The sequence below is a fragment of the Nycticebus coucang genome, chromosome 7, assembly GCF_027406575.1.
Source record: "Nycticebus coucang isolate mNycCou1 chromosome 7, mNycCou1.pri, whole genome shotgun sequence".
Classification (NCBI taxonomy): Eukaryota; Metazoa; Chordata; class Mammalia; order Primates; family Lorisidae; genus Nycticebus; species Nycticebus coucang.
In genome coordinates this window covers 61,305,384-61,427,279 of record NC_069786.1, presented here as the reverse complement: position 1 = coordinate 61,427,279, position 121,896 = coordinate 61,305,384, and the positions used below count along the sequence as shown (strand labels likewise).

General features: G+C 35.9%; 1 protein-coding gene across 2 annotated transcripts; it reads left to right on the top strand.

Annotated features, from left to right (window-relative positions):
* The first annotated feature begins 534 nt into the window (after positions 1–534).
* On the top strand, positions 535–111,872 carry LOC128590488 (sodium channel protein type 3 subunit alpha). Of its 2 annotated transcripts, XM_053597809.1 has the most exons (28): positions 535–707; positions 18,220–18,414; positions 28,125–28,435; positions 33,271–33,389; positions 35,390–35,479; positions 40,314–40,442; positions 40,936–41,027; positions 42,022–42,294; positions 42,502–42,565; positions 47,844–47,985; positions 48,911–49,117; positions 56,437–56,727; positions 62,685–62,981; positions 64,060–64,192; positions 65,529–65,767; positions 72,566–72,739; positions 73,869–74,225; positions 76,778–77,248; positions 87,908–88,028; positions 89,129–89,283; positions 90,339–90,512; positions 100,285–100,407; positions 102,730–103,002; positions 104,177–104,230; positions 105,319–105,456; positions 106,848–106,952; positions 108,391–108,661; positions 109,671–111,872. In XM_053597809.1, the coding sequence occupies exons 3-28, from the start codon at positions 28,175–28,177 to the stop codon at positions 110,864–110,866; spliced, it is 5,949 nt and encodes a 1,982-aa protein (XP_053453784.1). In that variant the 5' UTR covers positions 535–707; positions 18,220–18,414; positions 28,125–28,174; the 3' UTR covers positions 110,867–111,872. The 2 variants fall into 2 exon arrangements, with proteins under 2 accessions (XP_053453784.1, XP_053453783.1); XM_053597808.1 differs by lacking the exons at positions 535–707; positions 18,220–18,414; positions 28,125–28,435; ... (6 more) ...; positions 47,844–47,985; positions 48,911–49,117 and having other exon boundaries at positions 56,608–56,727; positions 62,685–62,898.
* The last annotated feature ends 10,024 nt before the right edge of the window (positions 111,873–121,896 follow it).

Sequence of the window (121,896 nt, the reverse complement as noted above, 5' to 3'; positions counted from 1 at the left end):
CTAGGTGACTGAAAAAGTTTTCAGAGGACCAAAGTAGGCTACAGGAAATATTTTACAAAACCCGTATAACATAATCTAAAAACTTAATTTTCCAACATAAATGTATAGTGCTTCAAAAACATTTAGTAGTTTCATGTGTGAAACAACTTTGTGAACAAAATGGTAACATTTAGAAAAAAATGTTATTATTGAGGTGCTAATAACTGAATATGCAAAAGAAGGTCTTTGTACACACTCATATGTAGTAGTTAGGTTACATTTTTAGAGTGTCTGGGGGAATTGTTTTCGTCTCGGAGAACTTTCAAGATTACCAATGTTTCCACGCAGATTTGACTTTCTCCCTGTGGTAAACGATAATGGGGATGTTTTTCTTTTGTTCAATGCTATGTGTCTGCCAGTAGATGGCGATACCATGTTAAGTGTTGTCAGCCTTTCCGCGCCCCCCCTCCCCAAGCTGTTTTCTGATATATGTTGGGTACCATAGAGTGAATCTCAGAACAGGAAGCGGAGGCATAAGCAGAGAGGATTCTGGAAAGGTCTCTTTGTTTTCTTGTCCACAGTGAATGCAAGGGAAAAAAAACTGCAATTAATTTGTAAACCTCTGTAGCCAAAATTCGGAACAACTGCAGGGAAAGCCACAGTATACTCTAACCATCTTGGATGCTGGGCTTTGTTATGCTGTGATTCCTAAGGCTCTGTTGTATCAGGTAAGCTGACAAAACATTTCATTATTTGTACCATAGAATCCAGCTGCTGGGTCATTTTTCTCATTTTAAAATCAAATTCATGCTGCTATTTTTAAACCATTGTTGTTAGCGTGTAAATCACAGGAAGCAAAGACATCATTTGGTGTGTAAACTGCTTACTATTTCTTTATCTTTCAAAGGAAATAGAGGCTCTGTCTAGAAATGGTGACTTATGATACAGACTAGGGATTAATGATGTTGTGTTTTTGAAACAATGCAAATTCTCATGATTTTTTATATTCAGATAGAATATTTTTATTGCACTTAAAGCTAACCTAATGTGTTTCATGGTTTTATATCATCTTGTTAAATGTCCAGTGTGTACAGTATTTTTTAACTGTAAATGTATAGTGAAATTGGAACTATCATTCTTGTGCTTTAGTCTTTCATTTAACAGCTTTGGAGAGGCCGTGCATATAGGGAGTGACAACAATACAGAGGTGTTTGGCTATTTGAAACACATTATTATTTTTCTCTAGACTCTGTTTCCATAGAAGGGGAAAAAGAGAGACAATACTAATGATCAAAAAGAGGTTGAATGTTATAATAATAAAATGTTCCCTATTTGCTTCATAATGAGCTGTTCATTTACTCTTTACATTTTATGTTAAATGCTCACCTTTTAATGTCTTAATTTAAAAGTGTATTTTCTGACGAATTGTCCTATAAGCTTGATGGATTTCTGTTTGTTTTTTTTTCAGTGTAGATGTAATGACTGGTTGTTATTATTATTCCTATTATTATTAATTACAGAAAGAGCCACTTGAGCACAAAACAATAATTCACTTCATCTGTGATCTGCATATGCTGTAATTGTCTTTAAAATATTTTATAGCATAAGCATAAATGTTTCAATTAGTTAGCAGTCACATACTTAAAGTAGGAAATTATTGACAGAAAATCTGTAGGCATTATTTGAAAGGTGTTTTAAAAATTATACAGGTTTTTAAAAATATACAACAGGTAGTATAATATAGCTCAGGAGGACAAAGATAAAGACATTAGTGCCTGTAGAAATTTTCATGAAAACATTCATCACCTTCACTCCAAATAGTATGCGCCCTATATGAAATAAAGACCTCTGATTTCATCCGGGGTTTCCAGGCAATACCAGCTGAAAGAGCTTCAAAAATAGGACTGGAGGCCTCTGAACTGTAATTTTAATGATACAGTAAAAAATATTGATATCTCACTTAGTATTTTAAAATTGAGTACCAATAATAGTCCCTCTGAAAACATTTCAAAATAGTTGTTACCTGGAAGGAAAGCCCTGGATATTGTATTTTTCCAGAGAACTCTCACCAGAGGATAAAAAGAAAAATTGTTTATTTGGACAAGGTTCCCCAAAATGGCTGTTAATTGACTTGAGTGTATTGTGCACACCAGGCTTCTCTACAGGTGACTGGACTTGAGTAACTTTGTTCTGGGTAAACACCAGAGCTGGCCTTGATTGAACTGGTTTACATTTATGAATGGATGCTTGCATGTTGGTCCCTGAATGCTAGCTTTTTTCCCTTGGTATAGCTTCAATGGTCTTTTAGTTGTTCATCTATACATGTGGTCACAGTGTGAAAAGCAAATGCACACAGAGTTCTTCACAAAATGTGCTTTTTGGAAATTTTTAGAAACCAAACATATTTTTATGGAATGGTGTATCAGTCTGAGCATCTTATTCTTTCAAAGAATCTAATGGTAATTTCATCTGTAACATCAAGAATAATACTGTAATTTGTTTGTGTAGCAAAGATAAGTAGGTTGAGCTATGAGCTGTAAGTCTGAGGGTCTGGTTCAAGTTCTGCTACTACAGAGCTTTGTCACTCTCAGAAAAGACAGCAACTATCACGGAAATACATGTTCCTTACCTGTAAAAGATGGAAATTAGAACCAAAGATATATAAGGATACTTTTTATTTTTAAAATTCCATGACTGTAATTTATTTGGGTTTTCTCCAATTAGCTTCTCATCTTCACTAGGCCACCAGTTTAACCGATTCTCACTGAGTTGTATATTATGATGAATGTTGTGCTAAACATGAAAATAGATAAATAGAGGAATAGTGGTGTTTTAAAGGTTCTTGACCAGTTCCTTCTTGGTGGAAACAAGTAGGGAACAATAGGGAGAAGTGGTTAAAATCAAGAACTTGGCAGGTTGGCTCCTATTACTTGACAAATTGTTTAAACTTTCTGAGCCTCTATTACATCTTTTATAGAATAGGAATATAATGCCTGTGTTACAGGATTGTATAACTGAACTAAGGTCTGTTTAGTGCTTAGTATAGATCTCAGAACATGATTACGTTCCTCCTACTTCTCCCTTCCTGCCTTTCTAACCCCCATTGAAAGGACCAGAACAAAGGTAAAGGCATTAAGTTTTCATTATTGATACTACTGTTGTTATTAGTGCTGGTGATATAACATCTTCCACCACAACAAGAAGGACAGAATGAAATGCCAAGAAATTCTGTAGCTGAAAAGTAAATAATTTTCATCATAGAAGAATGTCCTGGGTGAAACAACAAAAAAGTGTGTCACCTATGATAATATCAATTAGTGCTAACATCCTGCAGATTTCCTGGAGAGTTTGTAGAACTTATGATAGCTTCTAGAAGACAATTTTTTATGCCCAGTGATAAGTGTGGTAAGTCATTATGGACTCCACTTCAAATACCTTCTTCCTCTTAACAGAATAGAGGCAAGGGGCTTTATTGCATTTTGCTTTATCAGGATCTACCTATTCGACAAATGTCTTCTGTCAAGATTGACAAATGCAATCTGGATTTTATCTAAAGTCACACTTAAATGCCAAGTGATTTCTACTATGACTACCAGAATACTAAGCCTAAATCCCAGGAAATTCTCAGCTATGTGATCAACTCACAAATTCTCTATTGCTTGAATCCTATTCATGGTACAATAAAAGGTGGAAAGGCAAATGGTACCTGGTGAAATGGTTAACAAAATGCAAAATCTCTGCTTTTCTCTGAAGGATTTTTCCTAAGTGCAGCTTTGCACTCCTGACAGCTGCATGCTACTGGGATCTTTGGGACCTAGAACAGGGATGACCTTTCAGCACCCCAGGCCTCCTAATCCTTCCCTTCAACCACCCTGGGCCTCTTGAAACTGACTCAAGTAACTGAGCTGTCAGCTTCATCTTCATGGCAGTCAAGATGACTTAATGGACTCATGATTAGGCATATCTGAGATGCCTCAGAGCTTGGGAGGCTTAAAATTATGAGAGTAGAGTTCTCAATTAGACAAATGCTGTGCTTGGAATTTGTTGCTAGTCTATCTCCCTTGGCCATAGGTTACTCCCAGCTCTTGTGAGTTCTTTTTAGGGTTGAAGTAAACTGAAAGCATCCGTAAGTTTAAGTATTTAAGGACCTTTCTTTCACCAAAAAAAATGAACATGTGACTAGGTAGTGAAATTTCTTCAAATGGCTATCCATATTTTTTTTCTCATTATCATTCATATACAGAGGCATTGTGAAGTCACTGAATTTATGTTTCATTTGTCATTTAAAAATATATTATGCATTCCCACCTTAATATTGATGGTTTTTTTTTTTTTTACCAATTTTTTAAAAATGTGAGGGTTAATTACCCACCTATCTTTGAAATATAATTAAACAATTAATTTCTATACTTTTAGGTTCTATTATTAAATGTTGAAATTAGCTTTGCTTTCACTTAGATTTTTATCCCATAAACAACTTTCATGGCAAATCAATATAAAACCTAGCATCTGAACTATTATTTCCTTAGGTTGATTGTTATTTGAGGTAGTCATAAAATCTGGGAAGGAAAAAAGCCAATAATACGTTATTTTATGTTGCAAATTCACGCATTTATGTTTCATTAAAACACTACTTTTTTAGTTCAGCTCTTGATAATATTTTTCACTGTGAGGTAAAGTTAACACATTATTTGTTGATATTTTAATAGATTATAACGTGTCGTGTTTCAGAGCAGAATAAGGTTGATTTTTATTTACTTGATAATACAGAAATGAATAAACTCTTGCTCTCTTTCTAAGCAAAGACATTCTTTGTTCTATGAAGTGGCTAATGGGCACTAGCTCTTTGGGTCTCAGAAATTTGAATCTACATCCAGACACACCCACAGTGGAAGGATCCTTAAAATTTGTGTGAATACCTACTTCACTGGATATCACAAGTTTCATTGTGCCAGGTATTAACTGATTTTTTTAATACAACCCACCTCTTTCCTCTCAGTATTTGAAATGATAAAGAATACATTATGGGAAGAATTCTAAAGATTTTTTTAACCAAGACGTTTGAATAAAGTACAGCTTAAGGTAATGTACAAGCAGGTTTAGAATAACAGTGCATATAAACATATGCTGAGAAGTGGTTGTATAAAGAAATTTTGAGGGGTTGTTTTAGTTCAGAGAAACCTTGTAAAAGTCTGGAGTTATTTCTGTAATAATTGAATTAGGTTTTCATTCTTTTGGAGACTGCATATAGGGAACCCTTCATGTGATTAAGCTCTGTGCTGGATCAAAGTGACAGAAATGATGGCCTTTAAATTATTAAAGAGTAGTTTAATATTGTTTTATTCAATGGGTGAAATCAAAGATGGGAAGTCACTCTTTAAATAACTTTGGCCATTTTCTGCCAAGAAGCTCCCTTTTGGGAATTTTAATCTCCTGATATTCAGCTTATACTTTATTTTTACTTGGGTTGTACGGAACATTTTGTCCTTTTCTTTTCCCAAGAGTTTGAATTGGAATAATTCACTAAATCCAATTCTTCTAATAATTCACTAAGGCTTAATTTTTATTTCTAAGAAGTAACATTGTGCTTCTAGCCAACTTGTTCTCGCATAAGATTTAATAGGACACATTTTGTGGGCTTTAGCCTCTGCGTGAGAACTAGTCCCCTGTTCATTCGTTTCTCTGTCTTCTTGGTTTTTCTGCTTGCGACATTTATCTCTCTCTTTGTAAGTTATTTTTGTTCTACCTAACCAAAGACGTTCCAAAGTATTCTGAGCATTTTCTTTTCGTGGAATGTATGTCAGGGTTGGAAATAACCTTAAAGAATAATCCCTAGAAGAAACAAATTCCTACATGGGAAAAGTGAGCAGAAGAATTGAGTGAAGCCATTCCGTTGGGACTGAGGAGCTGAAAGGCAGGTGTGTGCCCTTTGGAATAAGGGGAAACTCTTTCTCAAGGCTAGGACGTTGTTATCAAGTGATTTCTACAAAGACACTGAAAAATCCTGTGAAATGTCATCTATTTCAAATTATTCATAATACCAGACAGAGCCAATAAAACACACTTGCAGCAAGAGACAGCCAAGAAATAGGCCCCTTTTTCATTTTTTTCTTTTTGTTTGTTTTATGTTGTTCCCCCCCCCCTTTTGCCAATCCAAATAGTATGTTAGTGCATAAGGAAAACATAAACCTTAAACGCCAAGGAAAGGAAATTTCTGACTGTGTTTAGAAGCACAGACACATTAATAGTCAGATTTCTGATTGCTAGTCTAGGCTCTTTGAGCTGTTTTGTTTTAAATCCTTAAATCCATGCATTACCTACCTGGTTTCTCTTTTTCCTGCTGATCTTTACGTCACCAGTATACTTAGCATCATAGATCCTTTTTTTTTTTCTTTGTTCTTAGTTATTTGTTTTTTAATTATTATTTAGAGATGGGGGTGAGCTCACTACGTTGCCCAGGAAGGCCTTGAACTCCTGGGCTCCAGCAATCCTCCTACCTCAGCCTCCTGAGTAGCTGGGACTCCAGGCACTCTCCACTGTGCCTGACCTTTTCTTCTTTTTTCCTGTCCGTATTAGTGCTTACCACGCTCTGGCTATCTTGTTCCTGATGTGCTAGTTGGTGCAGTAGATCATGTTCCCACTTCTGTCTTTAGCCGTGATTTGGAAAAATATTATTGATAAGATATTTACATGCGTTTGAATCCTCTATGGTCTCCAAGTTCTAAAAATGTTCTGATTTTTAATTACACGGTTAAAATAAATCCTTTCTTAATATTTGTTTCCAATGATTTCATTGGTCATACTATCAATCTTATATGTTTATACCAAAAACTAATGTACAATATTAAATTAGCATGGGAAGAACAAGCAAATATATAATTCACAATTATAGATTGTGAATCGTACTCTCTTTTTTTTTATTCTTGGTCAGTAAGTGGGAAATCAGACATTAAAATCAAAATGGGAAGTGAAAAATATAAATTTGTAAAATTTCAATGATAAAAGTGACAGGAGAAAAAAAAACAGGTGCAGGGAAAGATCTAGAGGCTGCAGATATGCTGAGAGAAGGCAAAGAGGTGGCGTGCTCTGAGTTCATTCTCAGCGTGGCCCCTGCTGAGGGTGCACATGCTTTGACCAATTCAGATTCTCTGAGGCTGAGTCTGGGTATCAGCGTTTGCTGAAAAGCCTTACAAGTATAGCTCCAATGTGCAGCCAGGTTTGAAACTAGACCAAGGCAGAGAAAAATAAGAGAAGCCAATGAGAATTTGACTAGAGAAGTAACAGATAGCTAACAACAGATTTTCAGACTAATTTAAAGATGCTAATTAGTGAACATGTGTTTGGTAAGGACACCCTGCAAATACTTAAGAAAATAAAAAATGCAGTCGAGTTTATTTCTCCCTTGGTTGACCGAGTTGGCGTTTATGCTATGTGTTTAGGTAACTTTATATTTCAATTTGTCGATTTCTGACCCTTAATTCTGTGTGAAAGTTGACCCAACCACTGGTTACGGTCCATTTTGCAAGCTAACCACATAAACGCTTGTGCACACTTGGAAGTAAACGCCCCAACTTCAATTTGTACAACCAGATTCATTCTTTTTATTAATGCTGTAACTCATAAATTGCTGGAGGATTAAATCTTAACTAATCAAAAAAAAATGGGTCTAAGGAAAGATCCTCTTTGAATGCATAAATTATCTGACTGGAAATGAAATACTTTGATTCTTGATTTTCTTTGAACTGCAGTTTTGGCAGAATTAGAGGAAAGGCAGTTTCTGTAAACCAGCAAATTTTTTAAAGCCAAAATCCTTTAAAAGGTATTTTCAGAAATGCTATTTCTGAGAAAAAAATTAATCGAATATCCAAGTGAGATTAATAATTAATTGCATTTCTTAAAAAGAATCCCATTTGTAAGGTGAGTCAGCTGTTTCAGCTCTTCAGGGAGATATTCCCTGGGTTAACACTCCAGTTGCTGGTCGATGTTGGGTTCCCACAGATGCGGAGGGAACATGGAGGACAATCCGTTAGAGTAGATGTGTCCTACCGTCTTCTCTCTAGAGGAGCATCATTTAATAGGAATGTCAAACTATGATTCCTACCTCTGACATGCTGTCACCCTGATCAATAAAATTATGTTCATATAGAAAAGATCTGTTAAATCTCAGTCTGAGAATATCCCTATTTTGAAGCAGGTGTTTTGTGCTCTGTGGTAAACACAAGAAATACATTGCCACATTCAAGGCCACGCTTAGGATGAATGTCTGTGACACCGTGCTTGGGTTCTCCCCCTGACATCACTTACTTCAAAAAAAAAAAAAAATTACATCCTACCTTTACAAACAAAGGCTTTAGAAAGTTTGCATAAATATGTAAATATAAGCCAGTAACATATTAATAAAAATGAAAGCCTGAATCAGAGAAGGAATGCTTTCTGAAGACACCTTAAATGGCTCCATTAGTATAAAGAAAGAATAGTTTGCCCTTGATATAACCATTCCTCTCTACCAAGGTGGAAACCACTCTTAAGAACTAACTTGGTCTCTTTTGAGGAATGTATTCTAACTTCTTGTTCAAAAACGTTGAATATATTTTGCAGAGGGAAAGGTAATGCTTAAGAGCAAATGAAAAGTGGCTGAGCACATGCAAACATGATGCAGATCTCTAAGCAAATTGATACAAAGGAGTTAAGAGGCAGGAGTAACACAAAAGTGAGCTATCTCTCATGCATGTGTAAGGTAAGCTCTTCTTTTTACTCAATACCTTAAAATTAGCCCGAGTCATTGTAAGAGATATTTCTTTTAAACTCCCATGAAATACACTGTAGTGGTGCCAACGCTCTAGGGGATCAATTTAATCCGAAAATGATATACAGTGTTTTCTACGATCCTCATCCCTCAGGAAAGCTAAGTTTGGAAAGTTTTATACATAAGATTTTCTACTTATTCTCTCAATTTCTTTCTAAGTGAAAATTTGGAAGACTAAGTCATGCAAAGGCACACTTGATGTGCGAACTCTCTTTACTTTCTAATCATTTCTTCTGTAAACCTAACATTTATCTTTTCTTCCTTCCTTTATTTATTTATTTTGCAGTTTTTGGCTGGGGATGGGGCTCAGTTTGAACCCACCACTTCCGGTATATGGGGCCGGCACACTACTCCTTTGAGCCACAGGTGCTGCCCCCTAACATTTATCTTAACAAAATTAAAATCTTAATTTTTAAGGGGCGTAGCCCTTGAAGAATGAGTGAACTCAATGTCCAATTTCGCACAGGTATTTGTATCAGCATCCTGAGTCATCCCTATGCTTGAGGGGACAGTTCAGGTGGCCCACCTGGCATATGGTAGGACATTTATCCTCCCTGGCATCTTCTCCTTCAGCTCTTCTTAGGTTCATCCCCATGACTGCTGCCTTTCTAGTCAGTTTCTAACTCCCTACATCCTCTAGCCTCAAAAGGGTGACAATAGACAGGCCAGGCCAGTCTTCTTGGCTCTCATTAGCAATTTGGTTGCTGTGACTGCTGTCTAAAATAAAATTTTGCATCATCTGTCATTTTGTCTTACCTGTGGCATTCTCATTTTCCTTTAGCTTCAAAAAGAAATGATGTTGCACAGTATCCTCCTGCCTTTACCTGTGGAGACCTTCCACTGTGCGTTCCCCGCCGCTGCAGTAACTGGCATCCTCCACGCCTAGATCAGGGTGGTGCCCGCAGCAGGCCCTGGCTCTATTTTGGTTGCAATGATGTGCTTATTGGCAGAAGGAAAAACATGGACTCTTTGGGTCCTGAATTCAGATCCTAGGACAGATTTTTTTTTCAGCATTCTTTATTTTAATAGGCTCAATTTGGGGGAGATTTAACCAAGTGACCAACCAGATTTCACTAAAAAGCAGAACTTTTGCATTTTTATTTTTAACTGCAATTGGTATAAAATTTCCCAGATGAGGAGATTTTTGTTTTGTTTTGTTTTGTTTTATTTTGTTTTGTTTTTGTCGAGACAGATTCTATCCTATGCCCTAAGCAGAATGCAGTGGTGTTATAGCTCACTGCAACCTCAGACTCGGGCTGTGGGCTGGGGGCATCCTGCTGGCTCAGCCTCTGAAGCCACTGGGATTACAGGTGCTCGCCATGATGCCCAGCTGGGTTTTTCCATTTTTTTCATGAGTTGGAGTCTCGTTCTAGCTCAGACAAGCCTGAAACGACTGAGCCCAAGCAATCCTCCTACCTTAGCCTCCAACAGGCGTGAGCCACCATGCCTGGCAGAGGGGACTTTTTGTATTAGCATTTCATGAAGAAATCAGGTATGCATAATTGAATATCTAGAGTCAGAAAGGATACAGGGAAAGTTCTTTTCAGCAACCATTCTTCAAGCTATCCTCTACTCAAGGCATTCCTGTTATTTATTCATCAAAAAGAAAAACAGTTTAAATTTGAGCTAGAGAGGGCCTATGCAAGGGCCTGGTCCACGAAAGCCTTCTAAAAATGCACATAACCTCTACCAGGGTAGCACATGTACGTCACTACGTGATTAGTACAGTATTCAGTGACCCCCTATTCAGACGATAGGCTCTTGCAATACCCTCAGACCATTTTCTCTCCGAACATTTGAAGTACACCTAGCACAGATTCCTAAAGCCTGGACACTGAACTAGAGTTTTAGAGACAAAACAGGTATTAAAATTTATCAGCCCAATTTTTCCTCCTTTCCTTTCTTTTTTTTTACAGTGAGGACACTAACACCTGAAATCTTGAGTGTTCATTATATCACAGCAGGTGATATTCATCTAGAATATGGGTTACCTGAATTGCAACTTGAATTCCTCTCGTTATATTTTCCTCTCACTCTTACTGATCTTTCCATTAATTTCTTTTTTTCTTAAGAAAGATTTGGCAGGAACATGTTGCATTATCTTCTGTGGCATCATCCCAGCATGATGTGACTTTGTACATGCTTTACAACCATTTCTTCACAAGCATGGATAGTAGAGAAGTCATCTTCATGTGGTTGGTTTGGCTAACGAAGAATCAATCACATCACAGCAGACCTTCAGACCCACCTGAAATCCTATAGTCTACCACTTACACTGGTCTGATTAAAACCTCTCTGCTACAGGCTAGATAAACCCCCATCCTTTGTATTTTAAATCTCAACGACCTACAGATAACAAGTGGAAGAGTCAGCTCTCCAATCTTTAAGTAACTGAGTTGTACCTCAAGATCCTAGTTCTAAATTTCCCTCAGGTTGCCAAGTGAAAAAGGCAATCGACTCTCAACACTCAGTTGTGAAAACAGCGCCGCTGTCATTTTGATTACAGTCAGTAAACAGTCTGTGTTTGGCTGGAAAGAAACTGCCTAAAGCAAATGGTACCAGCAAGCAGCAGGAGAAACGTGGCTGAAGGCAGCTCATAGGGCTGTCTGTTGTGGCTGAGGTGAAGGTAAGAGTATAGATCACGGATTGTGCCGAGAATGCTGTTTGCTTTCTGTCTGTCACGTTGCCAGTTTACTTCAAAGGAGAGCGCTTCCTATAGTTCTGCTATGCTCAGATTTAAGTATGGTTTCCGTATCACTGAATGTGCATGCAGTGCACAGGCACCCACACACAGGACGTTCACTTTTTCAAAACAAATTTTTCACTATGGTGTTTCTTGGTCCCAAATCCTATGACTTCAAGACGAAAGCAACTATGTGACGAAATAAAATAGAAAAACTGTCGATCTAGAGAGTCCCATCCCCACTTTAGAACTTCTCAGAACAGGGAATTGCTCTCTTCATTCATGCATTTGTTCATGGCTTCAACCACTTGAAAGCGAGGATGGATAAGGGGAAAGATATACCCAAGACAAGCACTGTCTAGTGGAAACATAATGAGACCCACAGGTGTGCTTTTAAATTTTCTACGTGCTAACATCCAAAAAAGAAAGAAGTGAAATGGATTTTATTAATGATATTTTTTATTTAAACAAGTATATCCAAAATATTATCATTCCAAAATTTGGCACCTACCTGCATTTCAGGGGCTCAGTTCCTGCATGTGGTCGTGGCTACCACATTGGACAGGACATTTGTAGAATTTTTTATGGTAATGGTATTCAAAAGTATCTAATAATTTCCTGCGTACTTTGATAGGTCCTTCTCCTCAAGGAATTTGATAGTAAATGTAGAAGCAATAAGACACATCCTCAATAACAACAGAAGACAGAATATTATCATTATTGTAAACAACTTAAAGACAATACGTGCATGCTGCGGGAGTTCAGAGGAAGGCAGAATCACTGCTGACTTGGAATTGCAGTATGCTGAGGCTCGGAGCGTAGACAGGATTGTAACAGGCAACAATTGGTGGGGGATGCTACTTCAGGAAGAGGGCACATTTTCCAATGCCAGACACCAAAAATGGGGTTATTGCAGGGAAGGGCGAACAAATGAGTTTGACTAGAGAAAAGCATGTCTGTGTGCAGAGGACATACAATGAAGCTGGAGAAGTCGACTGGTAAAATACTTGTAGAAAGACTTCGATTACACTTCCCAAAGAAAAAGTTCATTGGATTTGGTGGCAACATTTACTAGCCATGTGGCCTTGGGCAAATTGCTTACCCTCTCTGAACCTTCTGGTTTACTGATCTGCAAAATGAGGAAAACAGTCATATGGTTGGTGTGAACACTAAATGAACCGATCTTTGCTGGGCACAGTGCCAGAGCATGCTTATTCAGGGTTCTCTATGTTATCATTCTTACTTCTTATAGTAGGAAATACTTTTAGTAAAGTGTTCAGGCCTCAATTTACAATGTGTCAAAGAGAGCCTGGTAAACTTAGCACAGTTACACAGTCATCTTTATGGTAAAGAGGACTTTAATGTATATATTTTGCTCTAGATTAAACTGAACTACACAATCAGGAAATATGGTCCCTACAGAGCGTTTGGCCGTTGTTATCCCTGCATTGAGTCCTTTTGTATTTTGTCGTGCTAACAGCAAACCAAGTTACCTTATTTATTGAACCAGTTTCTATTAGCGCACAGTTCTGTTTTTTCTAAACATTGCTATCATAAACAAGGTTGTCATAAACAGAATACAGGACTTTCTAAAGAGTGGTCTGAATTCCAAATAGTAAATCCAATAAAAATGACTACCTATTTTTAGAAGCCAAAATTAAATATTTATTGATTCAAGACATATATGTTGAGCACTTACTAAGTACCATGCATTGTTCTAAACACATGAGAATCACTGGTGGATAAAATAGACCCCCAAAAGGCAAATATTCCAGTCCTGGGAGGCTTGTGTGCTACTCAGGAGAGACATAAAAATGATATAGTATATAGTATGACAATAAGCGTTTTGGAAATGACAGTTCAAGGTAAGGGAGAGGAAAGGACCCACGGGCAGGTCCCTCAGGACACAGTTATAAGAGGGACTTTACCTAACAAATGCAAACATTGGAACTTAATTCTTTGTACTTCACTTAAGCTAAAACAATAAAAATAAATAAATATAATAAAAAGGCAAATGTTTGTCCAAAACTTGAAGGAGACAGAGTCAGTCATTCATCTTACTAAAGGAAAAGCATTTCAGGTGAGGGAAAGGTCTGGGTGGGTTTCTAGGTACAGAGGATAGCTGGATGCCAGTTTGGCTACAGAGGACTAAAAAAAGAGGAAAGGAGAAGGGAGTGGATTCAACTAACTAACCAGAAGATCAGATTACAGGGTTTTGTAGTCAATTGTAAGAATTCTGGCCTTTATTCTGAGTGGCTCCTGGGGGCTTCTGAGCAGACAAATGACACAATTTGATTTCTGTTTTCCCAAGATCTCTCTGTCTGCTGGGGTGAAAATGGCCTAGATGAGAGTCATGCTGGAAGCAGAAAGACAGTTAGAAAGCTTCTGCAGGCTTCTGTAAAATACTATTATAAATCATTTCAAGGTCCCAGAATCAGGGAAATTATACCACAGGACACTAAATGAATGAATAAATGATATTGAAGCAGCTGTCATTGTCACCTTTGAGAAAAAATGAAAGTGATAAGACCAGTATATATGATTCTAAATTCAAAAACCATAAAATTCTGGATTCTGTAAGCTGGGCATTGTCAGAGTGCGATCCCCGGGCCAACAACATCATCATTACCCATGCATTTGTTAGAAATGAAAAATTGGGTCCCACCCATATCCACTGAATCAGCAACTCGGGGTGGGGGGTGGGGGCAGAAAGGTGTATTTTAACAAGAAGCGCTCCAGGTGATTCTAATGCTAAATTTTAAGAACCATTGCTTTAAACAAGATTGGTGAAACTAGAAGGTCTGAAAGATCTGAAAGATCCTTTCCAATTTTAGTATACTGAGCTTCCAATTCAATTTTTAATATTTATTTTCATTATAAGATTAAATATAGTCCTTGAGGACAATGGTTTGTTTGTGAGAAACATACATTCACCCTTAAGAATGAAGAAATTTTTTAATTATATTCTTGAGGGGTTTGAATTTTATTTATCCATAAAAAGTGATGTAAAGTGGTGTATTTTTAAAAAATCCTAGTGCAATATGTAGTTCAAGATGAGGAAAATGAAGAAAATGTTAAAGACTGTGGATTAATTATTCTTTTAAAATGTATATTCAGCTCTGAGCCTCTAGGACTCAACATTTTAGAAGTAAAGGCAGAAATGGATTTTTATACAATGCACAGAAAGAAATCTCAGATTTTAGGCTAACATGAATCACCTTGAAGGTGGTCAGGTTTGTTACAAGGAAAATCTCCAGAGCATGCCGAGAAGTGTGTGTGTGGTTTAGTTCAGAACTCCACTACGTGGTAACTTGGGAGATTGGTCATTTGACGTTACCTCCTTCAGAAGGACCTCAAGTCTTAAAACCAAATGAGCAGATGGTGGGGAGCACTGTTACCCGTCACAGAAGTGACAGAGCCAACCGGGTTCCCACCCAGATGGAAGGCTGCCCCTTCCTCATGCGGAGATGCTGCTGAGGACCTGCTGGCAAAGCCTAGGAGCTTCTCCGTAAGTGGCTTTGAATCTGCTTCGGCCCTTACACAAAGTGCTGAGAAGATGGAGTTGTATGTTACAAATGGTTTTGATCTGGAAAATACTAAAGTAGTTGTATTACATAACAGCATAAAGGAAGATCAAATGGATAGAAAAGAAAATAGCATAAATGGCCAGAAATACTCCTAGGGTAACCTAAAGGGGCAAAATGATGCTGAAAACAATGGTGCCACAATAAAAGAGAAACTCAAAAGCATTGGGGACTAAAAGATCTTAAAGGAAAAGAATTGTCAAACTAAACTAAAATAAGACAAAAAGGAATATAAACAACTAAACTTACATCTAGAAAATTTAATGGCTGATATTAGTGTTAACATCAATAGTAAATACGAGTGGATTAGGTAAAATAAAATTACAGCAACTTTGTCCAAGTTTCCTCCTCGGCTTTCCTTCATATTTTTTCTTTTTTTCTTTCTATTTTTTTTTTTTTTGCAGTTTTGGCCAGGGCTGGGCTTGAACCCACCACCCCCCAGAATATGGTGTCGGCACCCTACTCCTTGAGCCACAAGTTTCCAGCATGCTTTTTGAACTACCACTTCCACGCTTGGGAAATGAAGACTTTCCCTTAAATTTCCAAAGTGCTGAAATTCTATTAAGATAATTTCAAATGCAGCTGACCATTTTGGGGGCAGGGGGATTTCCAGATCTAACACGCATGTTAGATCATCTGAAAGCAGCTTCTAAACCATTATATCTCATCACTTTCTAAGGGGAATTCACTGAATTTAACTAATTTTAGCCATCACAGGAACACTTGCTTGGTTAAGTCTTGTATGAGTCTTTGCAAAAGTAAATTTAAAATATCCGTTAACATGTTCACCTAGTTTCCCTTATTTTCTAAGCAAACTTTCTTCCCTTCAGTTTAGTTCTCGAAGAAAGGTTGCTTTTTATATACAACTTTTAGGAATTGTGTTTGTTCTCTTACTTCCTGAAATAAAACAAATTCATGCGATCCAATGTGCTTTCATTTTTTTTCTTAGCTACTAGGACATCAAAGCTAAATTTCAGCCTTGATTATAGAAAGCCCCCATATCATATTCTTAGTAATCTCTACTCTCCTCTTTCAGAGCATCCTTTCCAAGTGTATAGTTAATGCACCATCTGTACCAAATTCACTTGGAGAGTTTATTAAAAATGCACATCCCTGGGTCCTGCCTCCCATCTACTTTTTTCAGAATCTCGGGAGATTGAATACAGAAATCTGCTTCTTTAACTAGCAGCTTAAGTGATTCTTATGCTCACTGACAATCAGAGCTACTTTAAAGGGTCTACTTGTATATAATGGTGACTCTATATGCCCTAGCTTGCTTTTAAAGAAAAGTGAGATAGAAATAAGATATAATATTTGGCATTTGTGGACTAAATGAAGCATGAGGTTACCTATATGCAAAAATCACTCCTATTTCCCATAAGTACTTGAGATTGAAAAAAATGTTTTCTCTTTTGAAGCCCAGGTTTTTGGTCAAGAAATCAGTGGTTTTCAGGAGGATAGGGAGAAGAGAGAGAACTCAGGCAAATCAGAAACTTGCGGCCTGGTCTCCCATACTTCACACTTTTACTCCTCCTTAACTTAGTCTTTCTTTGATGCCCAGCCCTACCGACCTCATCCCCCTCCACCCACTAGCAGAAAGTGCTCCGACATTAGAAGTGTGTCTCAACAGATATTTTGGTTATTTAACATCATACCCACTATATGTCTGGCTGTTTAAAACCTAATTTTTTATGTGCCATGAAGACAAGGGAAGTAACGTTAAGCTGGTGGCCGTAGAGGAAACTAATATTTATTGGAGAATTATGAATTCATTTAACAATGTATTGCTCACTTTCTGATGCCTGGGTCTGTCCAATAGGTATTGTTATTAGTATTATTGTCATTGTACAGAAAATAATAAATACAGTACTATGATTAGTATTATCACTACTGTACATACTATAAAAATATTGATTTTTGTGGAAAACCTACTTTATACCAGCTACTGTATGAGTAACTTTATATATGTGTGTGCATGTACATCCAGAAATTGGATTGGTTAAGGAACGTGTTCGTGGTTGCGCAGCTGAAGACCAGGAGAGCCAAGCTCATGAGGTGAGAGGTACGGAAGGAGAGGCAGAGGCCAGGCCATGCAGGCACCTGGACGCTTTGCTGAAGTGACTAATTCTATGTCACTGAGGACCACTGACAGATTGCAGTAAGGGCAGGATATGTGTTTTGGACAAATCACTCTGTTGACCAAACAGAAACAAGAATGGTGGCTTGCGAGAGAGTTCATCTGGAGGCGAGATTTAATTTTTTTGTCACAGCAAATGGCAAAGGGAGACTCACTTATCCCATTATTGGGGAGGATACATGACTAGTTTGGCTTATGAACTTTGTATAAATGAAACAAAGTAAATATAGTTTTAAATACCATGCTGGCTTTAGAATTTACATATATTTCGCTTTGAAATGTCATTATTCGTTTAATTGTGCTAGGCTGTTGCTATTGGTTATAGCTAAAAAGAATAGGATATCTTGTTATTACAGATAGGTTAATATTACGCCTGGGTTTAGTGTGCTGGCTTTTGACCACAGCTTGTCTAAAATTTACTCTTAGACATGAACATGGTTCATTTGTCTTATCTGAATAAGCGAATCAAAGTGGGTTTGGGGTGCAGAGGAAAAAGGGCTAGAAAAGAAGAGAATAATGCTCCACCACAGCACCGAGGACCACAGGCTCTTTGGTCTTTTAGGTATTTGAGAAAAGACGCCAAGGGGAGAGGTAAGCAGGGGAGAAGAGAGAAGGGAGCAGGAGGTGAGGAACAGAAAGATGCCGGCCTGCCTTCGCAGAAAGGAAATCAATCCAGGCTGCCAAAGAAAGAAAGGGGCTCATCCCCACCCCAGAGTCCTGCCCGTGGTTCCTGGTCCTATGCTTGTGTTTTGTTTTGTTTTGTTTTGTTGACACGGGCTCTTGCTCTGCTGCCCACGCTAGAGTGCAGTGGTGCAGTCGTAGCTCCCTGCAACCTCAAACTCATGAGCTCAGGTGATGCCCCGCCTCTGCCTTCTGAGGGGCACGCTTCTCACAAGAATCAAGTATCCTGCTCTCTTGATCTAGGGCTATAAATAAAGTACTGAAACACAGACTCACAGCCAGAACGCCCGCTTCATTCTAAATGCCAAAGATGCCAGTTTGACTTTACCTGTTTTCTCCTTTTACACAGATCATGGAGCAAGAAAACTGAAGCCAAGCCACATTGGAGTTTTTCAGGAATATCTGTCAAAGATTCATGGCAGAGTGGCTCACTGGGAAAAAAACACAAAATCTCTTCTAGGGATATTTATTATAAGAACACATGAGATAATCCCCAGAAGTGGCCTCAAGTTTCTCCAGAAAAAAGGTGCTGTGACTATCTAAGGTACCTAAACTACTTCTGGGTTATAAATTTGTGCTTGTAGAAAGTAAACTGAAATCTCTATTAGCTAACAAGGACAGCTGTCTCAGGGCAAAAAGAAGGCAGAAGAGTGCTTGCTCCCTCCTCTCCAGTTTGTTCCTCCAACGAAGCAAATGCGTGGATGGAGATGTGTCAGAGATGACCCCAGGGAATGGAATGGTGCCAAAGGCTGCTGATGTAAGAAAGAGAGATTGGCTTAGCTTTTTTTAAATCTCTTTTTCTTTTAAGAGAGACATTCATCCTGTGTCTTTAGTAAATTACCCAGGATTGTATTTACTTTGAATTTTATTATATTTATTTGGTAATTGGATCCCTAGCTCACCTGTTTGTAAGGGGAAAAGGACATCCACATATGTGGTTAGTATCTGGTTGTAAACTGGCCTCTGGACTGGCCAAGTTCTTGAACTGACCAAAGAGTACTTATTTATTTGGTGTATCAGCTGCAGCTAACTAGAAAAACTATCTAAAATTGTCTCAGTCAACAAGGATGTTTATTGAACAGAACAAGCAGTGCAGAGGTTGTGTAGGTCCAAGAGCGGAACGATCCGTCAGGAGCCCAGGGGTGGATGTGTCTCTGTGACCTGCCACCCTCACTCATCAGCTGGCCCCTCAGATTGGCAGCCCTTCTGGTTTCAAGTCGGCTGATGTAGTGCCATGTGTCACCACCCAATGCAGAAAAGTCCAGAGGACAGTGGATGCTGTTTCTTCCTTGGTCTCTTAGGAGTGAAGAAACCTTACACAGACACCCAGGTGACACCCAGATCCCCTCCTCTTTCGTTAGCCAGAACTAGATCAGATGCTCATTCCTTAAGGAGAGCTTAGTGAGGGCCTTAGAACAAGTGTCTAGGATAGAATGGTTATTGGGGAGTCAAACATAGAATTTACTTGAGCTTACAAAGGCTTATAGTAGAAAGACTCCAGAGCTAATGAAACCTGATTTATCCATTAAAATGTTTGCTTAATTGTTGTTGTCAGCAGTTGTCTCCTCAAGCTTATACCTATCGGATAGAACAGAGAGAACATCGATCCCTAAGAGCTAATGACGATAGCCCAGGTGTGAATAATTGCCCTGAAGATAGGGATTAGCTCATGCTTTTTTTACTAAGTTGTTTTTGTTGTTCTTTTTCACACTTACGACATTGAGTCCAGGTGAAGAAAGGCAGTTTACCTCTTGATAAACAGGTAGAAAATTAGTAAATAATATCTGTGTGTTAGCAATCATGTGTTTAGCTAATAAGAAGGGATCAAGGGCAAAGAAAGGTTAGGTTTTATTTCTATTTGGCTATGACAGAATAACATTCTTGTCGCGAGTTATGCTTTCTCATTAGGTTTATTCAAACTCATAGTAATGCTGCATTTCTTGACAGCATGGGGAGAGCAAGGGTGCATGAAACAGAAGCCAGCCAAGAGCTTTAATTTACCTTTAAATAACTCCGAAGTGGTTAACAGACATGCTAACGTGTATCTATTAGATCTGGACTTGACAGTTTTAATTCAGTTCCGTTTGCTTTTTCTTCTATGTTAAAGACGAGACCTGTATTGCCACGTTTCTTAAGTTCTATCACTCCATTCCCGACACAGGTCTCTACACATTTGTAGTAGTAACCAGCGGACTTTTCCAGTTCAACAAATAAAACTTCAGAATCTTATTTTCTCAGCATAGAGACCCAGGCTTTTTTTCTGTACTGTCCAGGTTTAAATCCTGGCTCCTTGGTTTATATACTTTTTATTCATTTTTGATTGTTTCGGGTTTATTGAGGGCACAAATAATTAGGTTACACTGATTGCATTTGTTGGGTAAAGTCCCTCTTACAATTCTGTCCTGCCCTCAAGAGGTGTGTCATACACCGACACCCCCATGCCCTTAACTCCTCCCCTCTCCCCACTCCCTCCTTCCCCCACCCCTCACCTCACCTCGACTTGATTTGAGTTTTTCTCTGGACAAGTAATCTAACCTACCTGCACCTAAGTTTCTTGATCTATAAAGTAGAAATAATGATAGTACCAATCTCACAAGACTGTAAGAGCGATTAATTGAGCTAATTTGTAGAAATTACATTGGAGTGTCTGAGACATAGTACTTCTTCAACAGAATTTTATCTATTATTATTTAATCTTCAAAGCCCCTAGTTAGGAAGCAACATTAAGCAAGTATTATTTATTTCAAAACCTTTTAAAATGTAAGAAATAGCATTTAATTTGGCTTTGGAGTGTTTCCAGTGTTACCTTCATAATGTGCTGAATGCTCTGTCTATGCCTTAGATACAATAGCACACTGTTGGGTACGTGAGCAACCTGAGACTATACGATTAGTATTGGATAATCGTTAGCCCCAAAACAAAATTCCATTGGAAAAAATACGTAATTTTCTTCAACAGGATGGAAGTTAATTGATCAGTCGTGGCTTTTAGATTATGCTTTTCCTATAATAGTCTCCTTTATTTATAAGAAAACACAGCATCCTTTTCTCAGTAAGGGACCCTGTCTTTCCCAACAGCTCACACTCTTCTCATCAAGGACATAAAAATATGTTGTGAATTTTTTTTCTGACATCTCAAGTTGTATGACATAGAGCAACTGTCCAACCCATGAAGAGGGCAAATTTACAGCCTTCTGACATAATTTTGTTTCCATGGGAACAGACCAGAACTAATCAATTTTGTCTGCAACATAATCATAAAAATCCTCACAGAGAGAGAAAGAGGGACACTACAGATACTAACAGGTTATAGAATAAGACAATTCACCAACCTGACTGTTGCTCTGCAAAATTAGGCAAGATTAGGAACCATGAGCCTTACGGCTAATGGCAAAAATATATGTTGCCTTCATAATGACACAGCGTATTTCAAATGTCTACTATGACTCTTTTTTTTTTAAGGTTCTGATTCATTAAGAAATAATAGTTTTGGGCTCAGAACCAAAAAAAAAAAAAAAAAAAAGAAAGAAAGAAAGAAAAGAAAAAGAAAAAGAAGAAGAAAAAAAGAAATAATAGTTTTGCACTCATCATACTGGTTGGCTTCATACTTTCATAAACTTGTATTAATATCGTAGCACACTGATGTGAGCTTAGGAAACTGATTTAAGCTATACTAATCATTTTTCTTTAATTGTTATTTTTTTTTTTTTTGAGACAGAGCCTCAAGCTGTTGCCCTGGGTTGAGTGCCATGGCAGCACAGCTCACAGCAACCTGCAACTCCCAGACTTATGCAGTTCTCTTGCCTCAGCCTCCCAAGTAGCTGGGACTATAGGTGCCCGCCACAACGCCCGGCTGTTTTTTGGTTGTAGTTGTCATCGTTGTTTGGCAGGCCCGGGCTGGATTCGAACCAGCCAGCTCTGGTGTATGTGGCTGGTGCCTTAGCCACTTGAGCTATAGGCACTGAGCCCATTTTTCTTTAGTCATTTATATATAGCTTAGATCTTTAAAATCAAATCATGTAATGATAAGAATCGAGACAAATATGTCAACGATAATAAAAAAAGTCATAATTGTGTTTGTCAGTACACATTTTAGAATGATTACTTAGCTTCTTTGGGCCTGTTCTTCATGTATTTTAAAGCAATAGGGAGTTAGACTAATCATTAACTCCAGTGTGTGCCTTTTAATTAGCATCTTAGAAGTTTCTCTTCAGCATCTAGGTGAATCATTGACAACTACATGTTCTAGTACCAGGATCCATCGTCTTAAAAATCGGTAGTCACATGAATCCTGACTCTTCATCTTTCTACTGTTTTTTCCCTGGGCAATATCATGTATATTCTTAGCTTCAGATTCTACCAGTGAGTCCTTAATCAGCATTTCCCCAGCCCAGACAGCTTTCCTGAGCCTTGGATTCGTATTTTAACTACATATCCAGAAGTCTGTGCCATGAGCATCTCAAACAAACAGGTCATAAACGATGCACTATTGTGCCTTACAAACCGGCTTCATTTCACCGTTGTGTTAATGTCAACTTGTGGCTTAAGCTGGCGACCTGGGAATGAGCTTAACTCCGTAGTTCTTATTCACTCCTCACATCAGTTCAATCACAAAATCTCATTTTTTTCTCTCTCCTATAATTATGCATCGCATATGCTCTTCTGACCAGGGCTTTTCTCCCTAACTCACCGATGACTTACTGCCTTCTGAGCAGTGCACTCACACTTCAGGGGCAGCACGTCTCATGTAAACGTTGCAGCAACTCTATGAAGTCTGAGTTATCATTGCTGTGATTATGGTGGGATCCATGATACAGCTAGGAAACATGAAAATTATAAACCATTGAAACCCTCTCCCCCCGCCAAAATAACCAAACAACTTTGAGAACATATCAGAGCCAGGGTTCTGATTGTCAAGTTCATGGCTTTTAGCATGAAAGCTACAGTGGGATCCTCTTCTCTGCTCCTTTACACTACTGGGAGGTGTCCCACCACTTTCTTCTAAAGCGGCTGTTCTTAAAGTGTGTATTTTAGACAACTGGGGATCCCTGGGGCCTGTTTGCAGTGGGGTGGGGGAGGTAAGGTTTAAACTATTTTCGTAATAATACCAAAATGCCATAATGCCATTTGCCTTTTTCACTGTTTTGGTATTTGCACTTATATTGCTAATGCTGTAGCAGGATTCGAGGCAGTAGCATCAAACTATAGAGCAGCCTCTATTTTTTTCATTGCTGCGTACTGTCAGTAAGAAAAGCAATGCCAGTTCACATCAGAAATGTCTGAAGAAGCAGTAAATATTAATTTTGCTCAATCTCAACCCTAAGGAATGCATATTTTTATATTCTGTATGATGAAATGGGAGGAATACAGAAAGTATTTCTGCTGCTTACCGCAGTACCACGGTTATGTCTAGGAAAAGCACTTGTGTGATTATTTGCGACAGGAGTTGAATAAGCCACTTTTTTTTTTTTTTCATGGAACACCATTTTCACTTGAAAGAATAAGTGACAAGCCATGGTTATTCAGACTTGGATATCTGGCACGCATTTTCTCAAAAGTGAATAAAGGGAAAGCCTGTCACTTCAGGAAAGGCAAATGGCAGCGTTTGTTGTCAGTGTTAAAATTGGAGCTTTCAAGTGGAAATTGGAATTTTGGGAAACATCTACCTGCCACTGGGAGCTTGACAGCCTCCCAATAGATGATGATTCTTCTCATGACATCAATGGTGATGTTAACATAGGTGATTTTTGGATAGAATATGATTGATGAAATTTGTCAAAATTTAGAAGATCTGCATAACAATGTGCTTATATTTTACAAATTAATGCATCATGGTATGAAATCACACATGATTAGTTTAAAGACCTATTCAAAAACTAGAATCGAGAGTTCATTGATATGTTTTCATATTTCATATCTGAAATTTAATAAACCGTCATGTGTAGAGTGATAGATGTGATATCAAAGAATATTCACAATTACCTGAAAAGGCAATTAAAATGTAAAGGACATATATGTAACTTTTCCAGTTACATGTATGATAATTTTCTCCATATAGGTAAATCTAAACAACATATTATATCAGATAGAACACAGAAGCAGATACTAGAATCTGTATTCTATTAAGGCGGAGAGTAAAGAAATTTGCCTAAATAGAAAGCAAATTCATTCTTCTCACTAAATTCTTTCTTTTTGGGTAATATGGTTATTTTCGTTATCAATCTGTTGTTTATATAAACATGCAAATGGTTATTACTCAGTTAATTAATGAAAAGTTTACATTTTAAATTTTTAATGTGGTACATAAGACTGGAACCCCCCCCCATAAACAAAATTTCTTTGTGTTAATCAATAATTGTAAGTCTATAAAAATATCCTGAAACCAAAATATTTGAGAACTACTGCTCCCGGGTCACTGTCTACCTATCCACCCTTCATATTGCCACTGTCTTTCTAATCTTCAAATTGATCATGCCATCCCATCCGTGGCTTACCTGAGTGTGCTGTACAGGACCCTTGGTGACCGACCCTGCCTCGCTTTCCAGGTTTATGTCATACTACTTCCTTCTGTGCTCGTCCCAAACTTGCTCTTTCTTATCCGTGCATCCACACTCAGACTGGCTACCTGCCTCCTCAGCAGATTTCTGCAGAAATGTCTTCCCACCACCCCTTTCCCAATGACCTCAGTCACCAAATCCCTATCAAATTGCATCTAGTCTACAAAATCTGCTCTAATATCACTTCCTCGGGGAAATTTCCCTAAACTTTGTCTCTCCTTCCCTCAGAAGAGTAAAGTTATCCCTTTTATAAACCACAGGTGATAATCAGCTTTATATAATTGTATTATAATTATATTTGTATAAACATTGGTCTATTCCCTTGAACTGTCAACTCTTTGAGGGAGAAGACCATGGCTCTTTCATAGAAGCACAGAAGTCCTGAATAAAAGATCTCAAGAGCCCTTCCGGATTTGAAATTCTGTGGTCTGTTCCTCAACTAGAATTAATTGAGCCAAAGTCTTCTTCTGGATTAAAAGACAGATGTATTTGCTCACACATATTCAGACATAGAGTCTTTGGTTTTTAATCAAAGAGATTAGCTGCTCAAAAATTTTTTTCTTATTCTTTTTCCTTGCAAAGATAGTTCTGGAGAAAATTTGGTATGTTAAATTTTATTTCTTTTAATTGTAATGCACAAATATTCAGTAATAATATATGTATATTCTACACCAAGGCATCAGTAAGAATTAATTTTTAAAGTCTACTTTAATATGAATATTAAAATTATGTAAGAGCTTCCCATAATAAGCTCACAAAGAACAAGAAAGAAAAGACAATAATTAGAAGAGAATTGCCAAATAAATGTAAGAGGTTTCTAAATAGCAAAGCTGCACGTGAAGCCACAAGAAATTCTAATCATTAAGTTCTTTAATGTCTCAGCCTATCCAAATATTGGGTAAACTTTAATTTCCCTTGTAGTGGAAGATCTGAGGGTCAGGAAATAGCTAGTCTTATAGAACAGTGTGAGAATTTCAAAAAAGACTGTTTCCCTTTCTTTTGGTCAAGATTCATGTTCTTTATTCTCGACCTTGATATGTAAACAAGAAAGTAAAGGATTATTTCTTTGTAAGTAAATTTTCGTGATTTTGTGATGGCAACTTGTTTCGTGGCATCTCAGAGAATCAGAATAATCTGTGAAGATTATTGAGAAATTTCCATGTTAGATATTTTCAATCTAATTTTGTTATGAAAATAGTCACTTGGAGACTCGACTTAAATAAAATGCATGGAAAATAGGTTATTTTTCTATACCAAAGTGTTACCACCTCTCTGATGACATGCTTTGATGGCACTGAGGTTGAGGCGTATGTTAGTGGCAGACTCAGTACGAACCCAGATTCCCCATTCCAAGTGTAGTATGCTTTTCATTTCATTGTTAATAAGGAAACCAGGATCAGCCCAACAAAATGCTCAAATACAAAAACAATCTTTTTTCTCCCTTAAGAAAGCAACCAAGTTTCATAGGATTTCCTAAAGACATGTTTGTCATGCTGTTTCGTTTTCATCTAGCACTTGGGAAGAAGCATACCACTCAATTGTGACAGGTGACTCAAGATAGGTAGGTGGCCCATCTCTGGGTATTTAAGCCTTGCAGAAAATGCTCACACTCTTTCTGCACATACTGCCTAGAGTCAGACCAATTCTATGTGGCTGTCAAAATTTGACATAGGTGGAGGAAAATATTAGTTTTATTTGTACTGCCTGCTGTAAATTTAGAAGACGCAAAATAAATGACTAGTAGACTTGTGAGTAAAATAGAATTGTTCTCAAATCTTCTGATTCATATACCACTTAATGGAGAAAAAAAAATGTCCCAACTTTAAAACAGAGTTCTTTTTCAGAATTAGTAGACAAAATGGTGTAACTTCTTGACAGGCCTGATAGTTTTTTTTTGTGGCTTATTTAGAATTTACCTTCATGGTAGCAACAAAGACAATGGCAATGTCATATCACGAATACTAATTCAAAGAAAAGACCCAGCTAATACTGAAAGCATTTTTTGTTATGAAACTAGTAAATCAGATATAAACTGAAAAAACACCTAGTGACCTGTATTATTTTTCTGTTGTTAAAAGAACCAGTCTCTCATCGTGTGTAAACTAAAGAGAAAAATTATATCCCTTTTATTAACTCAAGAGTAAAGTGTATCCATGTGGTGAACCGCCAAGAATTAGAAGGTCATTTAGGGATAAATTGCTATGGAAACCCGAATAAATGTGGGGGCAACAGGAGATGTTGAGGATGGAGAAAATGTCACAGGTGACTTTGATGATTATTTCAATACCATAGTTGTAGATTTCTTCTACAAGATGATTTATGTACTGGTTGGAATTTTTATTGTAATTGTTTCTATTTTCTACCTTGATTTTTTTAAAGTGTGATTTTTGGTACAATATAAAATAAATAAATGTTGCTTAAATGTTTCAAAGCGTATGTAGCTGATGTCCCGTATTTTGTCAATTCCGGCAGATAGAATTTTATTCCCTTCCCTAGAAAACAGCAGGGCCATTCTACCTGCCTGCCTTCTCGCCTTTCCCAGCCCAGTGGCAGGCATGCGTGAATGCTCCCTGGAACTCTGAACTTCTCAGTCGTGAGGATGCTTGAACCCATCAGAGGGAAAATGGCTAGAAAAAGTGAAGATAATTTGATCATGATGATTGATAATAACATAACATTCACTAATTCCAGAAACTGTTCTATACCCTAAACATACTTAACTCTTTTGTTCCTTATAATAACCAGGAGGTCATTTCTCCTATTACCGTTTTATGGATTAACACTGTAGCAATGAGGGGTTACCCTGTCCAAGAACACACAGCTCAGGAGTAGCAGAGCCAGGGCTTAGGACAGAGGGAGTCTAGTGTCACAGTGCATGCTTTTAACCACTACACCAAATGGAAGATTCCAGAAGAATATTCAAATTGCTTTGGAATAGTTGAAGGGCAGCAGATCAGAAAAGGAAGTAGTAAACATATTTTCCATTGTCTCAGAAGGATCCAAGGTGAAAAGGAGAAGGAAGAGAGTTTGGCTAAATAACAGAAAGGAAATAGCAGAGATGGATGAATTTTCCTGGAGGCTGTGGCTTCCATGGCACTGCTGGTGATCAAATCAGTTCTTTGGAGCAGCTGCTGTCAATGATGCTGATAACCAGAACAGGGGTTGAGTTAGGCAAAACTTCCTTTCCTATGCTGAGATTTTATGAGTCAGGGATGAATCATAATTGTTACCAGTACTTCTTTAGTTGGGGAGTTAGAAAGTTGTGAGGAGGTGGAGAGGGAGAGTCGGCCCGTAAGCAATTTTATTGATAAATATTACTGACATTACTCTCACCAGAAGGACATTTGGCTCAAAGTTCTCAGAAAAATCTTTAAAAAAAATTTATTAACAAAATTATATATATTATCACGTAAAATAGGATGTTTAAAAATACATATACTATACATTGTGAATGGCTAAATCATGCTAATGAATATTCAGAACTGTCTTTTAAAGATATATAAATTTGGCTTATTGAAAATTACATTAAATGATGATGTTTCCAACTTAAAGTTGGTCGTGTAGCAATAAAAGCATGAGTTAAGGTTTATAGCTTTAAAAATCACTAGAAAACATGAAATGACGTTTTGGATGATTTTCTTATTCCCTGTTTATCACTTGCTGTCTTAATTTTCATGCATGTTTTTCTGTTATTGCAGGCAATTCTTATGCAAGAGGCTAAACGTAATTAAATGTGCAGGATGAAAAGATGGCACAGACACTGCTGGTACCCCCAGGACCCGAAAGCTTCCGCCTTTTTACTAGAGAATCTCTTGCTGCTATCGAAAAACGTGCTGCAGAAGAGAAAGCCAAGAAGCCCAAAAAAGAACAAGACGATGATGAGAACAAACCAAAGCCCAACAGTGACTTGGAAGCTGGGAAGAACCTTCCATTTATTTATGGAGACATTCCCCCAGAGATGGTGTCAGAGCCCCTGGAGGACCTGGACCCCTATTACATCAATAAGAAAGTGAGTATTGATTTTATACTTCCAAGAAGTCTTTATTGAAACACCTTACTCCAGTATAATCTTCTGGAGCGTATATACATTCTGCAACATAATTTTTCTCCTGTTAAATATTTTACGATATTCTTCATTGTGACTCACTTTTAAGCACAATAACGTAAGCAGAAACATTTATAAGAGATGCTGTTAAGAGTTGACTATAGTTAGGGGGTATGAATAAACAATTTTTACAGTTTCATAGTAATTGAGATAAATAGTCAAAATTGACATCAATAGAGTGAAATATCATTATATGGCTGACAAAACAGGACGATCAACAGAATAACAGCTATGCAAAGGAAGAGTTATGAGCAGGTGCTGAGCTTACTCTTTAAATTCTTGTTTGACTTGGGATTTCTTGACAGTAATTTTTATTCTAAAGGACTGTCAATAATCTACTTCCTATCCTCCCATTAGCAGATGCTGTGGAGAAGCAATGTTCACCTAGAGAGATTGTTTTTTGTCCACTAACCTGGAATATCGTTAGAATCTTCTCTAAATCCTCCCTATTTTTCACAACTAGTGATTCTGAAACACCTCCATTGTTAAAATATCACACTAAGAAAAAAAGTCAGGATCAGAAGACCAAAACAAGACTTTGATCTTCTCCATCTACGTATGTCTTAAGTCAACAATTATGACTGTGTTCCTAAGGCCAAAATGACCACATAATTCTGTCAAAATTAGCTAATTTCTACAGCTAAACCCCCTGGATATTTATTTTAAGAAAATATAAAAAATATATAGTAAACTCCATACTTGCTAATTAGGTATTTTGGCATCTTATAACCACAATTTATGCTTCACATTCACAAGCATAAAAAAAGTTCAATGTAGAAACTAAAGATAAATTAATATCACTGTGAGTTGATGGCTTATGGATTATAGAATATAAAGAACACCTTTATTAGTCAAAGAACACCCTTTTGAAGGCTGAAGAAATTGCATTCTTTAAGCACTATACCATTTAACTTTATAAGATGAATACTGAGTAAAGGAAATGACAACTACTGCGACATGAGATTGTCCCCGTTGTTCCAAAGGAGTACTTCCCAAACTTGCACGCACATACAAATTATTGGGGATCTTACTAAAATATAGATTCTGATTTCATAGGTTTGGAGTGGGGCATAGATACTGCCTTCCTTAGGAGCCATCAGGTGGCATCCATCCTAGGTTTAATGTCTTTTACTTAAAGCCATAAAAACAAATTACAACAGTTAAACAGTTTTTTTCTTTTTCTTTTTTTAACTAGTTTCATCAACGGTGACATTTAATATATACAAAAGGTTCCCCCCAAAGTATACACATTTCAGTGAAGGAAAAAGCAGTATTAAAATTATAATATTTAATTATAATTTGACTTCTACAATTACAAGAGAGACAAGATTTAATATACAAGATAACAAACGTTATCATTATATATTGGGTAATACAATTTTAATACCATTTTTCCTATCTAAAAATATGTATACATTTTTTGGCACCCTCTGTATCCATATATTTTTAAATAATTTATTTCCATATTTTACTATGGAACTGATAAAGGAAATTTTGAAGCTTAGTCATGATAATAAGACATCCCCCAAGAAACTGAAAAACAAAATTCTCCCCTAAAAACTATTGATCTGAAGGGTATATTTGCAAAGCTATCTTCAAGAGAGGGGCATAATATGATGAAAAGTATTTGCTACTTACAGATGGGAGGTATCCTTAAGAAAGAGAATTGGCCATGGAGGCTCATGCCTATAATTCTAACACTCTGGAATCCAAGGCAAGTGGATCACCCAAACTCAGGAGTTCAAGACTAGCCTGGGCAAGAGTGAGACCCCCATCTCTACGAAAACTAGAAAAACTAGCCAGGTGTCATGACATGCACCTGTAGTGCATCAGCTATTCAGGAGGCTGAGGCAAGAGGGTCACTCAAGCCCAAGAGTTTGAGGTTGCTCTGAGCTGTGATGTCACAGCACTCTATCTTGGGTGACAGAGTCTGACTCAGAGTCAAAAAAAAAAAAAAGAAAGAAAGAAAACAAGAAAAAGAAAGAGAATTGATCAGCCTGATATTATTTGAAGGGCAGAGGAGACTAAATAGGGACAACCATTAGTGTTTTTCAAGGGAGGCGGATCTTTAGTAGTAGCCCTGAAAGCATTTACCTCTCAATGACAAGGCTGCATTGGGTTGCCTAAGAGATGCCGTTAAACATTCTGTATCATTTGATTAAGTCAGCTGGCTAGGGCTCCATACTCAGCAAGGAGCCGTCTGATTATAATTTGTTTTCCCATAGATTTGCTTAAAGGAAAGAATGTGCTGGTTACGCCATTGCAATTACTTCTGTCCATGTGAAAGTAATATACTTCATTGCAAGTAAATAGATTGGCATTCTGATTTTATATGCCAGGCTTTCAAGTTTGCTTAATGTGAATCTGCCACCAGGAAACAAAATTGTCCTTTGTTCTTGACACAGTCAGTTTTTATTGCCTACATGGCTGAGAGCCGGATTTGGACCCTTCTTTTTCCATAGTGGCCATGAGCCATCTTAGTAGACATCTAGCCAGCCTCTGTAGTGGTAGCTGACCGCTTTCCTTTGTGACGTGCCTATAAAGATGAAGACTGAGTTGCTATAAAGAAATAGGTAATTTGTAATCCTTAGGATAGGAGTAATGGAAGAGTTAATGGAAGAAGTTCTGGAATTTAAAAATGTTATGCATCTAAGTTAATTATAAGAAATAATGCAAGTAAAAGGCATTTAAAAACTATAAAACACTATGTAACTCTTTGCTGTTATTAGTTAGTGATATGTTTTAAAAACCTAATTTAACTAAATGTGGAACATCACAATGTAATTTCAGAGGCATGCGAGTTGACCAGAGTAATAGCTTAAGAAGGGTGAAAGTGATAATGATAGCTCACATGTGCTGTGCTTACGCTGTATCAAACGCTGCTTGAGTGCTTTAACTCATTTCCTATGCAGGGAACCAGATACTCTAGTTAGCCTCAGTGGGGAAGTGAAGCTGAGAGGTTAAGTCACTTGCCCAAGGTCACAAACCAAAAGTAGTAGCTACAAGATCTCATCTACCACTTACCAAGTGCGGTCTCTGGAAAATGGTTAGTTAAGCAATGGTTGGCTCTGTGCACTTAAATGCAAAGGGGAAATGAACAGAGAAATTGGTTTCCCTGCCCTTTATACTGACAATATAATTATTTCTGTCTACCTATTCAAACAGAGCATGTTTGTCAGTGACATAAATTTATGAATATAGGCCATAGTTAAAGGGGAAAAACATATTATTAAGGAAATGGTTATATAGATGTCTTAAAGGTAAATGATAATTTTAAGGTAAACCGATATTTAATTATAACAAGTAGTTTATTTGCAAACCACACTATTAAATACTGTGAAAAAAAATGGAGCAAAAGTAGATTGCAGGCTCTGTGGGCTCAATGGTTTTTGTAACTACCTCTAACCTAGTCCTCACTGGAATGAATACGACATGTGAATTGCTGCTTGACTATAATTACAAGCAACATGAAAAAGGGTAGAAATTAATATACTCTGGCTTACTAGGAAAAGGAAACAATTAGAGAGTAATCAGGAGGCAGTGTGATTTATCTGGAAAAACATGATAAAGGCAGTGATTTTGATAGCTGAGAACATTCCCAGAGAGAACAGATTTTCAACCATGACTGCATATTAGAATCACATGAGGAAAATGTTTTAGTACCCAAGTCAGTGTCCATTCCCCCCAAATTTTATTCAGTTGGTCTGAGGTGGACTTAAATATTAGCAATTTTAAAATCTCTCTAGGACACTCAAATAGGCATGCAGGACTAAGGACCTCTGGCATAATGGAAAATCATTGTAGGTGGGAATTATTATCAGGTCCTGTTGGACACATTTCCCTGAAATGGGAGGGAGTTTGCCTTCAATGACCTCTCAGGTGCCACTTTCCTCCAGGATTTTATGACATTCTTAGAGGCAGAGGGAGGGTCTGACAGATTAAGAGTGGGATTGACAGGCATATTGAATTGGCTGGAACGCAGATAACTCTGATGAGAAATAAAAGATGATCCTAGAGAAAGCTGGTGGGTAATCATGGGGCAGCATAGCTAACACCCAGGGGGTGATTATAGGTTTGGATCATAGGATTTTGGCTGTGCAATGCCCTTTGGGGTGCTGTCTTTCAGACTAATTTGCAACGCTGTTGTTGCTCCTCAGTATAGGCTGAGATGTTGATCCCTTCTCAGCCAATCTATTGAATCAGAAAATCAAAGTTATTCAAATCTGTTTGAGCATTTTAAACTACTACAAGAACAATAGGGAGCCACCATAAACTTTGGAGTTAGAGGACTTGATGTAATTAAAATACTTATAAATTATTCTAGCAGCGATGTGTACAGAATAATCTGAAAAGTTACCAAAGCTGAAGACAGATGGTGAGCTTTAAATAGAGTTGGAATCTGTAAAACTACCTTACAATTTGGTCAAAAATTTTGTGTAGGATTATCAGTTTGTATCAGCAAGCTGGAGTCTTAGAGACAGATAAGATAATAGTAAATTGTACCTTTATTTGTAACTATCTGTTAATTTAGAGGAGAAACACCTACCTCCTTTATTTGTAACTATCTGTTAATTTATAAGGAGAAACACCTTATAAACATGTTTATAATTATGATATATCAAGTAGTTTAAAGAAGTTTGAAAAAAGCAGATTTTCTAAAACAAACTTCATGTATGTAAGCTATTCAAACAAAACACATGTCTAATTTCATAATTTATTTCTCATATTTTCTTTTTCAGACTTTTATAGTAATGAATAAAGGGAAGGCAATTTTCCGATTCAGTGCCACCTCTGCCTTGTATATTTTAACTCCACTAAACCCCGTTAGGAAAATTGCTATTAAGATTTTGGTACATTCATATCCTTTTTATGTGACTTGTTTAAATGCAATTTCTACGGGTCGATTTTAAAGAAAATGTCATTCATATTTTAAAATATTTATAAAATTTATTTCAGATTAGTGATAACTTCATTAGTTTAATTTGTTTGTTCTCATTAGCCTTCTGGTATTTATAACCAGATTATCACAGGATGACTATTATGATTCTAGAAGAAAATATGCAGCTATGATAAGGAATATGTTAGTCAAATACATTGTATGGTAGGAACAAAAGCAAAACCCCTTACACTTTTATTAACTTTAATTAGATCGTATATAATCATTGCTAAAGAAACATAGTTTATCATGGTTCATATTGCTATCTGTATTACCGAGTGTTCAAACTTTTGTCTAACATTGCTCCTGTGTCTTCAGCAGTGGGATTCTCCCTCCCTCCCTCCCTTCCGTATTTATTAAATTCATACTAAGTGCCTGTGTACCTGGTTACATATGGGTCAAAAAGTTAAAACTTAATGTACAATGATAACAAAAGTATCTATAAAAAGGCAGAATAGGTCTTGAGTTCAAGAAAATTCTCAAGTAATGAGAAAATAGAAAGGTAACTTTCTGAGGCAGCATTCAAGAATGGGCATTTTGGGCTCCGTGCCTGTAACTCAGCGTCTAGGGTGCCGGCCACATATACCGGGGCTGGTGGGTTCCAACCCAGCCTGGGCCTGTCAAACAACGACAACTACACCAAAAAAAAAAAAAAAAAAAAAAAAAAATAGCTGGGCGTTGTGGCTACTTCGGAGACTAAGGCAAGAGAATTGCTTAAGCCCAAAAGTTTGAGGTTTCTGTGAGCTGTGATGCCGCAGCACTCTACCCAGGGTGACATAGTGAGAGTCTGTCTCAAAAAAAAAAAAAAAAATGGGCATTTCGTATAGGCGTATTCAAAACAAACTAAAAGTCTGATCAAGCTAGAGGCCTGGGACTGACAACTTTAAAGAGCATTTGAATTCTCTAATTCAGTGTCTTCATGTTGGAAAGTATTTATATTTTCAAAAAAAAGATTCGAAACCATACATAAACTTCCTAACAGTTGAAGACTGGATTGAGATCCCAAGAGCAATTAGTATAGCATATTGTCAGGAGAGTTTCAGTATAGTGCCTATTTTGGCAGAGCCCTCTTGACTGCTGCCTCAGAAAGTTACTTTTCTGTTTCCTCATTACTTGAGAATTTTCATGAACTGAATACCTATTCTGTTTTTCTATATATACTTTTTTGTTATCAGTGTACATTAAGTTTTAAGGTCTCCGCTAACCTTCTGTGTAGGTATGGCGTGAACTAGATACAGGAGGATAACTAAATGCTTTACTGGGTGCTCCTGCAGTCCAAAGTGATAATTGCACTTGATCTTAGCCAAAAGGCCAAGAAGCGATACCAAAGTGATAATTAACAAGTTAAAAAATAATGTTGCTTTATCAGCACATCTACCTTTATTATGTATCATCTCCCTTTATTATGTAGTAAACTGTAAGACAACTAATTACATCCCTATAAAGATGCTAGATTGACAATAGAATTCTCAGTCCATGTAATCTTTGAATTTACCAGGCTATACATTCTCAAGCTTTTTATACTGTATTTACTAACCTTCTGTAAGTCAGCAGAAATTTTAAATTATATTTGAAATGCAATCTTGCTCACACCTCATCCGGTAAACCTACTAAAGAATGGTGAGTTTACCTTAGAATGCAATTTTACACAACTGATTGGAATGTAAAATAATCCTACTTGCTTCTAATAATAATTGCTTTCTATTAAATTCAGTTTTGTTAGTATATTATGTAAAATTAAGAAACCGAACAGAGATGATGTGGCAGCCTTTGAAGTTTCTTATTATTTTTACTATTGTTTTAAAACAAGATTAATTTTACAGTTAACTCATGTTGGTAAATGTTTTTTTTCTTTTGTATATTGGATCATATATAAATTGCTATGGTAACATACTAACATTTTTTCCTTAACTGTAATCTACTTTATTCAGCATGCTTATCATGTGCACTATTTTGACCAACTGTGTATTTATGACCTTGAGTAACCCTCCAGAATGGACAAAGAATGTAGAGTAAGTAGGAATAACTTCTTGGAATCAGAAATGCACACTCAAGTTTGCTAGAAACCTCCTGTGGTTAGGGTCTGACTTACGGTTTCCACTTTTTGAAGTCAAGCTAAACGTTTCTAAGAAAAAGTTATTTCTATATCATGAAAGAAGATTAGGGAAATTCTTTGGGGGAGTTTTTCTTCTAATTTCCATAATATGAAAGAAGATACAGGGAGTTCCTTGGGGGAATTTCGTCTATGAGGTAAGTATTTTTCAAACAAATTCATGGTGTATCTATTTAAGAGAGGTTATAAATTTCTATATATTTGCTGATAATCTAATACAATAATTTAGCCTGAAGTTATGTCTCCATCATAGTTAAGCATTTGAAATAAAATACAATGACTTCATGAACTGGGTTTTATCTGATAAGAAAAAGAATTTTAAAATACAGTGATCAAGTAATTTAATGAATAAAATTATTTTATGCTAACACATTGCTATTATTGTGATATTCTATCTAGTTAAATAGACTGAGATTTTAGAATTACATTAATACCCGTTTCCCTGAAAATAAGACATCCTCCGAAAATAAGACCTACTTACAGGAACGATAAGACATCCCCTGAAAATAAGACCTAGCACATCTTTGGGAGCAAACCTTTTAATATAAGACACTGTCTTATTTTCGGGAAAACAGGGTATAGTAGATATTTTGGTTACATGCTATTGTATTTAGGAAAAAATGCATTTAAGTAGTTACGTTAAGTAACTCAAATATATGTAGATTATTTAGATACAACATGTGTGCTAAGACACTTTAGATGTGTTCTGTAAAAGGAATAAAATGTCTTTGCAAAACTGTGCTGACAGAACTAGAGTCAGACCACTCAAAACTTACAAAACTTTGTAACCAGAACACTAATAAAAACAATAGCAATTCACATGAAAAGATGCCCAGTTAAGTCTTTTCTGATAGTTGCATCTAAAATCACAGCCTTTGAATCCTTTAATGTCTCAGATCCTGGGCTTCATCCTTTGTCCCTTGAGATGAAGACCATGAGCAATTGTATGACATCACCAAAATAAAATGCTTCATTCAATATTTTAACATAGAGGGAAAGAGTGAAGCTCAGGCGTTCAGGGTGCTTAGTCCCTAGCTGCACTAGAAACACACACTTCTATGACTTTCTGCATTAGTATTAAGGTTTTTTTTTTTTTAATTGCAAAGAATTTCTATTTAAGTGTGAGGAAAAAATGCCCCTCATTGTTTCGGAACATCAGTATGCAGGGGAAAATTGTGCATGAGCTAATGTAATTTCTGCATCAGCATATTACTTTTTGTTTGTCAGTCACATAAGAGGCTATTGGTGTGAAAGAAACATGCTTTTCAGTAAAAGGAAGTGTTTAATGTATATAAAGTATATAGAGTATAATGCAATGATTAGGTGTTTGGTTAAGAAAATTAATATGCTCTTTTTTTGTTACTTTTTTTTAAATAATAAATTGGGCGGCACCTGTGGCTCAGTGAGTAGGGCCCCAGCCCCATATACTGAGGGTGGCGGGTTCAAACCCAGCCCCTGCCAAACCGCAACAAAAAAATAGCCGGGCGTTGCAGTGGGTGCCTGTAGTCCCAGCTACTCAGGAAGCTGAGGCAAGAGAATCGCTTAAGCCCAGGAGCTGGAGGTTGCTGTGAGCTGTGATGTCACAGCACTCTACTGAGGGTGATAAAGTGAGACTCTGTCTCTAGATTAAAAAAAAAAAAGTAAAATAGAACATAAGATAGTAAAACAAATATTGCCACTTTTTTTATATACATTTCTATATCGGTTTACTGTACCATTCTAAACCATTAGTGATTTAACATTTTTTATATGTTAAAAAAATTTATTTAACTAGCAATTTGAGGCTGGGCCCTGGCAATTGGGCAGAGAACCCAGTTCTTATATTGAGGCAGGCCATTTCATAGAACTCATTTATGTATGATTTTGAAGTTAACAAAATGGGCATACCTATATAAAACTATTCTGTAGCTGCTCTTTCCAGGAGAAATTGTGGAGGCTTTTAAATATGTATCAGTTTTATTTATTTGTATGACATTATTAAAAGATAGATAAAGAAGACGACTGAATGCATAGGCTTCTTTTTTACAAGAGACAGCATCAACTTGTAGATGGTTATACATGTTATGAAGCAGTCTTACCTTTACAAAAGTGTTTCTCTTCCATCTTCCAGGTGGAAAACTTTGCACAGGTTTCATGATCAAATATCTTTAGTAACTTGAAAGCAAGATAGCAGGAAAAGGAGCAAAATAGTGTAGCAGTGGTTACTGTCAAAAATATATATATTAAAAACAGAGTTCCATGAGAAGAGAAGAGAATTCACTTCTGAGATGAAAAGACAAATCACTGATATCAGAAACAGTACAAAGTTGTGGCACACACAGCATGGCCTGGGAACCATATGACGTAGTGGGAGGAGCATTGTGCACGGCGAGATACTTCTGTAGACATCAGATTTACAGGAACAAAAAACCTTGACATCTACAGAATTGACAGCATGACTCAGAGACTAATGGAGGAAAAGCCGATGAAGACCAAGTCCCCTCATTCCGACTTACCTGTCCAATCTGGTTGCTAGTACACACATTTGAATACTTCTCTGTGGAGCTCTGTCTCTGGTGTCAAATTCTAGGACTCTCTTCTGTGGGCAGCTATCAGTACTTACCATACATTCCAAATGTTCCCACATACTTTCTTACTTTCCAAAAACAAGAACAGAAGTAATAGTACTCCTGGTAACTCTATAGATATAGATAATACATTTGCCTCAGCACAGACCACAGGGCACTGACCATCAATATGATCAACACAACAATGTTTTGTTCAATGTGTATTCATTGTGTAACAATGTTCTGTTACCTTCTATCTCCCCAAAGAGAAATACCATGGTGATCATACATATTACAAAAAGATAAAAATCTAAACATAAACATCAGCATGGTATTGTTAAATGTATCGCTTCCTAAGGATCCGCTATTTCATAATAAGTACAGACGGCAGTTAATACTTACCACTTGTGAAATTATTGCATTACTGGGAGGAGAGAAAAGGGAAATGTGCTTAGGAAAACTAGATGTGAAGATTTCTGTATACATTATTCTTGATTTCCTGGTTCCCTCATATGAGAGAAATTTCTATAGAAAACATTTCAAAAATAACAATCCAAACATTTTTCACATACAAAACACGGGTAGGCTGTCATATGTAGGCGTAACTTAATAAGAGTAAATCAAATCTTTGTGGCTTGAGGGAGTACTCTGAAAAATAAACTTAAATTACACTTTTAAAGAACACAATGTTGAGAAACAAGTACTGAACTCTTTTTGGAAGAAATACAAACCAAAATAACTTACATTGTCAATACTCACCAAAACAAAAAAAAAAAAGAGAGAGAGAGACTAGAGGCTAGAAATGCACCACATTGAACAGCACGTAGAGAAGTCTGCCACCATTTTGGAGCTTGCAATTTAAATTTGATCAAAGTTTAAATAATTTGGCACAATTGCATAGAGACAGTGGCTGATGCAAGCTTAGATTTAAGAATTTTGTTTATCCTTGAATTTTGGTAATTGTGTAAATATGCATAAAATACTGGCGAATCGAAATATTTCTCGTGATTATATTGATTCGTACACATATCTACACATTACACACACATGCACATATACAGAAGGTGCCAAAAAAAGTACATATATTTTAAGAAAGGAAAAAAATATTGCATTTGTAATCCTTGAGTCATGTCTGACTTCCTTAATGACAAGAGGTGCTCGATGAGACTTGTATTCATCTCTCTTTATGAGCGTATATTGAGTATTACCATTTTACTATGGTTTTTCTTTCCTAAAATGTGAGTACATTTTTGCACCTTCTGTATATATAGAGAGATGTAGAGGCAGAAACAGAGAAGCAGTCTCTAACTTGGTGCCTCACTCCTATGGATCAAAAAGAAAAATGTATTTTCTGTATTAGGCAAGTAAAATAGCCTTAAAATGAATCTAATACTTAAGAAATTCACACGATTGTAAGAGGGACTTTACCTAACAAATGCAATCAGTGTAACCTGGTTTCTTGTACCCTCAATGAATCCCCAACTATAAAAAACTTAAAGATAGGGTGGTGCCTGTGGCTCAACAGAATAGGGCGCCGGCCCCATATGCTGGAGGTGGTGGGTTCAAACCCAGCCCCGGTCAAAAAAAAAAGAAAAAAAAACTTAAAGGTAAAAAAAAACCATTCGAATAAAATATTTTATTATTTAAATAAGTGAATTCAAGTTATTTTGCCTCTAAAGTTGTATTGTCCATTGAAGAAGCCACTAACCACAAATAGCTAAAGAAGCTTGAAATTTGGCTAGATGGCTTTTTGGCTAATTGTTGAAATTATTGTATTTTGGATATATTGTTTAAATAAAATACAATGTAAAAATTACTTTCATTTGCTCCTTTTTTTTACGTGCTATCAGAAATTTGAATATTACATTTGTGTCTTGGATTGTATTTCTACTGGGCACTGCCAGTCCAGAGGGTCAAGTTTGATGATTATCCATAAATAAGTGCAGCTATTATTCTGAACTTTAGTTAAAAAGAAGCAGATTCCTGGAAAATATATTTTCTCTTCAGTTTAACCTTTGACTCAGGCTATAAGATTAATTAAACTAATATTTCTTTGGCAAGCAGAAGTAAGAAACAAAGATTTTAGTGAATTGAAAACCTACGTAGTATAGGATTTGCTGTGCTTGAAAACCCCTGTTTTAACAGTACAAATGAAATTGTTAATTTGGGCTTGGATGCTTTTCCCAGGTACACATTCACTGGAATCTATACCTTTGAGTCACTTATAAAAATCTTGGCAAGAGGGTTTTGCTTAGAAGATTTTACATTCCTTCGTGACCCATGGAACTGGCTGGATTTCAGTGTCATTGTGATGGCGTGAGTAATTTTCAAAATTTGATAGGCTCAAAGAATGAAAATAGTCATAGCATAAACCAGGTTGTTATGACATATGTTAAATGTAAAGCTTTCTTGTTAGTCATATTAACTATCTGCCTCATATATTTTTAAAATACGTATTAGAATGCGTATTGCAAGGTAAATGTATCTGGTAAATAAATAAATGAGATTACTTCCATTCATATAGTCTTTCTCTTCATCAAAATGAAGCTATTCATTGACTACAATTTAATGGCAACAACTGTAATTTAATTAGTTTTGCAAACCAATGTTTTCATGTTCGTGAGATTTGCATTGTAATAAAGCAACAAAATTTTGTTTCTTAAAAGCAATTTTCAGCATATGGCACCCCAAGGTCTATATCAATTTCTTTTGTTAATCTAAAGGGGCTCTATGTGCCATGTCCAGCATTAATTCCTTATTTAGTATAAACTTTGCCAAAACTATCAGTAACTCTGATTTAATTCTGCAGGTATGTAACAGAATTTGTAAGCCTAGGCAATGTTTCAGCCCTTCGAACTTTCAGAGTCTTGCGAGCTCTGAAAACTATTTCTGTAATTCCAGGTAAGAAGAAACTGGTGCAAGGTGGTAGGCCCCTTATATCTCCAACTTTTCTTGTGTATTATTGTGTTTGTGTGTGAACTCCCCTATTACAGATATGTGACAGAGTTTGTGGACCTGGGCAATGTCTCAGCGTTGAGAACATTCAGAGTTCTCCGAGCATTGAAAACAATTTCAGTCATTCCAGGTGAGAGTTAGGTTAAACACCGAGGCTGACTTTAATTATTGAATGTGAAATCAATTTATAATCACTTATGGCATTAGCCACGTTGCTTTTTATTCTTGTTCATTACATTTCAAGAACACCAAATGATTTTCTATGTCAATTCAGTTTCTGAAATTTTAGGAATTACATGCTTATGTACAAAGTCAGCCTTTGAGTTTAACAGGAAATTGCATGAGGCACCTATTAAAAATACTAATTTTGCTCTCTCACCTTCTTTGTTTCTTTTTTTTTTTTTTTTTTTTTTTTTTGCCTTTTGCAACCATGGCTTTACTAACTGATTTGGTCTTTATCATTCACTGTGGATCTATTTCAAAAAATAGATCTCCTTTTATTAAAAAAAAAAAAAAAAAGGAGAAAAGATTGTTATTGAATAGTATGCATATGGCTTGGGATTTTTATTATCTTAACATTGTTTTCTCCTATAAAGAAGCCTAGTATAAAGAATGGATGAAGGAAAACAGCCTCAGGAAACATAAAATCTGAAGTGAAAAATAACTGCAAGTTTGTACATATTCATTCAACACATAATACAAACAAAAACTTCCTGCTTAGTTGTTTAAACTTTCATATTGAACTTCCAGAACGCACGTTATTCATACATAAAATCTGCTCTGCTTTTGCTTTCCAAACCATCAGGCTATTCATACAGCTTCGGTGTCTAAATAGCCAAACAATTGTTTGTAGGGGAAAGAGAATGTGTGCAACTATTAAGAAAAATAACCGTGGTTTCTGACGCTCTTCCTTAGTTGACCTGTACTTCTTTCTATTCAGGTTTAAAGACCATTGTGGGGGCCCTCATCCAATCAGTGAAGAAGCTCTCCGACGTCATGATCCTGACTGTGTTCTGTCTGAGCGTGTTTGCGCTAATTGGGTTGCAGCTGTTCATGGGCAACCTGAGGAATAAATGTTTACAATGGCCCCCAAACGATTCTGCTTTTGAAACCAACACCACTTCCTACTTCAATGGCACAATGGATTCAAATGGGACATTTGTCAATGTAACAATGAGCACATTTAACTGGAAGGATTACATTGGAGATGAGAGTAAGAAGTATTGCCACATCACATTAACCTTAGTGTTGTTGAACTGAGTTTTCAGCTGTAATAGTTGATTGTGGGTGTGAAGCCACCTTTGTAAATATGCTTTATTGATGTCCACTTTGGAAATAACTGAGATAGTTGAACTCCGATTTATTCCTATCGTGAATAGAAGTAATATGAAATAAAATCATTTATTCTTTACATTGACAGGTCACTTTTATGTTTTGGAAGGACAAAACGACCCTTTACTCTGTGGAAATGGCTCAGATGCAGGGTAAGGAACTCAAATAAATTTTTAAGGTGTAGAACTCTAGGCAAAAAAAGTAGGTAAGAAAACAAGTATGCGTATATATGGAGAATGGTTCTGTCTACCTGGGAAGGGCCTCTGACTTATTGGATTGCCGTTGGTCCCAAGGCCACAGTCATTAAAACTATCCCTTTGTGAAGACCTTTCCCCAGAACTTCACAGTTAAGATGTACTTAATTTATTGCTCAACATGTGAAGGTCCATTATCTCTCTTTTTTGTAAATCCACCAGAGATCTTTAGGAAATATAGGAAAAGAACACGAGATGGACTCATTTTTACTGGTGTGGGCATATATTGATGAGATCAATTTTGTTGTGACTGGAAAAGATCCAGAATATAACATGGTTTTAAGGGATCCAGCCCACCTGGGGAACTGCTTTTAAAGATTTGGAAATACTTGGCAGCGCCTGTGGCTCAAAGGAGTAAGCGCTGGCTCCATATGCTGGAGGTGGCAGATTGAAACCCAGCCCCAGCCAAAAAAAAAAAAAGATTTGGATATACTTGAAATAGCATGAATTCCTATTTACAAAGAAGCCAAGGGTACATGTATGCCAAAGGCATGGCCAAATCTGAGTCTGCATACTTGTAATGTTCTTTTCAGTCACATTCTACAATAATAGGTGTAATATCCTATTCATTCTACTAGTCTCTCACCCATAACATATTTTCCCAAGATAATTTTAACTTATTAATGTTATTTTTTTTTTGGTATCTTCTACTGAAGAATTTTTTTTTCTTATTGTTTGGGGTTCATTACGGGTCCAAAGAATTAGATTATACTGATTGCATTTGTTAGGTAAAGTCCCTCTCTTTTTTTTGTTTTTGTTTGGGTTTTGAGGAAGAGTCTCACTATATTGCCCTCAGTAAAGTGCCTTGGAATTACAGCTCACAGCAACCTCAAACTTTGGGCTCAAGTATTCTCTTGCCTCAGCCTCCCGAGTAGCTGGGACTACAAGCACCCACCACAACCGCTGGCTATTTTTTGGTTGCAGTTGTCATTGTTGTTTATCAGGCTCTGGCCAGACTCAAGCCTGCCAGCCTCAGTGTATGTGGCCCGGTAAAGTCTCTCTTATAACTATGTTTAAGTTAATTTTAAATCAAGGTAGATAGAAAATATTTTAAAAGCCAAAGGAAAGCAATAGTAAGTGAATCTTAGGCCATAGAACTTAAATCACCCTAGAACATAAGAAACTGGTGTGGCCATAAAAACCTAAGACTGTTAATGAAAATGCATACTACCCATCTAGATAGAACTGTAGGGAAATTATTTGCTAGTAGTTTTTCCCCTTTCTTACATGAGTGTAGTGGGTAAGAGCATAAGTTCTAGAATTTATGTATAACTGAGTTCAAATCCTAATTCCACCATTTGTAAACTCTGACCTTGGAAAAGTATCTCTATACCTCAGTTTACTCATGTGTAAAAAGGGGTGGAAGTAATATTATCTGTCTCTCAGAGTTGTGATGATTAATTATTAATACTCATAAAGCATTTTTACTAATACATGCACAATCATAAGAATTCATTGCAAGTTTATTATTTGTATTATTATGGCTACCATAAAAGCCCAGATAAATTTTCAGTAAATTTAGTTACAATGCATACTTTATTCCTATTGACTTGTAATAATCATTTACCTTTAATGAGTACCTCCCATGGGTCAAGTAATCTCCATGGAAAAATGAATAGCCCTCTAATGTTAAATGTCAAGTAAAATTCTACCTAAATTCAAGACTTCTTACAATAGTGTAGTAATCAAGATAGCACGGTTCTGGTGAAAGAATTAGTATGTAGATCAATGAAACAGAACCAAAAGCCCAAAAATAGACCCTTAAAATACAATTAACTAATTTTTGAGAAAGAAGCAAATGCAATTTAATAATGAAATAAAAGTCTTTCAACAAATTGTGCTGGAACAATTGGTGATTCGTCTGCAAATAAATGAACCTAGATACATATCTTATACCTTATACATTAATTAACTCAAATATATCATATACCTAAATGTCAAATACAAAACTTCTTTAAGAAAACATATGATAAAATCTACATAACTTTGGGTTTGGCGATAAGCTTTTAAGACAAAACCAATTGAATATACCAGGAAAAAGAATAATAAGTTGGCTTTTATTAAAATTATAAACCTCTGCTCTACAAAGACACTCTGAAAAGAACGAAAAGCAAGCCACAGACTGGGCTTTTAAAATGCAACAACAAATCTACTATGAGTAGAGTATAAATGTCTTAAGGCAGTAAGTAAGGAAGTGAGGTGAAAGTTATGTTAACCAGTTTGATGTAAGCCCTCCAAATTGTATATAAAATCAGCACATTGTACCACATAAATGCATTGTTGTACTCAGTTATGATTTATTAAAAAAAATAAAATGCAACACTAGAAAAACAAATGACCCAATTGAAAACTGGCAAAAATAATACAAACAGATACCTCACAAAAGTATATAGCACAGGTAGCTAATAAGGACATTAAAAAGATGCTCAACATCGTCTGTCCTTAGGGAATTGCAAATTAAAACAATGAGTTACTGCTATACGCTTGTTAGAATGACTAAATCCAGAAAAGCAGGCAGCACCAACTACTGGTGAGGATACAGAACAGCAGGCACTCTGCTTCATTGCTAGTGTAAATGCAAAATCCTGCAGCCACTTTGGAAGACAGTGTAGCAGTTTCTTACAAAATAAACCTAGTCTTACCATATGATCTGACAATTAGACTACTAGGTATTTAGCTAACTAATTTGAAAACTTAAGTCCTTGGAAACTTAAGTTGACACAAATACTTACATGTGAATATTCATAACCACCAAAAAATGATAGCAACCAAGATGTCCTTCAATAGGTGAATGGATAAATAAATTGTGGTATACCCATATGATGAAATATGATTCAATGATAAAAAGAAATTACTGATGAATCTGAAATGCATGTTTCTAAGTGAAAATAAAAAACTCAAAAAGCTGCATACTATATAATTCCAATTACATGATATTCTGGAAAAGAAAGAATAATGGAGATGATAACATCTGTACTTGATAGTTCAGGGTGAGGGGTTGACAAGGTAAAGCATAGGGGATTTTTAAGGCTGTAGAACCTCTGCTGTAGGATTCTATAATGGTGATTATGAAACATTAAGTTATTTTAAAAAGTCACAGAACTTTATAGTATGAAGAGTTAATGTATATAGATTTTTAAAATATATTTTGTGAAGTTTTGGGATTCCAGGGTAAAATATAGACTATTTAAAGACTATCTAAATATATTACAAATGTACAGAACAACTTCAGCCAAGGATGTGGGGTAATAACATGCTAACCTAAGTAATTTTGGGAATGAGTCTATAAGACTACAAGCAATAAGAACAGTGATCTAGTTGATAAAGTTGTTCCCCATGATAGTACGGATTAACAACAGTCTTGAAAACACTATTCATGTATACTGATATTGAATAATTAGGTTTACACACATATTTCTCCTTGTCCTTTCTACTAAAAGGGTCTAGAAGCAATCATACCCCCAGGAGCTTTAACAAGCATGGCTAGTGCCTAGATCTTGGTTTCTTATACCATTCTCCAATAAAAGGGACCTGGACTCCTTGGAGAAATGGTTGATTCCAGGGTTGGGGTAGAAGATATTAAAGATGGACCTGGAGCATCTTATAATGCCCCAAAGGAAGGAAGTACTAAAAAAAGAAACAAAAATATATTTTTAAATGCACACAACCATGGAAGATACCAAACGGATACAGGGGTCAACCAGAAAAACTTCCAATGGCAAAAGATGCAACAATTTGAGCAAGAAAACAAAGAAAATGTCATTGGATTATAATTCAAAGTATAAAATTAATAACCATTCTGATATCAATAAGTGACTGAATAAGTAAATAAAATAAGGAGAATGGAAAAAAATCCCCTTTAAAAGAACTTCAAATAGGGCAGCGCCTGTGGCTCAGTGGATAGGGTGCCGGCCCCCTATACTGAGGGTGGTGGGTTTGAACCCGGCCCCGGGCCAAACTGCAACAAAAAATAGCCAGGCGTGGTGACAGGTGCCTGTAGTCCTAGCTACTCGGGAGGCTGAGGCAAGAGAATCCCCTAAGCCCAGGAGTTGGAGGTTGCTGTGAGCTGTGGCGCTATAGCACTCTACCTAGGATGATAGAGTGAGACTCTGTTTCTAAAAAAAAAAAAAAAAAAAACTTCAAATAATTTTTGTAGATACTCTGCCCTTAAGCAGATCGCAACTGCCTCTTCCTTAAGTGGGGGCTGCACACAGTGACTTTATTCCAAAGAGTATATTATGGAAAAGGAAGCAAAAGGTAAGTTTATAGTGGAGAAGCCTAACAAACACTACCTCAAGACAGTGAGAAGAGTAAACATCAGTAGTGATAAGTCCTAGTGATAAGTATATATGCTTGGCATGATGTGATAATAATAAAACTTAACCTCTGTAGTCTTCCACCCCCAAATTCCTAAACCCAGTATAATCATAAGGAAAAACATTTGGCCAATTCCATTTGAAAGACATTCTACAAAATACCTGACTATTGCTCCTCAAACTGTTAAGATCATCAAAACTAAGGAAAGTCTGAGAAACCGAAAGCATGAGGAACCGAAAGAGACAGAACTACTAAATGTAATGTGTATCCTGTGTGGTATTCTGGAACAGAAAAAGAATATTGGAAAAAACTAAAGAAATCTGAATGAAGTATGGGGTTCAGTTAATAATAACATGTCAATATTAGAAATTGGGCATGGGATATATGTGAAGTCTATATTCTCACAATTTTTCTGTGAATCTAAAATTGTTCTAAAATATAAATTTTATTTTATTCTTTAATTAATTATTTTTTATTAGATCATAACTTTGCACATTGATGCATTTATGGGGTTATAAATGCTACAGAACACCTTTGGCTGTTTACTGGCTTCTAATTTTTAATTATTGATCCTCATCACTTTGTAAAGAGTAGAATACTGATGGCGCCATAGCCAAAAGTATGTGATTTCTACCTCTTTGCCCTTCTAAATGTCTGTTATTCTGATTCCTTTGCACCTAAATTTTCTATTGGTTTTCTAATACATTTTATCTGATAAGTTTGACCATAAACAATAACCTAAAATATTCTAGAAATAAAAAAATATAACTTATCACAGCAGCTCTTGGTTTTGAAAATTCCTATAAATCCACTTGCTCTAGTTTCTATGCTAACTCTACCTCCATTCTCCCTCCTACAGCCAGTGTCCAGAAGGGTACATCTGTGTGAAGGCTGGTCGAAACCCCAACTATGGCTACACGAGCTTTGACACCTTTAGCTGGGCTTTCTTGTCTCTATTTCGACTCATGACTCAAGACTATTGGGAAAATCTTTACCAGTTGGTAAGATCCAAATTAGCATGCTTAGGATTCATTTTTGTGATCACATATGAAATGATAAGTATGGATACTTACAGCACTCTGCAGTACAGAGTGCCTAGACTCCTAATTGATCCATGAGAGAGAAGTTTGTTTTATGAAAGGCATTCTGCTAGAGGCTATGGGGGATGCAAAAAACATTCACAACTTTGAGGAATTATAATTCAATTGTAGAGATAAAAACAACATGTTAAAATATTTTTGAAATAAATTATATACAAGTTTCAAATTAAAGCTATAATTAATTGAGTCTAGAAGAGAGAGAAAGAAAGATACTTCCAGATTGTATGGACAGTGGGTTATAATGTAAGTGGAACTCCATTGGCAGGAAGGAAAGAAAGATATGGTGCCTTCACTTGTAATTTTGCCTGACATTATAACCATTGATAAAAGTATTTTAGTGAGGCTCAAATATATGTCCAATATATGGTATTTGAAATATGTTTATATCAAATAGCACTGTAGTCAAGCTTTAGATAATTTTATTATTATTTTTGTATGTTGAACATTTTAACACCAAAAATATGTCAATAGAAATAAATTAGTTGTTAAAAACCATGAGTTTCTGCCCGGCACCCATAGCACAGTAGTTATGGCGCTAGCCGCATACACCAAGGCTGGTGAGTTTGAACCCAGCTCAGGCCAGCTAAACAGCAATGAAAACTGCAACAAAAAAATATAGCTGGGAGGCTAAAGCAAGAGAATCACTTAAGCCCAAGAGTTTGAGGTTGCTGTGAGCAGTGACACCATGGCACTCTACCGAGGGCGACTTAACATCTCAAAAGGAAAAAAAGAAGTGTCATTTTCCTAACTTTGGTAATCAGATCAGATCATTATTTGGGTCCATTATTCTAAAATGTTCATGGAATTATTCCTTTTTCTTCCCTAGACGTTACGTGCTGCTGGAAAAACATACATGATATTTTTTGTCCTGGTTATTTTCTTGGGTTCTTTTTATTTGGTGAATTTGATCCTGGCTGTGGTGGCCATGGCTTATGAGGAGCAGAACCAGGCCACCTTGGAAGAGGCAGAACAGAAAGAGGCTGAATTTCAGCAGATGCTCGAACAGCTTAAAAAGCAACAGGAAGAAGCTCAGGTACTGGGTGATGATGATAACTAAGGTTTATTATTATTTTTAGTTTCTGGGTATCAATATTGTTGTACTATTGAGGTCAAATTGGAATTGGCTTTTCATTTTATCTTCAAGCACTGTCATTAGAAAAGAGAAAGCTTTTCAAACAGAAAATGGTTTATGAAGTTGTGATAAAAAAAACTTTTCAGACATTATACATAAAGAAATCAGCTGGGTAGAAAACAGGTGGGCAGAGAACACATCAGGAATAAGTTTTACTATGCAATCATCTTATGGAAACTAAGGGGGGGAATTAATTTTCAGTTTAATTTTAAAAAGAAATATCTGACATTTCCATGTTTCACTTTTAATTATGACATTGAGATTTATTCTGAAGTTAATTGATCTCAAATGTTAACAAAAATACTTTATACTTTTGGTTAGCCATTCTTTGAGATTTCTGTAGCATAAAAGCTGTTTGCAGAAGCCCATATCCGGATGTCAGGGCGGTATCTGAAATTAGATGCCAGCCATAGATGTTTATTAATATTAAAAAATGTTTGGGCTAAGGATGTAGTGAATGGGGCCTTCATGTATCGAGAAGAGAGAGAAGCACAGTGTTGTATTAAAAGAGGAAAAGACTCCATATATTGAAAGGTGAAAATCTTGGGGAGACATATAAAAATATAATTCATATCATTTTATTTTCCCTATATTTGTCAATATTTGATATGGTCAGCCATTTTAACTTTAGTCATTATAATGAGTATCTCACTACTGATTTAATTTTCATTTTTTCTAATTACTAATAAAATTGAGCATTCATTTCTATGTACGTAGCTTCTTTTATGAAGTGGCATTTCAAATCTTTTGCCTTTTTTTAAGATATTTTTTAATCTTGACACTTGAGTTTTTTTTTTATATTCAAAGTGTGGGCTCTTTATCATATGTATGCCTTACAAATATTATCTCCCATCTGAGACTTACATTTTTATTCTCCTAACAGTATGATTTAAAAGCAATACTTTTTAAATTCTAACAAAGTACAGTTTATCAAATTTATTTTTCTTTTTTTGATTTTTAAAAAAATCATGCTTTTGGTGTTACATCTGAAACATTTTTGCCAAACCAACACCACAAAGATTTTCTCCTATATTTTCTTCTAATGTTATATAGTTTTTGTTTTAACATTTGGGTCAGTGACCTGTTTTAAGTTTTTTGTGGAGATATGAGTAATACGTTGAAATTCACTTTTTGTTTGTGTGTAATTATGTATGTATCTAATTATTCCAGCACCATTTGTTAAACAAAATACTCTTTGTCCACTAACTTTAAACCCTTGTCAAAAATCAGTTATCTCGTGTGTGTGTGTGTGTGTGTGTCTGTTTCTGGCCTCTATTCTATTCTGTTCAAGTAGTCTGTCTGTCTCTTTACACCAGTACTGTAGTTTACCAGACTTGAAATCTGATCATGTAGCTCTTTAACTTTATTTTGTTCTGTTTTTCAAAATTGTTTTGGCTATTCCAGATCCTCTGTAGCTCCGTATGACTTTTGAATCAGTTTTTTTTTTTTTTTTTTTGTAGAGACAGAGTCTCACTTTATGGCCCTCGGTAGAGTGCCATGGTCTCACACAGCTCACAGCAACCTCCAACTCCTGGGCTTAAGCGATTCTCTTGCCTCAGCCTCCCAAGCAGCTGGGACTACAGGCGCCCGCCACAACGCCCGGCTATTTTTTGGTTGCAGTTTGGCCTGGGCCGGGTTTGAACCCGCCACCCTCGGTATATGGGGCCAGCGCCCTACCGACTGAGCCACAGGTGCCGCCCTGAATCAGTTTGTCAATTTCAGTTTGGATGGTTTTTATTGCTGTGTGTTCAAGTTTATCATGTCTTCTGTAGCATCTATAATCTTCCATTAATCCCATCCAGTAAAATTTTCATCTTAGACATGGTGGTTTTTATATCTAATAGCTTGGCCTGCCTCTTTTTAATACATTACCCATGTCTCTAATTAACAATTTGAACATGCACAATACAGAAATAACAGCTGTTTAACTCCTTGTCTGCTGATTCTGCCATTTGTGTTGGTTCTTGGCCAATTTCGATTAATTTTTCTCTTTATTATAGGTAATATTCCTGCTTTTTTACATTCCTAAGAATCTTCAGTTGAATTCCAGACATTGTAAATTTTATATTTTAGGGTACTGGATATTTTGTAATCCTGTAAAAATTCTTGATCTTTACTTTGGGACACAGTTGGATTATTTTTATCTTCAAATCTTTTAAGATTTGTTTCAGTAAGATCAGAGCAGCATTTAGTTTAAGGTAACTTATTCCCCAATGCTGAATGAAGACCCTTCCAAATACTCTACCCAATTCTCACTTAAAATGAAGTCCCTTCCAGGTGTACCCATTGGGAACAGGCAATATTTTAGCACTGTATGTGTGTTGGGTCCTGTTCCCTCTAATCCTCAGGTGGTTTCCTAACATACAAATTGGATGAATATTCTTCTCACCTGCAGTTTTCTCTCTTTTAGCTGTTTCCTCCGTGGGACTCTGTCCTGTCAACTACAACCACCTTGGTTTCCCTGGCCTCTTAGTTTCATCTCCTGCAGTCTGTGTCTAGAGATACTCCCTCTGTACACCATACTCTGGAAATTCAAGGCCATGAGCTAAGAAAATCCTGGCACTTGCTTTCCTGCTTTTTCTTTTCCTAATGTACCGTGACATCCTGATTAGATGTTTGATTTCTTCGATATCAGTGTTACATGGATTTTGTCTGTTTCATTGGTTGTTTCAGGAAGCAATCTGGTCCCTTTTACTCTATCTTGGCCAGAAGCAAAAGTCCAAATAATTTTTTACATACTTTTTTGCAATTTTTTTCAGATAAATAGTTCCAGATATTTGAAGTATTGTTTGAATGACAATATATACTTGGAATTTTTATGTTCAAAATTTAAGTTTTTAACAATTCTGAATTACTTTAAAGGTATACGACATATAGCATTATGTCCTTTATTTGAGGCATTATTTTTGGTGAAAAAGGGATAAATAGCAATGAGTTGCTTAGCTATTTACTGAGCTCAACAATAGACTTGGCATTTGCTGAACATTCTGACTTTGCTATTTTCATCTTACCACTGAGTACAGAATAGTAACATGGTTATATTTTATTGAGTTTATAAGGAAAACTCTAAACAAATTTAGTGATACTTAAAAATCTTGTAAAATATGTTTGCCATTCCCTTATGTTTTCCAGAAAGGTCTACTATATTTCACTTTTACGGGAGTTTTATTTCTTACCACTACAAATAATACACATTTATAAAATAATGAAATAAAATAGCTATTTATGGGACAAAACCTTTTTTATTTCAAAGATTTAAATCTTAAAGGAAATAATATTTATACATTATGTATAATTATATTTTAAAATGCTGGGTTATTGTATTATCATTTATAAAAGCAGACAAAGTATTGTGCTTGAAAATGCTACTCAGATAACAGGAATATACAGGAATGAGTTTGTTATGAAATGCAGCCACTTTCGGGTAAAACATGTCACCAATTAAAAGAGTATAATCCTAGCCGGACGTTGTGGCGGGCGCCTGTAGTCCCAGCTACTCGGGAGGCTGAGGCAAGAGAATCGCTTAAGCCCAGGAGTTGGAGGTTGCTGTGAGCTGTGTGAGGCCACGGCACTCTACTGAGGGCCATAAAGTGAAACTCTGTCTCTACAAAAAAAAAAAAAAAAAAAGAGTATAATCCTTTCTAGTTTAGAAGTAAAAGTACATTGTCTAATAAACACATAAAGAACATAACTATCTATATTATGATTATATCAGTTTTAAAAAAAACAGTCGTTACTTAGTAGTCAGTTTCTGGATTCCAATGACCAAATCATCATGATTAGACTCAGCTTTAGCATTATACATACAAAATTTAAATTGATCCAAGGTAAAGCATTTTAATACTGATTGAGATAACACAGTTGCAAATCTGTTTTAGATACTTGGTGACAACACAGGATATGATGACTGGTAAATAGGCATTGTTGAAGCAGAAGAGAAAGTTGGAGGCAGATTGAGAGAGGGAGAGAGAGAGAACATTTCTGAGGTCATTCACACTGCAGTGTAGCCTAAGTCTTGCTAACCACCTATGACTCTTCACCAGTTACTGTCTGGCCAACAACTTCATGAAACCTAGTATTTTTAGTTAATGTCTGTGAGGGGGCCTCCCAATGATAGTCATTGTGTAGACATGGAAAAATGTCATGGAGAAAGACAAACTCTACAGTGAAATAAATGTTTTGTCCTAGATCATCTCAATTGTGTCTAGGATTTAATTTGTGATCTTCAAATGCTTAATAGTTCCTAGCTTAGCGTATTCCATAGCACTCTGTATCGGTCTATAGAAAAAAGTTTAAACCATTAGGGCAAAATTAGAAATAGTGGCATTTAAGAAATCTAATATAGTTAGGAGGTAGAACTGAAACAGTTATAGTTAATGTCTTGTAGAATTGAATGCGATTTTAACTGGATTTCATGTGGAAAATGAATGATGAGTCATGTGGTTTTATTTTTATGGACATACAGATAACAGGGAGTTATACAACCTATTTTGAATCATGCAGAAAATTTATAAGAAAATGTTATTCTCTATATAAATATTAAGCACAAATTTGTTATTTATGCAAGAGGAATTTATCAAGTCGGCTGTGCAAGTGGGTCTATTATCCTAAGTAAGCAGGATGTTGGCAGTGTCACCGACTTGGGTATAAACAGGTACACAACAGGAGAGATGGCAGGAAACATCTGCCTTTGAGGGAATCAGCAAATCACTGGAAGTGGAACAAGTGACAGATTTGAGTTGATGAGTGACACAGAAAATGTGTTGTGTCGGAGGTTACCTTTGTTGCCTTAGAAAACTGTTTTGGTTTTGAGTTATCTGAACTGTTACTGAGAATAGGTAGGGAAATCACGTCTTATGCAAAACAAAGTTCGAAAGTGATTTAAATGAAGGTAAGTTTCAGGATTATGGTAAGGGAATATTACCACTACTTCCTCTGTTTCTAGGGACAGACAGGTCAATAAACAACACAATGTAGTCATACGACATGGAAAGACGAATTAAGGATTTTATTTGGATTAAAAAATATATATTTTCTTCTTCATATGCGCCTCCTGTGTACTGTGTAATGGCGTTTAACTTGCTACACACAAAAATGCTACATTTATTCACTTTTTAAAATATATTGTCACACTTACAAAGGATGCTTACTATTTTTCATTTCTCATCATGGATTATATTAGAAGTGATACCGATGATCGAGAATTCAAGAAAAAATCTTGCTATATGATTATGCGAAATTTTTTAATATGTAAATTCTGATTAGTGTTTCATCTCAATGCCAAGGGTTGTCTTATATTTGGATTTCCATAATGAATATAGCGCTTAATATCAACAAGTATCTGTGTCACCCTTTACCTGTTGCATGGATCAAAACGTAAGTGCAGTACTAGATTTAGTGCCATGGTGCCCTCCCTGAGGTCATTTTAATCCTAGAGAATTTGTAGCACAGTACCTTTAGTTTTTAAACCATTCAAAACAATCTTAGTTAATATGAGATTCAAAAATGGAAGCTACTAAGGAGGGTTTATCTCAAAAAAAGGAGAAACAAAGCACAAAGTGTTGTGAGATGTATTAAGGGATTTTATCTTTATTCCCTCTTGTTGCTGTTACCATGTATAGACTATTTTGACACACAATCTTCTTTTTTTTTTTTGCAGTTTTTGTTTGGCCAGGGCCAGGTTTGAACCCACCACCTCCAGTATATGGAGCCAGCGCCCTACTCCTTGAGCCACAGGCACTGCCCTGACACATAATCTTTTATAAAGTCTTAGCATGTCTCGACCTCCCCCTACCTTTACTCCTGTGTCTGAGATAACTGACAATAAATTACTGTTATTTTTTTTTAAGACATGTCTTAGTTTGTTACCCTGGGTAGAGTGCTCTGGCATCATAGCTCACAGCAACTTCAAACCCTTGGGCTCAAGTCATTCTCTTGCTTCAGCCTCCCAAGTAGCTGAGACTTCAGCACCCACCATAACCCATGGCTATTTAGAGACGGGGGTCTTGCTCTTGCCCAGGCTGGTCTCGAACAGTGAGCTCAGGGCAATCCACCCACCTCACCTTTATTTGCCATTTACTGAGTCCTTTTATATCAGGTGATACAAATACCAGGCACTGCACATAAAAATAATGATACAATTCTTATCTACCTTACGGTTGGTGGGGAAGGTAGACAACATGGTAGACAAATTAGGTTTATTTGTATTCGGTAATGATATATGTAAAATGCTTGATTAATACGCTCATAATTTAATTATTTCCACTTCTGTGGTTATGCGTAAAAACAGGAATATACTAATGCAAACTCAGCTTTGATGTGTGCCATATTGTTGTTTCATATCCTTCCTACGTCATGATTAGGTCATTTCCAGTGTAAAAATACTATTCATACAAACGAAAGGAAAGAACACCTCTGAGTTGGCTGTGTTTCGTGAACAGGCTCAGAAACTGGAAATGCTTAGATTACTTAGTTCTGAAATGTGAACAAGTCTGAAGACATTCTCAGAGCACCTTGAATGATCATTTCAGGAATTTATTGATTGATAGTTTAATCATTGATATTATTTATAGTAATAAAAATAGTTTATAAACATTACAAGTTTTTAAACTAAAACTGCTTTATAATAAATTCTCTGGAAATGACATGACCTCAGAGATATGATCCTAAATGTAATTCAAATAAAGACCAAGAATAAACTAGCCAATACATTCCCGCCACTTCCATCCAGCAGTAAAATGATAAGACACTTTAAATGTTTTGAGTTCATAAAAAAGAAAAGAAAGGACCTTTTGTCCCTGATTTAGAGAAGAAAAATACTATGTTGCCGTTCACAGTTGCACAAGGAGAAATCCTGTTGATGAAACTAGAACAATAATTAGACAAAGCAACCACCACAAAGAGAAGTTTTGCTTTTTAAAGCATGGAAGATACTTCTGAGAAAGCAAGTGTCCCCTGAACAGAAGCTAACCTCAAGGTACTTAAAAACAAAAAGAAGCCAGCCAATCCAGGAGATATACAAAGCCAGGCTTTTCTCTCGTTAATGCACAGGCAGCATGTTGCTTTCTGCCATTTAAAGTATAAGGGTGATTATTATGAAGTAAACTCTTACAGTAAGACAGAATAAAAGCATCGGAAGACATAATGGTGACATTTGTACCATAGTCAACTGTTTTCAAAGTTCCACGTTCTAAATAGTGTGTGGCTTTGTTTTACAACAGGCAGTTGCGGCAGCATCAGCTGCGTCAAGAGATTTCAGTGGAATGGGTGGCTTAGGAGAACTCTTGGAAAGTTCTTCAGAAGCGTCAAAGTTAAGCTCCAAAAGTGCTAAGGAGTGGAGGAACCGGAGGAAGAAAAGAAGACAGAGGGAACATCTAGAAGGAAACAACAAAGGAGAAGGGGACAGGTTTCCCAAATCTGAATCTGAAGACAGTGTCAAAAGGAGAAGCTTCCTTTTCTCCATGGATGGGAACCGACTGACGGGCGACAAGAAATTCTGCTCTCCTCATCAGGTGAATGTTCTGGCTTGTTTGTCATTGTTTTTGCTTTTTAATTGCTGTATTTTTTCCTTTTTGGGTACAGTTTTGTAATATATGATTTCAGTGAGGAACCGAGAACTAACATTTAGTATAGTTATGTAAATTCCTATCACAAACTGTCTTTAAAAGAGATTTTCTATTAAACCATTAAAAACTTTTAATTGAAGGTATTCGGCTTTAAACATTTTACTATTTCGAGACCATCTTTCTCTTTTCACTTTTTAATACAACCTACTGTCAGATTTTTCTGTGGGACAGTATCGGAATCTCTTGTTTATATTTTTCCTTTTGAGACCTCAGATAAACTTATCTTCCGGGTAAATGGGTTTCTGCCTTTATCTTCTGAGGCTGTGAGTATATCCTAGGTATAAATTTTGAAAAGAAATGTCTCTTTGGATTTTGCTATTATCCTTTGATTCGAGTACTACACTGTATTGAGTCTCCATTATTCTGGTTTAGGGTCATGCCACGATTCAGTAGAAGGAAATTGTGACCTAAATGCCCTTTAAGAGAACAGCTCTGAAAATGGTCTGGTTTTGCTCTGGTTTAATGCCAACTACCCAGTTCTTCAGCATATTTTCAAGTAAAAGAGGAAAAATAAGTTTCAACTCTTTGTTGTTCAGTAAATGTTATGGTTTACTAAGTTGATATATTCTTTATACTTGCAGAATGTAAAAAATAATTAATTATGAAAATCTTTGATAAACATAGTTAGAGCTTTGAACACTATTTGGTTCCATTAGAATTTTATGTGCTATGAATTACAAACTCTTCTAATCATATTTATCTGAGTCAAAATTATATCCTAAAAATACTTTGAGAGATACTCTATTGGTTAATTTAAATTAAAATATCATGTATCAAACAAAAGGTATAATACCCTTTTTATAAAGAAAAAATTTTTTAAAGTGGAGGTGATAAACACAAAATTTGATAGGGTATTTAGCTCTGAGTTGGGAGGAAAGGAAATATGAATCTTAGTAATTATTTATTTTATAATTTATATTTAATATGTAAATAAAAACAATTTAAAGAAAATATATTAATAATTTAAAACTAGTATTCTCATTTTAGCACAAAATAGACATCAATTCACAAGGAGTTATAAGATAAAAATCATTTTCCTACAGATAATCAAGAGATTTAATAACTATCTAGCATAATGCAAATATAAAATATGATAGTATATCAATATAACACATTTGGGATTAACTTGAAGATCTGGCAACTCAGTTTCTTAAAGCTTTTTTTTTTTTAACTTTGTCACCCTTGATATTCTGTCATTTTTAAAACTATTAAGGGCTAATATGATTGGAATATTTGACACTATAACAAAAGTTTGCGCGTATATCTCAACTCTAAACTAGTTCTGTGACCTTGGTAAAGTCACTTGTACTTTGTAATATTTCTGTAAAATAAGGTAATAATGTCTAATAGAGTCTTGAGGGGCTAAACAATATGTAGAAAATTTATGTTTTTAAGAGACAACGAATTTAAGTTTAAAAAGGTGAATGAATTCTAAATGAATGAACAAAAGTTTGAGTTGTTTCAATTACTCACAAGTGGATATGCACAGCAGTGATAGTGACACGAACGTATTTACTTGAATTTGATGATAGTGTTATTTCCTTTATTATTTTATCATGGTGCTTGGATGAAACTGTGTAGATTAGTTTATTCAATAATAAATATTTACTGCTCACCTACTGCAGAGCAGGAATTGTTCTACATGCTGAAAATACCTCAATGAACCCAAGAGTTGTAATTCACTAACTCATGGAACTTTTTCCTAAAGGAGGAGGCAGACAGTAAGCAAATAAATAAGTTATAGACTATGTTGGAAGGTCGTAAGTTTAGACAGTAAACAACATAAAGAAGTTATGACTATGTTAGAAGGTGATAGAGCCGTAGGAGAAAAAAATAAAGTAGGAAAAAGGGAAGAAGAGCCCTGACTGGAGGTAGGCTTTTCGATAGGGTGGTTTAGGATGGTCTCTCCGTGAACTAGACATTTTGGCAAAGATTTAGAAGAGGCAAAGGAAGGGACTGTCTTACAGAACAGCATTCCAGGGTGAAGGTAAAGAAAGCACAAGGCCCTCCCAGGGTGTGTGGCTGAAAAGCTCCAGGAAAGACTGGTGGGCCTAGGTTGCTGGAGTTGAATGAGCAGCAGAGGCAAAAGCAGAGAGCGATTAGATGACGGCCAGAGTTGGGTGGCGCCTGTGGCTCAGTGAGTAGGGCACCGGCCCCATATACCGAGGGTGGCGGGTTCAAACCCAGCCCCGGCTGAACTGCAACCAAAAAATAGCCGGGCGTTGTGGCGGGCGCCTGTAGTCCCAGCTGCTCGGGGGGCTGAGGCTGGAGAATCGCAGAAGCCCAAGAGTTAGAGGTTGCTGTGAGTCCTGTGACATCATGGCACTCCACGAAGGGTGGTAAAGTGAGACTCTGTCTCTACAAAAAAAAACAAAAACACAGAATCAGGGCATCCATGTGTCAAGTAGTTCACTGTGTGTTTGTGGATAGATATACGATAAATAATTTCAAAGGTAAAAGAAATAACCCGTAAGCATTTAATCTGCCTATCTCTAGCAGAAAACATTAATGGAACTCACAAGCAGATATATGCCAGCAGCAGCTTACAATTCTGGTTTTGTAAACAGAAAAGGACTCTCCATGGTAGGAAAGAATCAGTGAAGGTGATGAGGACAGGAAGCATATGATAGATGGGGAATACTGTTCAGAACAAATACATCTTCCGAACATGTCGAAGCAAAGAGCATAAATTATGAGCCTGCTTTCTACCAACATAAATTTTAAATGTTATTTTATGTTTATTCCATTATTTGTTTTATCACAATATTTTAAGTAGATAATATAAGTGAATAGTACAAAATAAAAAGTATTTTAAGGTGTATAATGAAAACTTAAAATGATAAGTATTTCCAACAAATATTCATTTTATGTATTTTTAGTAGAACATCTTTAAATTCCCCACACCTTCTTCCATCTTGACTTTCCCCAACTCACTTTGAATCCAAGCCCTATGTTCAGGATTGTGTCTTACAGGCCCAATTTAGTCTATTTTTCCTTTTGTTAAGAAAAAGTCTATATTTATCTTCCCTGCAACAAGATTAAAAATACAGCATGCCTGAAGCAAGGAAATATGCCTTTCAATCCTCAAATTATAAAAGCTGGTTTTCCCTAGAGAAACTGTTGCCACAGCTGTGGGTATTCCCTCCACTCCGCTGCATCTTCGAGTGTGATATTTTTGGTTTATTTTCTCTGAATACTATTTTTGTTATCTTCTTTTTCTGTCTCTGTTGCCTTGAAAGCTGTGCTCACACCCATTATTATACATTCCAAAGAGTGAATACAAATTTCAAATAAACTCAAAGATTTGGAACGCCTTTGAAAATACCCTGGCATACAAATATGCAAATTAAAGGCATGTACCAAATACATTATGGATGTACACACTTACCGTATACCACCAACCAATATTGTGTAGACAGATTTTCAGTTTTCTGAGACAGTGTCCAAACATAGGTATATGAAAGTGATTACACTGTATAAGCCCATGGATCTCTCTCACTGAAGGCTTGGTTCACCTACATTAAAATCTCCTGGAACATGTGTGGAAAATTCAGATTCCAGAGTCCTATCCCCTACTCACTGAATCCTAATTCCAAAAAGTGGAGACATAAAAATATGTAACCCTCAGAGTGGGTTACATGCACACTAAAGTTTCAAAATGCTAGTTCTGAATATAGTATTTATAATTTAAATTGAATCTGAAATTAAAAGTATTAGCATTCTTTATTAATGAAGGGGTGATTTAATGTCTTCACATGGTCTAATCTTTTGGTCATTTTGCTGAGAAATCTGTCACCTGTCCAGCACTCGGTAGACAAAACTGCTACAAGAACTGAATGTCACTCAGACAGTCTCAGGTTGGACAAGGAGGACGGCTAGTAGTTCCCATGGAGTGTCTAACCAAGTCAAAGGAGGAGTGTGCTCTCAATTAGTAACATCTTGCCAGAATATCACTGAGACAGAGGGCAACAAAGATTATTCTGGTACTTTGCAGTCTGGGAAAAGCCATAAAAATAAAGCTAAAAATGGGCCCTAAGAAAATCAGCATGACCTAATTAGGCAAAGGAACCAAAAATAAATTTGCTAGAGCCTGCCTTTTCTGGGTTTTTTTCCACTAAGATTACTTGATTTGGTTTTACACAAAAGCTTAGGAGAAGAAAGGGAAGGTCCAGCCAGGCACAGTGGCTCACACCTGTAATCCCAGCACTCCGGGAGGCTGAGGCAGGTGGATTGCCTGAGCTCAGGAATTAGAGACCAACCTGAGCAAGAGGGAGACCCTTATCTCTAAAAAATAGCCAGGTGTTGTGGCAGGTGCCTATAGTCCCAGCAACTTGGGAGGCTGAGGCAAGAGAATCACAGGAGTTTGAGGTTGCGGTGAGCTATGACGCCACAGCACTATACCCAAGGGTAACAAAGTGAGACTCTGTCTCAAAAAAAAAAAAAAAAAAAAAAAACAAAGGAAGAAAGGAAGGAAAGATGGAAGGAAGGAAGGAAGGAAGGAGGGAGGGAGGGAGGGAGGGAGGGAGGGGAAGTCCAGGAATGTTTGCTACTAGCATATATGTGTGTGCATATGTGTACTTACGGATGTAGATTACCTTAGCTGTGAAGACAGGTAGAAAAGGGAAGTGAGACCAAGGAGAGGAAGCTGGGAGGAAAGTCATTAATGATGAGGGAAGGAAACAAACAGAAGACTGAATAGAGATGTTTCTAAAGACCATCTGCAAGACTAGAACGAGCACATAATTATTTGTTGTTGCTAGTTTAAAATCCATTCAGAATGTGAAAGTAAGAGCTTCAAGCTATATGATCATTTTCAGGTACTAGAAAACAGTTTACTTGATTTATATAGGAATGTCCGTAATAAAAAAACTTGAATCTCCTAGTTCTTTTTAACGTGATTAAAATGAATTTAGAAGAATAAACATTCTTCTACATCAAATTCTTTGGCGAAGCCATGTTCTATGCCATGCTTTTCAAAGCTTGTGTTAAATTTTCAATAAGACTGGTGATTTAGGTAGCAGCTTAGGAATCTTCTGTGCTATGTTTGCTATGACATATAGTCTCTCAAATGAAGTGAATCACTCGGTGCCATTTGGAAAACTGTTAGCAAATTGAGAAGATAACCTCACAGGTAAGTTTTGTGACTTTAATTCTCATGTGGATAGAGACAAACAGTTCCAGAGAAAGAATAAGCTAATTTCCTGTCAATCCAAGAAAAGAGAATAGAAAAATAATACTTTTAAAAATATCAATTAACCAGAAGTAAAATATTATCTAGAATTTTTTTTTCTTTTTTTTGCGGTTTTTGGCCAGGGCTGGGTTTGAACCCGCCACCTCCGGCATATGGGGCTGGCGCCCTACTCCTTTGAGCCACAGGTATCGCCCATATCTAGAAATTTTTATATTTGAGCCAACACTCTCACTTGAGCCAAAACTTACTGTCCAGGTTACATGCCCTTCAGAGTGCAGCATTGCGAAGCGGAAGCTGTCTGCCAGTTGTTTAACCACCACTTCTACCAAAAGGAATTATTTGTCCCCTCCAACATCTGGTCCCTCCACTGTAGCACTGTGGTAACTCAATCGGCCTAACACTATGAAAGTGAAGATTAAATGAATTGGTTGTGAACCTACTAAATAGCAAACCAGGATTCTTAGTCAGAAAAATACTCTTCGTACTTAAATTTGCTTAATAAAAATATCAAAACGTATGTGTCCTCTAAATACTCGATTACCCGTGTTTAAAAGCAAGATTCTTCTAACCCCAAATTCTGCAATATTGAGACTTTCCTTAAATAACTGTGTCCTCCCTCCCCCAATTCCTTTCTTCCTTGCTTTCTCCTCAGTCTCTGTTGAGTATCCGTGGCTCCCTGTTTTCCCCAAGACGCAATAGCAAAGCAAGCATTTTCAGCTTCAGAGGTCGGGCTAAGGATGTCGGCTCTGAAAATGACTTTGCCGATGATGAGCACAGCACCTTTGAAGACAGCGAAAGCAGGAGAGACTCACTGTTTGTGCCGCACAGACAAGGAGAGCGACGCAACAGTAACGTTAGTCAGGCCAGTATGTCATCCAGGATGGTGCCAGGGCTTCCGGCCAATGGGAAGATGCACAGCACTGTGGATTGCAATGGTGTGGTTTCCTTGGTGGGTGGACCTTCAGCTCTCACGTCACCTTCTGGACAACTTCAGCCAGAGGTGATAGTAGATAACCTAGTTAACGGACGGGTTATACATAACTGGCGCTATACACAAATTTGAAATAAAGCCCGCGCTGTTCAGCCTGATATACCATCATGCTTCCCCAAAATGAAAGCCCTTAAAAAATAATACATGATTAATCAAATGGAAAACAATAGAATCTGGAGAACCAATTGAGAATTGTGTGCAACCATTAGCTTTCAAATGTGTTCGGTAAAAATGGCCCAGTGTGTAGAGTGTGGTATGAAAAACATACCTGCAAGTTCAGTAGACCCATCAATACAAAATAGTGGGCACTCTGACCATTAAACATATATTACAGGTGTATATTTACCCAGAATTCTATAATTATTAATTCATATTCTGAAAACTTCATGTTCTTGAAATTAAATATTATTAACAACCAATTTATTGATAATGGACAGTTTCATACAACTGTCAATATTTGCAGTGCTATTTTAAAATGACTCTAAAATGTGTTGATTTCTTATAGGGTGGCATGCCAGAATTGATTCAAGAAATCTCAGGAAAGCACACACATTTCATTGTACATCTGTGTTTGTGCATGAAAAAAATGGCCCATATTTGTCAATATTGTCAGGATAGCCTCAATGAAAATAATTCAGTCTTGAGACTATATAATCATAGTATTTATCTGGGGGGAAGAAGAATCTAATGTTGGTCATTGATAAAAGCTGAAAAAATAATTTTTATTTGAATGAAAAAAACAATAAATCACGTTAGCTTGTTTATGAAAACATTTCCTGAAAATTCTGACAAGTTAGCTAAAATATTTTATTAACATAATTGGGTTATTCAATTGTATCCAATTGGTGAATTCTTCTTAAAGAGTACTTGTGATAACCTTTTTAAAAAGTGTAAGTTTATAACTTAACAAAAATTCAACATTTTATTGTTACTTGGAATAATTGCATGTAGCATGATTTTCCAAAGAAATGCTATGTGGTGGTGTTGTGTTATTGATTGAAAGGGGTGGTTTGAGCTATCAGTATTTGGTTTGCAGGGTACCACCACTGAAACAGATATCAGAAAGAGAAGGCTAAGTTCTTACCAGATTTCAATGGAGATGCTGGAGGATTCCTCTGGAAGGCAAAGAGCCATGAGCATAGCCAGCATTCTGACCAACACCATGGAGGGTAAGAAGCAGGCTACGGTGTAGTCAACTTCCTATGGCACTGTGCTTTGTGGAACTATTCCGTCATCTCACAGAATTAGTGAAGATTAGAACTACCTAAGAACTGTATAATCAGTATAATAAGGCCTAAGTATGCAATATATAAAGTATATTACTATCACATGGATTACAAAAACTAATACTGGACTTACTTCTTTTTGACTTGGATCTTTTTCTTGTTTGCAGAGTGATATTTCACCACTTGACATTTTATCAGTAAGGATTTACATCACCCAGGTGCAAATAGAATATACACTTCCCCCTTTTTATGTCTTGATATACAGAAGGACAAGGAAACATTTCTTTGGGGCCTTAGTCTATTTTCCAGAAATAGAAATGTTGGTGGAGTGGGGTTAGACTATGGCCATGAAGGAGTTGGACAAATCAAAACCTGTGCTCCACCCCAACAAAGACCCTAAGAAAAGCTCTCTCCTCCATTTTCTACATCCACAGAAGCCATTGCATTGCTCCAAAGGACCCCTGACCTAAATGCTTGTTGATTTCAACACAAAGGAATAGGCATCAACTATCACCTCATTGTCCATATGTTAAACAGTCCCTATTTGTCAACATATTACATTAGTATTGCAATTTTGTAAGTTAATTATATGTCAATCCTAATATATGTTCTTTAGACTCATTAGTTACATTTTATATGTTCTATTGGTGTATTGGGCATCCAAATAGTCACATAATAATGATTTTATAACAGGCTTCGCTCATTAAAATTTTTAGTAATGTTTTTATGTATGAGGCTAAAATTCTAAAAGATATGAGTGAACCACAGAAGTAGATTTGGGTCTGAATCTATATTTAAAAAGAAGGACATACCACATTCTCAGCACATGCAAAATCAATGTTGATGTGTAAACAATCAGAAGAGAAAATGGCTCACACATTAATAAGGATCACGGCTTTGGGCAGTGTTCGTACTTTCAGAAGAAACAATAATTATTAAATAAATTTAATAGTGCTATAATGTTGATTTTAAAAATCTATTTTGAGAAAAGGAATATAGCAATTTAATCCATCATAACCTAGTTATTTTGAGGCAGGGGTTAAATTCAAAGTGTTTATTTGCTGTATTTAAAAGGGAAAAAAATCAATCTAAATAACATTTTTAATGAGTATTTTCTGCAAATATTTAATGGAATTGTCATCTCAAATGTGTTAAGATGATAATATGAATGTCTGTTCCCAAGTATAAGCATCCGTTTTACCGAATAATGTATAATCTACTAGCAACAATAATTCATTTTATTGTTGTTTACTACTATTCCTCTTTATTGTTCCCCTAGAACTTGAAGAATCTAGACAGAAATGTCCACCATGCTGGTATAGATTTGCCAATGTGTTCTTGATCTGGGACTGCTGTGATGCATGGTTAAAAGTAAAACATCTTGTGAATTTAATTGTTATGGATCCATTTGTTGATCTTGCCATCACTATTTGCATTGTTTTAAATACCCTCTTTATGGCCATGGAGCACTACCCCATGACTGAGCAATTCAGTAGTGTATTGACTGTAGGAAACCTGGTAAGTTCATTTGAAGTTTACTTCTTTCCTTTGGCAGGGGTGGGAAAGAGAGAACAAAGGAGAAAGTCCATTTTTACTGTTTTGAACCCCCAAATTATATTATCTTTCTTCATAGGAAGACATATCTAAAGGAATATTACAGAGAATTTTAGCATGATAATCTAAAATTCAACAGAGTGCTAATTGCCTAGGCCAACATCCGTGTTAATTGATCGTGGTGTCGTCTTGTTGTAAACGCCTCAAAATCTTTACAGTTCTTTTTTGTTGGGATGCAGGTGCAGGGCAACCCTGTGATCTAATCTTGGCTCCACAAACATGTAGTTTTAACCTCCACAGCTTCTAAAGGAATCATGTCCATTGAAGTGACCACTCAAGGATTGATTTATATTAACAAAAGGGCATAGTTATGTTTCAGAGATATTCATAGAAGAGAAGAAATAGCTGGTAGAAATGCTTTGGTAATTTAGCCAAACTTTTGGTTCCAATTACCTAAGCATACATCTGTGTCTGCGTGTGCCAATTTACATTTCCTTCTAAATCTATATGAAAAATCAAAATACATAAGCAAGTATTACAGAGTCTTTTAAAAAGACCTTTCTGTTTACCAACTCACACAAACTGGGGACAAGGAGGAGTGGGAAGACTGACTCATGATATGGAAGAAAAGCAAAGACTCGCAGACCCTGTAAAGGATGATATCACAGTGGGACTTTAGGGACAGCTTTAATCAAAGGCTTGGATATAGCTCAGAAGTTCACTGCTTCATCTGACCTTAGGTCAGGAAATGTTCAGTCATAGCTTACTTGTTTTACACTTTACAATTTTGCACTGCAAAAAAGACTGGATCTCTTTTTGAGCTCCAGTTCAAAGACTCTCATGACAGGACTTCCTTTGGCGTAATTTGGGTCAGATGCTCACCTCCAGTTTAATCAGTAGTGACAGGGGATTGGGATCATGTGAAAACATGGCTGTCACGAGGAATCATGCAGGTGGAGGAGCAATTGCCAATAAATAATTGAATAAACGTGCACCTCAGTAAGTAACCTCTTCTTTACATTATTTGATTTGGTAGAACACCCACCATATTCTTGAGCTTTTTTTCATCTTGGACACATGTGATATTACTTTTTTTCCTTGATTATTTCTTGATCTTTCTGATCACTCTATCTGCCTCCTTTTTTTTTTGATTTCTCTTCATAAGCCTAATAAGACCATGGTTTTGAGTTAATATTTTTATATACTCATCAATTCTAGAAATTATGCACTCTAATGGTATAAGCTGTGTTGCAGTCCTATATTTTTAACTGCTATAGATCACTGCTCAAGAAGTATTTTAAAGAAAGTTATGTGCACAACTGAAAGGTTGTCTTTCCCACAGTTTATTGAAAGTAAAGTCAATTTAATTTTAGTCTTATATTACGTCTAGGAGTGACCTTCCAGCTTCAAAGAGAGAAATAGTACAGCCATTTTGCCTTACCTTTCCCTTATTTCTCATATACAACTTGTTATGAAAATCTGTTACTTTTTCTCTCAAGTTATCTGTTTTTAAATCCTATAACTACTATTAAACTATTTCTAGTACTGTTCATTCAATATGCTTTCACCTTGCTAAAATATTTCTAGTCTGTACTTGTGGTTCCACATTCTTTTATCTGGTTTCTAAGAATCCTCATCTGATCCCATCTTTCTGATACCATCTTACTGTTCATCTTTCTTAATTGGCCACCATCGGCCCTGTCAGAACAGTCTTGCCACTATACCGCACAAATCCCACACAAATGTTTCTGTGATTACATCTGGGAAACTATTTCTCTACTTACTCTTTCTACACTCCCACTTACAGTATTCTGACTCAGATCACTTCAATCCTTCATATTCTTCAAGGCCCAACTCCAGGCCTCTCTCTTCTAATGTGATACTCACCCCAGGTTGAACATACTTTTCTTAATTCCTAACGCATTTGTGAGCAAAACATAGTTGAATATTAAATATTTGTTATTGTTGAATGATTCTTAGTTTTCAAATCCATTATAAATAATTTAATAACAAAGGCTGTGTCCCATTTTTCTGTTGTCTTTTCCAGTATTTACATGGTGATCACTCAATAAATAACTCACTGGTTATTTTCTACTCAAAGTCTGTTTCAGGTAGCAGACCTGTGAAAGAGCACAGACTTTGGAGTTTGATGGCAATTGCCAATGCTTACTGATGATACGGCCTTTGGCCAAATCTGATGAACAGTTTAAGTCTTTGTTTTCTGTTATTGAAATGGGTATAATAATACTCACCTCTTAGAGTTGTTGTGAAGGTCAAATGAGGTAACGTGAAAACACCTCGCACCGTGCCTGACATCAACAGCATGTGCTCAGTAAACGACTTCCTTCCTTGTATATATGCTATTAACCTCTCAGCCCTTCCTTTGAAATACTGATGGAAAATATTTCTGCTCTAGTTCTTGTATTTTTCCTAGGATATTGGACAGCTAGGGAAGTTGAACAAGGAAAGGAATATTTTGAAAATTTGCCAGAGGAAAGCAGGAAATTGAAATTTTATAGAATTCCAATGTTGAAACAGTTGATTATGGAAGCATAGAATTATTATAGGATGACTGAATGGAAAATCACTAGACTAAAGCACTAAATAGGGGTCCTGGTCTGTGCGTTCAGGCTACATATCTGTGTAGTCCTGGAAAAAATCACTTAAATCTTTGGGTCTGTTTTCTCGACACCCATATAAACAATGAGTGTGTTGAACTATACAACTTTTTATGTCCCTTCAGTCCTAAAATTCTATGGCTTTTTGGGTAGTGACTGAAATAAGGAGGTAGGAAATTGGGTTGGGAGATTGAGGCCTAGTAGATTGATTGTGCTGAAACCATTGATAAATTCGGGTTAGTGTGGGGAAACAAGGCTTATCCCAGCAGGCTTTAGTTATCTATTTGTAACCCTAAGAATGAAAGGATATGTAAACTGACTCCATTAGTTGAAACCTCCTCCCTACATAATTAATAATAACATCTTATACCAATAAATCACTGCATAGTTTGCAAGGTAATTTCTCATATATCTTATTTTATATCTATAATAATTATGTATGTTTATACATACGAAAATAGCGTGTGTGATATATGCAGAGAGAGTGTATGAGAAAGATGTGAAAGAGAAAGAGAATTTTTTATATAGCAGCCACTTAGCTGACTTAGGACTATGTTATACACCATAGATGGTGGCACATCATACTTGGTAGGAGTTTTTCATTTGCTCATTAAAATAAATTTAGAATTTCTATGGACTAGTGCATTACTCTTTAAATTGTGGTATATTGCCTTGTGGATGAGGATGTTGAGGTTTTAATTGAACTGATATAAAAGACTATGAAAGAGTTGGGGAATTTTCAGTCTTGACTTCACTCAGTGTGACCCTTTTCATATCCTGTTTCTGCAGTGCATAAAAATTACATCACTTCCCTGTTGATTGGATTGATCAAATTTGAATGTCAAGAGACCTTCAATTGAGCTTCTCTGAGATGCTGTGTGTTTTATGGGGTGTTTTTTGTTTCTCTTTTTTTAACCATGTTAACCATTCGAAAAATATCTTAGAAAGTCAATAATCAAGAAATAGTCTTTTAGACTATTGCAAGAAATAGTCTATCAACCATCATAGGTTAGACAAACTTTTTCATAACAAAAATTCCTAACTAACTTAACAATGCTAAAACTAGACTAAAATGTACTAAAAATAACCCCACTGATTTTTAGGGCCTAAGCTGAAAACATTTAAAGAGATATAGTTGTGATTTTGAATTGCAAACTGTAATTAAGATGTTATTTTTAAAGAGAAGTTTTATGGTGAGATTACATTTTAGATGAGTATAAGTTTAGAGAACAGATTTTTAAATGCAGGATATCTGCTCATTTCAGAGGAACTAAAAAGATCATCTTATAACTTTCTGCAGAAGGAGATATTTGTAGGTCTAACCTGGATGGTTTCTAGCTCATTTTAAACAATATATTTCTATCATCAGAGAGCCTATTTCAAATAAAAGCTACTGGTAAAAAGTTTTATATATGAAATAAATTTTTTATAAGTTAGAACTCATTTTACATTTACCAGGGAAAAGTCAGTATTTGAAAAAAAAACTCCACGGTGAGTTATTCCATAAAATGAAAAATTATTTTCCAATATGCACTTCACTATATATCTGGATTTTCGTGTTCTACTAGTCTTGCCTAAAATATATTTTATTTCTGTGTGAGTGAATGGATGACTAACTGCAGTCAAGCTATTTTTTCTGGGATGAGTATTTCCCTTATATCTTTCTGTGATTGGAAAAATGAAGTGTTAGCTGCATTTATACCTTTGTAAGTATAGAAATCAAAATCTGTACAATTTGACTTTGCTATACAACTCAGCCTCAGTTACTGATGTCGTTATTTACCATTTATGTCTGTAAACCATATAACATGAACAAGTCATTAATCTGGAGAAAAAGACATTTCTTCTAATGAATATAATGTTTTAGGAAAACAAATAATTTTAATACTGTTGTTTTGGCAGAATTTCTTCTAAGTAAAGGCTAATTTGTTATGGTACAGGCTTGACTTTACAGTTATAAAATGGAGGTTTTACTTGTAGTGTAGTAAGAGAATTGCTTCGAAAGACTTTCTATAAGAGTAATAGCATTCCTCTTCATTTCCTCGAGTCTCTTAGCCTGTGGTTTGAGTTAAAAAAAAAAAAATACTGTGTTTGTTTCATTGTTTTCCTCCTTATTGTCAAGTACACATTTATCTAGCCACTCAAATGATTTATTACTCTTAATTACAAGTATATGCATACTGTGAATGTTCTCCTGCTGGCTTCAATTAAATCTGCAGTGCCTTTTTCTGTTAATGCATTAAACTTAATTTTGAGGCATGTATCCAGTGGTCATTATTATAAACCATTTGTGGCAACTCACTCTTGTTTAAGGAATGCTTATGAAATTATATTTTAATTGATGGCATTCCCCATAATAAGCACAAAATTGAGAGCACAATATGGCTTTTACTAAATTTCAAGTTATGTTTAATAGCTTTTAATAATATGTAGATTTTTTTAATGATGCATAGTATTCCATAGTATACATATACCATAATTTATTAATCCACTCATGGGTCGATGGACTCTTAGGCTTCTTCCATGACTTGGCAATTATGAATTGAGCTGCAATGAACAATCTGGGGCAAATATCTTCATTGCCAAATGATTTTTGGTCTTTTGGATATACACCTAGTAGAGGAATTGCAGGATCAAACGGCAGGTGTACATTTAGATCCCTGAGTATTCTCCAAACTTCCTTCCAAATGCATCCCTGTGGCTCAAAGGGGTAGGGTGCCGGTCTCGTATATCAGAGGTGGTGGGTTCAAACCCAGCCCCGGCCAAAAACTGCAAAAAATAAAATAAAATAAAATAAATGGAGACTTTACTTCTTTATATGTTTACATGGAGCTGGAAAATATTCTTCTTAGTAAAGTATCTCAGGGATGGAAAAAAAGATATCCAATGTACTCAGTACTACCCCGTTTCCCTGAAAATAAGACATCCTCCGAAAATAAGACCTACTTACAGGAAGGATAAGATGTCCCCTGAAAATAAGACCTAGCGCATCTTTGGGAGCACACCTTAATATAAGACACTGTCTTATTTTCGGGGAAACAGGGTACTATGAAACCAATTTATAATCACTCACACTTTCATATGAAAGATGAATCACAACTATAGCCTAGGAAAAAGGAGGGAAGAAGAGGAGAAGGGGAAGGGAGTGGGGTGGGTCAATAGAGGGAGGGTTAATAGGGGGACCACACTTATGGAGCATATTGCAAGTACAAGTTGGATCTATCATGTGTAGAACACAAATGTCTTAACACTGTAATTGGATAAATGAGGTGAAGGCTATGTTAATTAGTAGGATGTAAGCACTCCAATTTGTATAAATAATCAACACATTGAATCCCATAATGGCATAAATGTATTCATTATCTATGTACAAATAACTTAGTAAAAAACATTTCAAAAAATAAAAAGGGAGTGAAAATTATAAATCATTTTGAAAATACAACACTGAGACTATTACCAATTAAAATTATGGGATGTATCCAAAGCTTTACTCAGCAATAAAAGCATAACTTTGCTTGTTTTATAAAAGTATAAAATTAAATAATTAAATGTTAACGTCAAAATTTAGAAAAACATTTCAAAAAAATAGGACAACTTTAGCAAAAAATCAGGAATCAGTAAGGAACCAGAAATCATAAAAAATAAGAAATAAGTAAAACAAATTATTTGCCTTGAGAAAAAAAAATGTATAAAATTTTAGCTAATCAAACAGAGCTTACAAGATTACACATTTCAGAAATAAATAAAATTGTAACTATCTTTACAAAAAAAAAATGTAGATTTATCCCTGATGCAATCATATACAAAAAATATATTTGGTTGTGATTATGGCGGAGGAATAATATACCAGAAAGGGCAAGAATTTAGCAGCTATTATTCTGTATCAGAGGTAAAACATAGACAATGAAATGTCTTAAAATTAGTCCTTTTCCTGAAAATCCAGCAGATTCATTAAATAAGCCAAATCCACTTAACAAAATACTTTCCTGGGGGGAAATATGCTAAACTTGAATTGATTTGTCACATTTTGTGACTTTAAATTTTAGATGTTTTTTTCGTGACTGTTTAATATTCTTTATAAATTCTTGCAGCACTGAAGTTTTTCAGTGGTTTTCAAGGAGTACTGATCTCTATTTTATTTTAGGTCTTCACTGGGATCTTCACAGCAGAAATGGTTCTCAAGATCATTGCTATGGATCCCTACTACTATTTCCAAGAGGGCTGGAATATCTTTGATGGAATTATTGTCAGCCTAAGTTTAATGGAGCTTGGTTTATCAAATGTGGAAGGATTGTCTGTGCTGCGATCATTCAGACTGGTATCAGCCATGGCTATGTTAATGTCCTGTCTCTCACCGACCTAACATTTATTTTTGAAATTGAACAAATGTATATTATATTATTAATAATTTTAATGATATTTTAAATTTACGTCAATCTGTGATAGCCTAAGAAAATATATAAACATTCTCTTTAGAGCTAAATTTTCTAGGAATGATAGAAGTGTTGAAATCATTTTCTAAGAATGATGAAAAGATTAAGACGTCTTATTATGATTAAATAGCTAAGTACATTAAAAAACACACATGTACTTTGTAAAATTATATTTTCAATTTATGAAATTTATTTTGGCCTTATAGTCTATTAAGAAATGCAAATAAAAACTTAGGCTCCAGTTAATTTTAGCTTTTTATTAATCCTGTTTATATTAGTTTTGACTACTTTAAAGCAATATGTGGAAAATTATTTAACATTAATAGCATCTTAAACAATTGTATAACAAATTTTTGAAATTTTAGAAAAAAATTTATTTTAAAGTATATAAAATATTATTGGAAATCAAGTAAAATGTATTTTTTTCAAATTGAAGGGAAGACTTTCTATACGTTTTTGTGTCAAATTAGATTATTTTACTTTCATTTTATAATGGCCCATTATAAACATATCATTGATGCTTTTAATATTTTTTTACTCTGTAAAATAGAATCTGAAGTGACATTATTTGCTAAATTTAAAAATGTCTCCAATCAAAATATTAATTTGTTTTCATGAGTATATCTTTTGGTGAACTAGTATGTTTTATTTATTATTTCTAAAATTTTTTTTTTTTTTTTTTTTTTTTTTCAGTTTTTGGCCAGGACTGGGTTTGAACCCGCCACCTCTGGCATATGGGGCCAGGGCCCTACTCCTTTGAGCCACAGGGGCTGCCTATTTCTAAAATTTTTACCATTTTTATTTTTGCATTTTAACAGTGTTATGATCTGATTTGCAATTTCAATATTATTAACACTACCATTTTTGTGTTTGAAACTGAATTAGTTTAGTATATTCGGGGTTTTTACATTCCTTTTCTTTGGCTGTGTTTCTACAACATGTCATAGTAATAATATCTAATTTCTAAAATTATATCATGATTACTACTAAGAATATCTTTCCAATTGATTACAGCTTCGGGTTTTCAAGTTGGCAAAATCCTGGCCTACACTAAATATGCTAATTAAGATCATTGGTAACTCGGTGGGGGCTCTGGGAAACCTCACGCTGGTGTTGGCCATCATCGTCTTCATTTTTGCCGTGGTCGGCATGCAGCTCTTTGGTAAGAGCTACAAAGAATGTGTCTGCAAAATCTCCAGTGACTGTGAGCTCCCGCGTTGGCACATGAACGACTTCTTCCACTCTTTCCTGATTGTGTTCCGCGTGCTGTGTGGAGAGTGGATAGAGACCATGTGGGACTGCATGGAGGTCGCTGGCCAAACCATGTGCCTTATTGTTTTCATGTTGGTCATGGTCATTGGAAACCTAGTGGTATGTATGTATTACAGATGCTCGTAAATTAGAATGAGATCAGACGGTAGCTAGGAAGCAGCCTGATGAATATCTCTGAGCATGAGCAAGTTGCTTCACTTCTCTGATCCTCAGGTTCCTCATTGATGACACTGGAATGAATGACAAAACTGAAATCCTGTGGTTGATGTTAGGGTTAAATGAGGTGACTCTCTGAATGCTTGGTGGACATAAATATGAGATTTTCCTTTTTTTTCTTCTTCAAAGAAAATATGTTTTTATCACCAAGACTAACTTTGTCCTCATATTGTTTTTATAAGATAATGATCTCTACCAAATCAAAAGGTAACTGTTTTATATGAAAATTGGTCTTTACATGTTCATAGTTCATACTGGCTCACTTACTCAGAGGTGGCATAGATTGCATACTACCAAATTTTGAAGACAAATTTCAATGAAATAAAGCATTATATTTTAACTATGTATTGTAATTATCCAAGTAACTTTGAAGAGTACTAAATATTTTCTTCCCTGAATTTTTACTATTAAAGGAAAATACATTATTACAGTTCAAATTATTTATATTTGTGGAAACTGTCCATATTTAAAAGACTTAACTTTTAATTGTGATTTAAAAACACTAACGGAGGGTGGTGCCTGTAGCTCAGTGGGTAGGGCGTCGGCTACATACACTGAAGCTGGCAGGTTCGAACCCAGCCAGGGCCAGGTAAAATCAACAATGACAACTGCAACTAAAAAATAGCTGGGCATTGTGGCGGACACCTGTTGTCCCAGCTACCAGGAAGGCTGAGGCAAGAGAATGGCTTAACCCCAAGAGTTTGAGGTTGCTATGAGCTGTGACACCATGGCACTCTACCAAGGGTGACATAGTGAGAGACTCTGTCTCAAAAAAACAAACAACCCCCCCCACCACCACCACTAATGTAAAGGCATAATTTGTATATTTCTGTGTGTGGGAGGGGTTTGTTTGTTTTTGAGACAGAATCTCACTCTATTATCCCGGGTAGAGTGCAGTGTCATCATTACAGCTCACAGCAACCTCTGACTCCTGGGCTCAAGCCACCCTGTTGCCTCAGCCTTCTAAGTATCGATAGACATGCATGAGCATGCCTGGCTAATTTTTTCTATTTTAGGTACAGATGGGGTATTGCTCTTGTTCAAGCTTCTCTTTTTTTTTTGAGACAGAGTCTCAAGCTGTTGCCCTCGGTAGAGTGCTGTGGCATCACAGCTCACAGCAACCTCAAACTCTTGGGCTTAAGCGATTCTCTTGCCTCAGCCTCCCAAGTAGCTGGGACTACAGGCACCTGCCACAAAGTCTGGCTTTTGGGGAGGGGGAGTTGTAGTTGTTATTGTTGTTTGGCAGGCCCAGGCTGGATTTGAACTTGCCAGCTCTGGTGTATATGGCTGGCGCCTTAGCTGCTTGAGCTACAAGTGCGGAGCCATCAGCCTCCTCTTAAACTCCCAAGCTCAAGTGATCCTCCTCCTGTCTCAGCCTCCCAGAGTGCAGCGTTTCAGGTGTACAGGTGATTTGATGCTTCAATTTCTCTGTCGTGTGTAGGGAAAGCATTTCTTTATGCCATCATTCTGGGCCTTCCCTTTCAGGGGCGCATTCCAAGAGAAATTGCTCAAAAGAATGCTAGTGCGATACCCATGAACATGCAGTATTTTTTCCAGGATAGTAAATTGGGCAGTTCTAGAGTTTGAAAAAAATGTGACACACAAATAAGGAAACAAACTGGGGGTTTTCACTTGCACATATCTTCCTGTCAAGTAACATAACCTGAAGCTCAGTAACTACCTTTCAAGCTAAAAATATTATTACAAATAAATTTTCTTTTACCTCAGAAGCAATGAATTACTTATGAATTAATCATAATTTATCAGTTAATTGGGTACTTTTATCACATATCCGAAAAAAGTTTTAAGATTTCCTCATGTTTTTCCACAAAATAAAAGAAAGAGAAAAGCAACTTACATTATACGGGTCTAGCCTAAACCCTAGAATAATTTTAGATTTTTCTCCATCTGTTGAGCTATTTGAACACATAAATTCCCAAGTGTATTTGATGTTAAATGTGTTAAATCTTATATAATTTGCATTAAGGAACTTCTGCTGTGATAAAAGTTTATGGCTATTGGACCAGAGGAATTTATATTTCAAGTATGTTACTTTTGCACTTTTCATTAGACAGTAATGATAAATGAATTCATTATTTACACAGGAAGGTAGAAATTCCCTAGACAAACTGACAAGAGGAAGTAAAATAATTAAGATGATATCTCTTTTTTTCTCATTGGCAAAACCATAAAGTTGGGGTTTTGGCTTATCACTGGTTTTAAAACTTAGAAGCATCTTTTCTTGTTTTACCATTTTGCCCTTTGAATAGGATATCAGGTCCTTTAAATCGTGTGTGATTGATACATATTGTCTGAAATACAGTAAGCACTCAGGAGGCATGCTTGAAGTAATTTTAGCACAGATCCATGAGTTCCCCGTGTAGGTTGTTATTTTAATGTGTATTTCCATATTAATACACTTATTTTCCTTTTAGGTTCTGAACCTCTTTCTGGCCTTATTGTTGAGTTCATTTAGCTCAGACAACCTTGCTGCTACTGACGATGATAACGAAATGAACAATCTCCAGATTGCCGTAGGAAGAATGCAAAAGGGAATCGATTATGTGAAAAATAAGATGCGGGAGTGTTTCCAAAGAGCCTTTTTTAGAAAGCCAAAAGTTATAGAAATCCATGAAGGCAACAAAATAGATAGCTGCATGTCCAACAATACTGGAATTGAAATAAGCAAAGAACTTAACTATCTTAAAGATGGGAATGGAACCACCAGTGGTGTAGGTACTGGAAGCAGTGTTGAAAAATATGTAATTGATGAAAATGATTATATGTCATTCATAAACAACCCCAGCCTCACTGTAACAGTGCCAATTGCTGTTGGGGAGTCTGACTTTGAAAACTTAAATACTGAGGAGTTCAGCAGTGAGTCAGAGCTAGAAGAAAGCAAAGAGGTAAGAATGCTTTTAAAGTTTTTGTTGTATTTCATGCAGTAACTATACACTATGGTCATTTAGTATTTTTATGTGTTTATATGCATTATTAAAAAGTAATATTGAAAGTCATACATAGTGATGTTGGGAAATCATGAGATACTCTTTAGGGGGAGATCTGTTTACAGAAATTCCAACTTTCTACAGAAAAATATTGTTCTGAACAATTAATACATTCGTTTTCTTGCTAGTTTGAAAACATGTGGTTAAAAAATGTGGCCTTCAAAAAATCATATTTAATGCATTCTACTAAACTACTGAACGACATTATGTTCTTTTGAAAAATCAATGAACTGTATTTTATTCGTCCCTCTGAAAATGTCACCTCCTTATTGTCCACAATATGTTAGGTTTTGCTATGATCTTTTTAATGTTTTAATGGGACAGTTTCATATAGTTTCCGTTAACCTTTGAAAGTTGTATTCACTATGACAGAGTGTTTCATTTATGAAAGTGTTTTACGTATTAGGAACGTACAAGTAGTACTGATTACATTTTGCCCAGTCAAGGATGAGCTAGTCCATAAAGTCTTCCAGATTAACTTGAAAATACTAAAGTACTTGGAAAAGCTCCACTTGAGGGCTATAATTACACTGTAGATGGAAAACCTGCCCTTACTAGTTGTTTAAATTAGAAAAAGAAAGAAAGAAAAAAATAAGGAAGGAAGGAAAAGAAGCTGTTCCTCCTATATGATTAGAATTCATAAGGTTCCATAATAGTGGCTTAAAGGTATTAATTTTTCGATTCTGTGTTGTGGAGAACAAGAATAAAATGTTTTACTATTATTTCTGTATGGACTTTTAATATGCTAGTGGGAAGAAAGTCTGGCACAGATGGAATTATAAAAGATATGTTTTAGCCTGAGGGTACATTGTCAATACCATGGGAATCAGACCAGTAATGGCTGATTTTGTGAGCATATCTTGGAACTTTCTATTTTTTAAGAACTGTACCAACATTTGATCTGAAATCCTTATAGCTGACAATGTTATTACATATAGCTTCCTGATTTTGAAAGCACTTCAGAGTTGCTGAAATATAATAGTAAAATGGAAAATATCTTGAAAAAGACAAAAAATACACGTGAAATGAGGTAGTAAGATTCTTACTCTGAATTCCACTCAAAGTGTGCTTCCTGAGTTCAATTCTAATTTATGTTGTTCATTCTGTAAACTTAGAATCACGTCTGATTTTATTTTTTATTACCTGACATAGACTTATTTAAGAAGAAACATCAATTAATTAACAAGCATTTATTGAACCCTTTGTGTGAAGCCACTCTCCTGGGGACTAGGGATAAGAAGGAGTTAAAGCAGAGCTCTATTACATAATTTCCCTTCAGGGAAATCTCAGCATCTTCGAGTAGGGTAACACTAACTTATGAAATCATTAAAAACCTATTAAATCCTGTAGGATGTTATATTTTACCTGTTAAGAAGAGCAAAAGCAATTGCTAAATGGGAAAGACAATATTGAAACAGGCCTCAAAGTTCAGGTCATATATAGATGAACAGAAAACAAGTAACTTACTAAAAGAGAACCAGAACTGAGAGTGAGCTTAGTGGTGAGCGGAGGGAGTGAAACCGATCGGCATGACTCAAGTACCGGTGAAGATAATAGTGGAAAATATATTTGGATGTGTAAGGTTGTCTCGGACTATAAAGCTTTAAATTAAGGCAAAGAGTTTAAATTTGGCTGTATAGTCAGTAAGGACCTGTTGTTGCTCTAAAACAGGGGAAGGCAATAGGAAAGTGATGTCTTGTGAACATTTATTTGATACCAAAGAGTAAAAGAGTTTAGAGTGAAAGATAAGAAAAAGTATCATGGAGAATATGATAGTACCCCTTTGATAGCAATGAGGTGGCAAAATTCTGGTCATTGGAATACGTAACCAGAACTGAGATTAAATGGGACTTTGACAAGGCTGTAGAGAATCTGGGAAATTGGGAAAACGGCAATGCCATTGTCTGAAGTCTTTTTAAAAAGAGTTTTCAAGTTCATGTGGGAAGAGGAGTTCAACTAGAATATACTGAAATAGAAGTAGCATTGCTGGGAAGCAGAGCCTAGCTGAGAGGTCAGGATTTAAAAATGGATTTGATAACACAGATTTCATAATCATAAGATTCCCTGCATATGGAGGAGCTCACGAAAGAAGTAATCATTAAGTGAAAATAAAGGAAGATGAGCAACAAAGTAGCATACATAGCTTGGGGTCAAAAAGAGGTAAATAGGAGGTAAAAAAAAAAAAAAGAAGAAGAAAACTTTAGCTAGATTAATTCTATAGGTTGTATCACATCATGTCTATACAGAGTAAATATCTTAATTTCCTTCTGCCAAATAGTTCATTCCCGGAATACTTCAAAAATTTCATAATATCCACAAACATTTCAAATAACTGCTTAGAAGAATGCTACCTCATGGTCATATCTTTTAAATGGCTTAAACATTATAAATTTGGAAGAATGAGATGTAATTTCTCCCTCATTATCAAGTTCTGCAAAATATTTTGTTGCCTGAACAAAAGTTTCTTTGTGGGTGATTTTTATAACCATCCTGTCCTCCATCAAGCTAATTTTGAATATATGGAATCAACTACAGAATGTAATGAAATTCCTTAAAATGTACAGCAGTTTAGTGGAGGGAATCATCAAATTAAATGTAAAATGATGTATCTTATAAATCTAGAATAAAATTTCAAATTATTTTTCACAGTTTTATTAAATTCAGCAGTAAATTTTTTGTGGATGATTTGGTAAAGTAAGTACCAACCCCTACATACACACACACACACACACACACACGCACACACACAAAATAGAGCAATTCTTATATATGCTCACACACAAGATAAAAAGTAGTCAGTTTTTTAATAAAAGCAAATATCAGAGTGCTCTAGTACTATACAGAGATTTAGATAAATTCTAGCAAAATGCAATTTTGATTGGAAATTTTCAAAAATTGCCAGTATTGAACGCTGGTCACATTTCAGGTGCATATTTATATAGACGGAGCTATTCTTTTTAAATAACTATCACACAAATAAATACGCACATTAAAAAATAACATCTTCATAAAGTGACATTTCGGTTCGTGTTTCTTCATCACAAGTAGCAAAAGAACATTGAGCTCTGCTTTGGAGAGTACAGAGTATCCTTTCTCTTTGCTGATAAAGTGAGCACTCATGTAAGTTAAACCCACAGGAGTTGTATATTTTTCACTGAAAAAACAAATTGCTTGAAATTTCTGTTTTAAAAGGAAGCAGACAATTAATCATTAATTTGGGTGGCATTTCAAAACTGTAGCTACTCAATTCCTTCCATTTATTTTCATGAGAGTGTGTAACTGACTGATGCAGCTAAAGAGAAATGATACCTAGAAATTTTTAGAGACAAAATTGAGAATTTCTATTATTTTATATATTATATAATATATATTATGTGTGTATATTATATCTGGGTATTAGATATCAGTAACATAAGCAGATTAATGTGGAAACAAATGTAAACTTTTGCATGAAAAAATGGAAGAAAATTGAAAGCATGGATTTCAAAATAGTGATATTTTTTATCTTGGCAAAACTTGGAATGATACTAAACTTTAGACAAGCTCTAATGTAGAATTTTGTCTGCTTTTATATTTTAAAAGTTCACATAATCATAATTTCTGAATTTTTTTATAACTATTGATTTTTACAATTGAGTTCTGAAAAGATTATTGGTTTGTGTTCCTAAGTGAAGGATATAAAATAAATGCTATTTGAAGTTGAATTCCAAACACAATCGAGCAATATCATACTATGACCTTCACTGCTTACCATTCTTACTTCTCACAGGGATAAAATCAAGCTGGAGTCATCAAGAATGCAGCTCTGGTGTTTTTTAACCAGCCAGAGGCTCGTGCCACCACTTTTACCCAGGTTACCCAAGCAAGTTGTACATGTACACTTTCTAAATGAATTTTGACTGGCCTGCATGCTACTCAGCTGTTCCTTCCCCTGCCGTGGCAAGGACGTGCTAGATTTGCCCAGCTGCTCTCTGCTAAATCGTGTGACCCATCACAGCATGGTCAGGCGAGATGGGCAGTCCCAACATCACATTTAATTATGCTAATGAGCTTTCTAGTTTAGACTTTCAGTCTTTTAAAATCAGTAATTGTTTGCGCTGTAAGATTTATAATATCTATTTTAAAACATGATAGGAATGTTTAAAGTTCAATATAGTCAAGGACTTAAGAGAGCATGCACTTTTTTTATTTCTCTGCTTTTATTTTAAGACCACACCTTTTGTTGTTGATTCAGCCCTTATAAGTAAATTGTATTACCAAAATATGCCTTGCAGTATTTTTTTGTTTTTTTCTGATAGTTCTACCATTTTCAGTTTATTATTTTCAGATCTGTGAATATAATTTCTAATCTATCCAATTCATGTGGAAGTATCTGCTATCATGTTTTGGGGGAAAGGCTCTATAAAAAGAGTAGGGTATTCATGAGTTTTGGGGCTGAAGGGCCATAGTCTGTATGCGTTTGGGCACCACATATCTTGGATTTTCATGTAGCTTAGGAAACCTAAGTCAAGGGTCTGCAAAACAGTAGTCATCACTGTAAAGCAATTGAAGAAAGTATCATGAGATGGAGTAGAAAATGTTCACTGCATCTTGATCATTAAGTAATTGGTCTAGTGTAGCCACTTTTGATTTGAATTTCCATGATGTACATTAATTTCTTCTTAAATATTCTACCTAAAACTGAGCAGGCAAAAATGAGACTTGGAAAGTTTACTATTTTTTGGTATTAATTATTAACTATAGCTTTATAAAGAGTAAAGGGCATCTCTCAATGTTATTGTAGGTTTATGGGTAGATTGAGCTTTTAGTTTATTTTCTTGACTCAGCTTTCTCCTGTTGATATCATCTCAAGCATAGTGCAGATTCTGGGAGCCAAAGTGGAAAGTTCATAAATATTGGGCAGTTTTTAAGACTTTTGGTGACAAAGTATATCTAATTAGAGTTTGGCATGGTTTAAGTTATACATACTCTTTTAGCTGTAGAAGACAAAAAATTCTGGAATTAAATTAATGAAAAATAGAAAATAATATAGTCCCTGATGATTTATACAGTTTTTTCTTACCACTGACTTTTTTAGTTTAAGGAATAAACATTATTAGCCATTAAAGAAAATCTGATTTATTTTTCTTCACAAGCAGAATAGAATGCCATGGTACCAGCAAATCGTTATTTCTATTATGTTTATGACAAAATTCCCTCCTTTTCAAAATCTTAATGGAAACTTTGAAAGTAGATGCTTGGCTAAGGTTCCCAGCCTGTGCCTTTCTAGACAAAGTGCTGTTCTCCACTTTCAGAATCTGGAAAAGCAGTGAGAGAATGGCTCTAGCTTTCAACTTCTCCATGACACTGCCAGCGTCTTCCAAGTGACATTGAATGCAACGCAGCTCTTTCAGATACACAGACGGGTGTATGAACAGCCATTTTACACCCATCTTAACCTTTCAAGAACTGTGGTGCTTTAGTGTGCCTCTGCTGAGATAAAATCCAATTAAGCCTAGCTCACATGGAGATTTTTGTGTCCCTTCTCAAGCTAAATGGCCTTCCTTTGGCCATCGTGATGCCCTTTTACCCTGCTCTTCAACTACAACATAATTATTTACAGTTTCACATATGATGTTTTGATTAAGGCTATTTTAAATAAAAAGAGCACCAGGATGTTGTACATTTAACATATGGTGGTGGTTTATATTTTTAATTATCAGATAAGTGGTCCAAAAAAAAACAAAAAGGCTATCGGTTTTAGTCTTGTTCTTCCTACCTTGGACAAGCAAACAAATGGCCTCATTATGTGGCCACCTGCTCGTCAAGTAAAATGTTGTAAGTCAAGATATGGATATGCATAGCCAAAAGATCAGACTAAGGCCCTGATAGTATGTCTGACCAAAAGACTTTCCCTCTTTTAGCAAGACAAAAGATCCATAATTTTTTTTTTTAAAAAAATGGCTAGATTTTAAAGGCAATCTGTAATGGCTGAATCTATTATTTTGCCTCTTGAGTCATATGGCAGTTTGTGAGAGTCAAACATTTGATAGCTGATTGAAAATAAATGAAATGTGAGCGCATTTCAGTGGAAGTAGGCCAGTTGCTAACATTCTCTTCTGTCTCTGAAAAATAAATTTTATTATTTAATTGGATAAAAATCCAGACCAATATTCATCATATGGGGCCATGTTATGGGGGAGGGGAAGTGGTCTCCTGACCTTTTGGGTGCTAATTATATCATTTCTCATGTTGAGGTAACCCATTCTTCTGAGTGGTATTTGTAAGTGAACCTCCTTGAAAACTTCAGATTCAGGTACCATGTCTTTGAGAACATGGTTCTTGGATCAACGTGCGGCTTCCACAGCATTGCGCCGGGCTTCTGCTACAGCCAGGCATGTTTTCTGCGGCTGATTTAAGCCTGGAGAATGTTGCATCTTAAAACCTGCTTTCCAGCGTGCATTTGTAGAGCATAAGCCATCATCCCTCTGTAGACTAAGTAATTTCTACAAGGGATGGAAGAATCTAACTTCTAAGTGCCATACAATATTAGAAGGATAGGGAGAAAATAGTACAAGAAAACAAGTTTGAACTTGTACTATGTGTTTTTATATGCAAGCTTTCAAATGTTATGCTTATATTCTCAATGATATTTTTCCAAGTACTTCAGAACAGTATTAATTTTGGTTAGTTAGTATAGTCATCAAGTTTTTTAATATGGTAAATTTTGTTTCAGGTTTCTTTGCTTTTTTTAATATCATTGTAGTATCACAGCTATGGCAATATAAAGAAAGTAAGTTGTTCTTTATATTTATCATTGTTTACTTGCTTTTAAATTTGGAAGTCCTTTTGGTATGGCTATGATAAAATGTCAAAAACTACACTTTACTAGAGTGCGAATGCCGAAGTGTTGAACTTACTTTTAAAATGTTTAGATTATTTCGATTGCATCAGCGTATAGAATTACTATAAATATATGTTATATAAATGTGTAAAATTTCTAATGCTTAAATAGTTTTCCAGGGTGTAAATTAGTGATTTGAAAATATAGCAATAAACTTTTTTATCTATCCAGTGACTAAAGCAAGCCTATCAGGCAAGTGTTCTATGGGTAAGTTGATGTCATTTAATAAGAACGCAATTCACATTTTAATTTTTAAATGTAGGCAAATTCACAACTTTAGAAATATAATATAGTTGATACAATAGCTTCAGAACCTCATAGAATAAAAGGTATTTACTTTCCTATGATAAAAACGTGGCCTGTGGAATTGAAAAATAATGTAGCACCATTTCTGACAAATAATAGTAAATAATGATTAAACTAGATTTTCCATCTTGGGACAGTTGTCTTTATGTCAACCTTCATAGGGAAGGAAGCCTCCCATAAAACACTTTTTAGTAAAATGAACACTAGGTTATCTTACCGTCTAAGCTTTGGTTCACAAGGGTCTCTGGACTTGAAAACACTTTGCTTGTAAGACCCCTTCTGAACATTCCTTGAGATGCTTTCCAAAGCCTAAGGTTAAAAAGCTTGGACAATAGTAAAGCATTCTCCACGTAAATGGGCTCCACTCCTTGGAGAACAGCAGAAAGTAGAGAGGGTTTTTTTTCTTTGTCTGGTTTCAAAAGACCTGTTGTGCCTCATGATGGCAGGGGAAGAGAGCGGAACTAAATGAACACGGTCCCTCTCTACTTTAAGATGTGTAAATGCATAACCTCCATGGCCGTTAGAATATTGAGATTATTTATATGCAGATGTGATAATCACATTCACAAATGGTTTAATCTAAAGACCATACCAAGAACAAAAATATATTCGGAGGTCCAAACTTGGTAAACAATCGATCCAATTGCCATTCAAGTTAGTGACGATTATTACTTATACTGTGAAGGATTGTTTTAAGCAGTATTTTTATTGAAATATAAGACATCTGCAAAATATATGGCAGACAATGATAGTGTAAAAATTAAACATTTTATAATTATATTAACAGTGATAAGATGAGAAGTGAAGGGTGAGTATATTTTTTAAAGTTTTCCAATGGGAAAGTATATATATGTGTCTGTAGGAATGTAGGCATATATACTCATTTAATTTTTCCCCTCATATTTCCTTATTGAATGTCTGCTAATATTTTAGAGAAGCACTTTAGAAATGTGCCTTTATCATTAAATATTATTAAATAATTTCTATTCAATAAAAATGTTCTTTTTTTAATACAATTGGATAAACTTCTATCAGGACTAGAATTGAAATATAAATTAAAATGTAGAGGTGAAATTATCTAAATACAAAAATTCTCTCTATAAGAATAATAGAAAAATTGCTGTGGATGGGGGCTCAGGCCTGTAATCCTAACACTCTGGGAGGCTGAGGCACGAGTTCAAGACCAGCCTGATGAAGAGCAACACCCCGTCTCTAAAAAATAGCTGGGCATGTGGCAGGCACCTGTAGTCCCAGCTATGTAGGAGACTGAGGCAAGAGGATTGCTTGAGCCCAAGAATTTGAGGGTGCTGAGAGCTATGCTGTGAGCCACAGCACCCTACCAAGGGTGACAAAGTGAGACTCTGTCTCAAAAAAAAAAAAATATATATATATATATATATACACATTCAGTCATTCATTTACTCTTATTCACTCTTCATGAACTCAGTGTAACTATTCTCTATTACCTACTTATGATACACTGGATCTTTTAGCATGTGTGTGTGTACCTCGTATATATGTCTTTATATATGTGTATGTACGTAAATATATACATGTATTTGGTAAAAGGAAATAAATATAACAAACTAGATGTTCTGTAAAATTTAGTATGGAGAAATAAAGTAAGAAGGGCTTCACGGAGAAGGTGAACCATGACCTATTTCAGAAGTTATTGAGCTTGGAAGAAACAGGAAGCATTTTATAGTTAACCTCCAAATGACCTGGTTTCTTACTAGTGTTATTTATGCAGTGAATGTTATTACTGTCACTTATCAGAGGTCATGGTGTCCAACCCATTAACTACCAGTGAAACTGGAAGGGAAAAGTTAGTTTCTGAGACCAAACAATTACCCAGGATTTTCTTAGTTATACCGGAAGTTGCTACAATTCTACCCAGAAGTATCTTTCATATGTTCTTTTTCTTAAAGTAATTAAAATATTTTGACTGGAAGAAGAATTAGAATCCTAGGAGAAATGTTTTGGCTTTCTCATCTCTCCAAAATGTAGAGGAATTTAATGGTAAAAATTCTTGTACTATTACTATCCTAAGAACCATGAGTCAAAAATGATGAGCTAGGTTTTCTCTTTAGCATACCTCACACTAGAAGGTACAATATAAAATTATATTTTGACTTAAAGTAATTTTTACAATATATTTAATTAGAGAGGGTCAATATCACCTTCAAAGTAACATCACAGAAAAAATCATCCAGATACTACTATTCTTCAATGAGTTCATCTTATAAATTATTAAATTATATTTGTGTTATGACTTTGACACATCAGGAATTTGAAACAAAATTTCTTCAATGTGACCAATATGAGGGAGTCATTTAGGTCTTTTTAAAAATAACACGTTGACTAGGGCAAAGTGACCCTAACACTTAGCTACTAAAGTTAATGGGGGCTTTGAAACCATTAATCTATCCATGCCCTGTTCTTTCATTCTGAAAACTTTACATCATCCAGTCTGTGCTGTACGTCATGTGTTGGCTTCAATTTTCATAAAACATTGCAGATTCCTAATGTCTTCCCAAGTGATCTCAGAGGACTTATTGGATATTTATTCTTGTAACATTCGAGAGGCTTCTCTAGCCACGTGGCATGTCACAATGATTCATTTAAAGGAAAAATCCACAGCCCGATCACATGTTAAATCCACAGTGTGCTCCTAATGAAAGTCTATACAGATTATGGATAATGCCATTTAAGGAGAAATTTCCATTTCATTTAAAATTCTTTGGCAAGTATTGAACTCAGTCATACAGTTCAAGGGAAAAAAAAAGAGACAGAGAGGGAAAGAGCGAGATCCATCATTTTTCTGCTAGTAAATTAAGAAGAAAATTATGTAAGGCAGTGAAAAATATAGCTCAAAGTTGAACTATAATGACTGTGACTAATGTTAATGTGCTGCTCTTCCTTTCTAAAATTACAGAAACATGGACAGTACTTAGAAACAACTGGTACTACACTTTGCCTCCTAAAAATTTCCATCTGAAGAGGTGGAAATTACAATTTGATCTGATGCATTTTAATATAATTAGTAGCTGTCAGCATACTCCCTTTATCAAGCTATTTTTGCTTTGGCCTGAGTATTAATGTATAAGATTATTTTCATAAACAAAATAGAGATCATAAACAAGTTAATCAGTGTAATCCATACTTTCCAAAATACCTACAATGAATGCTGTCTAACCTTTCTTGTCTGAATCAGATCGGTAGCCACATGAATAGTAGGACTTTAAATATATTCAATTATTCATCAAAATGGTACCATATTTTATCATTTCTCACACTGTAAGTGTTTCCCAATTAATTGAGTAAAAGGGGAGAAAAATTACATCTTTGAAATGGGATTCTGTTTCCAGAAATTAAATGCAACCAGCTCATCTGAAGGAAGCACAGTTGATGTTGCTCCACCCAGAGAAGGTGAACAAGCTGAAATTGAACCCGAGGAAGATCTGAAACCAGAAGCCTGTTTTACTGAAGGTAAAAAGTTCTAAGGTGGTTAAATGTGATCTCCCAGAGTTCTTTACAGAGACCGAACATAGCTCATTTAAGGAAAATATTTGAAGCAGGTGGTGAAGGCGTGTGTATCGTCTTTGTTTCGCTCTTTTCTTTTAAAAGCTAATCTATCTATATTTCTGGATTATACTACCACTGTGACTGTGCCTGGACGATTAAGATGATGTGACATGTCTTGTTTTCTTTTGATCCGCCAGAATGTGAGGAAACTGACCCTATGAGATAAATGGCATTCTGGAATGTCATGTCATTGATATTGCAATCCCTTCAGAACTCATTGGCAATGGTGTAATTTGATTTAGAGATCCTGCACTAATTACATTCATCCCTTACAGTTTCAAATGTGGTTAATCTGTGCCGTGGCCAGAGCTGTTGTGACACGTAGCTGTGTTGCAAGGAGAGTAATAGCTATTCTCACAGCGGCCAGCACTGTCTTGCACACAAATCAATAAATACTTATTAATTCGATGTGATTGCATTTAATCTAATCACTAGCCGTTCAGTGTCAGAACAGGAGAGTGGATGGAAGTTAGAAATAACATGAGAGCTTGGAGGGAGAGGAAAAGGAACAAGAGGCCCTGACTGACAAGATGAGTCATAGGTGTGACTAAGAAAAGCACTGAGGCTGAAAATAAATTAGCTTGGGAAACTGACAGTGCCTGACACCTGGGAAGACAGCAGGACCGTGCATGGAAAGGGAGTAGCAATCCAGGATCACATCAAAGTAGGAATAAACAACACAAACGTAGTTGGCCCCAAACCTAAGTGATGGACCTGGACCCTGTTTCCAGCAGGGGCCTTGAGGTAATGAGATCCTTTCTGGTGTTGAAAGAGGAAACTGTTTTCCCCTAAATAAATGTATGTGAAGTATCTCCTTGAATTCTAAGATGCTTGCCGAGTAGGTAAGTCTGGGAATGAGTTATGCTATAGGAGAGATGCTGAAGATAACTAGGGAAAGTGATGAACTGGGACTGGGATGGGGCTGGAACAAGCAAGTTTATTTTTTGCCAATTTAAGATGAAAACGTATTTTTATAACTTATTGTATTTGACATTTTCTTTTAGGATGTATTAAAAAGTTTCCATTCTGTCAAGTAAGTACGGAAGAAGGCAAAGGGAAGATCTGGTGGAATCTTCGGAAAACCTGCTACAGCATTGTTGAACACAACTGGTTTGAGACTTTCATTGTCTTCATGATTCTTCTCAGCAGCGGTGCTTTGGTAAGTGAAACGCATGTTGGCAAAAACCAGGTTCTAGGGTAATAGTTGATTCTCCAGAGATATCAGAGAGCACACACTTAGTTTAAGAATCAAAAAAGGAGGCATATCTGTGCCTTTCTGATCTTGGCATCCGGGGTTCTGTGCAGAATTCAGTCCAGAACAAATCAGAACCATGAAACAGCCAGATGGAATTTCTCATCTGGTGTTTATCTAACAGATGTTTTCCTCACTGAGACAACCATTTGCAGAGACATTCTGTAACTATGTTACTTACCCTGTTGAATGCCATCCAGTATTTCCTAATAATTATATTAACATTTATGGACGAAAAGTATTTTTTGTTTTCTTCATGTATAATCAACTTATTCTTGCAAAATAAGCCAGATCGTCCAGGAAATCACAGATGGTAATGTTGGAATAGGTCAACCCTATCCCTCATTAAAGAAATTCTAATTATTTCCAAGTTCATATTACTCTACTAAAAGCATGTGTTCGTAGCAGTAATTGCCCAGAGACTTTTGGATGAAAAGTAGGGGGAAAGCATATACCATATCAATAAACACGTTGGCATTTTCTCGCCAACATTTTTCACAGTTACTTTTAGCCTTTAAATTTTGTCTGATGGTCATTGCTTGTGTGAAATAACAATATTTATAAAAACATCCCTTTGTGGTTCAGCGCCTGTATCTCAAGCAGCTAAGGCACCAGCCACATACACCAGAGCTGGCAGGTTCAAATCCAGCCCAGGCCTGCCAAACAACAATGACAACTACAACCAAAAAATAACCGGGCGTTGTGGCAGGTACCTGTAGTCCCAGCTACTTGGGAGGCTGAGGCAAGAGAATTGCGTAAGCCCAGAAGTTGGAGGTTGCTGTGAGCTGTGCTGCCACAGTACTCTAGCCAGTGCGACAGCTTGAGGCTCTGTCTCAAAAGAAAATAAATAAATAAATAAATAAATAAATTGCTTTGTACTCCATATTATGCTAAGGAGTTTTTTTTCAAATATGTAAAGGAGGCAAGCCATTCAAGTAAAATAAAATATCCTTGATTCTCAGGCATTTGAAGATATATACATTGAACAACGGAAGACTATCAAAACCATGCTAGAATATGCTGACAAGGTCTTCACCTATATCTTCATTCTGGAAATGCTTCTCAAATGGGTAGCTTACGGATTTCAAACGTACTTCACCAATGCCTGGTGCTGGCTAGATTTCCTGATTGTTGATGTAAGTATACTGAATAATTTTTAGGAAATAATTTTTAAAAGAGGCAGGTTGACATTCTATATATTTCTGTGATTAAAACCTTGATTTTGAGTATCGAGTTTCACTAATGCAGACATAATTATGCAGTTGTTCTGTTAAAAAAAAAAACTACAATAAATGCAACAATGAGGAATGGCTCATAGAAAAGAGTGGGGGAGCTCCTAGAAATGTGGACAGTGGTGAGGGAAGACACAGAGAGAGAGGTGTCCTATACCACAGGCAGAAAGCTTCTTTTTCCTGAAAGTGAAGGACCTCAAGGTAAGAAATAGTGAAACAATCTATAATTGACAGGTCTCAACTCTTAGCTTATTAACAATCCAATAAAGAAATGTCTCCGGGAGGTCAATCAATTTTTAGGGGGGAAATTTTTTTGAGAATGCACTTTAAGTCCTTACTGGAGTGCACGTGACTAAATGATATTAAATGAACCCATTTACTATATTCATTCTGCTACATACTCACAGAGACAGTAAAATGCATTTCCATTTTTAAATCAGTTGTTGAATATCCCAGTAGCTAATAAGATATTTACCATGCAAAGAGTTAGGTGTAGGTCTGCTCCGAATCTGATTACCCTGGGGTAAGTCGTCAGAGGAACATTGCCAATTGTGGACTCTCTCTGACTTGCAGCCTATTTTTTCATTCCAAACCATGGGGAGGCACTGAGGCAAAATGACAGTCTCCCGGTTCTCTGTCATCTGTGTTACTCCACTGCACAAGGCTTCACAGTCTCCAGCAAAACAAGATGCTTCAAGCACTATCTCGAGCTGTTTCCTAGCAATCATACAGCACTTTATTTTTAGCTCTAACATTCGCCAGTATGAATCGATGATCACCATATGTGTGCATTCATTCTCTTTATCATTTTTAACAAGCCTGGGTCTGTCCGAATTCTACTCACCTTCCTCCCACATACATGCTCATAATCCCATGAGCCAAATGTGCTTAACCCTTTAAATTGATAAGAAATATGCTACCAAGTAGCTTTTAATAGACCAGGAATGACATTCAATTTCTATGACTGGCCTTTCATGAATAGAGATGAATTTTAATACTGCTCTAAAACGCTATCCATAATAGGAAGTTTGATATTTTCACCTTCTGCAGCTAGAATGGACCTTAAGGAATGTCTAGTAGCCTTTATTCTAAACATTAGGAAACTGAAGTCTCAGTTTAAATAATTTTCCTTAGATAGCACAGCTACTTACCAACAAAGCTGACACTAGTGACCAAATTTCCTAATTCTCAGTTCAGCGCTCCTAAAGATTTCCTGTCTGACTGATTCAGTATAAATACATTAGTTGCAATAAGCAATTGTGTGTATTAGACTGGCTTTGAGATTCAGCATTTAAATCTTCTTAAAATTTTCAGAAGGCCAAAAGATACTATCTTCACATAAAAAACTAAATATGCCAGGTTATTCTGTAACTACGTACACTATGCAACAGATGCTGCTGTTGACCACACAATGAACTAAATCCATACTTCAGCAAGTATCTATTGAAAATGTATTGAAAAAACTCATATTTTTATGGTGGTTAGTGATTTTTGCACACATTTCATCCCTGAGAAAATTCATCTGAGCATCTGTCATAACAACTTCACAATTGGTTCTAAAATCTCCTACAGTGCTGATGTGTTCAAAACAAACTCCAGTAAAAGATTCAACCCTCCTGAAATGTTTATTAACCACAGGTGATTTATACTTAACAAACAGCACAGGTTGCAAGGCGAGGCTTGATGTTTACAGCTGTGGAATTCTTTTCCCCCTTATCCAAGGGCTCATTAGAAAACCCACCAGCTGCTCTATTGAGGTGAGCAAAAGCAGCTCAGGGACTCTTTCTGATCCTAATGTGTATTTCTAACTGTCAGCAAACTCTCAGATCTCATGGTTCCTGTCTTAGTTCTTCACCTTTATTATTGACATTGGCATCCCCAGTAACGAAGCTAGGTGGTTAGTAGCAGTAGCGTCAGGGGCACCATACGATGCCTACCACTTTCTGAGCACTCACTGTGGGGATGCCACAAATTAAGAGCCTTACATAATAATGAAAATTACTAATCCTAGGATTTAATGCTTTGTATGTACAAATGCTACTAAAAGCGCTTCAGATGGGTTAATTCATCTAATCTTCCAAATTCTATGTGTTACAAACAATAATATTCTGATTCTGCAGATGGGGAAGCCAAGGCGAAGAGAAGGTGTTACTTTCCCAAGTTAACATAGCTTGAAGTGGCCACACTGGATTTTGCATCTAAGTAGTCTGGCTCTACTGACTGCCTTCCTAATCTGTACATTCCAAACTTCATGACAAATGTCTTTTTTAATTACAAAGTATTATTTCTTTAACAATCCTATGAAGATGTGTCCTATCATTATCTCTATTTTGCTATAGATTTTATCTCTTATTTTACATCTTTAGAAAATGTCATCTATCTGGAAAGCAGCAGAGCTCTTTGCTCCATATTTTGCAACAGGGCACAGGCCTGTTTGGTATATTGTGTTGAACTAATCAAAGAATTCCCACATGACACTCTGAAGGTGATTGCTTATAAGTGGTGGTGATGAAAACAATGAGACGGTGCCTTGCTAATGTGTACACACCTTGAATTTTAGCAGGAGCACTTGTGGAGAGAATCAGATAAAATTAAAAGAACTTTGAGAGCAAGGAACTGGATAACTACAAATGATCGTCATTTCATATCCATTTCTGATCTCTCCCTAGACGTACTCCCATGGAAGCTGTCTAATAGGTAGTTTAACTTTTCCCAATAAATTCTGCTAGTAGGAATGATTCACTTGGCCCATTTCTTGGGAGAATTTAATTCCCTTCAAGCATTATTAATTTATTAGTAAGAAACATTTCTCATTGGCCAAGTTTAAAAAGATAGTCCTATTAATTTAACTATAAAGTTCTATATGCGTTCTTTGAAAGATTATGACTTTCAGCACATAAAGACTTTTAACCTCTAATTCTTTCCTGAAATTCCAACCCCCATTTCTGTTTCTTTCTAGATAATATTTACTCTGACACATCTATCTGCACGCATTCATTATCTTTCTCCTCTTGTCCTCTGCTTCTTCCTGAATTCTCTATGGGGTCTGGTGGGGTAGTCGTCCTACAAAGCCAAACCACATGTTATCTTCAGCCTCTCTTTTACCCTCACAGATAATCAATTAGCAAGTTCTCCTCGATGTTAAGAACTAATAAGTGAGTTGGGAGTCTTACCCCACTCCCCAACACCACATCAATACCACTATGATTAAGTGGACTAAGCAGTGGCTTACCAAAGGCCCTTCCTACCTCCTGTCCCAAACTCTTCACATATACTCTTTAAAAATATTTACATTATGGTTTCTCTTTTCAAAGGCCTCCCCATGAGATATAGTTAATCAACCAATAATAAAGATTTTCATTCATAATATTAATAACAACTAACCTTTGCTAAGCTATGAATTGTTGTGCCCTTAATGCCTTTTAATTTATTTAATCCTCGTAACTTATATGATTTCACTTTATTATCCCAGTTTCTTAAATAGGGAAACTGAGGCCCAGAGTAGTTATCTAGCTGTTAAGTCGATATATAACATGTATTAATTGTGTAAAATGTCAAAAACAATTCATGTCTCTAAAAAGAAATAATTAAACCTGAGGATAGAGTCATAATTATATACTCCATAAACAGAAATAATCATACCCACTATCAATCAGACTGGCACTTCAAATATTTTTCTAGTAGTGTGCTTGATTAAAGATGATGCATCTACTAACAAAGATAATGTCTTTTCAGCATAAATAACATACAGTGTTAGTTTGATTTAATCATCTTGAAGTTAGTAAATTAAGAGTTCCAAACAAAGAAACTTGCATCATCTGATGTAAGCTCCTCACTGATTCAAAGTCCTCCTTTGAAAACCAAAACCCAAAATGATGTTTTGAAACGTTTAAGTAAAATTCTTGCAGAAGCTGTGGCTTCTCTATGCCACCCAGCAGTCCCCAGCGATGTGCCCTCCTGAAGTTACAACTCCTCTCCTCAGAGATGAACGTTTAGATCTCCAGCTTCCTGCTACCACATACAGTGTCACGGTGACAAGATGTTCTGGATCATGTGAGCATTGTGGATTTCCTGATCATGTACAAAGTTAAAGACCAATAAATAAACTGGAAAAGCCTAAGATACAGTAGAAGTGACGTCAAAGGAAAATAGGCAGCCTCTGGGTTATAAACTTTACTTACATAAAAACCAACTGCCATTTCTGACATATGTTGCATTTGGAATACTCTACTTCTCACAACTATGGGCAGCCTTCACTCCCTTTCTGCTGTCGACCTGACCCATCCCAGCTTACCAAGTCCCTTCATTTTCACTACCTTCAGACTCCATCTTCACAGAGTCTGCTGCAACCATTTCCATGGTAGCTTTGTACCTGCCCTCCACCATCACCTGAGCCCCTTTCTGGCAGTGCTTAGCAGATACAGTTGCACTGGTATGGAAGTGGGGATGTGTGCACCCAGCAATCTGAATCCAGGCTCCCTTGCCCTAAGAAATTTTGAGTAAATGCATTTGTTGTTTAAGCCCCTTGGTACTATTAACAGGAAAACCTCAACTGCAGGATATACTGAAAGGGGCTTTTGTGGTCTGACAGGGAAACTCAGTCACAACGTGGATTACTACTTCTATGTTCTGACCTCTAAAGTAAGAGTTGATTTTACTCTGTAAGTTGTGAAGAAGTGTTTCATTCTGCTCACCTGCAGGGTTGGAGAGGGCTAGGTGAAGTGTCCAGCTTTCCTGTATACAAATTTTCAATCAATTCCCTTTCCAGGCCCATCCATTGCATCTCCTTGTTTTCAGTGAACCATGTACCTCTGGGTAGAAGAACCTTTGTAATATTCAGTGAAACAGTTAGACTTGCTTTGAGGGGCACCAGGTTTCTGCTGCTTTTTCTCTAATGAGAAAGTAATCATTCCTGTGCTGTCTGTAGTCTCAAGTTTTTTTAAACTCTACTCCTATTGTCTGTTTGCTCATTTAGTTGAATTATAATAGGTAAGGTAAATACATTTATTGTTCGAACAGATAGATTAATTACAATGAGAGTTTAGAATCTGTATTTTACTATAGTGGAAGCTCCATAGTTGACCACTCCTTACATGGACCACGTCCTTAAGTTTGTCAAATTTTCACAGACCAAACATGCATCACACGTACTTATCAGTATAGTAAACCTAGTTCTTTCTGTTGACAACCTTGGTATTTTGACCAGTTTGCTGTAATCCTTTGGGTGGTCAACTTAAAGAGGTTCATTGTATTTAATTAATAACCTTTACTTATTGATTTATAGGAGCTCTTTTTATATTGAGGAAATTTAATATTTTTGTCACATGTGGTATAAATATTTTACTTATTTGGGCTTTTGTCTCTAGATTTTTTTGTCATGTAAACATTTTTCATATCAATTTGGTTGAATTTATCAATATTTGGTTTTCCTTGGTTTTCTCATGTTTATGAAGGCTACCTCAAGACTATTAAATATTTCCTCTTATTTTTTTCCAGTTTTATAGTTTGAGTTTTTCTTATTTCTTTGTTCATTCATCTTTATGTTTTATTTGCCCAATCTAGAATTTAATTTGGTGTGAGATGTGAGCAATATTATATTGCTCTAAATGGTTTCTCATTTCATGAATAATCAGTTTTCTTTTTCCACTTTCATTTAAAATCTTTCCTTTACCACATACTAAATTCCAGTGTGTGCTGGGTTCAATTGGAACATAATTTTGTTTCATTCATTCCTTTTTCTACTAATATCACAGATTTAATTATTATACATATATAATTGATCTTAATATCTGGCGAAATTTATCCTCTCTGCTTTTCTTCTTAAAACAGTAATATTTTAGATTATTCTAATACTTTTATTTTTCCATATTAACTTTTTAAGATTTATATAGTTCAAAGAGACTACTACACAATCTTTAAAAGTTAAGATTTTTTTTAAGATTTATATAGTTCAAAGAGACTACTACACAATCTTTAAAAGTTAAGATTTTTTTTAAGATTTATATAGTTCAAAGAGACTACTACACAATCTTTAAAAGTTAATGAAAAATACGTTAGTCAACAACCTAAAATAATTATATAATTGTTGAAATAAGATCTTTCAAATAACTTATAATAGTTTTTCACTTGATTCTCTTGTTTCATTTGAGGTCAACAGTAATATATCTGCAAATAATGACTTCTACTTTTCCAATTCTTATAACTCTTCCTTTTTTTAGAAACTGTTAAATAATAATGTCAGTCATGGGCGTATTCTTTCATCTGCTTTTCATAGGAATGCTTTTAGATTTCTCCATTATAAATTATACAAACTTTTAGATTGAAGCATATCATTAGGGGTGGCACCTGTGATTCAGTGGATAGGGCACTGGCCCCATATACCATGGGTAGCAGGTTTGAACCAGGCCCCAGCCAAACTGCAACAAAAAATAACTGGGTGTTGTGGTGGGCACTGGTAGTCCCAGCTACTCGGGAGGCTGAGGCAAGAGAATCGCCTAAGCCCAGAAGCCAGAGGTTGCTGTGAGCTGTGATGCCACAACGCTCTACCAAGGATGACAAAGTAAGACTCTGTCTTTAAAAAAAAAAAGAAAGAAACATATCTTTAGAATGTATGGAAGTGATATGTGCTTTTTATCTTTTAACTGTGCGTGTCCAACTTTAAAAATTACTTTAAGCCATTTTTAAGGGAAACAAATTTCTGTTGTTTGACTTATTCACCAACATAGGATTTCTAGTCTGTTCTTCAGAACCCTGGGCTTCTTTACTTACATTATCCTCCTCTTTCTCAGTCTCAGTGGCCATAGGAACGTAAAAGGGTGTGAATGACAACTTGATCACCCCTAAAACCTCTAGCATAGAGATTTTCTTTTATTTACTGTGTTGTGTGGTACAGTGCCTAGATCCATGTGAAATCATGCTAAAAGTTCAATTTTTGAAAATGGGTGGCTCTTCTCTTTGCACATCTTAATAAGAGTTCCTTTTATGTTTAGCACAAAAGAGATAAAGATGAAAGCACAAAATTTAGGTACAAATTTCCTGAAATAAAAACACTAGACTTAAAAACAGGAGACCTAACTTCCAGTTACATCTTGCCTATGTCTGTCTTTTCTTGGCTTAGTCATTTGACCACTTTGAGACACAAAGATAATGAGTAAAAAAGATTATTGTAAATTGTAAGTCACCCCGCCCCCACCATGGGAAGTTAACTTCTAACTTTCCAGTATGTAGCAAATCTTTAAAATTTTTGCAAGGAGCTACCTCTGCTTGTAATAGATTTGAAAGGTCTTATTTAAAACATCTTGAAAGCATATTTAAGTTTTTTACAAGTCAAATGTAAACCAGAAAAACATTATTTATATGCTCAAGCACACTGTGACAATCTTATCAAAGTAATTGGAAAGGAAAAAAAATAATCATTTTAAGTTAATTAAACCAGTTTGCAATGATTATTCCTCAATCCTAAAATGTCTTTTAAATTCTGTTTATTTTCCTGTGCTGCAGATCCCAGCACAGGTTTTTCGGGGAATTCAATGTCAGACAGATTTTATGGTCTCCTTTTTGGAGCTTGAAGGCACTCTAGGACCCATGCAGCCTGGAAAAATAGGAGTGAGTTCCTCTGATCCTCAATATAAAATGTATCATGGTTGCAACTCTGAGACACGAGGTCCATTAAAAAAGTCCAGTTCACAAATGCCCAGCTTCACTAACAACACACAATTCCATGTTCATTTAGAGTGGTTCCATGAAGGTAATGCCTCCCAGCCTTCAAACTCACAATATCCAACATCCACTGGTTCTGGATTTTTCCTTTCTTTTCTTTATAAAGCATGAACTTCCTTACTTCAAGGTCTTAAGAAATTTGCAGGGCGGTGCCTGTGGCTCAACGAGTAGTGTGCCAGCCCCTTATGCCAGAGGTGCTGGGTTCAAACCCAGCCCTGGCCAAAAAACTGCAACCAAAAAAAAAAAAAAAAAAAGAAAGAAATTTGCAGCCAATTCCCCTTAAAAGCCCAGTTCTCAAATAAAGGACTTGATTGCGAGATTAAGAAAAGTCTTCAGGTAGCAATTCCAGAGACATAAAGAAGTTGTTAATGCCTCCTAAGGAAAAGGAGCCCAGAACATAGAAGCCTGTGTGATCTCTAATAAGCTTCCCAATCTTTCCAGTCTTTTGTAGGAGCAAAGCCATGACAAAAATAAATAGCTTAATAATTATCCTTAATCAAGTTTAACTTTCAGGTCATGCATTATTCTGTTCAATTCTGGAGAAGTATGCTAAATTAAACAATGAAGGGACAGCGGCTTCATATGCCTTTGGATTATGTGGTTTAGGGAAGATCAGATTGTTGGGAGGATTCACAGATTTTTTTCACAGGAAGTTAAACCCTAATGCTCTTTAGCCATTCAATTGCTATAATGAATTAATTTCTCTCCTTATACATCAAAGAAAGCACGACTTATTTATCCTCTGTGCAAGAGCTGAGATGATGGTCATTCAAATCATTGTGTTCTGTGATTCAGATAAAGAGAAAAATTTTTATAGTGGATGCCAAAAGGTTAAAATACGGTTTTGAGGTCAGATCATTTGAGTTCAAGTTACCAAATCCCCCCACCTCTTACGGCTGTGCAAACTTTTTGTATTTTGGTGAGGGTAGGAGGATAAAACTTCCTCACCAATAAAAAGGTAATAGTGATAGTACTTTCTGGGATTTATATTTGTGGGCATGTTATTAAAAGAAAATCAAAGCAATTTCAGGATTGGCCACCTGAAAGAAGGACATGTCTTCTTTAGTCTTTCATACATTTAAGTAAAATTTAGCTAATATAAAATACAGATTGAATATCCCTCATCAAAAATGCTTGGGACCAAAGTGGTTTGGGATTTTTTCCAGATATTGAAATATTTGCGTTATATTAATTGAACATCCTTAATCCAAAAAATCCAAAATCCATAATATTCCAGTGAGCGTTTCTTCTGAGCATCATTTTGATGCTCAATGACTTAGGATTTTGGAGTGTTTTGGATTTCAGATTTTCAAAGTAGGGATGCTCACCCAGTGTCAGAAAGATGTATGTCTGATCACTGTGAACAAGAGGTGCTGTATTCTAAATCGTAAGTCCAGTAGCGTGGATAAAAACTTTATATATAAAAAATTCCCTTTTATTTATTTATCTAACACACAGTGATTAAAATATACCCAACCAGATGGTGCTAGACATGTTCTAAAAAATTTCAGTCCAGCTGAGAAAAAGCATATATGACCTGTAGGGAGATGTCTAACCAATTAACTCTGTTACATGGTAAATGCCTCCAGCACACATAACTAATAGGCTACATAAATTTAGAAAAGAAACATGACTTCTAATCAATAATATTAAGGATCTGGCTTTTGAACTAACTCTTGAATTATCAATGGCATATGCACAGGTTGAAAAGGGATCCATGTTGTAGAATATCTAGCTGAAGGGGTTTATAAATGCTTATAAATATGGGCGGATAGTCCAATTTCACTGATAAGAAAATCAAGAGGACAGTAGTGTGAGATTATCTCACTGAGTGGAAAATAAGGTTTGCCAAGGTATGTCTGAGCTTTTATTTGGTTGGTGCTAAATAGACACCACATCCTACACCTTTAGTCAACCATTTCTTGGTGAACTAATCAGTAGTCTTTTCCTTTTCTAGGTTTCTTTGGTTAGCTTGGCAGCCAATGCTCTTGGCTACTCAGAACTTGGTGCCATCAAATCCCTACGGACACTAAGAGCTTTAAGACCGCTAAGAGCCTTATCCAGGTTTGAAGGCATGAGGGTAAGAAGAATACAGCCATCTAATTATTTATGTCACAATTACTTGTAGGTAACGTTTAGATGCAAACAGGTACCATACGCTTCTGAGATTTATTACATAAAATTAACAGAATTGGAGCAAGAATCTTAGAGATCACAAAGTCTAACCTCTTGAAACAAAAGTTAATTTCAGCAGGCCCTCAGAAGTTGTTTGTGACAGAGCTAAAACTAGAATCCAAGTCTCCTGGTCACAGTTCAAAGCAATTTTCACAACACCCAAAACCTATGGGCTGCCAGTGACTTGTTTTCCTTTCTTACATTTCATTCCTGAAATGATTACCGACTACTACGACTACATTCATCCTAGGAGGGGAGTTTTCTTTCTCTCAACAGTCTGATTTCTTCTAAATTTGTAGTAATGAATGAAAAGTAAAATGGTGTTTTGCTTCTTGGATTAAGTAATAAAATTGTTGCACAAGAAGACAACATAAAATAGTAGCCTCTCACAAAATCTATGTAGTCTAAGCTACCAAAGCAGGTGGTTGGGATCATTAAGCAAGCAGCATTTCGGGCAACCCTCAGAGTTTGTTTTACAGAGCTCCCTTTCAGGTGAGCAGCTGAGTGAGGTTCACTGTTTCCATAGCACTTGTATTTTCCTCTCCACTCTCGTCCTTAATATGTAAATTAATGCAGGTAAACATAAAATTCACACTTATATAGATAACTACTTGCCACACCCCATTCAGAACTGTTTAGCATCAAGGCCAATTTTGTTTAATCTGGCTTACAAATGCACATGGCTATTGAGTTTCTTCTAGGCCCTAGGGCTTTTTATAAAGGAGGCAGTTTGGGACAATAAAAACTTTTCAGCCTTGACTTTGGATTCATTCATCAGGGAGAATGAAACCATTCTCTAGACTTTCTGGAAGTAGTGTAATCAAGGAAATACTTGGTATTTACACTGTAGTTTTATTTCATTCCTACTGCTAAAGAATGGTATAAGACAAAATTCATAAAAATTACTATACAATTTCAAGTTCTTTTCAAACCAGTCTTTATCATTACTGATAAAAGTCCTCATCTGGTTTCCTGGCTTCATATTAAATTTATTTTTGAGGGGAGATAGAAATTGAACAGAATTTAAAACTATAGTATTACTGATCTAAGTCCTCATCTGGTTTCATGTTTTCATATTAATAATTTATTCTCGAGGGGAAATAGCAATTGAACAAAATGTAAAACTTACAAATTTTCTCTAATCTGAAAAATATTCTAAGTTTAGAGTTTTTAATTCCACAATATAGCAGAAATAACATTTAGGCTATAAAATATGATAATGTATTCTGCATTTATTTGAAGATATGGAGGTCATTTGACATAAATTTTAGTAGTAAAAAAACCTGGCAAGCATATTATATATGGCTTAATTTCTAAAAGAAATAAAATTCAAGTAGCATAGGAAATTTTTACAATTTTAGATTCGGGTTTTGCTATCAGTATCAAATTCCTTGGCATTTAGTTCTAAAATGATATTTACGATGTTTTAAAATAAAATAATAGTTACATTTAATATAAATGCTTAACAGAACAGTCCAATATGAAGTACATTAAATTAGATAGAAAAATTACTGTCAACCTCCCTAAGATTTCAAAATGTAGTACATTTTAATCTTTTCTGAATTTAATGGGAGGCGAAGTGTCTAAATGTTTCTTTCACACAATTATTCAGCCTGGGTTGATGAAGTAGCGTGTGCCCAAAGTGGACGTGTAAAAGAACACAGGGTCATAAGAATGGGGTCGTATTCAACGTTGGAATTTACCAAGAGGAAAATAGCACCTTACAAATTCCTACTCTTGTCCTTCATGGCCATAAAAAGTTAATTTGATCCATTGAAACAGATTTCAGGCATTTTCAAAACTTTGTTTGTGAAGGATTTGTTTACTCACTTTTTCCAGTCATCATTCATTCATTGACATTCTTACAAATTAAAATGTATTGTTGAAAGATGATTGTTTCTTCTGTTGGTATTTAATTCATCTTGTTCTTTTCTTTTTTTCTCCAGCATACAAACATTTTCTGACTTCATCTTATTATATCAGGTTTTCGTTTATTTCTTTTCACACTTTGGCATATTCCGCTTCCTTAAGTCCTTAGCTATTTAGTTGTGTCACTGCTTGTTTTCCCTTAGAAATATGTACTAGAAGATATTAGAAGAAACGACTTGTCTACCTAACTTTTTGTTTAACTCTTTCAAACATATATTTAGTACTAAATAAATAAGTGAAAGGCCTGGTTTCCGTTTGAACAGTTTGTAAGTCGCTTTGCCCTCGTTTCCCCTTTCAGGTGGTGGTGAACGCTCTGGTGGGAGCGATTCCCTCTATCATGAATGTGCTGTTGGTTTGTCTCATCTTCTGGCTAATTTTTAGCATCATGGGTGTGAATCTGTTTGCTGGAAAGTTCTACCACTGTGTTAACACGACAACGGGTAACATGTTTACAGTGAGTGAAGTCAACAATTTGAGCGATTGTCAGGCTCTTGGTAAGCAAGCTCGGTGGAAAAACGTGAAAGTGAATTTTGATAATGTTGGTGCTGGCTATCTGGCGTTGCTTCAAGTGGTAAGTGTCTACTGTACAAGTTTAGAAAATACTTTCAGGGTGTTTCTTTAAGATCATTTCTCTGATGCTCTTTGTTTGAATGATTAGTATATGACAGTGGAAGAGTAGCTGGTTATAACACCTCTAGTATCAGCTTGACCATAAAAAGAGGTTGCAGTTGTTTTTTTTTTTTATTTTCCCCCATGTTCCCCAGTGTTTTAATGTGTTTTCATGTGTTTTTATATTCTGCTTCTTATTTTTTCTTGTTATATTATTGAACTCTATTGCCATTTTTAGTTTTCTGCAGCAATCATTGCCAGAGGAGCAATTTTATGTATCAAACTAACAATATATATTCATAGTGTTTAATTAAAATGTATGAATTATTAGCCAGATGATTTATTATAATCATGTCTAAGAAGTATGATTCTAGTATTTGTGGAAATGCAAATCTTTTGAGATAGGTTTCAAAATATGTAATGTTTATTTGTTTCACTTAATTGATAGCATATTAACCAGCCAATAATTAGTTGATTGAGTTTTGTTTAAACACAACTATAGATTTGAATAATAGAGCTTACCTCTTAATCTGAAAGGGAGTTGAGACTGAGATGGGAATTTCATAAATCAAATCTCTAAAAAAAATGGGGGTTTTTTGAGACAGAATATCACTCTGTTGCCTAGACTGGCGTGCAGAGTGCCATGGCATGAGCCTAGCTCACAGCAACCTCAAACTCCTGATTTTAAGCAATCATCCTGCCAAAGCCTCCCAGTTCAAGGGACCCTCTTTACCTGGCCTCCCAGAGTGCTAGGATTATAGGCATGAACCATCCCACTGAGCCTCTAGTCAAATTTTAGTGTACAGCTACTCAGAAGGCTGAGGCAGGAAGATTGTTTGAGCCCAGGAGTTTAAGACCAGCCTGGGCAACATAGCAAGATCCTTTATTAATAATAATAACAACAACTTGTACAGAAAAATAGACTGTGTTCCAAGAGAAATAAATAAAATAAGCTTCAGAGCTTATTATTAAATAGAAATATTTTCTACTTTAATTTCATTTCAGTCTCTTCATAGGAAATGTCATAATATTATACAAAAAGTTATTTGTGAAAATACTGTCAGATTTTCATCTGGTAAAATATCACATTCTTGCATGAGGTTTTTATGCACAATTCAAATCTATATTATTTCCAGGCCACATTTAAAGGCTGGATGGATATTATGTATGCAGCTGTTGATTCACGAGATGTAAGTATTCAAATATTATTTATAGCTACTAGATTTTCTGTGGTAAACATTGTTAATAATTTAAGTGAAATATTCAGAATTTTATATTGGAAAAAAATAGAATATTTATTGTGGCATATAAAAACAATCTTTTTATGCCAATGTTTTTCAATATAGATCTTGTTTTGGTTAATGAATGTCTAATATGTAATATATATCCAATATGAAAGTATATCTAACTGCATGGATCATGAGACTATTCGGAGGAGGGAAGTTTCTCACTGGGGGAGTAACTTGTCTCTCCCTAACCCTGGAGAGTGTGATGAACCAGACTCTATGAAGCTTCCAAGAATATTATGAGACAGAAAAGCAAGCAAGTTTCAGGGAAATTCAATTTTGAAAATAGAAACAAAAATTATTCTTAAGAACATATCAGGCTCGGCGCCTGTGGCTCAAGTGGCTAAGGCGCCAGCCACATTCACTGAGCTAGTAGGTTCAAATCCAGCCTGGGCCCACCAAACAACTATGATGGCTGCAAACAAACAAACAAAAAAAAAAAATAGCCAGGCATTGTGGCAGGCTCCTGTAGTCCCAGCTACTTGGGAGGCGGAGGCAAGAGAATAGCCTAACCCCAGGATTTGGAGTTGCTGTGAGCTGTGATGCCACAACACTCTACTCAGGGAGACAGCTTGAGGCTCTGTCTCAAAAAAAAAAAAAAAGAACATATCTGTTTATGCTCTTAGTTGTTGATGTTCTGCTATTAAAGCCTTATTTCTAAGAGCTAGCATTTCCAAAACCAAATGCAAAATATTGAAAAAAAAACTATAGTAATAAGACTAATAACAGGCTATTTATATCACAGTTGTTTATATTAAAGAATTACAGGGAAGATACAGTGGGAAAACAGATTCTCACGAACAATTGTAAAACCTGCAAACTTTCATTATACTAGATCATGCTACTTTGAACACAACAATTTTTGTAGAGTAATACCTCAGGGCAAGGCAAAAGTAGCACTATATTAAGTAGTAACACTTACCACATTATTAATTTAGTTTAAATATTCATTGTCCTTTTAATGTTTTCTTAATATTTTTAATGTCATTTAGGTTAAACTTCAGCCTGAATATGAAGAAAATCTGTACATGTATTTATACTTTGTCATCTTTATCATCTTTGGGTCATTCTTCACTCTGAATCTGTTCATTGGTGTCATCATAGATAACTTCAACCAGCAGAAAAAGAAGATAAGTATTCCTCAGCTGTTGCCTTTTTCCATTCTGAGGTTCTGTTACACAACGAAATAATTAGGATACCTGTAGTCATAACAGACTTAGATTGTGTTTGTATTATTTTCAGTTTAGTACGTGTTCATTTCAGCTATAAGAGGTTCAAGACTGCAACTAGTAACTCCTCTCTAGGTTTAACGACTGGAGAGCTTTTTGTCAAAATTGTCACACTGCCTCAGACCCATCCAGTGGGTCTCCAGTGCTTTGGCTTGGCTTACAGAGCCCTCTGGGAATTACCTCCACCCGGTCTCCAAACTTCACCTTCTCCCACACCTCATCTACTTCCCTGCTCCCCAGGCACCACACACCCGCTCATTATCACCACCATCGCTTGCTAGGCATACAGCTATATGAGCTTTCTGCCCTTCTCTCAGAAAGCCATTTTCTTGTACCTCCAAGACTTTATATAATTTCTCTTCTTAGAATGCTTTACCTAGTAAGCCCTTAATCATCTTTTAAGACCTAGCTTAAGGGTACGCTCCTACATAAAGCCTGTCTCTGTGTCTCTGAATTCATTGTTGACTGTACAGTACTTTTTCTTTTTCTTTTTTTTTTTTTTTTTGGCACATCATTATACATTCTCCGCCTATGCTTTCAGTTTCCTGCTCCATTTAGGAGCAAGATACTATAACAAATATCTATGCCAGCACGTTGTCTAGAACACAGAAAGTGTTCAAAAACTGTTGAATTGAGAAGTGAAACTGTCAGCAGTTAACCCAACTAAGAAACATATTTTTTATTTTACAAAAGTATATTTGAGATTTTTGTGCCTACTCCTAAACATTGTCTAATCAAACGAAGTTCCTATAGTAGGCAGAGATTTATGTGCTTATGGATTTTACATTAGTGTTAAAGAATCCACAATTTCAAAGAGGTTGAAATTGGCACCGTGGCTCACACTTATAATCTCAGCATTTTAGTAGGCTGAGGTAGAAGGATTGCTTAAAGCCAAAAGTTCAAGACCAGCCTGGGCAATATAGCAAGACCCCATCACTAAAAAAAAAAAAAGAAAGAAATGAAATTAGCTAGGTATGGTGGCACATGCCTATACCAGCTTCCCAGAAGACAGAGTCAGGGAGACCACCTGAGTCCAGGAATTCTAGACTGCAGTGAGCTATGATCACATACCTGTATATTCAGCCTAGGTGATGGAGGGAGACCTAGTCTCATTAATAAAAATAATAACAATCAAACAAAGAATTTCACGTAAATGGGAAAAACAGAATAAATCTATCTGAAGCAGAACAATAGCCACTTAAAAATTTGAGAAAGTTTAAAGGAAGGACAAATATTTTTTGTAAAAGTGCTATTTGTTGGGATTGTAACCAGTTTTATGCTAATGTCTTTACTTCGGAGGTCAAGACATTTTTATGACAGAGGAACAGAAAAAATATTACAATGCAATGAAGAAACTTGGATCCAAGAAACCTCAGAAACCCATACCTCGGCCAGGAGTAAGAATTACTCATCTTCTTTAACATTCCAAAGCCCATTTGCATATGATCAAATTGGGCAAGGCTCTGAATCAGAACACGTTAGGTGATGTCACCAATATGCAGCCCGATTATAAAGTTCAAACCGGGTAGCACAATTCATCACTTCTAATTCATTAGCAATTACCAATTCTTTAAAAAGAGGTAATGGTCTTTACAATTTGTGAGTTGAAAGCTTCCAATTCAAGGTTCCTAATAAATGCTTCCACAGCAAGTCTCATCCTTCTGCTGCCAACAACATGCCTGGTTCCTCCTACTCTGGCCTTCCCACTGCATCCTCCAATGCCTCCCTTTACACTCCTTGTTTTCTTTATTCTTAAGACTAGATGATATGCCTAATCTGTTAAGAAAGGGAAAGGATGACACATATTGTTTACTGTTTCACCAAATGCATACTCTGTAGGGTTTTATAACAATGGAATGGCCTAATAAGGGTCATGTTCATGGAGCTATACTCTCTAACTTCATCTACTTTCTGAGATAGGTGAGGAGTAAGGAAATTGAAACCCAAAGACATGAGCGTCTGGTCCCAAGTCACAAAGCCCATAATTGCCAGATTGACAAGATCTCATGAATCCTATAAGTGATTTCACTTTACCATATTTTAGGTAGTTGAAGCTGGAAGGTGGTGGGAGAGGGCTTAGAGAGGTAGCACGCAGTACACAGAAAGGAATGAACCACCTTTACTGAAGTTCATTGAAACATGAAGACACTGTTAGTTCATTCATACTTTTACCCTAAATGATTAAAAATTTATTTCTCTAATTAAACTGTATTTAACAGCCATTATTAATATAGCAATCTATAAAAGCATGTGGTTCCTGAGAAGGTTGTTAATAAGGCGAAAATTTTTCTAAAAGTCATGCATTTAAACAAAGGAAAAGAAAAACAGGTGAAAAGAAAGATAAATAAATTAACCTGTACATCACAGAGCTCGAGGTATAAAATTTAATAGAAAAGTGACTAACATTTTGATGGCGAGAAATAAGGTATACTGTAATCCAAAATTCCTAAAATATTGATAAATGAACTGGATTATTCATCTATATAAAAGACTGCCTATATTAATCTACTTCAAAAATATTACCACTTTTTTATAAAAATCATTATATTTATTAAAATCAAGCAAAGCCTGTACATATTATCAGCCACGTGCCTCCAATTCATGTCTTGTTCTGTTTAGTCTTCCCACAAGACCTAAATAAACCAAACACTCATGCTTTATTTTTGCTATATGACATTTTCTCATTTAATTTCACATGGAAAAAAAAACACACAAAATGTGTGGGTGTGGGGTGTAATGTGAGGCCACATGTGGAAGAACATTATTTGCAATTTTACTGGATCATTAGTTATGAAATGTACCTATTAACTTTCTCTCTCCTCTTTTACTTCTTAGAACAAGTTCCAGGGAATGGTCTTTGATTTTGTAACCAGACAGGTGTTTGATATCAGCATCATGATCCTCATCTGTCTCAACATGGTCACCATGATGGTGGAAACTGATGACCAGGGCAATGATATGACCGTAGTTTTATCCCGGATCAACCTCGTGTTCATAGTCCTGTTCACTGGAGAATTTGTGCTAAAGCTTGTATCCCTCAGATACTACTACTTCACTATAGGCTGGAACATCTTTGATTTTGTGGTAGTGATTCTCTCCATTGTAGGTAAGAAGGCTTGAATTACAGAGAGGTGCAGTTGTAGGAGAGCGGTTTCCCTAAGGCCTGCCTGCTGCATAATAATGTGGAAATATAGAGAATAATAATGCATGTAGATCTAAAGTTCAGCACTAACTTATTTGAATAAAAACTTCGAACCCTGGAATTGTTAGCAAAGCTAATTAGTTAAAAGCCATGCTAGAAATACTGGGTTTGGGGAAAGGGAGAAGACAGGAAAAAAGTATCCTTAGACACTCTTTTCATCTAAAAGTCACAGGCTAAGGGAGGAGATTAACTGTAAAGTAACCGATGTAATGCAGTAAGGTGGGTACTCTAGAAGCACTAAGAAAGAGGTAACCACCTCTGCTTAAAGGAGTTTACCCCGGCTTCCAGAGGTAAGAATGGTGACATCGTGGATACGGCTTGAAAGAAAAGTAGATTATGGGGCGGTGCCTGTGGCTCAATGGAGTAGAGCGCTGGCCCCATATGCCGGAGGTGGTAGGTTCAAACCCAGCCCCGGCACCCGCCCCCCAAAAAAAAAGCAAAAAAAAAAGTTGATTAAGAAAAGCAGATTTAATAAGAGGAAAGGGGAGCTGGGGAATTATAGAACCCCAAAGTAGAAATTTTAGCTTTGACTTCATATCAGATATTATCCGTTTTCTGCTAACTGAAGAATATCATCATTAAAAAATAGAAAACAACGCATTCAGAAATTTCAGAAATAACCTTTACTGCGATTGCCACAATTACAAACCAAATTGGCATTAACTATTCATAGTGTTTCGGTGTATATATAACTTTAAATTGCCACGCAACTATCTGAGATCATTTGGAATTTACAAAAATCCATATCGATTGATGACATTGTAGAATCGTTGGATAAAACTCTGCAATCTTTAATTGCTAACATCAGGGAGTAGATTCAAATATAAGATTTGTATTCATAACTTGAAAAGATATACCATTCATATATATACAAGATAGTCACAGTTTTGCTGTGTTCCATATTTTTCCACAGGTATGTTTCTGGCCGAGATGATAGAAAAATACTTTGTGTCCCCCACCCTGTTCCGTGTGATCCGTCTTGCCAGGATTGGCCGCATCCTGCGTCTGATCAAAGGAGCAAAGGGGATCCGCACCCTGCTCTTCGCTTTGATGATGTCCCTCCCTGCGCTGTTCAACATCGGCCTCCTGCTCTTCCTGGTCATGTTCATCTACGCCATCTTTGGAATGTCCAACTTCGCCTATGTTAAGAAGGAAGCTGGAATTGATGACATGTTCAACTTTGAAACCTTTGGCAACAGCATGATCTGTCTTTTCCAAATTACCACCTCTGCTGGCTGGGATGGATTGCTAGCACCTATTCTCAACAGTGCACCACCCGACTGTGACCCTGACACAATTCATCCTGGAAGCTCAGTAAAGGGGGACTGCGGGAACCCATCTGTGGGGATTTTCTTTTTTGTCAGTTACATCATCATATCATTTCTGGTTGTGGTGAACATGTACATCGCGGTCATCCTGGAGAACTTCAGTGTCGCTACTGAGGAAAGTGCAGAGCCCCTGAGTGAGGATGACTTTGAGATGTTCTATGAGGTCTGGGAGAAGTTCGATCCTGATGCTACCCAGTTCATAGAATTCTCCAAACTGTCTGACTTTGCAGCTGCCCTGGACCCTCCTCTTCTCATAGCAAAACCAAACAAAGTCCAGCTCATTGCCATGGATCTGCCCATGGTCAGTGGCGACCGGATCCACTGCCTCGACATTTTATTTGCCTTTACAAAGCGTGTTTTGGGTGAGAGTGGAGAGATGGATGCCCTTCGAATACAGATGGAAGACCGGTTCATGGCATCGAACCCCTCCAAAGTCTCTTATGAGCCCATTACAACCACGTTGAAACGCAAACAAGAAGAGGTGTCTGCTGCTATCATTCAGCGAAATTTCAGAAGTTATCTTTTAAAGCAAAGGTTAAAAAAGCTAATAAATAAATATGATAAAGAGACAGTCAAAGGGAGGATTGACTTACCTATAAAGACAGACATGATTATTGACAAATTAAATGGTAACTCTACCCCAGAAAAAACAGATGGAAGCTCCTCAACCACTTCTCCTCCTTCCTATGATAGTGTAACAAAGCCAGACAAAGAAAAGTTTGAGAAAGACAAACCAGAAAAGGAAAGCAAAGAGATAGAGGTCAGAGAAAATCAAAAGTAGAACGAAACAAAGAATTATCTTTGTAATCAATTGTTTACAGGCCTATGAAGGTAAAGTATACGTGTCAACTGGACTTCGAGAGGAGGTCCATGCCAAAAGTGACTGTTTTAACAAATACTCATGGTCAGTGCCTATCCAAGACAGTGACCTCTCTGTCACTGCAACTCTGTGAGACAGGGTATCAACATTGACAAGAGGTTGCTGTTTTATTACCAGCTGACACTGCTGAGAAGAAACTCAATGGCTACCTAGACTAGAGGGATAGTTGTGCAAAGTGATCACTGTAACTACACCAAACATCTTTAGGACAGTACTTGCATCCACTCTATTTTTAACTTCCATATCGGCCATATTTTTACAAAATTTGTTCTAGTGGATTTCCATGCTCCCTAATTCATAGTTTATTCATAATGCTATGTTACTATTTTTGTAAATGAGCTTTACGTTGAGGAAAAAGTATATAAGAACCCTGTGTTCCAACTTCACAAGTCTCTCAAATAATCAGACAAAGGTGTTTTAACTGAGAGATAAAAGTTTTGCTCAGAACCAGAAAAAAATTCTTTTGTCTACAATTTCAATTATTTCCATGTTCTAGATGACTTTAATTTTGAAAGCGTTTAGTCTGTTATGTTTGTTTATATCTGAACAGTTACGTGCCTGTAAAGTCTCTTCTGATATTTAAAGGATTATTTTTATGCAAAGTATTCTGTTTCAGCAAGTGCAAATTTTATTCTAAGTTCCAGAGCTCTATATTTAATTTCAGTTAAATGCTTTCCAAAAATGTAATCTAATAAATCTGTTCTAGAAAAGTATATCTAAAATGTCACTTTAGAATAGTTGTTCCACTTTCTGCTGCAGTATTGCTTTGCAGTCTTCTGCTCTCAGCAAAGCTGACAGTTTATGTCAATTAAATATCCTCTGTTATGTAAATAGTTATTTTATCCTGTGGTGCACGTTTGGGCAAATATATATATCTAGCCTGATAAACAACTTCTATTAAATCAAATATGTACCACAGTGTATGTGTCTTTTGCGAGCTTCCAGCAGGGATGTATCCTGTACCATTCATTAAACATAAATAGTTTGAAGGCTATCACTAATGCATGTTAATATTGCCTATGCTGCTCTATTTTACTCAATCCGTTCTTCACAAGTCTTGGTTAGAAAAGGTCACATGTTGGTGACAGAAGGAATTCAGCAAGCTCTCTGTCCATTATGTCAAATAGAACAGTTTGAAGTTATTTAAAAACATCTTCACTTTTGCATTTTTAATTCAACTTGAGTATCACATGGTATCTCTCTCAAAGAAACACACCGCATACCGCCTAGTGTCAAAACCTCTACTTCATATTTTGCTAAATTATGTCTAAAACTTGTTTAAATATAAATAATGTAAAAATATGATCAATTTTATTTGTCAGCATTTTGTACATAAGAAAATTATTTTCAGGTTGAGGACATGGCAACTTATTTTACTTTATGCTTTTGCTTTTTATTTTTAATCACAATTCCAAACTTTTGAATCCATAAGACTTTTCAATGGGTAATTTCCTAAAATAAAATTTAGACACTGGATTTTGTGGATTTCTTTGTTACGATATTACTTTTTACCATTTTAATAAGAGATGCATTGGTCAAAAAATCAAACCCAGATCATTTTCTACCAACTGTGGTTGCCTCAATATAACCCTTTATTCATGGAAGTTTTTTTAATTCAACTTTTATAGTATTTACGTATGCAGACTAGTCTTATTTTTTTAATTCCTACAGCACTAAAGCTATTACAGGTAAAACATGGGCTCTGTTCTTTTTAGCCATGAACAAAGTGGCAAAGTTGTGCAATTAACTAACATAATTTTTTTTGTTTTTGCACAAACCAAAAGTTTACTGTTAATTCCTTTTACAAAACTAACTAGTGTATTGATGAACTGCATGCAGGGAATTGCTATTACTGAAAAGAATGGTGAGCTACGTCATTATTGAACCAAAAGAATAAATATTTCATTTTTATTGTATTTCATCTATTGGCCTCTGACTTTTTTATTGTTGGCAGTTTAAAATAATATAACTAATAAGACCTGTACTTAATCCGACACTTGCATTCATCAAAGTTCACAGGAATTTTATAACAATCCAGTGTGGGATCCGCCAAGCAGAACTACAACTATAGAATAAAGGCTAATGCAAAGCAGTTTTTGTGAACTTTTGCACATGCAAAGAGTCAAGTCTACATGTTTTAACTTTCTGATTTGATACTAGTAATAACACCCTAAAAAGGCTATTCATTCTATTTAATTTCCTTGGCTATAAGCATTCAAATCTCAACTCCTCTCAATATAATTGATGCTGTCTCCTGATTTATTGGTGGCTAACACGTGCTACATTCCTTGTTACTTAAATGCATTCCATGAATTACTATTTATATGTCAGGTAATAGTGATATAGTAATTGAGAATTTATATTAACTTTTTCAGGATCCCTTAAATTTAGGTGAGGTGAGGTCAAAATCAAACTTTTATTCTCAGTGGAAAACTCCATTTGTAATGCACATTGGTAAAGAAAACTTGCATCTAAATACATATTTCATAATTTCCCCAAAAGAAATTATATAAGATCATCAACTGGAATTCATTGGCTTCTTTCTGCTCAAGTCAGTTATAGATCTCAACAACAATCACAAGGAAGTCAAGTATTGCTTTACAAAATCCTGAGGCTTTCTATGCAAACTTTTAAATAGCCATTAGCCAAGCACTCTACTAACAGCTATGCATTGCATCTGAATGTCATCTTCTAAAATAGAAGATTGTTCAGCCGAAAAGAAAAAATACTTTTTAAAAGATACCCACCTAGCTAAAGGATGTTCTGAAAATACTGTTCAGCTCAAGTTAACAAAAAAAGAGCAAACAATCCCATCTATCACTGGACAAAAGACATGAACAGAACCTTCTCTGAAGAAGACAGACCTATGGCTAACAAAAATATGAAAAAATGCTCATTGTCTCTAATCATCAGAAAAATGCAAACCAAATCCAGCCTGAGATATCACCTAACCCCAGTGAGAATAGCTCACCTCCCAAAGCTGCAGTTGGTGGCAAAGATATGGGAAGAGGAGAACACTTTTACACTGTGGGTGGGACTGCAAACTAATGCAGCCTCTGTGGAAAGAAGTAGAGAGAACCCTCTACGACCTTCCATTTGACCTTGCAATCCCATTACTAGGCATCTACTCAGAAGAAGAAAAAAATCATTTTGTCATAAATACGTTTCCACTAAAATGTTTATCATAGCTCAATTTATAATCACCAAGATAAGGAACCAACCTAAATGCCCATCAACCCAGGAATGGATTAATAAACTGGCATATATATACCCTGGAATACTATTCAGCCATAAAAAGAGATGGAGACTTTACATCTTTTGTATTAACCTGGATGGAGGTAAAATATATTCTTCATAGTAAAGTATCACAAAAATGGAAAAGCAGGCTTGGGACCCATAGCACAGTGGTTATGGCGCCAGCCACATGCACAGAGGCTGCCAGGTTCAAACCCGACCCGGGCCAGCTAAGCTACAATGACAACTACAACAACAAAATAATAGCTGGGTGTTGTAGTGGGCACCTATAGTCTCAGCTACTTGGGAGGCTGAGGCAAGAGAAACACTCAAGCCCAAGAGTTTAAGGTTGCTGTGAGCTGTGAAGTCACAGCACTCTACCAAGGGCAACATAGTGAGACTCTGTCTCATAAACAATAAAAATAAAAATAAAGAATGGAAAAGCAGGTATCCAATATACTGAATACTAATATGAAGCCCATAGATGATCTTACACATGCCTACATAAGAGAAAAACTCAATTCAATTCAAGGTGAGAGAGGGAAGAGAGAGGAGAAGGAAGAGAGATTGGTGCGCTCCCACTTAATGGACATGGTGTCCGAGTATACAGCAACCTCTTTGGTGTCGGACACAGCTACGATAGGGGCTCTACATAACAAATGCAAACATGATAACCTAATTGTTTTTACCCTCACATTAATCTAAATTAAAAAAAATAATTAACAAGAAAACAAAAGAAATACTGTTCAGAATATAACTGCTTCCATAAGAAAAATCCTTCATTATTAAATTCTATGATATAATGTTATTTAAAAAAAATAGTAGAATCAATCAAGTTGGCCATAAAACAACAATACTATAAAATTAAAGAAACTTAAATTTACCAATCAAGTGATACTAAATGGCTGCTCTTTAGTAAAGAGAAAACATTTGCATAGAGAGAAAAAAATGGATAGTCTGTTTTTTAAATATTGTAGCCAAAAGATAATGGGGATATAAATTTATGTATCTTACTAATTTTCAAATAAGTAGGATATGATAAAATAACATGACAACCATTGGTATATATTTCAAACCACTTAGTAGTAATCATAAATAAAGTCTATGTTGACCATTTTTGTGGAAATTGACAATGTAAAAAGAACTGCACCAAAAGTCCTCCTGACACTTAGCTTTTAGCTCAGTTCTGACATCAGAACTACATATGTAATTCATGCGAATCAAATTATGGGTCCTCACTCCCTCATCTATTAAACAGGGATGTTGAATTGGGGATGGTGTCTCTGATAGGCCTTTATTTCTAATATTTTATATTCAAAATTAAATTGCCTATTCAAAGTGAGTAATTTCATCTATAGGGGCAATATTTAACGAGTAAAACGTATACTGTCACTATACTGTTTAACATTCCTCAGATAACATTAAATAAAGAGAAACACATTTGGCATTGACTTCAGCCCTATTAAGGAAAACAGTCTTCTTAGCCTCAAAGATTTCTATGCCACGAAGTTGAAGGATGATTGAAATAATTGAATGGGCAGCTTTTATTTTTTCTTGATGATGTTACAAATTTCTAAAAGATGATATCTGATGTGTAATAGAAGATATTAAAACCAAGATGTCAATATTCATTTATAAAATTGTCTTAAATCACAAGTGTACTGACTCTTTTGTCATAAATAACATTTACCAAACACTTCAAGAAGTTCAGTCTTATATTCTCCAGAGTAAGTGTATATTACAAAATCAGAATAGATGCATCATTCTTTTATCTTATAACATCTAGAACATTTAACTGCATTACAGAGAAAATAATTAATGATCTGAGGCACCCTAACTTGCGTAACTACTGATGTCTATGGGTCCTTTTGTCAGCAGAATTTCTCTTTTTACATCTTTTCTCCAGAATCCTTCTGTCCTCCTCCAGAACTCTGCCAGTCAACATACCGATGTTGGAAACTGAAATCTTCTAAACCTGACAGCACCTCATTGCACAGAGAATCAATTTCCCCTTCAAACTGTGAGAGAAGATATCCCATATGAAAAATGTCTCATTTCTGTCCCACTAATATCACCTCTTATTGATTACCTCTCACAGCTCACGCTTTCCCACTCCCTGAATCACAACATCTCTAATTACACAATGTTTTGACATCTCTATTGTTTTTGCGTATGTTCCTCTTTTTGCCTAGAATGTCTTTTCCACTCTTTTTGCCCTGGCAAATCATTGCTCATCTTTAGAGAACTGGATAAAATGTCATCATTCTTTAAAAAGCTTCCTCAATTTTCCCCAAATAGAATACATCATTTTTCCTCAAGTTCCTAATATGTATCTATGATGGTATTTATCATACTGGGATAGAATTACCTCCTTATACATTTGTCTCCTCTAATGGATGGTAGTGCAGCCAAGGTGTGGTACACATATCATTAATTTTATCACCCCCTCTTCCCTTTATCAGCAATATTAGCAGAGTCTGTGACTGTCAATATTCAGATACAATACCTACAGAATAGAGTCTTGCAAAGACATGTGGAAGTATTTCAAGAATCAAACAAAAATGCTAATAATTCAATTGCCAAACTGTGGAAACAACCTAAATGCCCACCAATCCAGGAATGGATTAACAAACTGTGGTATATGTATACCATGGAATACTATTCAGCCACTAAAAAAGATGGAGACTTTGCATTTTTCGCAACACCTGGATGGAGGTGGAATATGTTCTTCTTAGTAAAGTATCACAAGAATGGACAAGCAAGAATCCAGTGTACTCAATTCTGATATGAGGACAATTGATCACCTAGTACATAGTGGGGGGGTGGGGAAATGGGGGAGCGGAGAGAGGGAAGGAGGGATGGGGTGGGGGTCATGGTGTGTGACGTGCCTCTTGGAAGTGGGACAGAATTATAAGAGGGACTTTACCTAACAATTGCAATCAGTGTAACCTGGCTTATTGTACCCTCAATGAATCCCCAACAATAAAAAATAAAATAAAATAAAATGAAATAGGTCCAATTAAAAAAATGCTAGTAATTTTCTTTCAGTCCTTACTGAAGATGACTCTCAAATTTATTAACATCTGTATTCAGATAGTCCACATTTACAATCAGTTTTAAAATATATATACAAATATCTTGGAAACAACTGTATACCTTTTAACTGTGGTTTACAAGTTAATGCTATTACCAACAGAAACTATAGCAACAACAAAAAAAGTATTTCCATTAATTCTATCAGTAAAAGAATTTAGTTGTCTTAAATTAGAAATATGTTGCATGGATTAAAACATAGCCAGGTTTTATTTTACTACCTTAATTATTCAGATACTCTTCACTTTAATAATTCACAGGTATGCTAGTAATATGCTGATAACGAGGATTTTGCTTAATGAATGTTATTTTTCCAGCATATGATAAAACAACTATCCTAAAACCTTCCTATTGCCCAATGGGGTGGCGCAAGCCTGTAGTCCTACCTACTTGGAAGGCTGAGACAGGAGGATCACTTGAGTTCAGGAGTTCTGGGCTGTAGTGCGCTATGCCCATCGGGTGTCCGCACTATGTTTGGCCTCAATATGGTAACCTCCCAGGAGGGGGGAACCAGCCCAGGTTGGAAACAGTGCAGGTGAAAACTCTCATGCTGATCAGTAGTGGGATCGCGCCTGTGAAGAACCACTGCACTCCAGCCTGGGAAACACGGAGACCCTGTCTCTAATAAAAAAATAAAATAAAAATAAAAAATAAAATAAAACCTTCCTATCATAAAATATAAAAACAGAAATAAATAATTTTAAAAGACTATTTTAATGCATGGTTCAAACAAAGCATAAGAAAACAAAGGAATTTCTCTGGGGCTGACAAAGGTAAGCACTGAAATCAGAGCTTGTTCTATGGGCTTCTACTAAACTCAGTAACCTACCTTGCTTTTAATTGCCTGAACACAGAGAATAGAGGACAAAAGTTTGAGATCACATATGGGTTAAAGATCCTGCATTACTTTAGGAGCCACAAAAGGCACAACCTTGATACTTGATTAAAAAGCTGGGGGGTCTCTTTTTCCTCTAGCTTTTTTGTGGGGGAGGGGAGGACAGAGTCTATATCACCCTCAGTTGAGTGCTGTAGTGTCACAGCTCACAGCAACCTCAAACTCTTGGCTTAAGTGATTCTCTTGCCTCAGCCTCCCAGGTAGCTGGGATTACAGGTGCCCACCACAATGCCTGGCTATTTTTGTTGTTGTTGCAGTTGTCCTTGTTTTAGCTGGCCCTGGCTGGGTTCAAACCCACCAGCCTTGGTGTATATGGCTGGCACCCTACCCACTGAGCTACAAGCACTGCCTGTTTAGTTTTTTTTGTTTGTTTTTTAGAGACAAGCTCTTGCTATGTTGCCCAGGCTAGACTTGAACTCCTGGCCTCAAAAGATCCTCCCACCTCATCTTAGTAGATGGGACGACAGGCCCATGCCTGCCCAACTCAAAGAAAGCATTTCTAAAAATCAACCATGCAAAGGCAGCAAAGAAATTTGGCAATAAACCTTTCTATCTTTTCTTTGTTCTGAGTTTATGGGGAAAAAGTCTTTACTGCAATTTATAACCATAAGCCCAGAACTCACCTGAATTTATTGCTCAAATTTAGCCTAGTGCAAAAGATTTCAAGCCAAAAATTCACTTTAAAGTGGACTCAAGTTCCAAGACCATGCTCCTAATAGAAGCAATGTGAAATCTTTTCTGAGAGGCCATATATCAAGCTGGGCTCAAAGATTTCCCACAAAGTGCAAGAAACACGTACTCACAATAAGAAAAATAACCAGAGAAAAAAGACTTTGCTGGAGAGGGGAGAACACACATACTCCCAAGGATTTAAGATAGAGAATAAAAGAATGTTTAATGAGATTAGAGAAATAAAAGAGGTATTAAAATATGAAGAATGAGAGATACTATATAATGATAAGGCACGTTCAAAGAGAAATATTATAGAATTCTTGGAAGCAAGGAATGTAACAGTTGAAATTAAAACAAAATGGAGAACTTAAATAGAAGGTGACCTAGAACTGAAGAGAGAAATAGTGAATTGGAAGATGTGAAAAAATTATAAACGAAATAGCATAGGGAAAAAAAATGGCATAGGTAAAAATATGACATATAAGAAAACTCTGAGAAATGAAGAAACTATATGAGGTCTAGCAGAGTTAGAGTTTGAAAAGGAGAATTAAAATAAGAGAATAACTCAATATATGAACAAATAATGGCTAAAAATTTACCATTATTGATAATGGACAAAAATTCCAACATTCAGGAATCATTAAAAAATCCCTAACAAGACAAAGGCATACCTAGGCACATCTTCATAAAATTTCAGAACAACAAAGACCAAGAGAAAATCTTAAAATTACAGAGAAAATGAAGAAAAACAAAAGGACAATTAGACTGTTAACAACAATAACAAAAATAATTTTTTTTAAACAGCAAGAAAATGTTTTGTTTTTTTTTTTTGCAGTTTTTGGCCAGGGCTGAGTTTGAACCCACCACCTCCAATATGGGGCCGGGGCCCTACTCCTTTGAGCCACAGGCACTGCTGTAAGGAAATGTTTTTTAAACCAGTATTTTATGCCCAGAAAAACTACAATTATATTTAAGGATGAGAAATAAATGGAAACATTTTAAGATTAAGAAAAAGACATTTTATTACCAATATATGCTCACAAAAGAAATATCTGAAGAATATACTTTATGTATTGAAAGAAAAATATAAACCTGCAATTAACAGGACAATGTCCACAAATAGTCATGAGCAAAAGAAACAATAATTTGTACTTATTTGTTAGAACTAAAAGCTAGAAGAGCAAACTGATTTACATAAGTTGGAAATGATGGTGTTATAGTTCAAGAATTCTAAGGTTTTTTTATGTTCAGGAGGATGACCAAAAAAATATTAACTTTAAACTCTACTACAAATGCTTACTATGACAAAATTTCAGAGGTATACATAGAAACACAAGAAATGCAATAAGAATGACTAAAAACTAGTGGAGCAGAAAAAATGGAATAAGCTGATATTCAATAAATTCAAAAGCATAAGAAGGAAAAATAAAACAAATAGGAAATGTAAGACAAAAAGTACAAAGTAACCTGGTGGAAATCTTTTTTATTTATTTATTTACTTATTTATTTATTTTTTGAGACAGAGTCTCACTTTGTCGCCCTTGATAGAGTGCTGTGTTGTCACAGCTCACAGCAACCTCCAGCTCTTGAGCTTAGGCGATTCTCTTGCCTCAAACTCCCAAATAGCTGGGACTACAGGTGTCTGCCACAATGCCCGGCTATTTTTTTGTTGCAGTTTGGCCGGGGCCAGGTTTGAACCTGCCACCCTTGGTATGTGGGGCTCGTGCTCTACTCACTGAGCCACAGGCGCTGCCCAGCCTGGTGGAAATTAAAATATAGACAACATGTAATGGGTGCTTTCTATACTTTAAGAATCCCTAAAATACCCTGTGTGGTAATGCATTATTCCGATAAACATAAGACTTATAAAGAGACTGAGACCCAGCTCTGCATCTGTAGCTCAAGTGGCTAGGGCACCGCCGCATACACCAGAAGTGGAGGGTTCAAGCCCAACCCAGGCCTACCAAACAGCAATGACAACTGCAGCCAAAAGAAAAAAAAATAGCCAGGCAGGCAACGCCTGTGGCTCAAAGGAGTAAGGTGCTGGCCCCCTATACCAGAGGTGGTAGGTTCAAAGCCAGCCCTAGTCAAAAACTACAAAAAATAAAAAAATAAAAATAGGTAGGCATTGTGGCAGGTGCCTATAGTCCCAGCTACTTGGGAGGCTGAGGTAGGAAAATCACTTAAGCTCAAAGAGTTTGAGGTAGCTGTGAGCTGTGATGCAACAGCACTCTATGAGGGCGACATAGTGAGACTCTGTCTCTACAAAAAAAAAAAAAAAAAAAGGGAAGGGAAGGGGAAGGAAGAAAGAAGGAAGGAAGGAAGGAACTAAGACCCAAACAGTATTCTTAACTTGCTCAGGGATTTATTGCTAGGAAGAAACACAATAGAGATGTTTATCCAGGAAATCTGACTCCAGAGCAAACCTCTGAATCATTCCACGATACTGCTTCTTACCTAGAGTGACAGTTTTACTCAATTCCAGAGGAAAAAAATCACGTTAAGTTCTATAATTATGGTATACTCTGGAGAATAACTCTAGCACAGACCACACCAGGAAAATCACTTAATGGTATTGATGATACCTGTAAAAAAAAAAGAATCAGTAATTACCAAAGATCTAAATACATCCAGTTAAAAGGTAAAGAATGTCAGGCTGATTTTTTTTTTCAATCCAGATACTTAAAATATAAATAAACCTAAAATACCAAAATTCAGAAAGGTAGTAGGATGGAAAAATCCCAGAAAACACTAACCCAAGAAGCACATATTTATATTATTAAAGAAAAAATAGGTTTAAAACTCCAAGATATAACCATTTTTAATTGCATGTCCTCATTAAACGTATTTTTAAAATACACAAAGCAAAGAAACTAACAAAACACAAGAAGAAACAGACAAATCTACGACCCAATGAAAGACTTTAATACATGTCTCTAAATAAGTGCTAACTCAAGTGAACAGAAAAACCTAAAGGATGTGTAAGCTTTGAACATTATAATTAACAACTTTACTTATTAGACACGTAAACAACTCT

Coding starts and splice junctions, on each gene's coding strand:
- LOC128590488 (XM_053597809.1), top strand. CDS start 28,175: ATGGCACAGACACTGCTGGTACCCCCAGGACCCGAAAGCTTCCGCCTT. Junction 41,028..42,021: donor AACTATTTCTGTAATTCCAG/GTAAGAAGAAAC, acceptor CTTTCTATTCAG/GTTTAAAGACCATTGTGGGG. Junction 49,118..56,436: donor AGCAACAGGAAGAAGCTCAG/GTACTGGGTGAT, acceptor GTTTTACAACAG/GCAGTTGCGGCAGCATCAGC.